The sequence below is a fragment of the Squalius cephalus genome, assembly GCF_949319135.1.
Source record: "Squalius cephalus genome assembly, chromosome: 5".
In the NCBI taxonomy this organism is placed as follows: Eukaryota; Metazoa; Chordata; class Actinopteri; order Cypriniformes; family Leuciscidae; genus Squalius; species Squalius cephalus.
The window spans coordinates 33407226-33551404 of NC_137126.1; the positions used below are offsets into that span (position 1 = coordinate 33407226).

The 144179-nt window shown below is 37.8% G+C and overlaps 6 protein-coding genes and 1 long non-coding RNA gene across 10 annotated transcripts; 5 read left to right on the forward strand and 2 right to left on the reverse strand.

The window, feature by feature from the left end:
* Positions 1–288: 288 nt before the first annotated feature.
* Positions 289–28473, reverse strand: adamts15a (ADAM metallopeptidase with thrombospondin type 1 motif, 15a). Its single transcript, XM_079872600.1, has 8 exons — positions 27231–28473; positions 14481–14613; positions 11257–11424; positions 6265–6551; positions 5962–6139; positions 5620–5795; positions 3692–3867; positions 289–2366 (listed from the first exon to the last, which is right to left on the reverse strand). The coding sequence occupies exons 1-8, from the start codon at positions 28164–28166 to the stop codon at positions 1547–1549; spliced, it is 2874 nt and encodes a 957-aa protein (XP_079728726.1). The 5' UTR covers positions 28167–28473; the 3' UTR covers positions 289–1546.
* Positions 28474–30107: 1634 nt separating this feature from the next.
* Positions 30108–47287, forward strand: adamts8a (ADAM metallopeptidase with thrombospondin type 1 motif, 8a). The gene is made up of 9 exons (XM_079871169.1): positions 30108–31093; positions 36448–36687; positions 37617–37749; positions 38514–38681; positions 41478–41776; positions 43225–43411; positions 43547–43719; positions 44226–44401; positions 45470–47287. Exons 1-9 carry the CDS (start codon positions 30374–30376, stop codon positions 46203–46205), a joined length of 2832 nt encoding a protein of 943 aa, XP_079727295.1. The 5' UTR covers positions 30108–30373; the 3' UTR covers positions 46206–47287.
* Positions 47288–48526: 1239 nt separating this feature from the next.
* On the forward strand, positions 48527–65841 carry zbtb44 (zinc finger and BTB domain containing 44). Of its 4 annotated transcripts, none has more exons than XM_079872824.1 (6): positions 48527–48880; positions 52453–53565; positions 56301–56385; positions 58634–58785; positions 60109–60409; positions 63033–65841. In XM_079872824.1, the coding sequence occupies exons 2-6, from the start codon at positions 52479–52481 to the stop codon at positions 63373–63375; spliced, it is 1968 nt and encodes a 655-aa protein (XP_079728950.1). In that variant the 5' UTR covers positions 48527–48880; positions 52453–52478; the 3' UTR covers positions 63376–65841. The 4 variants fall into 4 exon arrangements, with proteins under 4 accessions (XP_079728950.1, XP_079728951.1, XP_079728952.1 ...); XM_079872825.1 differs by having other exon boundaries at positions 48563–48880; positions 52457–53565; XM_079872826.1 differs by having other exon boundaries at positions 48563–48880; positions 60109–60192; positions 63033–65832.
* A 19303-nt stretch (positions 65842–85144) lies between these two features.
* LOC307159437 lies at positions 85145–85574 on the forward strand. Its single transcript, XR_013821377.1, has 2 exons — positions 85145–85217; positions 85311–85574. It is a non-coding gene; the product is annotated as an uncharacterized lncRNA (long non-coding RNA).
* A 2388-nt stretch (positions 85575–87962) lies between these two features.
* Positions 87963–88504, reverse strand: timm8b (translocase of inner mitochondrial membrane 8 homolog B (yeast)). Its single transcript, XM_079872828.1, has 2 exons — positions 88286–88504; positions 87963–88186 (listed from the first exon to the last, which is right to left on the reverse strand). The coding sequence occupies exons 1-2, from the start codon at positions 88403–88405 to the stop codon at positions 88019–88021; spliced, it is 288 nt and encodes a 95-aa protein (XP_079728954.1). The 5' UTR covers positions 88406–88504; the 3' UTR covers positions 87963–88018.
* A 1448-nt stretch (positions 88505–89952) lies between these two features.
* sdhda (succinate dehydrogenase complex, subunit D, integral membrane protein a) lies at positions 89953–93512 on the forward strand. The gene is made up of 4 exons (XM_079870403.1): positions 89953–90103; positions 90324–90440; positions 91577–91727; positions 91890–93512. The coding sequence occupies exons 1-4, from the start codon at positions 90055–90057 to the stop codon at positions 92053–92055; spliced, it is 483 nt and encodes a 160-aa protein (XP_079726529.1). The 5' UTR covers positions 89953–90054; the 3' UTR covers positions 92056–93512.
* A 939-nt stretch (positions 93513–94451) lies between these two features.
* Positions 94452–103833, forward strand: bco2a (beta-carotene oxygenase 2a). Its single transcript, XM_079870402.1, has 13 exons — positions 94452–94586; positions 96249–96339; positions 97084–97264; positions 97603–97814; positions 100601–100716; positions 100799–100901; positions 100978–101106; positions 101344–101504; positions 101696–101863; positions 102149–102286; positions 102923–103105; positions 103272–103382; positions 103491–103833. Exons 1-13 carry the CDS (start codon positions 94545–94547, stop codon positions 103605–103607), a joined length of 1752 nt encoding a protein of 583 aa, XP_079726528.1. The 5' UTR covers positions 94452–94544; the 3' UTR covers positions 103608–103833.
* Positions 103834–144179: the final 40346 nt, after the last annotated feature.

The following is a 144179-nucleotide window of genomic DNA, read 5'->3' on the forward strand; positions in this document are numbered from 1 at the left end:
TTAGTTACTGCACGTCATCTTGCAGCAGTAAAGGTGGATCATTGGATTGCACGAAAAGCCTTGTGGAAAGTAGTTAGACGTTTTCCAGTTACATTACAACACAGATGACTTCATTTATTTGCATGACGTAAAGCATTGGGATAACCGGCTTTGTCGCTCTATTTGTAAAAAAATGCTAATATTTAAGCCTGTTTGTTGATACGAAGGACGTACTGATAGAAATGTAGCCTGTGCTTCCTCTCAGCCCTTAAGCAATGTGAAAAATTTAAAACTAGTGAACAGTTACTCTTTTGTTTTTGCTGTTGCAAATATTAACCTCCTCTACAAATACTCCAGTCTCATGGATAGATATCTCTTGGATGTTGATCTTCATTTTTGGTTAATAATTAATTGCTCCCCAGGAAAAAAAAGGGTAGATCAAATGGTGGATTGCAGCCAGTTCCATGCAGTGCAAGGGCATTAATGAGTAAGTTTATTATATGCCCTGTGGAATGTTTTCGGTTAACCCAGATGGACTATATCAGTGCTTGTTGGCTTCTATCCACTGTAGGCATTCATCAATGGCCATTTCAAACATCAATTAGCTCACACAAATAGAGATGTTTACACTGATGTCTGCAGAAAATAAAAAAATCCATTCAGTTAAAAGCATTGTATTTGTGCAGATTAGGCTTTAAAACTACACTATTGTATTGGCCTCGCATTGCAGTGCCCAATGTCATCTCATTAGTAATCACAGGTATTCGTATAAAGTGTGGTTCTATCACATTATTTTCATGTTTGCATAGACACGTACATTACTGAGATGTTAACAGCATCTCAAATGTAAGCATTTTACATATTAATGATTTATAGGCATTCAAATGTTTAAAAAATAGTTCAGGTTTATGGAATAACTGATGTAATATGTTAATTGTACTGCATTTAATCAATGACATTAATATGTTCAATGTCATCACATTTTATTGCTTTTACTTAATTTTAAATAATTTACATTTATCTGCCTATTTTTATATATTTTTTATATATATTGTTGAGAAGTGGTTAGCTTCAGGATAGAGGTGGGATTTGGTAACTATACAAATACATTTATAATATAACAAATAAAAGGAATTCATAAATTCATAGTTATATACTTTTATGTTTTAGATGCTGTCAATACGTCTTTATGGGATTTATTCAAACAAACAAAAATATATATGAAGATATTATGTACGAATACCTATGACTTGTAATGACATCAGGCTATAATGCTATTCATGATTATGGATTTGGTCTCATCTGGATGATTTACAGGTGATGGATTATTTAATAATTGTTACAATTGGAGGTAGAGTACTATTTGCATTTTTGTTCAAGCCTGTTTATCTCATGACCTCAGTTGTCTGTCTTTTGTCATTTTTTTGTTGTCATTTTTGTTGTCATATGAGAAAATATAAACTATGATCCAGAACATAGTCTTTTTTCTTTGTTCTTTTCTCTTTTGAATATGCAATTCGGCAAAAATAGAAGGTCCATGTAGAGCAATAATAAAGCGAGATACTGATTATTTACAAGGGGCTAATGAACAGAAGTCCAGCTCCTGTGGCTTCTTCTTGTCTGCACACTTCTCCCTGGAAAGCAATGCTCCCACTTTTGTAACGCAGTGGAGCAGGCGCCGTTTGAAACCCTTCCCACAAGTCTTGGAGCAGGGGGACCAGTCACCCACCTCCCACATGGGGCAAGGTTCTCCACATGCCCGAATAGCACTTGGCTTTTGGTTAGGGTCACAGTCCACCCCAGGCCCACCATCTACCCCAAGACATTGCACCATCCTCCTCTGGAGTCCATTACCGCAAGTAACTGAGCAAACATCCCACCCTGCCACCACCCACTTCCCTGGTTTTAGTGCGATATCTTTGACGTACATAGGTGAGATTTTGTCCTTGAGAAGATCTGCCTCCTTTCCACCTTTCCTGATTCCTCCATCTTCCCTAAGAACACTGTTTTCAGCACGTGCCTTTTCTTCTTTCTTTTGCACCTTGTTATCTTTGCTCTCCCGTGGCAAGTAGAAAGAATAGCGTATGCGTGGAGGTGTCATCTGGCCCACAGACAGCACTTCAATTATCAGGGCTTCACCCAGAGGCTTCACAGCCTGTAGAGTCTCTGAGGACCCAACCGTTCCACTGTAGCGGAGCAGACTCCCTTTCACCAGAATATCCTTCTCCATGGCTGAAACCACATAGTTTCCATTCAGCAGGTACTTTCCCTGGTTGTTCTTGACAGCAAGATAGTTGTCATCACTCATGATACCCTTGTAGCCACGCTGCCTGATGTCGACGTTGGAGGCTCCCATGGGAAGCATGACCACAAAATTGTAACCATGCCTGAGAAAAGAAAAAATATTAGAATGTTTTTTACATAATCTTTTTTTTTCCTAGTACTGTATATCAGTTGACCAGTCTGCATGCATCAAAAATAATGAGAATGTGAGTTTGCAGTCTGTATTGAATGTGACCACATAAAAAAAAAAAAAAAAAAGAAGAATGGCAAGAAACTATCCTGTATAATGTAGGTATAAAAGGATATTATAATTGAAATATACCCTATAACAGAATCTAGTGAAATCTAATCAAATTTAGAATCAGATCGGGAAATCTGTATTGATACCCAGGCCTACTAAAAGCACGAAGGTAATAAACAATGCATGAATTCATTTAAAGGGGTCATGAATTGGGAAATACTATTTTCCTTGATCTTTTGACATATAAGAGGTCATTGAACTAGAAAAATAACCTGTAAGTTTCAGAGCTCAAAACTTCCTTGTTAGTCCAAAAACAGCTTTTATTAAAACCAAGTTCAGAAAATACTAGTTTGGGATTTTGTCACATTATTATTATTATAACACGGTATTTGTCTCATTATAAACTTTAATAAATGTTTCACATTGTTGGCAAATGTTTCAACTATGTTACGAGATATTTTTCAACATTGGAAGTTCCACATGTGTAATGGTGGGAACTTTGAAAATTATTTTAATATGCAAAACTGTGACACAATCATATTGCATTGGCCGTTTACTTCTAAGTCTTGAATGTGGCACGCCCATTAAAACTGAGTGTTTGAAAGAGAGGGTCAAAACAGAATTGAAAATACCTTATTATTACTTCTAAATTAGGATATTTTTTATGTAATTTTTTTTAATCATTATAAGTGGACCTTAGAGAACAAAACAATGCTCTGTCAGGACCACTATCGTCAAATACGATTGACAATTAGCATACAGTTAGGATTGGCGGTATGGTTCTGTTCTGGGCAAGAACTCCCTACGCATCCATGCAGCCTAGCATGATAAGAGCAGGGAGAGCAGCAATAAACCTCTTAGGGTAAACAGAACAGAACCAACATGAATGTATTGCAGATATCATTAATTCAAGATTTTAAAGTACAACATCATTCGAGAATTTATTCTGATTCAAAGGGCACTTAAAAGGCCAAATACTGACTGCACGAGAGGAGGAGCTGGGGATGGAGGAGGGTAATTAGCTCCTGAGAAAGTGATAGCTGCATGCTGATAATACTGATGGAGCTTATGTATACTGTGATACGTAATCATATAGGTAGACGTGGATCAGCTGAGAGTTAGCTGATGCGAGCTTGACTAATTTACGATTATTTAAGATTATTTATCTTCTTATTTAACTTCACTTACATGGGCTTGGTAAAAAGGCCTGAGACCTTCTTGCAGTTCTTGTTATCTCCTCCACAGACACCACACTTGTCAAACTTTTTGTTAGATCCCAGTTTTCCATCACAGCCTGCCTTGATGCATTTGCCTTGGACACAGACTGATGAGGAGTCAGGAGAACATGGTGTACCATCAACAACCTATAAAAAGCAGAGAAAAATGATTTAAATGATTTAAAATTTAAACGTAATTGCAGCATTTTATGGTGACTACAAGGGCAATTCTTTTACAACAATTTTTTTCTTTATAAAACAATGATTCATGTATTGATGATTTAGATGAATAAATTATTGTTTTTTATTTGTAATTGAGTGAAATAATAGATATTAAAATAAAGATATACAGAAGATGTATGCATTAGAGGATTAATGAGCATTAGAGGATGCGTTTTTGCCTTTATTGTGAACTGGGAGAGAAAGGGACATGATCGGGACTCGAATTTGGGTCGCCCGAAGTGCAATCACGCTAAATGTTACATGCTACACGCTGCCTACGAGGCTATCGGCTCCAACAAAAGGCTGCCAGCTGAAAGTGAAAGAAATTAGTCCAGTATGTCTACCTAGTGAAAAAACCTATACCAAAATGGATTTAAAATAGCATGAAATAAATGTAAGTATACTACAAATCCATTAACATATTTACTGATATATCGCTTGAGACTTACTGATATAAATAATATAATTAAACTTTATTTGGAGTACTTCTTTATTGCACAATGCACATTTCTTAATATTAAGCCTAAAATGTGTTTTAATATCACTATTAGTAAGGATAGTACGATCTCTGTATAATATCATTCTTTAAATGCTAAATATTTAAAGTATACCTAAAGAATACTTGCATTAGTTCCACTTTAGCACAATCAAATATACTCAAGTATATCTTTAGTTGGACCTCAGCACTATTTCCGGATAACTAAAGTGCCTTAAGTACAAAATTAGTTGTTCCAATTTAGCAGACTTTAAGTATACCAATTTAGTACACCAAAAGTACAATTGCAGGGTATTTATATTATAAATGGGTATTTATTTACATAAATATATAAATGTATGTATACATTTTTTTTGCCTTTGGCAAAGCATGACTTGAGTAGATTAGACTTTTTTCAGTCTCCTTAAGAGTTCAAGCTCTGAATAGTTTCTACAGTGTCAAAGCCTGGTTAAAACAGCATGTCAGTTTCATAAACATACCTTTAGCCATGCACTAGTCATGACATAACTGTTGCATCTGTACAGTTTCACTCCACACAACACTATCTCACAAAAGATAGGCCCTTTCACCTTGGTTATCTTTCCTCTTCCTGACCTCTCAGCTCTGTCTGCAGTGACTAAGCTCACCACGTACTTTCTTCTCATGCGTATAGTAATATATGTTTTTAATGTAATGATTCTTTACATTTCAATAAATTCTTAGATGAATGTCCACTAACTCATAACTGTTCTGATATTGCATGTGTAGCCTTTCATGTACCAAACTATTGCAAATGTATTTTATGGTGTTAAGGTGTCACTTTATATCATAATCTCTTGTACTCGCTTACAGGATGTAAACTGTAGGAGACCCTATAAATTAATGTGTTTTCCGCATCCCCCATAAAGCACTCAAGCTCCATTATCTCCAGTGAGAGAAGCTCTTTTTCATGAGACACAAACTAGGTTATATATTATATTACCTAAGACTATATATATGACTAAAATATGATATTATTAATGTTATTATATTATGTTAACTCATATATTTCCCCTGAATACATGATATTCATATTAAAATTAAATATTAAAATAATATTTTTGTATTTATATATTTTTTATGCTTTTGAACCCAACTTTGTTATATATTTTTTACAAGTCATTTCTAAATGTGGTAGATGGTTATTAACAATTATTGCTTACCTTTGGTGCAAGAACATAGAAGTATCCTGTTCCATTTGCCCTGCAGATCAGCTTGCACATATCTTTGGCCGACACACCAGAATATTTGGGCACCCACACCACAGAAGGGGTGAGCCGGTTAGTGTTCAGACTAAACCCATTGTAAGCTTCACACTGCTCCTCACGATAGCTCTTGCCTAAAAAAAAGGAGCAGATGAAAGAAGAGCACATTCTTGAAATATTTGATTCCATATGCAAGTCATACAAAAAAACAAAAATTATTCCAAATGATTTTTGTTTACTTAATGTATCCATTGATGCTGATTTTTTTGGATAAAAAACTATTTGAAATGGTTTTTAAACCTGTGTCGGTGCATGGGGATAGGTTGCAGGACCGGTATTTGACCCTCACTCCCTGACAGTATTTGCCTTCGTTCTCTGGCACAGGGTTGTCACACTCTCTTTTAGACAGCTGCACACCACCTCCACAAGTTCTGGAGCAGGTACCAAATGGCCCCCATTTACCCCATCTGCCATCCACCTAACAGAGAGGAACAGGAAGAGGGGGATGTCAGAGCTCACTTGACCTTTAAACATTAAACATCCCATGACAATTTAAATCCAAACAGCAACTTTTCTTTTTGGCTGGGCAGTGTGTGAAGGTACCTTAGTTTTAGTTATCTCCTGTTTCTCCATGCATGTGCCCCGCATGCAAAGCTGTCCGTCCCCGCAGCTGGTACCATCTGCCCACGGAAAGTGTCTTGTCTGGCACACCAGTTGCCCACGGGTCTTCCCTGTGCACCATAAGCGCTGACATGGTGCCTGCATGAATGGGCACGGCTTTGAGCCGGCACCGAAGGCAAGCTCACACTGCCGCTCTAAACCATACGATGCACCAGGAAGCACGTCTGGAAGAGCTAACGGTTTCTGAGGTTGATCCAGCAGACAATCACCTGCAACGATATCAAAGAATAACAGAAAGTTACATATATACAGTTGTATGAAATTGTATTTACAGCACTTTAGATATTTATGCTTGCTCTAATTTGACCTGTTTTTCTTATTAAAATATACAATTATTTTACAAAACAAAAAAACTGGGGTGAAAAAAGTATAATTTTAGGGCTTTGGGTCATTTTGACCCGTGAGGGAAGGATTTGTTACAGAATGCAAGGAGAGGATGAGGGTTAAAATACAAAAAGTATTGTTTTTAACAGTAAGGAACTAAAGTTTAAATAGATGACTAAAATGTGGGCATGACATATTTGTTTTAGATTTTTATGTTTATTACAGATGTAGTACACGTCATACACATCTTAGTCTACAGAGGGCAAATACCAACACTGAGAGGGGTTTGAATCCCACAGGGACCCCACTGTAAACCTTCACAGAAACACTCCAGTCAAACAGTTACATCAGTTGCCACACTGTTTAAACAGAAATTTAGATCACAGAAATTTTGCAAGCTGTAACTTAAGCTGACCTTGAGACATCTATTGCTTTGAAGACAGCTTTTTAGAAACTTAGAAGCTTTTTTAGAAGCTTTTTAGCTTTTTTTTTTATTATTTCAGCTACACACTTGGGATCAGCTCCTGATGACTCTGATGAAGCTGCGTCTTAATTTATTGCAGGGTGATCTTGCTGAAAGGTTTGGTGTTTTTCAGTCCATTATAAGAAAGATGATTTCATGTTGGCTTGACATCATTGAGGAGAAGATTAGGTGTAACATACCATGGCTTCCCAGGGAGACAATCCAGGCAACAATGCCTCAGTGTTTCAGAGAACAATTTCGATGTGCGATCGACTGTTCAGACACCCCTTCAAAAGCCACGCAACCTTGACTCAAGAGGTGAGTCCTACAGCCATTACTACTGCCAGAACACCATCAAATACCTGGTCTCCATTGCACCGTGTGGACTGATCATGTTCATCTCACCAGCGTATGGAAGAAGGTGCAGTGATAAATTCATAACTGCAAATTCAGGGTTCCTGGAATACCTTCATCCAGGCAATGAAGTAATGGCAGACAGAGGCTTCACCATTACCAATCTCCTCTATGAAAGGAAGGTGAAACTTGTCCTTCCAGCATTCACAAAGAGAGGCATGCAACTCTCTGAAGAAGACACCACTAACACTAGGCGAATTGCCAATGTACGTGTCCACATTGAGCGGGTCATATGCCGACTTAAAAACTTCAAAGTCCTGTCTCAAACATTTCCAATTAACTTCACCCCTAAAATTGATAAAATTCTGAGAATTTGTGCAGCCATGTGCAACCTTTGAAGCGAAATAATTTCTGATGTATAAATGTTGATTTGTAGGTGCGTTCCATGTCTGTCTATACTTTCTGCTTTGGTTTTGCTTTAACTAATCAGTGTAATTAGTGTAAGTAGTTATTTTTATAAACCTTTACAATGTTACCAGATGTTACCTGTCAGTAATTTATTATAAAACCATATAATGTGAGCTCTGTAGATTCCCCTTAAAACTTAAGTCTTCTGGTTAGAAGGAATAAGTCATGTCAAGTTTGTAAATGAATTCCATCTTGGTTTATTACTTTTTAAATATACTTTAAATTAAATGGTGAAATATTACCTCTACATGAAGGTCAGTAGAAGGTGTCTCTAGCTTCATGAAAACATCAAACACTTCTTACAACTGTTTTTATACAACTTATTTAATCATTTATATTTTTCTAACACAAAATCACAAATGTATCTCTTGTTTAACACAACCAATTTAAAATGCATCCCACCACAATTACCTAATATCCTTTCCTTAACCCTAATTATTCTCATTCCTGCTTATTTACAAAGCTGCAAGTATCTTGTGGAAAGCAACATAATTATAATTTTTCATTGCTGCTCCATCAACTCTTTCTGACAGGACGAAGTAGTTAAATATGTCCCCATAGGTTACCTCTGGCCACTTCTTCATATCGTCTACTACCCACGTTAACAATGACGATGGATGGGACAATAAGAGACCATCTGATCGTCATACAAAGTTTTCTCCGTGCTCCCAATTTAAAACATTTACGGTATTAACATTATTTGTAATTTCGCTAAAGTTTTGGATAGCTATAAACAATCTTCTAACTACTGAACTATCTACCGGATGTGCCGTGTCAGTTTAGCGGAAGTCGGATGACAAAATGCGGAAGAGTGAAGTATTAAATGTGGGTGGGGCGGAATAAGGTGAAAACAGTTGAGAAAGAAAGCGGCTGTGTATCATTGAATTCGTGCATTATGTCTTAAAGCGCCTGCATTTACCAACTGCTGTCTTTAATGTTAATCCAACAAAAAAAACAGACAAAGAAAAAAAATCACTCCCTGGCATTGACTGAATAACTTTTGTAGTATTTAGTAAAGAGTGTGCAATGTTATTTGAATATTTGATTATTCAATTGGTGTACCTGAACACCTACAAACCTGAAACCTGATTTATTTGTGCTATTGCTTATGCTTTGCTTATAGTGAACTTTAACTTGTATGAATAATTTTGCTGTAATAATAAACTTTTTTTTGTGGTGGGGCCAGTTCCAGAACACCGAACAGACATGTGCTTTGAGTCAGGCTGCCCATTCAGGCTTTCTCAAGCCAACATCAAAATTTGTTTACAAACTTAACCTCTAGTTAATGTCTTTACTGTCACTTTTGATCAATTTAACGCTTCCTTGCTGAATTAAATTATTCGTTTCTTTAAAAAAAATCGTATGGCTCGTTTCCACCGAGCGGTACGGTACAGTACAGTACGGTACGCAATTATTTCCATTTCCACTGTCCAAAAGTTGTGAATGGTACCAAAATGCTGGACCATACCGTACCACTTTTTCGGTACCCTTCCGTTGGGGTACCTAGCACAGTGGTATGGTACCTAAAGGGTGGAGTTAGACTCACTGCAGAATGTTGATTGGTCGACATAGAATCGTCACTTGCACGTGCTACAAGAGGAATGACAACATAAGAAGTGCCATTATTTAATATACAGTTGAAATATAATACTACTGTTATTGTGTTACGAAATGTAGTTTTAAGAGTTTTTCAGTTGAGAATGTAGTTGTTTAAAGCTCAAATCTGTGGTTTATTTATGAAAATTTTATCCAGGTTATGATATCCATTCCAGGCGATCACCGGGCGCTCTGCGCTCATGTACCCCACCTGGAACAGCCTTTCCAGTCGTTCTGACGTTTGGCGCTGACTCTGACGTCTCTGTAGTGGTTAAACATGAGATAATTCGTCTTGTGTAGACCTAACGGGTGATCTTTGGTCTCGTGAATCTATAATTTGTTCCCTGGCCAATCGTTTTGGCTGAGGGCTAAGTGAAGTTTCATATATTTAGGCTATTTAACTTTACCGTTGTAACGTTAGACTAGAGCGCTGAATTTGTATATTTGACTGAATTGTTCGCTTTATTTCTTATTGTACAGCTTCTTGTACCTTTTACTTATACTTTTATAATGGCTATTATTGATAAAACTGAAATTTAACAAAAAGAGATAGGGTTTTGTCATTTTTAATTTTATTACAAGATGATCACTGTAATGTTGTTTATTGCAACATTTGTTGTTTAGTACAAAAGCACATATTGCCTGGAATATGTTTAACTTTTTTTTTTTTTATTTAAACGAAAAGAGGCAGGGTTGTGTTTTATATTTGTTTTGTTATAAATAGGCTAACGATATGCATGGGGTGATTATAATCAATACGCGTTGCCTGAACCACATTTGTGTGCCTATAATGTTTCAAATGTCTTTAAATGAAAACGAAAAGAGGCAGAGTGGTGTTTCATAACATATTTTGTTTTATTGTGACCTAAAATGTACATAGAGATAACCGGAGTAGCAGAACGAGCTGAGTGACGCTTTCAAGAACGGCTATTCCATTTGCAGAATTAACGGACTTGCGTCCTCGGGAGTTCTTCTGAGTCGGACTTGGTAAGTCCGAACTTTGCGTACTTGGTATTGAGAAATGCCTAATGTCGGAGCGTGTCTTCTTGTGACAAACAGCCACATGCCGAGAAGCAAGAACAAGATCTGACGTCGATCGCTTCTTTCCGGCAAACACCACGCCTACAGTACCAAGTAAGGTACTGTAAGCTGGATCAGGGTTTACCATCCGAATTGTACTGGACTGTACTGTACCGTACTGTACCGTACCACTCGGTGGAAACAAGCCATTACTGACCCTTAACAGTTGGGTACATAGCTGCTCCAACCCTCATGTTAAACACGTAACTTCATTAGACACTAATGCAATCAATTAATAAAACATCTTTTGCAAAAAAAAAAAAAAATCTATAGCTTAAATGACAAAATTATATATATTTTTAAACTGAACACACTACATTTTGATATAAACATATATTTGTAAAGGCAAATTTCAACATTTATTTTGTGATCCTTTGTCAATAAATAGTGTTATATTTCAATTGTGTTGTAATTTCTTCACTTTCACATGGCTTTACCTATGTACAGTAACCCTTTAAAGGCCAAATCTACAGGATTAGGCATTATGCAAAAGTGCACACACAGTCGCATTTGTAATTCACGTTACAAGCAAACCATATTCTGGCCACCTCAGTTTGCTTAAAAATTCATGAGCACTTTCTCAGATTCACAAATTCTCATCCTGCTATGTTTCACTTTCTTTGACTTACCATGTCCACCGTCCAGGTAGTCGGTGATAATGGCAGCACTGCATGGGGACCAAGGACTGGTGCGGTTGATTCGGATCAGAGTGGGAGACATCATGTGATTGTCCTGCAGCTTGCCAAAAACCTCCTCACATGCCTTAACATTATCATGTGGCATATTGAATACATGTCCTGCAGCGGAGAAGGAATAAAGGGGAGAAGGAAAGAGTGAGAAATTATGAAAACACAGAAGAGGAGAGGAAAAAATAGACATAAAATGCAATGTGTGCCAGCACTCCATGTTGATGTAAATGAACCATCTCTGGAAATTATACAAATGTAAGCTTAGATTTTTGCCTTTTAAATCACCAATAATTCCAATAACTTTCACACAATTTTCCTGTCAGCAATCAGACCAAAGCTATGCTGAGTCACTTCTACAATACCTCCAACAGCTCCCCACATTTCCTCCCTGGCCTTGAGAGGAAACTTAACAAAACCGCCTATGAGGCTTCCTACAGGGAAACAAGCCACTTCAATAGAGCTTATCTTGTTTTACTGTTCCACTGAGCTAATCTGAACTGAATGAACGTCATAACTCTGGGAAAATGTTGTGTAGATCCTCCAAAAGATTTTGGATACTGAAATAACTGGTTCTAGTCCCACATGTTTTGCAGGGTTGGCATTGGCAAGCATTCAGATAAGTGATTTAGCACCTCAGATTAAAATAAGTGACAATGCAATAGGCTTGTTATTGAAGCATTATGTTTGTGCTGGGAGATATAATCTGAATACTAGTTAAGGAAAAACTGTTTTGAGTGAGTCAGTGATATTGTGCACAATGTATTAAATCAATATTTTAGCTGGGGAACCCTGTCTGGGTGAACCAAATCAAACCAGCAGCTGGTCAAGTGTTACGCCCCTGGGCAGTCAGTGGACGTAAGTCTCAAGGCCCTTAACTGGGCAAAGCAGATTGAGCTTCTCTTGGTCCGCCAACACGAAAGGAGGAGGATGAAAGGCCAGCAAGATCGTATAATATGCTATATTCGTGGGTACTTTGGGTACGTAGCCCGGTCTTGGGTGTAAGATGGCTTTAATCCTACCTGCAGCAAATTTTAGGCAGGGGGAGGCAACTGACAGGGCCTGCAAATCTCCTACCCTCTTAAGGGATGTAATAGCCAACAGAAATGCCCTTTTTAGTGCTAGGAATTTCTCTGAAATTGAGTCCAGGGGCTCGAAGGGTGCCTGGGGCAACCCCTCCAGAGCAACGGCCAAATTCCAGGCCGGAACTCTTAACATGAACTGCAGACCTTGCCATGAAGGAAATGGGTTATTAATTGGTGTCTCGCTAAAGACCCATTGCCTAACGTGTGTGGAAGGCAGCTATCGCTGCCAAGTGGAAAAACAATCCTAAAGGAACTCTGCCACTGAATCCACTGGGATCCACAGTTAACTGTCAAACTGACATTCTCTGCACCATAATGTGAAGACTCTCCACTTTAGGGAGCTCTAGAGTTTAGGATGGTCTCAAAAACCTCAGCTGAGAGACCATAGTTCAAGAGTCGGTCCCCCTCAGGGGCCAAACCCAAAGCTTCTACATCTCCGACTGGGGGTGGTAGATTTTGCCCCCGGTCTACAAGAAGATCCCTCCTGGAGAGCAGCTTGCCCTGGGACCACAGAAGGATCTGGTTTGCTAGTCTGCAAAGAGGGCGCAACCTCAGACCTCCTAATTTATGTATGAGACTACCGATGTATTGTCTGTACGAACATAAACATGATAGCATCTGAGATCTGGGAGGGAGTTATTCAGGGCTAGAAATACAACCATCATCTCCAGGCAGTTTATGTGCCAAGAGAGATGATGACCAGCCTGTGAGGGAGCTTTTGAAATTGTTTTACCATGATGGCCGGGTCTAGCCTGATTTTGTTCACTGCTGAGAGAATTGACTCTATACGAGCAGGAGACAGTCATGCCTGCATGGTAACCGAGTCCCAAACTAGTCCTATAAAAGTTGACCTTTAAGCTCTTCTTGGAGTTTAGTCTTAACCCCAAGTGCCTTATGTGGGTGAGGGTGACATCTCAATGCTGAACCGGCATCTCTTGACACTGAGCTAAGATTAGCCTGTCGTTGATGTGATTGAACACACAGATGCCCTGGAGTCTGAGAGGAGCCAGAGCTGCATCCATGCATTTTGTAAAGGTGCGAGGGGATAATGCTAAGCTGAAAGAAAGTATCCGATACTGGTAAGCTTCTCCCCCAAAAGCAAACCTTAGGAACTTCCTATGTTGAAGAAGAATGGAAATATGGAAGTACGTGTTTTTTTTTATCTATCGTGACAAACCAGTCCTCAGATCTGATTTGATTTGATCTGATTTGTTCTACAGGGTTTGGTGGGCAGGGTCGGGGCCTTGAGGGACGATGCAGCCTCAGCGGAGAGATAGCATGCCAGCGTCTCTTCAATCCTGGGCATCGCTCCATAGCCGTGCTCCCTCATCCCCACAAACAAAGCGTAGTTAGAGATAGTGAGGCTGGATATACGTGAGGAGAAGGGCTTTTCCCTGGACCTCAACACCTCGGTGTGGAGGTCTAGACAGAGAGGCAGGCCCGACATGGAGGATAATTTTTACTGGGCAGGAAATGCTCATCCAGCTTGCTCTTACGATCCGATTCTTGTTTCTCAGCCAGCCAATCGGTTTAACTTGGCCACTGCACTTGTAACAACCTCTACCAGCTCCTCATAAGCAGGGGATAGAGCTGGTGAATCCTCTAAATCCCCTGCCGCGATGGTCACAAGATCCACCTAATTCTTGCTGAAGACACAGAAGCTAATGCTGCATTGTTCTGAGTATTCTTAATAGCTTCCACAGTACGCCGTCACACGTTGCGCCAATCACACATGCTTCAGATGCAGTCACGCTGAGGCGTTCCCCATAGGTCGACATCAGATACAGTGTGCCGTTCCCTAGAAAGGGAAACAAGCTTTTTGCCAGCAAATGTTGTAGTTACAACCTCTGCCAGCAGGGGCAAACTGCTAATGAGTCAAATAGTTATAGGAGAGCAGTGTAGTTTTTTTCATAGACCATTTTTCTATTTAATACTGGTGTGAATAAATTCTAGCCATTTCATTCTTAACCAAAGTACAGTTGGAAAACGGAAAATGAAACTCGAGCGCTCAATGGAGAAAATGAATGGGATTTTAAATGCCACAACCCTACTGTTGCGCTTTATACATCTGTTTACACTTACCAAGCTCATGGGCAGTAGTGAAGGCAGATGGCAACCCATCATCTTCAATCACAGAACAACTTCTCTTGGGATCACACATGGTGCCAACATCTGCCATACCCAGTGTGTCACATGTTGAAGCGCCACACAGGTCCTAGATCAGCAAAACAATAACAAATTGTGGTCATTATCCTTATCTAAATTTTTTAACACATTGTAAATGCTAATTTTATTTGTAATTACAAGTCAAATTGAGTACAAATTACATTTTCACATATTTAACCCATACAAGGGTAAGTGTAATTTTATATTATTTTTTAAATAGGCTACATTTAGCCTTCAGTAAATATACAAATGGGTGATAATGCTAGGCAGTGTCACCCAATGGCATGTGGTTTCAACAACCCAATCTCATTAAAAATGCATCTCTATAACACGCATTGTATTTATCATGCAATTTATACGCAGAAATTATTTTTTATGTGCATATGATACGCACTGTAAACCCCTTGGGTAGGATTAGTGGTGTGGGGTACGTGCGTATTGTACACTTGGGTGGGATTAGTGGTGTGGGGTATGTGCGTATTAGTTTAAACTCATTTGTGCATACAATGTGTTCTATAGAGATGTATTTCATGAGATCAGGCTGGGTTTCAATCGTTGGTGCATAAATCCTGGCATAAAGTTATAATATTAGTGATAATAAAAATAATAAAAAAACTTTCGGGCAGCACTGATATGCAGGTAAATGTAACTGAAGAATCACACTAGCATAATGAAAAGGAAAGTGATTGAAAAATAAGAAATAGTTAGCTAGAGGAATGTGCTTTTGATTGACATGGAAATATTTCAGATACCCCAAATATCTCTTATTTTTATTGTTGTAAAATACAATATCTCAGTCCAAAGGAATTTCCAACTGACCTATATTGTGTTAGATGAATTTTCTCAAAATATCTGTTGAGCCCCACTGACTAAACATCATAATAGCAGGTTTGCTGGTCAACCTTATCCCATGGTGCAACACCCTATACCAACTCCCAAAAAAGGACTAACACTGACTGCGGTCGTAACCTTAGCATTAAAGTAGAGTTTCTTTCTGGCTATAACACGTTTAAAGGGAACAGAAGCTTCACCACATTCAAAAGAGACAGTTTATTCAACTCCTTTAACACTCAACTTTTGATCTGATAGTTTTGACCACAAATTAAATTGCATTGTCTAAGCTGAAGTCACAAATCAGTGTGAGCAACAACTCATATATTTATACATAAACATAAAATTGTTAGTCATTTAGTTAAAGTCCAAGACAGCTTATAAGGACAGGGGGTTTCTTCTGGTCTCTCTCATTTTGTTTTTTTTATTTGACCTAGTTCTCACATCATCTCTACATTTCTTGATATATGAGAATCCAGCTGCTAACTCCCAATGATCATCATGGGGCTAATCATAAACAAAGTCCCCTGAATCTTTTTAGACCTTCTGACGATAGCTGCCTCACTCAAACATTCAACAGGTCAAAGAACTTCCCTGTAGTCAGGCATCTGCCAGAAATAAAGTGGTTGGGAGTGTATTCTTCAGTCATAATTTTGTGTAACAACTAATCTGTGAGACAGAGAGACAGGGATAGCTGCAGGTCATAATGGGCGTGCAAAAAGGTACACAATGCTATTATGCTACAACAGAAACTAAACCCTAACCCTACCCCACACTCTAACAGGCTGCTTTCACAACCAATTGTAAAAACCTTTCGGCATGCCCCCTACCTTTCTGCATGACCTGACTCTACACTCAGGATGAAAATACAGCAAAGTTGGAAAAAAAATGCAGCCTATTATTACATTAAGGCAACATGGCCTCTTCCCACAAATGCATGTAACAGGAAAGGTGTGACCTCTTTTTCTAAATCATTCCATTCTCCACTACCTCAACACCAGCTGTTCTATGCACAAGGGTTTTTAACTTCACATTAGTGATTCAATTAGCCACTCTGCTCTAGTTACAAGTATACACAAACAATCTGAAAGCAGACGGTTTGCTGATTGGATTACTAAAGAACACGAACAATTGTAGTTGTTCACAATTATGGTGTTAAGTGCATTACTTTGGTCATATGTAGTCCACAAAGTAGACTGTTATACACAATCTATTACAAAAAACATTCAGGGAAAAATAAGTTTAAGTTCAGTGGAAATATGAAACGTCTGATTAAAAATTAGAAACACTGTAGGCCAGATCCCTGTTCTGAAAAACTTGTACTTGTGTGACCTGGATCTAAAATCTGTTTGGACTGCTGGTTGAAATATGAAGAAAAGAGTAAATGAGGTGAAAGGTTTAGTTTTTTTTTTTTCATGCAATATTTGTCAGAAACCATTTAAGATATTATCTGATCAGTTTCATGTTACACCATTGAGTTATACCCTCAGTTCAGACTCCAAGTGCCCGATAATATAAATTAAGGTATGGGCCTTTTCACTGGATTCTAGCCATCTGCCTGTGCCAGGTGGAGGAAACAAAATCTTTTTCAGGTCCTGGTTAAGCTACTGGTCCAGTGTTCTCACAATGTTAGATAAGCAGTGAGAGCAGAGACTTCCAAGTCATTTCAAGTAACTTATCTATCCACTGTTTTTTATCCATCCTCTTGGCCAGAAATCTCTTTATCCTCAGCAAAACAGGGAGGAGGAAGGGTGGAGGAGGAGGGGGGGGGGGAGTATTGCCCATACTCTCCACAAGCAGTGCTGACCCAATTGGCATCCAACATTGCAAACATACGACTTTCATTATGCCTTTATAAAATCCAAACTGTTCCATATGTGCATTTCTCTCTCTTTTCCCTCTCTCACTAACTCTTGCCTTCCTTCGCACTTTCTATCTAGTTCATTGTTGTACTTTCTCTGATAAACTATTTAACTCTACCCCTGCAGGGCGATAGTGGTTATATGGTTAGCAACCCAAGCAGATGTACACTTCCAACAGAGTGTCTGTGCAAACAAGCGCATAATTAAATACAGGCCACATAGCAATCAAATTGTAGTGCTTCAAAATTACAAAATTGAGATGATTTTTTAATGATTGCAACAGTGTATTTCCCAATTATTATCTGAGAGATTTAGTTTTCGCCATTTTGTTGTTGTTTCTTTTTGTTCCAAATTCTCTACTGCCCAAAAAGCTCAATAAAAGAGTTTCTCTTCAATCATACCATGTGACGAACTTGAGAACCACACAGACTGCAAAAAACAAGCTCACATGGCAGTCAACAAGCTCCAAGCTAGTGATCATTTTCAAACCAAATATGTTGTTATATAAAAATAGGAGATGGGCCTATGTAGCCCAAGGCTGTTGGTGACTTTTAGTTTGCCAACTAAGGAACATAGCTGCAAAGGCAGATGTAGGATTGTGCAAATGTTTGAAGCTGGGAACATTAGCAATGGAAGCCTTAAGAGGCCATGCATTATTATTTTTTATTTCTTGTTTTCTCATGATCTCAACATAACAAAAGTTATTTTCTCATGATCTTGACCTAATTTTCTTGTGACCTTGACAACAAAAGTTTTCTCATGATCTCAACTTAATTTTCTCATGATCTTTAACACAGAAGTTTTCTTGTGATCTCAATATAAAAAAACTTAATTATAACTTATATTAGACATTTGATAAACATTCAATCTTTTCTTTAGTGTTAAATGACGCAGAAAACAAATTTGAGCAAACAAGCTGAATTTCTAAGCTGTGATATTAATGTTGCCCACTAGAAGGAGCCACAGGATAATAAATCTTTTAAGCCTTAAAAGATATAAAAAGTTTATATCAAATGCATAGATCTTGTACATTTGCATCTTAAAATATGTCAGTGCCATTGTTTTGTTTTAAGATGCACACCAGTATTGTTCCTTTTTAAGACACGTTTATAAAAGCTACTTAAATGTACTAATTGAGCTAAGGCCTAATCCTGGCTTAATATAAACCCTGTCTGTGAAACCAGGCCTACATGTTTAACTTTTATAGACCCCACTAAAGCATTTTGTTTTTCAAGTTGGCAGATATGATTAAAACACTTAAAGGCCCACTGAAGTGCCTTGTCATGCAGCTTTGTATGATGCATTGACATAATTTCTACTGAAACAGGATGCTAAGGCAGGACATATCGAATGGCTCCTCCCCCTTTTCAAATTAGCCAATAGCATTTAGTTTACCTCATAGACTACAAGTTGTACTCGACACAGTCGACAGCACCATGGAAGCGAATCCAAGCGCTGCTGATACATTGGATTCAATAGTAGAGGTGTGAATAAATTCTAGCCATTTCATTCTTAACCAGCCAGTTGGAAAACATAAATAAAACTCAAGCGTTTGAGCAACCGAACACACATCTCCAGCACATATTGCTCCATCACGTGTCAACGGTCACTTTAGCCAGGTGGTATTTATAGCATAGGGAGTGGGATGCTTTAGATTCTAGAGAGCATTTGATTGGACAGAAGATGTGATGAGAAGCTGAAGTCTGCGGTGATGTCATAAAAATCTGTGATCCATTTTAGTGGAAGTGAGAGACTGTAAGTTTTGAATGCTTATATCAGGGTTCACCAATCTCGGTCCTGGAGGGCCGCTGTCCCTGCAGAGTTTAGCTCCAACCAGCTCCAACACACCTGTTTGAAAGTTTCTAGTATGCCTAGTGAGACCTTGATTAGCTGGTTCAGGTGTGTTTAATTGGGGTTGGAGCTAAACTCTGCAGGACAGCGGCCCTCCAGGACCGAGATTGGTGAACCCTGGCTTATATCTTCTAAATGAGAATGTAGTCATTGTTTTGGAATACACCATCTTATTCATAACATTAAGGCTAACATATTCATACTAAAAGCTAAAAAACTTACATTTTGATTTCAGGGGGCCTTTAAGTGTTAAACTGCAAGCCTAAGTAATCATACAGCACATTCTCAAATAGCCTGACATTAGCTCAAAAGCACATGAAGCACAGGAATTATTACATTTACTTTTCCCTAACATGTTATGTGACAGTTTGTTCGGTGTAGTATTTCTGCAATCCAGTACTACTCTTGTAATTTTTGAAAAAATATTTGGAAAAAAATGTTATATGCATATATGTTATATGCTACCCTTTTAGAAAAAAATCCAAAGTTATTTAAAAAGTATAATGCATTGGCTATAAGCACAAATCCTTCACTTTCCATTAGTGCCACACATAGTGGACAAATGCCTTTGACGGGGGCTGCATTTAAATGCAAATAAACTTCAGATGCGCCTTTCTGTCTCCATGATGAACTGTTCAACTGGTCAAACTTTTCAACTGGTTTGCTGTTACCAATTACCCAAATTTTACATAACACAAGGATCTATTATAAAATAACAGTTATGCTCTACATGAAATGTCAAGTAGGCTATATGAGTATGAAGATGTATGTACAAACAAGAATAATTCCTTCAGCAAGGTGTGCAGTTTGCATAGATGTACACAAAAAGCAAGCATTATGATGTAAAGTAGATTGAATTACATCACCTTGTTCAACACTCATGTAAACATATGAAGACTTCAGATGCAAAAGCCTCTAAGCCTGTCTATATTAAAATTTTTCTTTAATATTAACATTTTTATCAGGCTCCTATGTATAGGTTTCTACCTAAGTACCGACATTTCTGAATGGGCTGAGGCTGGGATTTAGTGAGTTTGAAGTGAAAGTATTTGATGAACGTATATTATTTGCGGAGAGCATTCACTCAATATTATTATCTCATTTTTGACATAGGTGGCTTTTAGAGGCTTTTGCATCAGAGGTCTTCATATTTTCTGGGAGGCTAACAATAGTCATATTTCTTTGAAACAAGTTCTCAAACTTGTGACGCTGTACTTAATGCTATTGCACTAGCTGGCAGTATACTAGTTGCCTCAAGGTCCTATAACTGTAACTGCCTTCTTAACAACACGTGTACACTGTAAACTGTAGTTCATGTGCTGAAGTTGCATGTAAAGTTTTGTAAATCCATCTTATGTCACTATTGTAATGGTTACATTTCATGTTGCCATAGCATGACTCTCAGTCTCTCTTGCTAGAGTGGCCTAGTTACCATTCTTGCTCTGGTTTTTATTAAACATGAACTGTTGTAATTTTGCATGGCTGGCCAACAATGACTCATTTTGAGACTTTTCTTGTTTCTTGCAACAAATGTACTTCTTAAAAAAAACATACTCACTGCCATAATATTTAATTGGTGAATAAAAATACCTACAATAATCCACTGCTGGTTTTGATGCCAATACATTATTTGACAGAACGATGTACTGAAAACGGAAACGTTTTTTTCCGTCTGTACAGATGACAACGTTATCGAAATCACTCTTGTTCACACGGATCTGTGAAAAATACAAAAAATGCTGCATTATGCATGCCAGGCAAGTAGTTGGCAATGTATGGAAAGCCGAGAGGGCCAAAAACACATGAATTTTAACACGTCAACAATGCTTATTTAACACATATTTCAAACATGAAATACGCGTTAAATATGTGGTTTTTGCGCAAATCAGCGCGTATTCAAGCCGTATTTAACACGTGAAATACGCGTTAGATACACGTAAAATATGCGTGAAATACACATTAAAAATCAGTTTGAACGGGTCAGTGTCATCAGCTACTGAAGACTTGGGTCTAACCATTTCTGTGAGCTTAGGGGGGTGTACCTTTCATAGACTAGGCTACCACCATTGAACATGCTATAGCTTATTCAGCCTATTTATTTCGTCCTTTTTTTATATAGCCTATAGAAATAATATATTTCAATTGCTCTGTCTGGACATGTTCTTAAGAATATCTCAAAAACGAGCATTTAGACAATGAACTATGGCCTTAGCAGGGTCACTGTATACAGTAGTGTAACGTAGAATAAGCAGGTGACTTTCCCCAAAATGAATCAAAAAAGGCTGTGACATATTACAACTTTGAATTATATTTTCTCTTGATCTGGTGCCAATAACACTGAGTTGTTGCAGGGGTTTGGTTCATAGCTTCAAGATCAAAGTTGACAGAGAAAGTTCATGAGCTGCTTCATGGCATCAACAAAGCCTGATTGCTTTGGTTTGGTTTTGTCAATTCAAAACTAATCCTTTAACTCTGAGTTTGTTCAGCTACCTTCATGGTATAGGTCCTTGAGCAGTGTGCAGTACAATTAGTCTTCTCCTTGCCTTTTAATATTTTAAACTGTCACGTCCTGCTAGCTGGACTATTGGTGCTCTTTTTTTTAATTGCCTTTTTTTCATATCACATATTTTAGTAATCATCATAGATTAGGTATCATTCGAAAGCTTACAAACTCAAAATTCATCCTGTGAAAACTGTTTTAAAATTGGACGATTGAGAGGCGAGCACGATCTTTTAAGCGAGCAGCTACTTCAGACTCCGTTGTTCTCTTATGCTCCGCTCTGCATCTCACGATAACGTTGGATTAAAAAAAGAAAAAAAACCTTGCGTGCCATTGTATTTTACACAGGACTGGCGGGAAATGCGCATTGATATACCTTTATTCTAGATGTTATGTGCTTTATTTTGATAGATGAACTGTCTTTGTAGTGTTAAGAGAAAGAGAGCTATGGGCGATTTTTTTACATTTATTTTTTGCACTTCCGCCGTGCGTGTTCTTAAAGAGAAAGACGCAGTCTTTTCAGCTTGCCACTATAAATCGCTATTTTTCTTTTTGTACAGAATTTTGCCAACATATATTCAGAGATTTTTACAGATAAATTCATTTTTACAGATAAATTGCTTTAATACCAATTATCAGGGTGGCCTAGGACTTTAGTAGAATACTTCTGCTGTCAGGAAAGCCATAAGTTTTTATACCTGTCCTGACCTGAACACAAGCTCTCATTCTAATCCTGAAAGTCTTAAATACTTATATATAAAGTCTGAAATACCATATTTAAATACTTTAAAGGGGGGGTGAAATGCTATTTCATGCATACTGAGTTTTTTACACTGGTAAAGAGTTGGATTCCCATGCTAAACATGGACAAAGTTTCAAAAACTAAGTTGTACGTTTGAAGGAGTATTTTTGTTCCAAAAATACTCCGTCCGGTTTGTCACAAGTTTCGGAAAGTTTTTTTCGAGTATGGCTCTGTCTTACGTAAGATAGGGCGGAATTTCCTTATATGGGTTCTAAGGGCACTTCTCCGGTAAGATCGCGGCCGCGCGCGCACTCGTAGACCAGAGCAAGAGAGTGAAAGCAGTTCGCCATCAAAGCGCCCTGCCCGGCTTTTGGGAAGTCAATGTCACCAAAGAAGTGTGTTTTTGGTTGCCAGGGCAAGACAACCCTGCACAGATTCCCAAAGAACCCAGCGTTAAGGAACCCGTGGATGGAGTTTGTTTTTTCAGAGCATAAACGGAGTTGTGTAAGACTGTTGTTCCCTGCATTTCTACGATGATTGTTTTCAAATCCCAGATCCACGGATTTGCAGATCGTCTAATGCTTAAGGATCGAGCAGTCACAATGATAAAGGTTCGCGGTCGTGCGTTGGAACCGGACGGTGAGTAAAACTGTTTGTTGAACAAATGTCTCTGTGTGTTGTCACTAGCTTGGCGCGTTAGCACAGCTAAGCTTCGCCCACAGGGCCCGCCTCCAGCCGCTCGGTTTTTTCCGGAAAGACTCGGTACAGCCTATCTTTCTGTTAAAAATTTAATAAAACAAAAGACTTTTTGGAGATATGAAGGATGCAATATTACTCTATAGGTACTCAAGATTAACAGGAGATTGAGTGAAAATGAGCATTTCACCCCCCCTTTAAGTCTTTCATATTTAGCATATTTCACGTGTTTAATACGCGTTGTTGACATGTTAAAATTCATGTGTTTTTGGCCCTCTTGGGCCGTCTGCGCACAGTTTACACAGAGATGCTAACATTATACTTTTCAAAACTTGCCCTTTGAAGCCTGTTTCAAAGTTTGTGTTTTCAGGCCACCAAAACACCGTTGTCGTGTAAATGAACAGCCAGAACGCATAAAATGTTTTCGTGTCGAAATGTGTTGTTTAAACGGCCCCTGAATTAATAAATTAATAACTGATTTTTACAGTGGAAATGAATCAATGCTGAACAATGACACTGCTGTACAGCCAAAACAATCTTTGGTGCATGAATTTACTGTTATCACTGTAAAGCTGCTTTGAAACAATCTGTATTGTAAAAAGTGCTATATAAATAAAGGTGACTTAAAGGTGACTTGACAGAAAATTAGGTCACAACAGAACAGGATGGATAAAAAGATAGGCCTATGTTATTTGCTGAGGTGTAAAGTCCAGGGGTCAGAAAGTAAAAGTCCTGCCTTATGTTTATTCCAGCCAGCTGATTTCACTAATTAGTTCTATCTCCTGGCTGAAAAACTGTGCTAATTAGCAAATCCAGGTGATTGGAACAAAATACTGAGGAGGACTTTTACTTTCTGAACCTGGACTTTACACCTCTGTTCATTTGATTTCCAGGCTGCAGCTGGTATTGGAGCCCTGCAGCACCCTAGATGCAGTGTCCACGTAGGTATTCTCTCTTCTCAGATTCTCCTCATTAAATGTTAGTAATAAGGAACAGACTAAAAGAGGGTGGGAGAAGAAAGAGGGGTAAAGATCACTCACAGCTGCGACTGTGGTTAAGGGAAGCTCCCCTCGAAACTGGACACTTCCCATTAGTGTATCTCCCAAAGTCATGTATGAAACTCCCTTTAACTCTTTTGTATACATTGGCCTTGTTGAAATAAACAATTTAAATAAATAGTTCTGTCATCATTTACTCACCCTCATGTTGTTCCAAACCAATTTAACTTTCTTTTGTCTATTGAACACACACACACACACACACACACAGACAGTACAAGTAAATAATGTACTGATAACCTTTATCCATTCAAGCAAATGCACTTTAAAACTTCAAAAAGGATGCAAAAGAACCATAAAGTACATTCCAAGTCTCCTGAAGTTATTATAGTTTTGTGGGAGGAAAAGTCCAGAATGTAGGTTCTTATCTTCATTAATTCAAGATCTGGATCAGGGGTGCGTTTCCCGAAAGCATCGTTAGCCAACTATGGTCGCAAGTTCATCGCAATGTCCATTGAACTCTATTGGTAACGACGGAACTTGCGACCATAGTTGGCCAACGATGCTTTCGGGAAACGCACCCCAGGCTGGTTCTTGATCAAATCAATTGAAAATCTGCTCTGTAAACATGATCCAACTGATTCATTATTGAAAAGATCTGACTCAAAAGTATGATTCATTCACAAATTAGACGGTGCTACTTCTCGCATGAACTATTTCAGAGAAGAAAAGTGAATAAGCCATAAGTGAATAGCTTCAGAAGACTTATAAGAAATATATGAACTACTTTTATGATCCTTTTCTGGTCCGTTTTTTGAAAGCTCCAGTCCTCATTCATTTTAACAGAATGGAAAATAGCAACTAGCACAAAAATGTCTGGGTTTGCTAATCTCCCGATTTTAGCTCTTTAATGCGATGGATTGCCAATGCATTAAGATCTAATCTCCATTTAAATGTCAGGGAAAGCAAATTTTTTATAGATGCAGTATGTCTATATGTTCAACACATACCCGCTATAGTGTTCATCTATCATACATCCCTTCATTCATCTGTCTATCAATCAATATTTGTCATTTCATTCATATTTCTCTCTGCATGGAGACTTGCATAATCACAACCTACTCAGGTTGGAAACTTTTTCCTTTATGTAGGTTAGCAGATGTACAAGTCTAGCCCCTCTCCAAATCATCTTGACTCATCCAAGACCATGGAGAAACCCGACAATCTCTCTGTCCACAGGGAGTAATGAACATAATGAGTGGAAGAATGTAGGGAGTAACTGTGCTCTCTTGCTAAAATGCTTCATAAGTTCCCTTTGGAGAAGAAACAATAAAACATTTACTCCTCTTAGAATGATTCACTACAGCTGTCATCCAGACTAGGCAGACATAACTGGTCTGGATGTCCAGCTCAGGTCATGTGTAACTGCAGCAGATTACCAGAGGATACAATGGTTGCACTCATCTGGCATATTTGGAGCTGTTTTCACACATACACGTGTTCCTAAAAAACAGCTGACAGCCTAAAATGAGTTCATGTGGGTTAGTAAGGGTGAGTCGGTGCAAAGAAGGAGTTTCTGTGTAAGTAAAAGCATAATTTGACAGACTCGAGACTGAATGCAAAGCTTAGCCATTCCTCAGTGTTGCCCTGGTCAGTGTCATTTAAAACAGTTGATAACAGCTGGAATGAATGGAAACAATGCACTATTTGTGAGGAGAAACTTTTATTCTGCAGTGGGGTTAAATAAGGGCAGGGAGATGTGAAGTTGAAAGAAGTTGATGTTACAGACACTAACAAGCAGAATTTCATACAGGTTAGGTAACCAATAAAGATTATTATGTTTTAATTTACACGTCATCACAATTTATGTAACGGAATAAAGGTTGTTGGTGTTTCATTGCCACTAGTGTTCATTTCAGATGGAAACAACAGTGAATTGCATGTACAGGTAGGTACAGTTTTGGAATTTTGCGACAATGTAGGTAGAGTGAGCCTATGTTGAAAATTGACAAAAAACAATCGACTATAAAAGGATAATTAAATTGGTCAGTATGACTAGCGCACTATATTCCAAATCTTCAGCGGCCATGTGGTAGTTTTGGATGCAAAACAAACTGAAATTTAAAGGAAAAAATCATATGGATTTAGAACACTTAAAATATAGTGCATGAGTAAGGTCACCTTTATGAGATTGACAGCACATTTCCACATTCATTTTAACGGTATGAAAAAGAGTGGCCTAGATATTCGTCACCTTTTGGGTTCCATGAAAGAAAAAGAGTCATAGGGGTTTGGAACGACATGCGGGTGAGTAAATGATAACAGAACTTTTATCTTTGTGTGAACTATGCCTTTACCTCCAAATGATCACACTCTTTCTCTTTTCTCCCAAAATAATCTTCTCAGACCTGCCAAGAGTTTAAATGACTTTTAGCTCTGACATAATGTCAATGCTAATTTGACCTGCCATCTGAAGACATTGCACTTTTTATTTATTTAGACATTGTATGTCCAGTCTCAAATCATTGCTAATTCTGCTCTAAATGCTTTCAATGAAAAATAATGCTCCAAAAGTACAATGAGATCAATGAGCAAATTGTTTTATCTCTCTGCTAATTATGCATATGTGAATTGTATCTCTGGTGATTCATAGCACACATTCTTACTCACAGTGCGATACAGGGCAGTAGCTCCAAGGCAGGCCTGACCCATGACCTTAAGAACACTTATAAACATGAGGCAACTGCAGGTTAACTGGAGAGGCCACTCTTGTTGCAGCCTGCCCATTACTCTTTGAGACACAAAATATATTTCAAAGGTAAAAAAGCTTTGTATACCAATATGTGTTCAGATATCAATTTTTTTTTAGGTTAGAATAAACACTCATTCAAGCATGTGTTTTTTTGTTTGTTTGTTTTTTTACAAACAACGCATGATTAAAACACCATATTTATACTTATGCAGTGCACATTTGGACTTAAAAGACGTGATTACAGTGTTATCATAAATCATGTCTAAATTGGGCTGATTATTGGGTAAGTAAATTGCAGCCGCCTGAGTGGTGTTCAGTTTTGTTTCATGTTGCAAGCCATCTTGATATAATTACCAGAAGATACATTAGCTGGATCCTTATATTCACTGATTCTCATACTGCCCCCTATTGACGAAACGCGCATTACCCCTTACCTGTTTTGTGAATAGGATTGCCGTATCCCAATAGTCCTCATGCTTGTCATTGTTTTTGTTCAGCTTCTTCTGCCAGGTGCAGAAATTACGCAGGGTCATCGCCGCGTTCCCGGAAACCTTGGGTCCTTTCTCTTCCTCGTTAATCACCATAAACTTGACAACCACGATGTTGATAGAGTTGAGAATGGTGGGGTGTTTGTAAAGCTTAGCCGCCACAGACATTAAGGTCAGCACGTAATGCTTGAGGTCATCACCGTGGAATTTGGCCATAGATTCATCGGCCACCACTAATGTCTCTACATAACGCGGAATGGAGACGAATCTTTTCGAGCGGTTTTTCAGAACTGACATGGTGATGTTACTCATGTGTTCCTTCATGTGCTTAAACTTCGCCAAATACTGCGCAACGGTGTGGGTCACATCGCTGTCCACGCCGCACCTTGACGTTGAGTTTCCACTCATGTTGGCGTTAGATCTGCGTCTGATGACATGCGCGTCCACATTTTCCAGGCTGGTGTCGTTAAAAGCCGGCTTGACGAAATATTCCCAGCCATCGTAACCGAATGCGCCTTGCAGCCCCTTGCACAAGCTGAGCGCTGCATAGGAATATGGATCAGAATTCACCTCACCGGCATAAAAACACCGGCTCAGATCTTCACTGTGCGCGGAATTTTGAGCAGTTGGGTCGGCGCGCGTCGAGAAACCGGGAGCAATGAAGCTGGAGTCCGACTGTAATTCGAGTACAAAATCTTGTTCAAATGCACTTATTTTAAATACAACTTTTTGCTCCAACGTGTTGTCTTCTGCACCGACTAAACTGTTCTTGACATGATTCAGTCTTACGGGCACGCAAAACTGACTCTGCATTGAATTCACATTTTCCAATTGAGCATAGAACACGTTAACAAGAAGAACTGACCTTAGCAACAAAAACATGTTTGTGCGCGAGAAAATTGATTGATAAAGCGCAAATTGAGATAGAGTGAGATGTGGATGCAACAATATTCCAGGATGCGGTTGCACTAAAATGTTGCTTTTGCGCGTCCATAAAGTGTGAAATCCGCCGGTCTGTGATCCATCCCTTTCTTGTACCTGTAAACTGAAGCGGCTCTACTCATCTGTCGTCTTTATGTGCGCGCGTCATGTGCAAACATCTAGCGCTTGTCATCAGAAGTTTTTGGGGAGGTGCTCGAGTGCGCTCACTGTGTATGCTTCTCGATTTAAGGTTAAGCCTGCAACTACTTGTGGCTGTGTGAGCTTTCGCATCATCAGCCTGCAGCGCTCCAAGAGCCGGGTTTCCCTCCCACTTCATTTACAGCATCCAAACAGTCTCTTATGATATGAAGTTCGCAAGGGGAGGACAGCACATGGACTATGGACATATAGTCATATATGTAGTACTGCAAAGTTCTAAATATATTCTATTATGATCTTAATTTATTTTTTTAGTCTTAACTTGTATCTGTTATGGCTACATTTATTTTTATTTCTCTTCCCTTTTCTAAAACCTTCAAACACCAGGGAGTGATATAATCATAATTCAAGGATAGGTTATGTAGCTAATGGTACCTAACATTTATATTATTTTCCCATCATTTTATATTATTTTTCCAATTTCCAAGCATTTTTGGTATAATACACTGTCAGAAAAAAAAAAATCGGAAAAGTAGGGGTACAACAGCTTGTCAGTGGGGAAGTAGGCCTACCCTTAAAGGTACTCCTATCACTAGGATGGATATTATAGGCCTATCTTACAGCTGCATTGTATTTCTTAATTATGTCAGTTGCAGAACCGCATACTTGTATACTAGCCTATTGTACTACTTTTACCATATCTTTCTATGGCAGAAATATTAAGGGTAGTTATGCTAAAATACGGTTCTGAATTCAGCATCTGTCATGACTGCTGAATCTAAAAATTGTCAATTTGAAGTACTTGTTCAGTGGACCCATTCAGTTATGCACAGGTGTAAGAGCGACATCTTGTGATGAAACAATTTCAGCACAGTTTAGTAAATATTAAAAGCTTTAAACTACGACCAATAATTTCAGAATAACCTCTTTCCATTCCAAGCAACCACAAAATGCATTTTTTTTTTTTTTTTTAGTACTGGACAATGTTTTGTACCGTAGGATGCCATAGGATCTCTTGTTAAATTATTACCTCCAGTTTCCAACTTTATGCTCCAAATGATACAATGTTGCCCCTTAGCGGTGGTTTTGAAATCAACCTGACATCAGCCACTGTACGCTGCGCTATGATAATGAAGACCTCGATGAAAAACTCTCCCAGTGTGTTGTGAATAACCTATTAGATGTCCTTCCTCCAATATTTTTTTTTTTAAGATTTGTCTTTCTGTTTTTTTTTTTTTTTTTTTGAGGTTTTATGAGTTTTATAAAGTATGCAGGATTTAACTAGCCTAAATCAATACCACAGATAGAGAGAGAGAAGCTCGGGGTTTTGCGTTAATTATTTGAAATAACGTAATATATTTCAAACTGATATGCACTCCAAAACGTATTTGGGAACTTTTCAAAATCATTCATTTTAATTTATAGTTCACCTAGCCATGATATTCAGATGTCACCTTGCTCGTGTGTACACACCGCGTTACTTCCAAGATTTTCGCTGGTTTAACACGCTCTCTAGCATCTACATGGTTGACACTCAACACATACTTTGAGAGTCCTGCAGCATTCCAGCCGGCTGTTATAATAATAGCTGAAAGTAAAGTAAGACCCGCTGTAGTGAAAAAGGGGGCGTGTCGGTAGCCCCATTGGATCAAACTGGGTGTTTTTTTTTTCTTGCTTTGGCGCACGAGGGGGAGGAGAGAGAATGAATATCAAAAATAAACCGCGTACGCTGGAGAAGCACAAGACAGTATAAATACCAGCAACGCGAACATTCTTCGCTTACAGTTAGCCGGATGAGAATAATCTTATAAGACTGTTTTTATGAACTCTCGAGACTTAGCCTCATTTTAATTCTTATTAAGTCAATATTTATATTAGGTTTTTCATAGGATTTTCATTATCTTCATCTGCATCTTTGTTTTAAAATATAACTATCTGTGCGTCCAGTGCCGCTTACCTATTTTACAACATAGGCTACAGTTTTGAATATTTACGAATTCACTATTAAAATGGTATCCACAATAGTTTGTTCTATATTTTTCTTAGTAAATCTTATGTCTCAGTTTGCTCTGTGTGAGCTGAACGAGGAAGAGGAAACTGTGCCAATAAACCTTGCATTCAGAAAAGGTGTTTTTTGGAGGAATGAAGAGAGAGCGCGTTTTAAGATCAGTGCCTTTGGCCAACTTTTTGTGCTTGACCTGACGCCGGACAGCAAGTTCGTGTCTCCAGCATTAAGCGTTCAGCGCATTAAAGCGAAGAATCTCCCCGCGGTTCTGGACGCCTCCAAGAGCGGAGGTTCTCTCAGGGGTGTCACCCAGCGCGGAGACAGCGGTGCGGACCTCAGAGACTGTTTCTACACCGGATCGGTCAACTCCGAAAAGGAATCTGTAGTTGCTGTTAGTTTATGTCACGGCATCCAGGGTACTTTCATAACGCAAGGGGACGAGTACTATATTCAGCCTAAAGCAAGTGTCAAGACCACCGGGAAATCTTTTACGCAGGTGCACGTAGTTAAAAGGCGAGTCTTTTCCAACCACCGGGGAGCGTCAAATATGGTCTTTGATCAAATAAAAGTGGATCGTTTTGTGAAAGAGAGCAACCTGAACTCCAGTGAAGACGAAGACGGCAAAATGAGACGCGCAAAAAGATTTGTGTCTGCTGCGAGATACATCGAGACTCTGGTAGTGGCCGACGCTTCAATGACACGTTTCTATGGAGATGAGATAAAGGTTAGTAAACTGTATCTTTTATCGCAAATTGCTCATTTAACATTTTTAATTTACAAATTTAGCAGTGGTTAATAGGTTATTAGATCTGCCCCTCGGGTGCATAAACAACGTTTCAGTCAACTAATTCATTGTACACAATCAATGTAGCTAGCTACAGTTCAGCTTTCACGGAAGAAAGGTATCATTTTCTCTCTCTCTCTCTCTCTCTCTCTCTCTCTCTCTCTTTAATTTTTTTTTTTTTTTGTTTTAATTTTTTTTTACATTTTTGCGTTTTACAAGCTATTATCTTTAAATAATATAGCCTACCCCAATTATTGTTCTTAGCAATGCGGAAAACTGTATGCCTATTTATGGAATATTTGTAGAAATACTTTTAACTGTAGGCTAACTTATTTGCACCCGCCTTTAATAAGTTTTCCCGTTGACATTTAATATCCTTACGAAAATGAACCATGGTTGTATTATAGTAAACGTGTGTAGGTTAACCGGGGTTTTTTTTTTTTTTTTTTTTTTTTTTTGTTTTTTGGCGGATTGATTACCATTTGTATAGGATAGCCTACCACAGTTTTACTACAAATACCATGATCAAATGAGCCTATGGGTAGTGTAGCAAAACCGTGCTTAATTTGTGGTTACCATGGTGGAACTACAATAACCAAGTTTTCTTTTCTTTTTTTCTTCTTTTTTTTGCAATAAAACCATTGTTATTTTTCGTAAGGGTATGGGCTACATCTCTGAGCATGTGCAGGTCGCACGAAAGTGTAGGCTACACTTCTGATGACATTTTCGGTCAATACACTGCAGTGTTGTAGGGAGCAAGGATCATGGAGTGAAGAACAGGCTTTTTGAAAGTCGAGGCATGGTTTCTCTTGTGAAAGGTAGCGGATTAGCATAATTTTGCCTGTACCAAGGGATGTGTTTTGGAAATTGAAAGCGTCAGTGTCTTCTTTCTCTCCATATGTCGCTCGCAGCGATTCATTGAAATAGAAAACCCGGAGTAGATTGGTGTTTCAGAACTCTCTGAGCGAAATCTGTCACTCCGCTCTACCTGCATATAGTGCGAGTTTCAGTCTGCATGTTGCATCGAGGTGGAGCTAGACTAGGTCAAGCTCAGCCCATGACGTCCAGAGAGGTGGTGCTGGACGTCATTTGGCTCTGCAGTGAGCCCCACTTGCGTTTCTTGAAGAAATGCTAACCGGGCAGTGGTTCAAATCCGCGGGTTCCCCGAACCGCAACTCCGTGACCCTCCCTTGGTAGAAATCGCGTTCCCGTCCTCTACGTCACTGATTGGTGGCGTCTTTTGGAGCGAGTTTGTAAAAATAAATGTGCAAACTAACTGTTCATGTTTGTCCAAGATGCAAGTTTTTGGATATTAAATAGGGTGAATAGTGGTAAAGTGGGACAATGGGTAAAGTGGGACAGTTAAGCTTTTTAATTTCTATCTTTACATGTAAATGATTCCATTACTAAAAATCAACACTGAGCTCATCATAAGCAAGTATGTGATAAAAAAATATAGATTCTGTGGCTATGACATCACTTCCGGGGGTGTGGCACACCATATTCAACAACCTTACAGTGAACCGTGATGGTAAAGTAAAATGACATAGCATTCTGAGGTGAATATTGTTAAGCTTATAAAAATTAAAACACTCATGGATAATTTGTAATTGTTATATATTTTGTTATAGGATGTAATGGTGAATCAGAATTTGTAAAAATCACATTCATATGAATCTTTTTTTGTTGTTTTTTATGTGATTTTGACACTGTCCCAGTTTGCCAATAGCGTATTGTTAAACTGGGACAGGGTATTACTGGCAAACTGGGACAGCCATTTAAGTCATTCTAATGGGGGAATTGAGTTCCCTTTTTGTATGCCCCTCATAAATTTAGTTAGCTAGCTACATATTTCAACAAAGATTGTAAACTGATTTTAAAAACAATGCCAATTCCAAAAAAAAAAAAAAGAAAAGAAAAAAAAAAAAGAAAGAAAGATGGAGGATACATGCTTGTATGGCTGGGACATTTGCAATATTTGCAAAAAACTTTTCAACAAAAAGAAATGAAACTTAGCCTGTGTGGAACAAAATTAGCCTATAAGAAGAAATGTTTATGAAGATTTCTATTTTTTAAATTTATATGAAATAAACTAAACACAATACAAAATATTGTGGACAGGCGAGGGAGGGAGGGGTGGAAAGAATCTGCTGTACCTGCACCCCTCCTTAAAAAAAGTGATTTTTATTATTTTTCTTGTTGTTGTTTATATTGTTATTGTGTATTTAATTCATTGGGCCTACATTTGAGTAACAATTTAATGTGTTTGAAGTGTCCCAGTTTGCCAATAAAGGTGTCCCAGTTTGACAGTAGCGCCTGGAAAAATGTGGTTTGGGGTCCATGTGTGTTTGAGGAAGAGTCATCCATCCTGTGTTTAATGTTTCTTTCTTTTTTATTCTGTATAGTAGAGTAGAGCTCTTAAGATATTTAGAATAGTATCACATGAGGGGCTAAGACATTTGGATCATAATAAAACATTATGCAGAAGGTAAATTATCAGAAAGTGTCCCACTTTACCACTATTCACCCTACTTATAGAACTATGAAAAACACATTTTGTAACACACACTGTGACCCTCAAGGTCTGTACTGAAGTAAACACTGAAAGTAGGGAATGTGTTTATCCATTATAGCTGATGTGCCACTAACTAAATATGAGTCCACTCAAAACAGCTGTCATATGTGCTGTTTCACATTATCAAGGATTTCAGGGTAAAACTATCATTCAGGGACACATTTCCTTTGCAGTCTTCATTCTAAAATTCACACATACAAATAATCAGAGTAAAGATATGCGTATTTGCCGTGCTGTCCGAAGGGAGCTCTGAATTTGGCCCAAACCCAGAGTATACTACCCCCATATCCCTGGCTGGAATAGGAACCAGGCAAGAGTGAGGAGTCGGGGTGGCGGAGGGTGGATGCAGAAAAACTGTCGAGAAACATGGTGTGTAGTCTATGTATATAGGCTTCCTCTGATTGGGTAGATCATTTGAACGTGTTCCTCCCGAACTTTGTTATTAAAACATAATTTTCAGCTGCATTCACAAGTCGATTGAAGTACAATTTCTAAAATGATGTAGCTCATAATGCTCTATGGTTTAGAACTGAAAAGTAACATAAATCAGGCAAACCACTCAAACTTGTGGTTTGAGGGTGACTGTGGGGTTGGTTATACTGATTGTAGCAAAATATGAAACTAGTCTGTGAATCAGAAATACAGAGGGGGGGGGGGGGGGGGGGGTGAAAGGACCATCTGGAAAAGAAGGACAGACAGAAGTTGTTTTTGTCCCATATTATTGATATAAAGAAGAACATACAGTGAGGAAAATAAGTATTTGAACACCCTGCTATTTTGCAAGTTCTCCCACTTAGAAATCATGGAGGGGTCTGAAATTGTCATCGTAGGTGCATGTCCACTGTGAGAGACATAATCTAAAAACTGCAAATAAGTATTTGAACACCTGAGAAAATCAATGTTAATATTTGGTACAGTAGCCTTTGTTTGCAATTACAGAGGTCAAACGTTTCCTGTAGTTTTTCACCAGGTTTGCACACACTGCAGGAGGGATTTTGGCCCACTCCTCCACACAGATCTTCTCTAGATCAGTCAGGTTTCTGGGCTGTCGCTGAGAAACACGGAGTTTGAGCTCCCTCCAAAGATTCTCTATTGGGTTTAGGCCTGGAGACTGGCTAGGCCACGCCAGAACCTTGATATGCTTCTTACAGAGCCACTCCTTGGTTATCCTGGCTGTGTGCTTTGGGTCATTGTCATGTTGGAAGACCCAGCCTCGACCCATCTTCAATGCTCTAACTGAGGGAAGGAGGTTGTTCCCCAAAATCTCGCAATACATGGCCCCGGTCATCCTCTCCTTAATACAGTGCAGTCGCCCTGTCCCATGTGCAGAAAAACACCCCCAAAGCATGATGCTACCACCCCATGCTTCACAGTAGGGATGGTGTTCTTGGGATGGTACTCATCATTCTTCTTCCTCCAAACACGTTTAGTGGAATTATGACCAAAAAGTTCTATTTTGGTCTCATCTGACCACATGACTTTCTCCCATGACTCCTCTGGATCATCCAAATGGTCATTGGCAAACTTAAGACGGGCCTTGACATGTGCTGGTTTAAGCAGGGGAACCTTCCGTGCCATGCATGATTTCAAACCATGACGTCTTAGTGTATTACCAACAGTAACCTTGGAAACGGTGGTCCCAGCTCTTTTCAGGTCATTGACCAGCTCCTCCCGTGTAGTTCTGGGCTGATTTTTCACCTTTCTCATTGAGATCATTGAGACCCCACGAGGTGAGATCTTGCATGGAGCCCCAGTCCGAGGGAGATTGACAGTCATGTTTAGCTTCTTCCATTTTCTAATAATTGCTCCAACAGTGGACCTTTTTTCACCAAGCTGCTTGGCAATTTCCCCGTAGCCCTTTCCAGCCTTGTGGAGGTGTACAATTTTGTCTCTAGTGTCTTTGGACAGCTCTTTGGTCTTGGCCATGTTAGTAGTTGTATTCTTACTGATTGTATGGGGTGGACAGGTGTCTTTATGCAGCTAACGACCTCAAACAGGTGCATCTAATTTAATTTAGGATAATAAATGGAGTGGAGGTGGACATTTTAAAGGCAGACTAACAGGTCTTTGAGGGTCAGAATTCTAGCTGATAGACAGGTGTTCAAATACTTATTTGCAGCTGTTATCATACAAATAAATAGTTAAAAAATCATATATTGTGATTTCTGGATTTTTTTTTTTTTTTTGATTATGTCTCTCACAGTGGACATGCACCTACGATGACAATTTCAGACCCCTCCATGATTTCCAAGTGGGAGAACTTGCAAAAAAGCAGGGTGTTCAAATACTTATTTTCCTCACTGTATTTGTTAATATTTTGGTCCCACAAACCTTCAGATTTTTGCTACCCCTTTATGTAAATATATCCCTTTTCTTACCCCTTTATTTATATAAGTTTAATGAAGCAAAAACTTAACATATGTCTTTATTAAGTCTACTGTGATGTTTGTGTATCATCTGCATAGCATTTCTATGTCTAACATGGAAACGTATGCCTGTTTTTAAAACTTTTATCAAGTCATAGTCTCCAAAAGTATGAAACTTAAAACAGTCGATCAGAGAATCATCTAATTTTAATGCCAAGAGATATACTATATATGTACTATATATCCAGGGGTGTATTTTTATTTAAGTCCCTTTGAGATTTGTTTATGCAGTGTATCCACAGACCATTTTTGTTTCATTACTAAATTTATATTCTCTCTCTTTATTTCTACAGCACTACCTCCTGGCGGTGATGTCCATGGCAGCACAGATCTATGCACATCCAAGTCTGAAAAATGCTGTTAGTCTGGTGGTAGTAAAGATGGTCGTTGTTGAGGATGAGGAGGTGGGACCTGAGCTTTCAAACAATGGCGGTGTTGCTCTGCGCAACTTCTGTATGTGGCAACAACATTTCAACCCAGGCAGCCAGAGGCATCCTGAACACTATGATACTGCCATCTTGTTCACTAGAGAGGTGAGAAACACAAAGCATTTTTTTCATAACAAAATAATCCAAATTTGAATCGAACGGCAACAGTAATTGAGATCTCATCATCTTGTGCACTAATGTCAGTATCCTACAACGGTTGCAATCAAAAAAGAAGAAATATGTAGGTTAAGTAATTTTTTCATCAGGAAAGATGGCAACTTTCTCCCCAACATTTTCAGTCCACACACATTTTACAGCTTTTGATTAACTCACTTGGCTAGCACTTTTCCAAAACAAGACATTATTTCATTGAGGCAATGACAGGGTCATGATCACAATGCTCAACAGGGGGCCCCTTGTTCAATCTTCAAGACAGCACACATGAGATTGTAGCACTGCCAAATCCAGAGGGTTAGCACAGCATAAAATAGATGTAGGAGAAACAAAAATTTGGCTGGACATCCAGCTGAGAGCAATACAACAGAACTCATGGAGGTCTCCTTCTGTGGCTAGATGGAGAAACAGGTGGTTTTTATTTAGTGGAGGAGGTCTGTGTGTCTCTGGTCGTCTCACATGGCTTCACTGAGACGTCTTCCACAGTCAAGGTTATCCCTGTCTGACAGGGAAGTGCTGGACAGACCTATTGGTCTGCCTGTGCTGTGTGGTCCAGCTATCTCACAGTTAATTTTCCCCCTTTTTTTCTTTTTTTTTTTTTTTTAGTACGCAGTCTGCCATGTATTTGCTTCATTTTACGATGGAAACACTGACAAATATGTTTTGCTGGCAAGAGCCTGCTTGGGGGAAAAAAGGCTGTCTGGAACTAATGGAGCGATGGCTGGATATCAGTGTCTCAGATGTGTCCCCCTCTACTCTCCTCTCCTATCCTCTCCTCTCCTCTCGCTTTTCTTTTTTTTGTCTCACATCTCTCTTTCTCATTTGCCCACTTGTCTCTCTCTCTCTCTTTTTGACCTCAGGATATTTGTGGATATAAGGATTGTGACACTCTGGGTGTAGCTGATGTTGGCACTATGTGTGACCCCAAAAGAAGCTGCTCAGTTATAGAGGACAATGGCCTTCAGGCAGCATTTACTGTGTCGCATGAACTCGGTATGTTCACACACATGAACAGACTCCATGTCTATAGTTGGACATCTCACCCTAACTGACTGTCTGGACAAGAGCATGTGTTCCAGACTTAGTCATTAATTAATGTAAACCAGCTGTTTTCAGCAGCTAAAGTACACTGAGAGCTTTGTGTGAATATTAGGGCTGTAGAACGATTTCAAATTTTAATTGAATTTAAAGTGATTAAAGTTAGAATTTGGTTCTAAAATGCTGAATCACATGTCAATATTTTTGGAGACAAAATTAAGATAATTCAAAGACATTGTATTATTGTAGTAGACTAGTAAATTATTGAATATACTTACATATTGTAGTGGCTTTAGAAGTCACTGTATTGCAGATTTCTATTTCTATATCGAGTTGTCAGTCCGTCCAAGGACAAGTTCTTATATTCCATCTGTGCTATTTTCTTGAATCATATTTTCAGGAGTGAGCTTAAACAACCCATACAGAGTATGCACACACAAATAGGTGTTCAAAATACAGGTACATTTATGGACTTACATTATGGACATTTACGTTCAATTATTAAGCACCAAGTTGCAGTAGTAGCTGCAGTATTGTTGTCTCTTTAAATGTTTGGTTGTAAGTGACGCCCTCTAGAAAAGTCAAAAACTTCACAGTGAGCAGCAGTGATAAACATCAATGAAAGACATATGAGCACAGTCATATTGAGGAGCACAGCAATGTGTGAAAGTTATTACACTGTACATGTACATCTTTTTGTTTTCCTCTCCTTTTTTCAGGCCATGTACTCAGCATGCCACATGATGATTCAAGAAATTGTGAGAAATGGTTTGGGCATCTCAATGGACATCATATGATGGCTCCTTTCTTCATTCACCTCAACAAAACTCTTCCCTGGTCTCCATGTAGTGCTCTATACATCACAGAGTTCTTCGACAATGGCCACGGTATGATCCTTCTCTGTTTGTCAGGATACTGTTTTAATCATTTATGTCAGTGAAAAAGTACTCACAGAAAAGGAGTACCATTTGTTTTTCTCTTGTCTTTCTGAGTGTATCTTTTATTAACCGCTGGTTTTCTCTCGGTTAACATTAGGTTTTCAGTTTTTGTTTGGTTTTGGCCATAGAACATAATGGTGCATATTTCCCAGAGACCCAGAGGGGAAAAATACAATAACATTCAGTGAAGTTTTTGAGACATTTGGCTTAAATTGTAAATCTGCCATTCTAAAGTTAATGGAAACATGTCACAGAGAATCTACTGTATAATTTTGATCTTAATGTGCGGTGAAAAATCTCTATAATGTAGATGCCTGTGTTTTATGAATTTACTTTCTTCCAGTGTTTTGCACGTTTCTTGTTTAAATGCCTCTTCTGTCTGAACTTACTCCCTAACCACTAATAATGGGCTGGTTGGACCACACTGTGTAATTTTGCTGAGAGTGTCAAAACTAACAGTATTTGCAGAGCAAGCTCACTCTCACTCACTTCATCTACTCATGCTTTGTATGAATATATACAATACCGTTCAAAAGTTTGGGATCTGTAAGACCCCTGATTTTTAATGTTTCTTATGCTCACCCAGGCTGTATTTGTTTGATCAAACATACAGTAAAACAGTAATATAGTGAAGTAGTATTACAATTTTAAATCACTGTTTTCTATTTGAACATATTTTAAAATGTATTTTTTTATTGTGATGGCAAAGCTGAATTTTCAACAGCCATTGATCCATGATGAAATCATTTTTATAATGCTGATTTAAAGGTAGGGTATAGGTGATTTTTTATAAACACTTTTTGTTATACTGGTTTAAACTTTCTTCACATCCTGAGAGCAATCAATAACCGAAGTGGTCTAATTAATTTTTTTTTACATATCTTCTGTCGAAGTCTCAGGACCAAAAAATATTTCCGTGCACCCTGCTCGCACAGACATCACATGTAATCAGTGCGTTCCGCAAGGCTATGCAGAGTTGTGGACAGTCACTGAGTGCCACAAACAAACAGCAGCCACCTTTTACAGTTTCTCCTGAACCAAAACAACGCACTTATGCTACGTTCACACCATGTCGTAGCCGTAATTACAAGATGGCAACCCTTGACGTTCTACCTGCAGCTATTCACATCCTCAGACTCGGATTTTTGCGTTTCTATGTCAACACTATCAACAACGAAATGAATCTGCCGCAGTCAGGTGGTAGAAGTAAGAGCTCTGTAAGTTGTTTACGTTCATTATTATTGTAATGTTATGTGCTTTGAGAGATGAGGTCATTTAACACCGTCTCCTGACTCTTTGCAGGCGCTGTGTGTGTTCATGTGTTTTGAAGGAGATGTGGCTTTGGAGAGCGCTCTAAATGGGGAGGGTGGGATCTTGCTAGCCTCTCCGAATTTGCCTACACTACCTTTAATGCTCAAGAAACATTCCTTATTATCAATGTTGAAAGCCGTTGTGAGGCATAATATTTTGGTGTAAACAATGATATTTTCAGGATTCTTTGATGAATAGAGAGTTGAAAAGAACAGTAGAAAACTTTTGCAACTTTATAAATGTATTTACTGTCACTTTTGATCAATTTAATATGCCCTTGCTGAATAAAAGTATCACTCTCAAATAATCTGACCCCAAACTTTTGAATGTTAGTTTCATATCTATGAAGCTGTGAAGTTGTGATGTAACTTCATGAAGTAAAAGATCTTACATTTAGTCATTTACATTTACATTCAAAAGGGACTTTAGATTTCTGACACACCGAGGGGACATGTCCAGACTGCCTATAGGGATACCTGGGGTTAACTGTTGTTCAAATTAAATAGAACAATTCACAATAAAGATGAGCTCAGATAAGAAAAGTGACAGCTCAGGAAATACGGTAGACATATTTTCTCCAGTTTTTGATTTATCTCCGCCGATATCTCAGTCTACACGCTCTCGTTCCCAGTCTTCCATTGACTCATCTTCAGTGACTCACACATTCCAGGTTTAACAACTGTTTTCCCTCACAGAAACACTATGCGTAGCCAAGCACATGCCGTCTTTACCGGTCGTACTGTTGCCACAGGTAGACTATCAACTGATTCGACTTCAAGGCTGTTATTTTCTATTGTTGTTATGCCTGTATCTGTTTCAACAAAAGCCTTTCATTACTAAGCATTCATAACATTAATTTAGGTGTGCAAAGCTGTATTGAAACTTGTCCAAATTCTTAATGTGTCCTCAATACTTTAAGCCTAATTAGATTTCACAGTATCAGTCTTGGAAAAACACAAAGGGAGTCAAGAAGTCTGCATTATTGTTTCATGGTGTTATACTGTCTCCATATCTTTATCCATATGGATAAAACTGTGTTTAGGAAGGACTCAGGGTAGACATTCCTTACAGTAAAATTATACTTTCTTTTGTTACTGATTCGATTTTTTGTTCTAGAGTGAGCTAACTCCACAATAATAGGTTACATAATGGAAATCTCCAGATGGGAGATTATTAGGTCTTACGCACATTGGGATTAGAGGAGGTACAGTGAGATCTCTCTGCTATGAAAATAGTTCCCTCAAGCTAAGTTGCACACCTGTTTTAGACTCGCTGAATGTAAGAGATTGTTTTATTTGAAGTAAACACTTGGTCAATGGCAACAGGCTTAAAGAAAACAGTCCAAACCACCTCATAAGCATCATTACAGGAGCTAGCAGTTGAATATCTCTAAATACATATAGCTGAATAAGACTCTGCATATGTACTCCTCAGGTGACTGTTTGCTGGATCCACCTGAGATGACCATCCCTTTACCCGCTGAGCTCCCCGGCCATACGTTTGGTCTACAACGTCAGTGCCAGCAGACGTTCGGGGACAAATACATCCAGTGTCCTAATGCTCCTAAAGAGCACACATGTGCACAGCTGTGGTGTCAAGAGGAAGGAAAGAGACAGTGCACTACCCGGAATGGAAGCCTCCCCTGGGCCGACGGTACTCCCTGTGGGGAGGACAGGCGATGTCGTGAGGGTTTATGTGTGTCGAGTGCACTGGAGGAGGCGGGAGAGGGGAAGGTATGCATGGCCAGGATGTGTATGTGCGTCATCCAGTTTTATCACACTTCACCTGTCAGCACGTATGCATCTAAAGTGCGGGGGGGACGACGACTGGAAACACCTCTGTACAGATTTATGGGCACCGCTATTAAAAAATATCTGACATTTTAGGTGACGCCTTGCTTATGGGCCCTTGTGCATCACCCTATACTCCCTTTTAAAAATTGTAAACATTAGCACATACTGTCCCAATTTTCTCTTTTGATTATTCAAAACTTTTACGTATTCCCCTTCCTTTGACATCAAAGACGACACATTCTTTTCACCATACTGTTTACATGTTTGAAAAAGAAAGAGTCGGACTCATAAATAAAATGTATTCCTCCTCTTGGATCCCAACCAGGCCCTGTCTCTGAGCAGCTTAAAATAATCAATCTATTTTAAATCCAGCTTCTAAATGCCAGAAAGAGAGTTTATATAGAGGGAGCCTTTAAAAAAACTCAATTACTTTTGAGCCTTCCATTTTCAGATGCATGTATTCAGCAAAGCCTCTTAAAAAGTGTGATTATATTTGGTGTAGTGTAAAAAAAAAAACAAAAAAAAAACTTGTGATCCCAGACGGCCTGGCTGTGAGAAGGCATCCTTCAGCCAACTCATAAAAAACCCTGACAGAAATGCAGTGTGGTATGCTCACATTCTGTCAGCACTACGCTTACTGGAAGTGATGTTTAGGACTTTGCAAGGCTACATCAGGGGTCAAGATGAGCACTGTGATTGACTCAGATAATACAGTTATAGAGTTATAGAGATATTTGAAGTTTATAAATGTTTACATAGAACAAATATAGTGATTTTACATACAGTGTATAATAAAATGAAATAAAAAACAAAAATAATTATATAATAATAAATGCTTTCTACTATTTATTTATATCATTTTGTTTCAGTATTTTAAGAAATTAATACTTTTATTCAGCAAGGACACAAATTAATACTTTTATTCAGCAAGTACACATTAAATTGATCAAAAATGACAGTAAAGGCATTTATAATGTTACTGTTAGATTTCTATTTCAAATAAATGCTGTTCTTTTGAACATACTATTCATCAAATAATCCTGAAAAAATGCATCACGATTTCCACAAAAATGTTAGGCAGCACAGCTGTTGTCAACATTGATAATAATAAGAAATGTTTCTTGAGCATAAAATCAGCATATTAATATAATATGCATATACAGTAATGATTTCCGTAGGATCATGTGACACTGAAATTGGAGTAAAGGCTGCTGAAAAATTAGCTTTGCCATCAAAGTAATAAATTACATTTTAAAATATATTATAAAAGAAAACAAATTTACTGTTTTTACTGTATTTTTGTATTTTACTGTGTTCTTTTGGATTATTTTCTACTAGGTGCAACATATTACAGTGAAATGAATAAACAGCCTCTATTTGTCCTCCAGGTGCCAGTCAATGGTGGTTGGGGAGAGTGGGGCCCTTGGGGGCCGTGCTCACGAACATGTGGTGGGGGTGTGGAGTTTTCTCACCGTGAGTGCACTGCTCCAGTGCCACAGAATGGGGGATCGTACTGTGTGGGACAGAGGGTCAAATACCAGTCCTGCAATACTCAGACTTGCCCAGAAGACCATGGTAACATTTTATAAATAAACCTCTTTGGGTAGCATAATGTCACATGAATGAAGTCAAGAGGTCAAAAACCCATGCATTTGTAATGATCGCATTATTCTTTGTGGTGCACCAGTGACTTTTATTTTTTATTCACAGGCAAAAGCTTCAGAGAGGAGCAGTGTGAGAAGCATAACAGTGATCGTTACTTGGACATTCAAGGGAACATAAAGCAGTGGATCCCCAAATATTCTGGTGTCTCTCCACGTGACCGCTGCAAACTCGTCTGCCGAGCCAAATGGAGCAATGAATTCAAAGTTTTTGAAGCCAAGGTGCAGATCCGTTGAAAACGCTTTCTTTTTAATTTAATTTGATCAGCAATAATGACAATATGTGAAAGAAATGTTAGTCTCTTCTGTGTAACTGCCTGCTCTAAAGCTTTACTAAGATGTCAGATGATCTCTTTCTTAGACTTCCCTCTTGCCACAGGCCCATTGATATCTTTACACTCCCACTAAACTCTCATGCATGAAATATTTTCCTTGTTGTAAAATGTGAAACCTGAGCACCCGAATCCTACAGTCCAGCTACTTCCTTAAGCTCTTGAGTGCACCTCTGTAACTGATATTTCAGATACAGCTGAAATGTAGTTGGTTTTGCGTCATCAGCCCAGAGTTTTGGCCATTCCGCTTTACATGGAATAGCCATTATGTGAGAAAAGAATACACTGAACTTAGCACTTAGGCTGCCACTGCAATATAAATGCACATTGTTTCTTTAAGCATTTGTTTAGTGTTTCTGTCTATTCTAATGCTGATCTTTTATATGTTCTGGGCAGGTTGTGGATGGCACCACCTGCGGGCCAGACACCACATCTATCTGTGTTCAGGGCCAGTGCATAAAAGCCGGTTGTGACCAGGTCATAGGCTCAAATGAAAAGCTGGATAAGTGTGGTATCTGCGGAGGCAACAGTACGACCTGTAGGAAAATAAGTGGCTCACTAAACAAAGCTACGTAAGTAAAAAACAAAGAAAAAGTATATTTAAGCATTATTAAAATGTTAGAAAACTGTAAAATAAACTCTGGGAAAGGACAGAGTGAGCTGTTGATATAACTGAACATATTTAGTTTTTGATAAGGATGCACTGAAATTAATATTCTATCCAAAAATAATTTCATATTACTGTATGAGCAGTATTAAAATTCTACACTATTTTGTCTAAATAAATGAAAATTATAATGTATAGATGAAAAATAGACATTAATTCTGAGATTTGATAAAGATTTTTTAATTTAACAGTGTTATTAATTTTTTTTTTTTTTTTTATATCGAAGGTAGTCTAAGGTATGTAAAAGTAGGGGAAATGAGCATGTACAATTAAGTATCCAATATGAGTCACTAGTATATACTGATAAATTCAAAAGTCTAAGCTCCAAAAGTGGGTTTTCATAGCAGTACAATAGAAGAACCATTTTGTGTTGCCCAAAGAGCCTTTCAGTCAACAGTTCTTAAAATAACCTTTTTTGTCTTATTATAACGTTGTGTATACTCCAAAATGCAGGCCGCAGAGATAACAAAAAAGTCTTCATTGAACATGGAGAATAACACAGGAGAACACTCGGGAGAATATAGGAAACTACACACGTAAATTTAGCACGAGAACTGACAAGTGAACTGAACATAACAGGGAGTATAAATACCAGGCAAACATAATGACAGACAGGTGGAAATCATATGTAACCATAGGAACAAATTAAGATATAAACAGTAACCAAGGAATCCAAAACTAAACAGAGCGGGGAAACAGGAACTGAAGGAAACAAAACAGAATATCAAAATAATTGACCATAACCGTGACGCTTTGAGTAAAGAACATTTTAATAATCTAAAGAACCTTTTTTCCACTATCAAGAACCTTTTATGCTGTGGGAAGCTTCCATGGATGTTAAAAATTTTCAATAGATGCCAATAAAGAACCTTTATTTTTAAGAGTGTAATGTCAGCCAGTAACCAATGGTACGGATATATCATACATATCATCCTAGTTTATGATATACTGTTTGTTTATAATATCTCCACAGTATTGGCTACATTGATATTGTTACCATCCCGGCTGGGGCTACTAATATTGACATAAAGCAACGCAGCCATCGAGGCATCGCACACGATGGTAACTACTTGGCGGTAAAGTCAGAAGGCGGAACCTACATCCTGAATGGGAATTTCTCAGTGTCTATGGCAGAGCAGGATATCCCAGTGCCTGGTGCCATGCTTCGCTACAGTGGCTCTTCCACCACCTTGGAGCGACTACTCAGCTTTCACACACTTCGGGAGCCCATCACTGTCCAGCTGCTGTCCACTGCTGGGGACACCTCACCACCTAGGATAAAGTATACTTTCTTTTTGCCGAGGGATGTGCCTTTTAGCAAACCTGGCACAGAGAGCAGGATTTCGGCACATGTTATCTTGCCTTTTGGTGGAGCTGACTGGGTCTTAGGTGAGTGGTCTGAGTGCTCCAAGAGCTGTGGTGCTGGATGGTCTCGGAGAAGCGTTGAGTGTAGAGATGGGCAGGGATCCCTGTCTTACTTCTGCGATGCCGACCTGCGACCGGCAGACATCCGGCCCTGCGGGGATCTGCCCTGTCCCATTTGGCAAATGGGGCCGTGGTCAGCATGCTCACGGACTTGCGGACCCGGAGAGCGCCACCGTACCGTAGTCTGCATGGACTACATGGGCAAGGTTCAAGGGCATGAGAAGTGCAACCCAGATAAGAGGCCAGAGGTAGTTGTAGGAGAATGTTTTTACCAGGACTGCTAAAGCTGACAGTGAACAGTGTTAGAGAATGAGGAGGTGGTGGGATCCGTTGTGTCTGTAGTGACTGAGAAAGCCCTACCAAGCTTCACAAACAATCAAAGGAGCTCTTAGACATAACAAGGGCATTTGTTATGAATTATTACCTATATCATGGTTTAATCTAATTCTCTGTGTCTTATTTTGTTTAATTTTAACCACAAAGGTAACCTCCCACGGAGATCTACCTCAGTCAATACAAGCTTCATAATGTTCACAATTGTTTAGAGAGGAATCCTTTTGAAAACAGCAAAACCTTTGAACAAACCTGCTGAAATTTTATTCAAACATCTGTCAGATACCTTCATAATGCAGTATAGTTTACTCCACATATGAAACAAGTCCAAATTTAATGATATACCTGAAGGTGGTCACATAAATTATTCAAGTCAGAGCGTCCACTTTCTTTAAAAAAACGTCAGAATGGACTGCATTTTATGTCTTCATACATGCTAGACAAATTGATTTCACACATTTATTTTAATTGCCAGCTTTGTAGCATTGAGTCTGTTTTGTAATTATATCTACTACTTAATACTGGTATTACCCATGAAGGCTTTCAGATTTTTCATATTACAACACTGGAAGAAACAGTATTTGGAAGTACAGTCCTTTACTGGCCACACAATAGCTGTATTTGAACATACACAGAGATAAGAGCTGTTGGAATAGAAACAAATATGCTAATTTTGCTTTTAAAATGTTACCTGGTTACGACTGTTAATTTGGATGAATGATTTTAGTTTGTAATATAGAATCAAAGTGGAACTGCCTTCTCTCACACACTGTTGTTATTCAGCCATTAGGCAATAAGCTACCCCGGTCTGACAGCAACAGTGTAAAGACTGCAAAGCGTGCCTTAAATTAAAAAAAAAATTTGCATCCACTGATGCACATTACTTACAAGGGGATCATATAATATAATCGATGTGAGTTTACCGGAGAAAATAATTTATTGCTAAATGTTCATTTAGAAGTGGATAATTACTGTATATTATTGGACACACATGTCCCCTCAAGATAATTGCAATTATTACCACAAAAGAAAATACATTTCCTGTGAAAGACACTTTGAGATTGCATGCATTTTTTGCAATCTATTAGGTTTATTTGTCTTTACTCTTCCAAGCTTTAGTTGACACTGTATAAATACATTTAACATACATCACCCTCACACCCATCATAAGAATGAAGGGAAAATAATTAGAATGTTTATACGTATATATATATATACATATATATATATGTGTGTATGTATGTAATGAGACAACGATAGGTCAAGTGTTTGTTTAAACGCAGTAGTACTACTGAGTAGACAAGCCTGAATTTTCTGAAAGTTTCCCTTTAACCAGAAGAACACTGATATTTTTCAATAAGTGCAAGAGTTGTTTCACATGTGGTAAAATGAGATTAAATTTGATATGTAATTGCAAAATTACCTTGCCTATAATTTAACTGAATAGGACCTGTAAAGAAAAAATGAGAGAAAAGATTTGCATTCCGTTTGAGTCAAAAGTATGCAAGTTTTTGAATGGTGCATATTTGAAACTAAAGCATTCTATCCCTTCAATGAAGGTCTGCACAATGCTATTGTTATAGCTTCCTTTTACAAACTATTTATTTTTTCTACCTTCAACACCTAATGATTTTTCCTTGATGCTGCTGTCTGTCTTATACATGATTGATGTATGAATTTAAATCAATTAAATATGTCTACAATAAAATTGTTCCTGATTCATTTGTATTCATTTGTCCACATCAACACATTGAAGAGTCAATTATAGAGACAACGTTACCTAATTATACAAATCATTCATAAAACGTTTCAGCAATGAACAAAAAAGCTGTATACATACATAAAACATGGATGGAAAGTTGTATGTCCATACTAATAAAAGGCTAGGAACTAAGATTAAACTTCAGAGCACCAATGAAAACTCAGAGAAGATGCAAATGTAGTAAACTATAAGAACTCTGTTAGAGGCTGTGTGCAGTCTGGTTATTTCAGTTGGTTTTGTCAGGGAGGAAGGTTGTTCTTCCTTATATTTTAATAAGAACAGACTAGTACCTTGCCACAAGTAACATAAAACAACATTCAGTCAGTGTTGACTTTTTCTTAAAAAAAAAAAAAAAAGAAGAAGAAGGACATAGACAACACTTGACAGGAGAGCTTTCTAGAACCAGTAACATATAATGCTGTAGTCTGAAACGAAAGTCTTAAATACTCTACAAATGGTTTAGAAAAATTAAAATCATGCTTTTATTTTGTGTTACTGCGTCATCACAGCGCTTTTGAGGTCATCACTAAAAATGAAAGGTCAGTCGCACAAGCCCCGTGAAAAGCATTCTGGGATACAGTATGTAAACATCAGCCTCAAACCAGTCAGAGGAGATACCAATGCATTTTATACATAATGCAATTTTGAGCGGGCTTCTTTTTGTATGACTTTGCCATTTAATACAAACGGGGGGCCCTCGACTTCGTGATTTATCGGGATGTGACTCTGCTTTCAACAAGCGACAGTACTTCTGTGCAAGTGTCAGAATGCTAGCAGCTAGTTAGCTCGCTGCTGGCTCACATTCATGCGCTCATCATAGTTGTATAACATTTCACCGGATTCGACCGTTCTTCTTTGTTACCGGTGAGCTTGAAAGACATTCATCCAACTCGAGTAATGTTTTGTACACTGTGTTGACACTGACGACACTGTTGTAGTCATCGTCAGAGATTAGCGAGCTAGCCAATGAATGCTGCAGGTTAGCTGGACGTTGTTTTTTTGGCTGTAGCAGCTAAACGGTAAAGCACAAGTTTTACTATTCTTCTTAAGTATATTTTCTGCACAAGTTTCTGGTAATGTCTCATTGTTAACTCTTGGATTTTTCATATATACATTGTAACCTTACTCTCTAATTTACTTTACACACCGCACAATAGCAGGCCACATTCAACCTGTCAAAATACGCAGCTTTTGGGGATCAGGAATTAAGTGTGCACTAAATGCGTGAATCTAAACCTTTTATATGGGGGTTGTGAATGATTTTGTCACGGCTGCTATAGAATGCATGCTTGTGATTTGTTTCTCAAACAAAAGCAACTCGTGTGTAAAGCCACGCCCCTTTAACAGCCATCAACAAGATTGCAACTTCCTCTCCATTCATTACTTATGGATGAATTATGTCTGAAATTCTGCATTTTATATTGACTAAGATTTCAGTGTATCTACTTTTGCTACATTTTCCCCGAGCTAAAATATTTTACATGGACAATCCACGGATAATTTAACTTTTAATCGTTATACATTTCGAAACTGGCATCTTTATATTTGTTTTGGGAGGCCTTCACCACAAAATTAACATTGTTTCATATTCACCCTCATGTTTTCCCAAATCACTACGACTCATTTTCTTCTGGGGAACACTGAGATATTAACTTTGAATGAAAGAATATTAGTGCAAGCGATGGTTGCTTTGTTTTTGCAAGCAATAACGGTTGCTTTGTTTTTTCATGTATACAATTTTATACTGTGTGACTCGTTCATTATTATTATTTAAATATTTGGGGAATTGTCATAAATGATAATAAAAAAAATATTAGATACTAATTCATAATTCAATGTTTCCCATTCATTAACTAGAGAATCTGTCCTGCCAGTTTCATAATGAACCGATTAAACTTCTCATAATAACATAACAGTTCTTTACCGTTGTGTTTCGCGCCATTGCTTTGGCAAAGAAATGTACTTCCATAACTTTCTTTGTTGAAAATATATATTTTTTAACTCATTTTTATTTATATATATATATATATATATATATATATATATATATATATATATATATTATAATGTTAGATGTAGTCTATAAACCTTTAAAGGGGACATATCATGCTAAATCCACTTTTTTAGCCCTTAAATGCATTTTGTTGTATATTTGGAGTGTTTAGAAGTACAGAAAAGTTGAAATCACTCTCTTCAGGTTCTTCGTTGATATCTTTATATTCTGTTTTGGCCTTATTTTTCAACCTGTTCCGATTTTTCTGTTATCTATGACGTTTTGTGAACTATTATGTCACAGTATTTGCAGCGGAACTGCCAAATAAGGACATTGACTTCCAGCCCAACACTTCGAGCAATCCGCCATTTTTATTTATCGCTGCAATTTTGTAGTCCAAGCTAAAAGATGCAGAAGTTACGAGAGGGTAAGTTAAAATGTTCGGTTGTTGGATGTAGTAACCCACACGCTTCATTACACCGTCTAATGTAGATGAACTGCCGCGTTTGTGACAGTGCGCATGTTTAACTGAAAGAACGAGCAGAGAGAGAGACCCGGTCGCGCGCACGCACTCTCTCTCTCTTCGGAGCCAGGCGAAAATGTAAACAAGACACCATCTCCAAACTAGATGCTGTCTTGCTCTCTCTCCCTCGCACATATTAATCAAAATAAATCGACACGGTGGTAAAAGGTCGGAAGACCAAAGTTTCATGTGTAAATACAGTAACACACCATTGCGATACATCCATATGTAGACGTTGTTCTGCAGGTTCGTCGTCTTCATTTTCATCTCGCTCCGGCTCCGACTCTGGCTCGAACATGTAAGGCTGGCTGGACAAGTCTTCCGTTGTTGACATTTTGTTAATAACGTGTGAATAAAAAGTTTCTGTGCCGCTAGATAATCGTATCTCTGCTATCAAACTACAAAAATGGCCGAACGGGGTGGAGTTGAACCGAGTGTCACCTCTGCAAACTGGAGAGGGGGCGGGGTATGAAGTGTCTCAATTGTATTTAAAGAGACCGCACCAAAACGAGTTGCTCTCAGACGCACATCAGAAAAGGGGTAGAAAAGGGTCCTGTGGAGCTATAATAATGAGGAATTCAGACCCAAGCATTGCAGTTCCGCTTTATATAGACTACAAATGTATGATTTATCTGTAAAAAGGAACGATTTAAAAGCATGATATGTCTCCTTTAAAATCTGATTTCATGGATTCTAATTTTTACTTTTAAGTTATAAGTTACCACATTGAACATTGTTAAAATAATCTTTTTTTTTTTTTTTTTTTTGTTCTTCAAATTTTTCACAGCCCCCCAATAACTCTTGTGGGTACCTAGACCACAGTTTAAAAAAAAAAAAAACCTGGCTTAGAGCATTGACACCTTTAAAAGCGGTGGTAGGGTTTTTATCAGTATTTCAACCGTGGCGTCCAGTTACTGCTGGAGCAATAAATCAGAAATCTGCAGAGGCAAAGGTTTTTTTTTGTATGGCTATTTTATAGCTCTACGCTTTCATTTGTCCCAAAAATCTTGTAAAGTCTCTGTCACTGTGTGGAATGCAGCTTACCGTTCTAAGAACTCAAAGTATAATCTTTCTAAGAATTAAGTGAATTTCTTAGATGTTTCTTAGCTTACTTCATCTCCTTGTTTGATTAGACACTGCAGTTGTAAATGTTTAACATTGTGAGTCAAGGACCAAAGATGAACTCTTTCTCTCTAAACTGAGACAGACTCATTTGGACATCTGTGTAGTTTAGACATATCTGCCATCACTCTGTTAGCTGTCAGTTGGATCCAAGCAATTCTAAACCAATTTTCGGCAGATGTTATTTGAGGGAGTTTATTTGGGCTTGGAAAAGTTACAAAATCAGGATTCTTTAGCTCTGAATCATTCTAAGTATGTGCTTGTGCTTTGTGTCATAAGGACCACTGGAAATGAAAAAGTGCTGAAGGTGTAAAGCCTTGTGTCTTCTGTCTGTATATCTAGCTCTGCTAGATCAGCAGTGAGGAAGAATATTCCTTGCCAATGACAGTGAGATTGATAAACTATTACTTGGGAGAACTTTTAGGGGATTTTTTTTAGAATAATAACATAAATAATTTTAATTTTAACCATATATATTTTCATTAAATCAACTTTAGCACAAATGTATTCTGTAATGATGCAGTATGCATTTAACATTTATTTAAAATATAATATTGTTTAAATTTATAATAAATATTATATTAAATTATAATTTAAAAATAGGCTATGTGTGCATGGTATTTGGAGTTCTTTTCATGTTTTTAATGATACTTTAATGACAGTCAATTATGAATATTCCTGCAAACTTACATCCCTACTTCAAATATTCAATTACAATTTGATTACTTCAAAAACCTGTTGTAGTTTGCATATAAATGTTAGCCACTTTGTGAAACTAATGTGTCTTATTATGTCCAGGCAGCCCGGACGTCCTACTGTGAAGGATGGGTGTGAAAACCTTCACTCACAACTCTCCCAGCCACAGCCAGGAGCTTTTGGATAAGCTTAACACCCTGCGCAGTGAGGGCCACTTCTGTGACGTTACCATTCGTGTACAGGGCCAGCTGTTCTCAGCCCACAAAGTAGTACTAGCCTGCTGTAGTGACTTCCTTCGAGCGAAGCTGTCTGGGAAGCCGGCTGAAGAAGACACTGTGATTGTAGGTGAAGATAACAAACATGTGCTGGATCTTCAACACGTGACTGTCGCTGGTTTCGCCCCTCTTCTGGAATACGCCTACACGTCCACCCTGTCCATTAGTACGGAGAATATAATCGATGTACTCGCGGCGGCTAGCTACATGCAGATGTTTGCTGTAGCCAACACTTGCTCTGAGTTCATGAAGTCCAGTATCCTGTGGAACTCTGCATCCTCGGGAGCAGGAGGCCCTGGTAGCACCCTGCCCCCTGGTTTACACAGGCCCCAAGAGCCACCTGAAGGCCATGCGAGCTGCACCCTCGCCCCTGTAGATGCCCTCTCACCGTCTCCGGTCTCATCCGAGTGCAGTGTACCGGAGCGGCCCATCCCTGTGTGCCGCGAATCTAGGCGCAAGCGCAAAGGCTTTGCGAGCCCACAACCAGCATCCTCTACCTCTCCACAAGTCCCCAACCCCTCTCCCTCCTCTTCCTCCTTCCCAGAGAGTTCAGCGCAGGCTCTGGAACCATCTCTGGCCTTCTCCTGGACATACCCCTTTGGTGTGGACCGGCGGTTTACGCCAGAGAAGTCAAAACTACCTGAAGGTCTCCTGGAAGCATCCGGAGCGTCGGGGCAGGACTCTAGTGGACGGGCACTGGTGGAGTATCTCGCCTGCGAGGGCCCGCGCAGCCTGGGGGGTGGGGGTGTGACAGGGGTAGAGGAGGAGGAAGAAGATGATGTGCAGGTGAAGGTGGAGAGGCTGAGTGATGAAGAAGTGCATGAAGAGGCTTCTCAGCCGGTCAGTGCTCCACACAGTTCTCTGAGTGACCAGCAGACGGTTCCTGGCAATGAACACACCCAAGAAGATCTACTCATCAGCCCCCAGTCCTCATCCATTGGTAAGACTCCTTACATTCATACATACAATTTCTGGATGACACTTATTCTGTGATGAGCATGTATTTAACATCTGTATTACATGGTTATTACAAGGTCTACTGTTCGCAAGGGTCGGGTAAGTATGTTTTTTTTGTTTTTTTTTAAAGAAATTACACCTTTATTGAGCAAGAACACATTAAATTAATCAAAGTGACAGTAAAAACATTTATACAAAGTTCTGTCATGAAACTCTAGATACATGGTTATGGAAAAACCTGGAAAAGTAATGGAATTTTAAAATAGCAATTTCAAGGCCTGGAAAAGTTTTGGAAAAATAAATAAACCCAGAAAGTTTTGGAAAAGTTGTGGAAATCAGTTTCAAAATATTTATATAATGGAATATATGTTTAAGTAATAATATTGGTTAAACAAACTACAATACTTAACACTCATTCGATCCATCTGACTGCGGCATTCCATTAGATTCCGTTGCAGCAGCGTTGAGCATTTTAACCAATCACACACGTTTTTGTTGAGCTTATGAATGTGATGACCAGTCAGAAGCGTTCAGAGTAGTCAACACTGAAACTGAAAAGACTTTTATTCAGTGCACGCGCTGTCTGACTGAATTCTGACTGAAACTCGCGAATTCACCCATCATAAACAACAAAGTGCAAATTCGATGTAAGAGAATCATGTCACAGTGTCGTCAGCTTCCGTGATTTTAACGGGAGTGTTTGTGAGAGTGCTTAAACTCGCTCTAGACCCAAGTTATGGGCAGCTTCACAATCAGTCACATTCTCTGCTCCCTTTCTGTATACAGTTTATTCCAGTTAATATAATGTTTTCATCATGCTTGCTGATAAGATTATGTGAATTATTAATTTTCTAATGCCTAAAAAGCATTAAAATAATTCATAAATGGTTCTTGTTTTATCTGTGCAGCCAGAATATGACATGCAGTTTCTCCAAACACAAAAACAATTTATTGTATTCTATTACAATATCAAGAGCATGAATTGACCCTGTAATGAGTTCCTATTAATTTGATAATTTATGAGTAATATTAAACAGTAAATAAACATTTATGCTATTTCAGATTTAGCTTCTGTTCCACCATTTCTGTGTAAAGATGGCTTTTGTTAATGATACAATTTTATTGGTAACAGTCTTTATAGTATTCTGATTGATTTAAGTAGTTGGTATTCCAAACGTTGGTCTCTGGCACTGCCACCTTACTTGCTCTCAGCAGTGTGTTGTGTATGTCCCGTACTTGCTCTGCAGCAGCAGCATAGCAGATCTATTCTGCCAAGACCAAACATATCAACATTGTAATATCCATTACCATCCCAAACACTCCGAGAGTTGTCATGTCAGAAATAACATTACAAAAGATTTCAATTTTAAAAAATGTAAATTTTTTGTTTTTTTTACTTTCTATTGATCAAAGAATCATGAAAAATGCAACTGCTTTACTGTGTTTTGATCAAATAAATGCAGTTTTGTTGAGCATAAGAGACTTCTTTTAAAAACTTTTTTTTTTTTTAAATGTACCAACCCCAGACTTTTGAATGGTAGTGTATATTTAAGACATTTTGGAAAATTATGTTATGATGTTAATTATGAAACATTTTATACATTTTTTTTGGATAATTGCACATGACAGTTAAAAGGGTTAGTTCACCCAAAAATGAAAATTCTGTCAGTATATACTCACCCTCATGCTGTTCCAACCCCGTAAGACTTTCGTTCATCTTCAGAACACAAATTAAGATATTTTTGATGAAATCTGAGAGCTCGCTCACTCCTTCATAGGCTGCTATGTAATTGCATCTGCCAGCCCAGAAAGTTAGTAAAGACATTGTTAAAATAGTCCAAGTGATTACAGTGGCTCAACCTTAAGTTTATCAAGCGACGAGAATACTTTTTGTGTGCAAAAACCCCCCAAAAATAACGACTTTATTCAATTATTCATTTTTTTCTTTGTGGGCCTGTGATGTGAGTTCACGAGAGCGCCACGACGCATGAGCGAGAACTGAGAAGATGACGCAGATGGGTCTCGATTTAGTGTTTAAAAATGGTTCTAAAGTGTGCATTTCCTGGATGCCCGAATCGTGAGAAACCAAAGAGAAAACGTAAAAGTGCCTTACCAATGCCACAAAATGAATGGCTTACCTTTCACACTTTCCCATCAAATGATCGTGCTTTCATCTTCTCAGTTCTCGCACATGCGTCGTGACGCTCTCGTGAACTCACTTCAGAGGCCCACACGGAATAAAATGAATAGTTGAATAAAGTCGTTATTTTTGGGGGGTTTTTGCGCACAAAAAATATTCTCGTCGCTTGATAAACTTAAGGTTGAGCCACTGTAGTCACTTGGACTATTTTAACAATGTCTTTACTAACTTTCTGGGCTGGCAGATGCAATTACATAGCAGCCTATGAAAGAGTGAGCGAGCTCTCAGATTTCATCAAAAATATCTTAATTTGTGTTCTGAAGATGAACGAAAGTCTTACGGGGTTGGAACAACATGAGGGTGAGTAAATACTGACAGAATTTTCATTTTTGGGTGAACTAACCCTTTAAGCCATTAATTGAAAATGACATATTTACCTCATATTCATCAGAACTTTGATTATTTCATGCACTTTTGAGAACTACAGAGGCAATATCTGTTTAAAATAAACAACACAATATTGAGACATAGTTTTACTGGAGAAGAGGTTCAAAAACAACGTTTTGCTCTCTCTTCAGGCTCCATGGATGAGGGGGTGACGGAGGGTCTCCAGTCCATGCAGGGCACTCCAAACACTACTGGTCACATGGAGGAGGATGAGAGGTAAGACCCCTTTGAGTGTCTGGGTTGTTTTTACAGAGTATCCTTTTACAATGTCTCACTTTTATGATTGAACTAAAGGGCCCCTCTGAGGAGGGACATCATTTTTTAGACTTCTCATCATCGTCTTTCCTCATGTATACTTATTTATATGCAGTAGAGGCTTCTGTGATATTGTAGTGGCTATTAGGATGAAGATTTCTTGCCAAGAGGCCAGAGAAGCTAGTTGGCAGGCTTTCTGGAAACTTCTTGGACACGAATTTGCCTTTTGGAATACTGGAAGAGAAGGGAAATGGTATGATGCAAACCAAATGGGATCGAAAAAAAGACACTGCTGTCCATCTCAGGAGTGGAGTCTGCTTTTATATGACAACTTGATATGCCTGACTAAATGTGTTATATGTTAGCCTTAAATCTTTTTGGGGTGATATCTGTGGACAGAGGAAATTGTAGCAGTACTGCAAATACACTTTCTTTTGTGGCACTTTCTTTAAATTCCTACCCAAATTTACATGTATTCCTTTCAAGGGGTCATGAAATGGAAAATCAAAATGTTCTTGATATTTACACATTTAAGAGGTTACTCTACAATAAAAACATACTACAATTAGCTTGCTGGAACAGACTGTTGCAATCATTTTAGTTTTTAGTTGCCTTGGTTGATTTTCTTCTGACTCGGGCTCAAACCTATACGGCTCTGTTACAGCACTGGCCATCTTGAGCATCAAAAAACACATCACACATGCTGCGAGTGAGGACATAGATACGATTAAGTTCACCAATCAAATTAGTGGGCATTTACTTGGGCATTAGTGGGAAAGAGGTAACCCCCCTTGTAACAGAGAGTGAAAGTGAAAATGAGGATGAATTAATTAATTTGACTAAATAATTTATTTTTGGTAATAAAAATATAAAAACATAATATAAAGATTTGAAAATGCACCCCTTTAACAGATTTTTAAATGTATGTCTTGTGAAGACAAACAGGACACCCATAAATCAATCTGTTGCACTAAGATTAAAGAAGATTGTGATATAGGTACTAGAGGTGGAACGGTACACAGAAGTCACGGTTCGGTTCATACCTCGGTTCAGACATCACGGTTCGGTACGAGTTCGGTACAATGGAGGGAAAAGCAAAACAAAAATCCAGAAGGCTTGTGCATGTCTAAGGCTGTACCACCAAAGGAAAATACATTACTTAAGCCTTGTATTTTTTAAATAAGTTTTATTAATAAAGTAAAGGCATAGAACCAGTTTATTTGTAGTGCACTGACAATAGTTTTATATAATTAGTTTATTAATTAAATTAATAAAAAGACAAAAAGACCTTGAGAATTATGTTTGGTAATTGTACCTGAATGAATTGAAAATTAATTTGCTACATTTCAGAGTAATATATTTGTTTTCCTTAAAATTTTAATTAACAGTAACATAAACACGTTGCAGTTTGAATGATGTCCTGTATAAACAAAATGACGGAGTATGTTTTTATGTTTCCACTGTTCGATCGTCCCCGTGCCACACGCACACAAATATAAGTAAACACTTTGCGAAATTTATGCACCGTACCGTGACGCCCGTAACGTTTCGGTTCAATACAAATACATGTACCATTCCACCCCTAATAGGTACACTACCATTCAAAAGTTTGGGGTCAGTACTATTTGTTTAATGTTTTTTAAAGAAGTCTCTTTCTTTCTACCAAGGCTGTAATCCTGTAACTGTATCATTCTGTACATTGTGAAATATTATTCCAATTTAAAATAAATCTTTTCTGTTTTAGTATATTTTCAAATGTAATTTATTCCTGTGATCCTAAGCTGGATTTTCTGCAGCGTTAGTCCAGTCTTCAGTGTCACTTGAAAGTTGTTGTGCTATTAATGTTTTTGTAGAAAAAAACATGCTGAATTTTTTTATATTTTTCAGGATTGTTTAATGAGTGCAAAGTTCTAAAGAACATTTATTAAGTAGAAAGTTCTTTTTCAACATCCTTACTAATTCAAATTCAAAACAAATTCTTACTGATCCCAAGACTTTGGGAATATGGAGGCACATGTGCCACCGTTTCCTTTTTAGTCATTTAGATTTCTATTAAGAGTTTTTCAACTTAAAATAATTACTTGAGAGAAGACAGATTTTTTTAATAGAAAGGTTCTACAAGTCTCTTCATTAGTGACTACTAAGAGTCAGTGTGTAATTGGATCGTCTAATTAGTCTCTTTTCTTTTTTTCTTGTTGCTTTTCTCCAGGCTGGAGAATGTCCAGTACCCATACCACCTGTACATCAGTCCCTCCACCCGCCCAGGACTCAACGGTCCTGAACGGCCCTTCCAGTGTCCTACATGTGGCGTCCGCTTCACTCGAATACAGAATCTCAAACAGCACATGCTCATCCACTCTGGTGAGAGAGCCTCTGCTATTACAGGACTCCACACTGACCGTGACAGTGCATGATGTGAATGCTAAGAATTTTTTCTTTCTTTCTTCAAACCCTATATTATATTCACTTTATATTCCTGATGCCTCATCCAGTGCTTGATTTAAGCCATGTCCTGCCCGATCCTGGAAAATAAACGATCTGGAATTAACAAGTGCATTGCATAGTGATAGTGCGTGTCTGCATGAGACAGAGCATGTGCGGGTTTGTTTTGCGCACAGTGAAAAGTATGGAGAGTGTATATACCTGACAGATTATTTTATAAAAAATATGAAAAAATGTCAAAAAGACAGTCAAGCAAATTCATTTTTTTCATATCCGCGAGTAAAGCTGATGGTGTTTCTGATTTAAAAAAAAAAAAAATCCTGAGAAAATGAAACTGCACCTCTTGACAATTCTGCTAATACTAATCAGGATAGCAGGAGACATGAGCACCGGGAGTTAGATCAGTCAGAATCGGTGTAATAAAGAGGCAATGATGTCATCGGTACTGATCAACTGAATGATATTTGGTCTCAACGTAGCTATACGATAGAATAATACACTAGGCTGTAGTTAGGGCCATGCAGACACTTGTGAATGATGCTCTTAGTTGTGCTATCACCGTTTATTGACGTCATTGTATGTTCAAGGAAAGCTGAAGTTGTAAGGTTGGTGTCGGCCACAGCGCCTTTTAATTGTTGTTTTGGATCCGGCAAATATTAATTTACAAGCACTTTAAGCACTGGCCTCATCCCATTTTTCTAATGATTAATGTACTGAAGCTTTATTGTTAAAATGTTTTAGGACAGCTGAAGACAGGTGGTAAGCTTTTAGACAGGATCCAGGAAAGACTTAATGTCGGGCTCTGTATTACATAAACTTCTTGTTTGCAGAAGAGTACAACATGATTCACCCTAATGGACTTGTTAGTTTATACAGAGGTAGCGTTTTGTTTGCTGTTGATTGTCCAAATAGAACTCATCACAGCGATTAGTTATGTACTGGTGAAAGCGATTGTATGCAATTGGTTTAGTTGTGGGTTATGTGACCAGCATGCCTATTGTGACACATTGCTGGAGTGAACCTTCACAATAAACATCCTGACTTATTTGTATGAGTAGGACGATGTTTTTGGTTATTTTGTCTTTTATTTAGCAGTTAGCACACAATAAACTCAAACAAAGACATTCTTGTTATGTTCATTTCAGTCTCATTCAACTTCATTATCATCTTTATTTGCAAATTATCTCCTGTTTTCTGATATGGATATGGTAGACAGTAATCTTTCATGGGTTTCCTCTACAGGCATTAAGCCATTCCAGTGTGACCGCTGCGGGAAAAAGTTTACGCGGGCTTACTCCTTGAAGATGCACCGGCTGAAGCACGAAGGTAAACGCTGTTTCCGGTGCCAGATCTGTAGCGCCACTTTCACTTCCTTCGGTGAATATAAGCACCACATGAGGGTGTCTCGCCACATCATCCGCAAGCCTCGGATTTACGAGTGCAAAACGTGCGGCGCCATGTTTACCAACTCCGGCAATTTAATCGTACACCTGAGGAGTCTCAACCATGAGGCGTCAGAACTAGCAAACTACTTCCAGACCAGGTGAGGAGGAGCTGAACATTCTAAGAAAATATGTAGAAGTACAAATTTAGTTTTGTACGGTCGGCCGTTCATCTCATGTTGAGGAGGTAGCAGATGCGTTTTTGAATTGGGGGGGGGGGGGGGGGGGGGATTATTTAACTGTATTGAAGAATATGTGTATAAGGTGAAACACTTTACAATAAGGTTCAGTTCGTTGACATTAGTTAATGTATTGGGTGTCATGAATTAACAAAGATCCTTACCTTTATATAATTTATTAATGTATTTTTATTAATTTAAAAGAAGCCTGTTGTGCTCAACAAGGATGCATTTATTTGATTAAATATAGTAAAAAAATATATATATTGTGAAAAATTATTACAATTTAAAATAACTTTTCTATTTGAAAATATTTTAAAATGTCATTTATTCTTGTAATCTATTCTTCAGTGTCACATGATCCTTCAGAAATCATTCTAATATGCGGATTTGGTGCTCAAGAATGAATACTTTCTTATTATTATCAATGTTGAAAACAGTTATGCTGGTTAATATTTTTTGTGGAAACCATAATAAGTCAGTCAAAAAAATCAATTTTATCATACATTTTTTGGTAACAATGTAAAAGTTTTTACTGTAACTTTTGATAAATTTAATGCATCCTTGCTGCATAATTTTTTTTTTCTATCTTGATAAAAAAAATCTTACTGTACCCCAAACTTTGAGTATTAATGTTTGTTCTTAATACATAAATGTATGTAATGTTAATTTATATAACTTCGATACACTATGAACATACATTCATTAATTACAAATAGTATATTTATAAATGAACAATAACCTATTAATGAATTCTGTAATAATTATTGCTTATTGTTAGTTGATTCCTGATACCCAGTGCATGAACTAATGTTAACTATTATAACCTTATTATAAAGTGTTACAGATGTATTTTTAAAGACTGAAGATGACAGGTTTTTCTCGTTGAGGTGTAACTGACAAAATTCTTCTATCAGATGAAATGTCTTTCCTGCTGAGTTTTAACTGGTTTACCCCAGTCCAGGCTAACGCCCAGTTCCATTGTGTTTTATTTGGAAGACCGTTAATTACTGAATAGAGCTTTCAGGAAATCACTGAAATCTCCTCTATTGACTGTCCTGATCCGTATTATGCTTATGTTTATTTGTTCCTGAATAGATTTAACACACGTGCACACCCTTCAGTTTTTCTTGCATTCTGTTCTTAAAATTGCACGTGTATTTCGTAGATGTGTTCTTCAGAAAAAAGAAAAAAAAACTAAGTGGCTTTCCTGTTTGAAAACAAGTACCGGTATTTTCTAAATGAAATAATCATGGCTTTGATTCCATTTTGGAAGTAGTGAGAGTTGGACTGAGTATTAGAAAAAGAAGCTTTGCGATGTAAACAGTTGGAGCGGGCAGGGAAATCAATCCTATCCTGAATAGGTTTTTAAGTGAAGTTCTCAAAAAAGCTTAGTGGAATCACTGTCTATATTTTTGAGGAGACTGTAAGAGACATTCGTCTGAGGTAATCTTCATTAAAGCAGAGGGAAGGGAGTCAGGTACATTTATGCATTGAGCTCCTGCTACACGTAGACTCCCTTATTTCATCCAACTGTTTATTTGATTTAAGCCCTCTCGCTCTTGGGATCTTTGTGTTCTATTCATCTTTGTCAGGCACAAATAAACAGTGTCAATGAAAGCTACAGTGCTGAGGCAATAGTTTGGCTCTGCCGTGTGCTTCTTAAGAGAGGGAGCGGTCATGTAGTGTATCCCGATGAAGTTTTATTATTGTGATTACAAGAAACGGTCGGCATTGCAGCCAGACTTTTCAGAGATCTTTGATGGACTTAATGTTTAATTGTAATTTTAAGATGAACAAACAAGTACAAACTGAAAAGTGCTAACTGGGTTAATTAGGCATCTCGCATGACATTTTTAAAAATAAATTCCTGTCAATATTTTGCTTTAAAGTTTGTGCTAAGGACTTTAAATTCGGAAATCAATGTCGAGACTGCAACGACTTACTGTAAAGAAATAGGAAATTATGTCATTAGAATTTAAATCCTATTCATGGATTAAGCTATCAGTGTTTGAATTGTAATTTCTTGCTATATCACTTTTTCTGCCAAGCCACAATCCTCAATCTAATTTTGAAGCTTCAATTTTGACTTTTAGTTTAGATAGCTGAAGTGTTTTGCCAGAGGACATTTTGCCAAAGTTTATTGCTAGACATGAACATGCAAGGACTGGCTGTTCGTGGGAAAAAAAATCCAAAGAATCTTAGACTCGTATACCAAACTTGGAACACAATCTTGGGTTAATCATAAGAAATTACTATTTTGTTTTTTGACAAACTTGCGCCTGAGTGGTTTGACATCCTCTGATTGTGGCTTCACAGAGGAAATTGAAAGCAAAAACTTTTAAATTTGAATAACCTATTTTTGTGTTTTAGCCCCATAATTTTTCATAAAGAAGTTTGAGCTTTTATGCTAAAAAGCCAATGAAGATACTAAGATTGTGAAATATCATCGTAAAGATCATCAGTTTTATCTCATGTTAAGTTAGTGTTGATGGCAGTGATGATTTTCTGAACATTGGCGCTTCTCTCCCTTTTGTTGCCCTAGTGAGTTCCTCCTCCCAGACTACCTGAGTCACATGCAAGAGGAAGAGGGTCTGGGACACTTTGAGATGAGTGAGCACACCTTTGAAGCTTCTTCCTCCTCTTCCTCAGTCCAAACACCAGTTATCTCTCAAGTTTCCTCTACCATGAACTATGACACCCACACTTCTGCACCTCCTTCCCAAACCCCAAACCCCAGATCAGGGCAGGAAGGGGAGGGCACACCAGGGGACCATCCCAAGTCCACCACTGCTGTTACCTCTCTACAAGACCCAGAGGAAGATGAGGGAGAGAAGGAGAGAGGGGGGAGAAAGAAGAAAAGACTTGTGTCAATTACAATTGAGTGAAAACGTTCCATACATGTAAACATGTATAATAACAGTCCTGTTGCACACTCAGCACTTCTGTTGTTGACGTCTCGTTACAGATTACAAATCTGATGTGTTCCATTATCAAAAAGTGTAATGCCTTTTGATATTTGTTCATTCTGATTTGTTGGGGTTACTTTAAAATTCAAGTCAAGTCACCTTTATTTATATAGCGCTTCTTACAATAGATTGTTTCAAATCAGCTTTACAGTGATAACAGGAAAATAGTGATTCAGTGAGACAAACAGAATTCTATTCTGCTGTGAAGCAGCTCTAAAAAGACAATAGTAAACAGTCATTTGTTTGTTTCAATTGTTGTAATATCACATTTGATTTGGATTTACATGCAAATCTTTCTGAAAGAACATCACAATTCTAAATTTAAAAACATAAACAAACTCGAAATAAAAAAGTGACTTTTTTATTTATTAGTAACCCATTATTATCTGTGACTATAATGAATTTGTTCCATTGAACATATTACTATTTTTTATTATATAATTTTTTAACCACTTTGGCAGCGTCGAAAAGAATCTAATTGTACAAATGTGATGTTTTTCGCATAACATTGAAATATAACTGATCTCTTTTTATTATTTTTCTTCTTTTTCTCCTATTTAATGTCTGCGCCTGAACTATAGCAAACTGCCCCTTCTGACTGTAAACAAACCTGTTATAAACTGGGAAGCTTCGACCCCCTGAGGACCGTTCCTAAAAAAAATGTGAAAGTCTGTGTTACTACTTCCATGTGTGTTCAGAGCAGAAACAAAACACTGAACCTGACTGGCACAAAACAACCATGAAACCTTATTAATGGGCTGTTGTGCGTGGATGGTGACTAATCTAATGAGTGTATATGTGAAGAGTAGCCCTGTTTTCCTAGCCCTCTTTTCTGCTGTGTGTGTAATGCTGCTAAATTTTGTAAACTGTGCCTCTTGCCCAGCTCTCCGAACCACTCGTCAATTCGATCTAAAGAGCTGTATGTGAATTATTTTAGTTTAACATTGTTCTTTTGATTGTGACATATGGATGAAAAGGGTCACGTTTTAATAGTGGAAGGTGATATTTCCATAGCCTTTCCCATTTTATTGCTGTTGGAATTATTCTATGGAATTTTTCTCCATAACTTGATGCCATAGTTGTATGTGCCTAACAGTCTCCAAAACAAAGTTTATGAACATCTTGTGACTATGGCATGAGCCTTGATTGAAGATATGTAGCATTTATTTTGTTTGGTGATTGTAATGATCGTGTATCTTGCGTACAAATCCGCTTCCTCCATGTCATATTGCACCTGGCAATCAGTCTCGAAGCTGCTCCATTCCAACATTTTGTAGGGAACAAACATTTTAATAGGCTTTGTGCAATATTGTTTCGGATGATTCACGTGTTCCAAAATGAAATGATGTGAATTAAAACATTTTATACTGCAGTGGACAATGAGCTGAATGAGTGAAGATAATGAACTACGGGAGGGGGTTAGTCGAGGGAATAAGCTAAAGCATGTACCCTTCGATAAACAGTTCATAAGAAATACAAGGAGCGAAAGAAATCATATTGTGTTACAAAAACTAGGTTGCAATATCATTCTCTGATGTCATTTCCCTCGAGATGGTCTCCCGCTTATCTCACTCTCTCCATTTTTGCAACCACGGGCTGTTGCTCAAACTCAATTACTTCATAGTCTGAGAGTTTGTAGTGACGCATTTATCCATAAGACAATATTGGCTGTCTGTCCCAGATTGCTCTTTGTGCTACTTGCATGTTTTCCGTGCAAATAGAAATATGGGGGGGAATCAATATAGCATGGGTTGATTCGTTTGTTGGATGTCGTTTCAGATATGTGCAACTACCATTTTGTATACAATATTCAATATTTGGTGTTCAATTGTTTGAGCAGAAAGAAAACGTGATATTTCAGTAGTCATAATGCTTTTTTCCAAAATCTGCATCAATGACGGTTACCTTGTAAAGTGTCAATTTGTACATTTGTAATATCAATGTAAGTGTGAGTAGTTATTTGACTTGAGCCTTGTAGTGTTCGCTTTTGTGACCATGTCTTAATGGTATATACTCTATATTCTTTTTTTAAAGCCTATTGTTTTAGTCGTATCTTGTGCCTTTGGATATTGGATCTGTATTGTATTTTAATTAGCATAAACATGCATTGATATGAATTCATAATGTTTTGTAGACAGAATGCTGGTAGACTTCAAATGTAGCTTGAAACTAAAAATATTTTTGAAGTGCTATTCGACACGGTTTAAACTGTATGTTTTTTGTTTATTTTCATAAAGAAAAATGTATTAGTCATTTTGTATCCTTTCAGTGGTTCTTATCATCTGTTTCTGTGCCAATTCAGATTTATTGAATGATGTTTTGTAAAAACATTATGTACATTAAGATTTACAGTAAATGGTTACAGCCTGAGACTCCAAGTGTGCCTAAATTCATTGCTTCCATTTTTATTGCTAAATAGTCATTCGGGTTTATGTTCTTAAGATTATCCTACACACATGTACACTACCATTCAAAGATTTTTTTGAAAACAAATAATAGTATTATTCAGCTAGGATACATTAAATTGATTAAAACTGGGGGGTGGGGGAAAAATTCACATAAATGCTTTTTTTTACTTTCAAGGAATACTGAATAAAATGTTTCTCAAGCACAAAATCAGCATATTATGATTTCTAAACAAAGTAGATTAAATCAGATTCTTACTGTATATGTACATGACATCATGTTCGTCAACTGCTGAGAAAGTTATTTGCAAGGCTATTAAATGACATTTTGATATGACATTTTATAGAATGGTTTGATGGTATGATGGTTTTCTAGCTCAGAACAAGCTCTGGTGTGTGAAGGGACACTAATAAGGAAATTCTTGGCAACCAGGTGCACAAACATATGCTAAAAGAAACAACTAGAGGCTTTTAATTTTGCCTTGGCCTCCTAGATGAAGTTTTGTGACACAGCACAGTATTTGCAGACTCCAAGCACCTGCTTGTGATTTGGTGTCCTCTGGCTGTCTGACCCACATCAGCTCTGGAGGGGTGGTTAAAGAAAGCCTTCAAAATGGGTCAAGTCAGATAATGTTCACAAAATAAATGGTTTTGATTCATTGCAAATTAACTACTATCTAACTACTTAATGTCAAAAATTGGTCCAGAATCTATTTTATAATCATGTCTGTAACATTGACCACTTTTAGTTCCCTTTCGTTCAGTCACCACGAGTTACGTCTGTGAATGATGAAATGGGGGTTTTGCTTAGAAGCCTATCACCTTTGAGTTCTAGAAAACAAGCCAATGGCAAAACAATGCCATGGGTCTGCGGAATTTGCATAGCGCAACTCCGCCCCACCGCATGGGTATAAAAGGAGCAACATGTTGCTAACAATCTTGCATCATGTTTTTGCTTCGGAGCCAAGAATTTTCTTCACTCCTCTGCAAGCCTTTTCTGAGTTCTACGAGACGAGCAACTCCTCAGTGCTGTTGGTGTTACGGCGTGTTCCAGCGAGATCACATTACCTGCTGCTGGTCTGTGCAGTGATCTGCCAACAGTGAATGTATTTATCCCTGGGTGCTTCAACACACTGTCAAGCTTTTTTTCTCTCCTCTCTAAATGAGCTGCACGTGGCACGTCTTTTTAAAGATGTCTCGCCCGTGTATTTCTGGGTGCAGTAGACAGGTGTTGTCTTTTGATGGGCACGATCGCTGCCTGGTGTGTTTGGGCATAATCACGCTCAGGCAGCGTTCGCGGATGAGTCATGTTCTCATTGCGGGAACATGACCATCGCAATGTTGCGATTAAGACTCAATGACCTCCGTAGAGGTAGAGTCCCCTCCGCCACACCCCAATCTGTTTCCTCCACGAGAGGGGATACTTTGGCTGGTGGCCAGGGTGATCTGAGGGTCACAGTGTGGAACAAAGCCCAGACAATTCTTCCTCTGACCACACCCCCCCTCTTGCACATTGCAACCCGTGAGGTTGCCGGATGAGGTTGCGGGCCCGTCTTCGGACGCGCCCCGTGTTTCATTCGGCGCTCCAGAAGATGACACCATGTCTATCGGCACATCACAAGGTGGGCTAGAGTCTTCTGGAGATGAAGACTCAGCTGTGCTGCCTCCTTTGGGTGTGCCAGCACTGCCCGAGTCTGATTGACTTCCATGCTTTCCCGGGCAGCTGCGAGCATCGAGCTTGAGTGGAACCCTCCGCCCTGTCCCGAGCGCTCAAGGCTGGACGATTGGTTTTTGGGAGCGGCGAGTGCTGACACCCATCAGCACCCGCCCCAATACCTTTCTTCCCGGAGGTGCATGAAGAGGTTGTGTGGTCCTGGAAGTCTCCTTTGACTTCCCGTCATCGACCTCTTCCGCCTTCTCTACCCTCGACGGGGCCGCGGCTAAAGGGTACACTGGGGTCCTCCCAGTGGACCGCTCTGTGGCGAGGTTTGCGAACACAGGGACCTGGTGCTCCGGCACCTCGACCGTCTAGGCCTTCGGGTCAACTGGGAAAAGAGCAAACTCTCCCCCATACAGAGGATCTCTTTTCTCAGTATGGAAATCGACTCGGTCACCATGTGCGCGCAGCTTGCGAGCGCATGCAGTCACTGCTGAATTGCCAATTCGTCAATTCGAGGGCAAGAGTGCGGTTCCACTGAAGTTTTTTCAGAGGCTCCTGAGTAGGGTTGGGTACCGAAACCCGGTTCCAATAGGGAACCGGTTCCGACGTAAACGGTAGTAACCAGACCGAATAAGAACGAAACTTTCGGTGCCTGATTTCGGTGCCTGACGTTTTTTACCGCCCCCTATAAAACATCTCGCGGCACGAATGATTCAATAATAAAACATCTCCAGTTAACCAGCAGAGCGTTCATTTAGTTCGTTTGTTAAATAAGAGATCTAGCGCTGAAATGTGTTTTTTTTAAATCAAGTGATCAAAGTGCTCGTTGCCATTGCAATCAGTGGCGCGGATACAGTGTTTTCTCTTGTGGCTCGCGCACACCGCACTGCACTCGGACGCGCGCTTCAATCATAGACTGTAAAAAATAGGCTTCAATACGTTGCGGAGATCGATCTATTTATGAGGCGCCGACCGTCTATGATTATGTGCGCGGAGAGTTTGTGTGTGTGTGCTCGCGTCTCAGATGAGTTTGTGCGCGGAGAGTTTGTGTGTGTGTGCTCGCGTCTCAGATGAGTATGTGCGCGGAGAGTTCTGCGCGTCTCGTGTGTGTAGAGTTTGCGTGTGTGTGCGTGAGCGACTTTAGATGTGACGTTGTGCATTTCATATGTATTAGTTTGAGCATTCAGCAGTATGTGTGACTACTTAGTAGGCTATATGTATGCAAGGGTTTCATATGTGCGTGAATGAAGTTTGAAAAATATAAATAAAATATAATGGAAACAAAGTGTCCCTGCTTGATATTCAACCACTGATGAGCATAATGGTAAAAAAATAAAAAATAAATAAAAAAAAAACTATACGAATGCGGATTAGAACCCAAAACCTCTGACACGCTTGAGTAAAGTTCAAGTTCAGCTGCCAGTGTTCCTCTTCGGGTTAGTCTAGTATTTTAATGCCAACTGCAAATCTTGCATATCATGTATGAAGTAGGCTATATCAATATCAAGTATATTTATATGAGGCTATACTGTGTGTGTTAAATATTTCTGCTCAGTGTCAGATATTTCTCTGTTTTGTAAAAGTCATAATATGAGAAGACAAAATTTTGATCTTAACTCAAGTGTTTTCGGGCTAAATCAGTAGCCTTTTAAACGGCACAATTTTTCATTTAATCAGAAATCAGAAAATCTTTTTCAGAAAATCACACACACACACACACACACACATACATAGGTATTATTTTTTTGATAAAGTATGTGTGGTTTAGTTTTCTTAAGTACCGTTTCAAGAACCGTTTAAGCACCGGAACCGTTTGAAAAATACCGAGTAGGTACTGGTATCGGATAAAACCCAACCAATACCCAACCCTACTCCTGAGGCATATGGCATCTACGCCGCTCGGGCTGCTTCATATGAGACCGCCTCAGCACTGGCTTCACGATCGAGTCCCGAGATGGGCATGGCAACAGGGCACGCTCCGAGTACCAGTTACTCGGGCCTGCCATCAGACCTTCACCCCGTGGTCGAACCTCTCCTTTCTACAGGCCAGAGTGCCCTTAGAACGAGTGTCCAGGCATGCTGTTGTCTCAACAGATGCCTCTGCCACGGTGCCATGTGCAATGGACATGCTGCCACGGCTCCTGGACAGAACCCCAGCGCCTTTGGAATGTCAATTGCCTCGAGTTGCTGGCAGTACGCTTGGCTCTGCGCCGTTTTCGAACGTTGCTCAAGGACCAACACGTACTAGTCCATTCAGACAGCATGGCAACAGTAGCGTTCATCAACCGACAAGGTGGTCTGCGCTCCCGCCGTATGTCGCAACTCGCCCGCCATCTCCTCTTATGGAGTCAGAAGCATCTGAGGTCGCTTAAAGCCATTTTCATTCCGGGAGAGCTGAATCGTGCAGCTGACGAGCTCTCACGATTTTGGTCACATCCCAGGGAATGGAGACTCCATCCCCAGACGGTTCAGCTGATTTGGGAACAGTTCAGCGATGCACAGGTAGATCTGTTTGCCTCCCCAGACATTTCCCATTGCCACTGGTTATATTCCCTGACCGAGGGGACCCTCGGCTCGGATGCACTAGCGCACAGCTGGCCGCAGGGCCTCCGCAAGTATGCGTTTCCCCCAGTGAGCCTTCTTGCACAGGTCCTGTGCAAGATCAGAGAGGACGAGGAGCAGGTCCTTCTGGTTGCACCTCATTGGCCCACCCGGACTTGGTTCTCCGAACTGGTGCTCCTCGCGACAGCCCTTCCCTGGTCAATCCCTCTGAGGAAGGACCTCCTTTCTCAGAGACGGGTCACACTCTGGCACCCACGTCGTGATCTGTAGAACCTGCATGTGTGGGTTCTGGATGGTACACGGCAGGTTTGAGGACCCTACCACCTCAGGTGGTGGCTACCATAACCTCAGCTAGGGCCTTGTCCACGAGACACGCCTATGCTCTGAAGTGGAACCTCTTCGTCACCTGTTGTTCTTCTCGCCAATAAGATCCCAGGAAATGCCCGATCGGGTCTGTGCTCTCCTTCCTCCAAGAAGGGTTGGAACAAAGGCTGTCTCCTTCCACCCTGAAGGTTTACGTGGTTGCGATCTCTGCGCACCACGACCACCACAACCTCTTATACCCTCTTGGGACCTCGCAGTGGTCTTATCTGCCCTGCAGAGAGTTCCCTTTGAGCCATTGCGATCAGTCGAGCTTAAGTTCCTTTCTATGAAGACAGCGCTCCTGGTCGCTTTGGCCTCCATCAAGAGGGTAGGGGACCTGCAGGCATTTTCGGTTGACGAAGTGTGATCTTGAGACCCCGGCCTGGATACGTGCCCAAGGTTTCCACTACTCCTTTCAGGGATCAGATGGTGAACCTGCAAGCGCTGCCCTCAGAGGAGGCAGACCCAGCCTTGGCACTGCTCTGTCCAGTACGTGCCCTCCGTGCTTATGTAGACAGAATGCAGTGTTTCAGGACCTCAGACCAGGCTCTTTGTCTGTTTTGGTGGGAAGCTGAAGGGAAAGGCTCTCTCCAAGCAAAGGTTGTCTCACTGGATAGTGGACGCCATTGTCTTGGCTTAACAGACGCAGGGTTGACCATGCCCCCTAGGGGTGAGGGCTCACTCCACCCGGAGTGTGGCTTCCTCCTGGGCTTTAGCGCATGGTGCCTCGCTAACAGACATCTGTAGTGCTACAGGCTGGGCGACACCCAACACTTTCACGAGATTCTATAATCTCCGGGTAGAGCCAGTGTCCTCTCATGTACTCGCTTCCACTAGCCAGTAAATAGGACCTGCTCGGTGTCATCGCTTGCTGTGCCATTCCACTCCACGGACTGGATACATGCGCTATTTCACTCAGATGAGTTCTCCTTAGACCCTGAGTTCCTCCTGCACTGTCGATGCCGTCACCAGAGTACACGCCCAGTTGGTCAGCCCTCATGATTGGCTAGGTGCTTCCATGTGCATGGTTCCCCGCTTGGGCAGCCCCCACATGTGTATTTCCACGGTAAGTCTCCACCGAGCACGTTTATCCCTCTGCAAGAGCTCATCAATCTAAGGGCACATCTTGTGCCAAACCTTTTGACTCCTACACCTGCAAACATTAGTCAAATAGAGTTATATTACAACCACCTTTTGTCTGCCTTTTATCTGCAAAGCCTAGATGCTATTTTGTGGTGATGGATTGGATTTTTTTCCAATATGGCCCCACAATCCTTTTCATTTTATACCAAAACACATCAATATCAAATATAGACTATTGTATTTCTGTGCAAACTTTGTCCAGGTTCTGAACACAAACATGTAATGTATCATTTCGCTCACTACAATTCGACATTTCAGTGTAGATATTCTATCTAATGTCTTTCCATATTTTTTTTTTTTTTTTTTTTTTTGGGAGGGGGGGACATAACATCAGATTACAGTATATCCGTATATCAAGTTATAAAGTATATTATGAGTAGATTTATTGAAAATGATTATCTTAAAAATGATTTCAGACATTACTTATTTCTGCTACTTTGCAAATTTCAACAACATTTCTTTCCAAAATCCTGCACTTTCAAAGATACATCAAATGAGCAGGCTGCTCCTTTTTTGCTGCTGATCTTGAGATTGTCCTCTAATTTCTCAGGATGATCATCTGTCAAGTAGGGACATTTTATGTGTGGTATTCCAAAAAATAGTTACAGCACCTTTGTTTTCATTGCTAATTATATTTCAAACGATTTTTGTGTAGAGGCTTGAAAAGAAAAAATTGTTCCATGCTGGTCAGTGGAGAGCTCCACCGTCACCACTGTTATGTAATGGCCAATCCTAAGAGAATAACTGGAAAGTGTTTCAACATGATTCTTGTTCCAGTGACTGCTATTTCAAATAATGCCTCCTTTTTTTTATAAACACCTTAATCAATTTTCTTCTCTTGTTTGCCAAATCCTCTTAGTCAAGTAGAAACATTTAAGAATAGTTCCAGCACCAGTAAAATCATATTTATCAAACAGGATCCCCAAATAAAACAAAGTAGATATAGCCTATGCAAAATGTTCTCCAGATGCAGCTGAGGTTGTCTAAATATGATATAAAAGCATTTGAGATGCGGAGCGTTTGCATAATGTATAAACATGAGTCCGTTGAAACATCTGGCACTGATGTGGTTAGCACAGCAGAAGACCACTGACCAGGACCATTAGCAAGTACCATTAGTCTTTCAGATGTGGACAGCACTTCATAATCAGAACTGTGATGCCTCGGCGAGTTTGATTTACCTCCAGATAGACTGGATTTCTTTTCAGATTGTGGAGGCTGTATTCATTTAATAAATAAAAACACAGCCTTGAAAATGTATACTGACTGAGCTTAACCCAAATGAATATTGTAACACTGTACCCTCCCATTTTTTCTCTCTAATGTCTGCCACAGTCTAGTCTATGATCGTATGTCTACCTGGAGGTGATTTTGTCAGTGTCTACCTGTGTTGAATGAGGCTGTTCTCAAAACAACAAGGAAGCCTCAAATTGTGCAGTAACATTGATGGAAACAGATTCTAAAACAGATGGGTCATAAAAGAGATTTGCCCCTGAAACTTTCCCTTACAAAAAAGACTTCAAGTTAATTTTATTCATGTTCCTTTTATTTACTTCAAGTAAAGTTCACTGTTCAAGTATATTTTAAGTGTACTTTGTGTACAGTAGTAAGTATACTAATATCAATGTACTTACTTGTAAGTGTACTATTTCAATACTACTTGGTACTAAATTATCCCACTTTTTAGTATATAAAAGTATACTTTTAAGTATACTTTATGTATTTCTATGTTTTTCGTTTGTACTGCAAATATATTAATGAACATAAGTACTGATAGTTTACTAGTACAAACTTGTAGCACATTTTTTAGTTTATGAAAGTACACTTTAATAAATATTCTCTAGAAAACTGGTAGTTTAGTAGTTTTATACTAGTTTTCTTTAAGTAAACTTAACATTATAATTATACAGTAGTTTACTATTGCTATAGCCTATTATTTTAAAACTTTAATTATACTACTATTTTCCTATTTAAGAATTATTATTTATACTTGAAATACCTTTAACTGTACTTTAAGTAGATTTGAAGTAAATTCTTATACGTGTAGCTCTCATGTGTAAAAATTCTCATACTCAGAATTAAACTATGTTTTCTTTATAAATCAATATTTTCAGACAATGTTAGTTTATAAGACAGTACAGTATGTGAAACTATGTGAGACAAATATTTAATAGGCTACTCAGTCAAAAGAGTAAACACAACTACAAGCCAAGAATACCTAATTATACAAGAATTAGTCTTTTGATCCAGATATACTTAAAAGTATAATTAAGTATTCTTGGCTTGTAGTTGTGTTTAATCTTTTGACTGAGTAGCCTATTCAATATTTTTCTAAAATATCTTTCTAAAGAAAAATATAATTCTCTAAAGAGATATAATTCTGTATGAGTATGAGAATTTTTACACACGAGAGCTACACGTGTATAGGAATTTAATTCAAATCTAATTAAAGTACAAGTATTTCAAGTAAAAAAAAAAAAAAAAAGTAAAAAAAAATCCTAAATAGGAAAACAGTAGTACATTTAAAGTGCTAAAATAATAGAGCTGGTAAGTCCCGCCCCTTCCGCTAACCCCACTGGACCTCTAGGTTGAAAAATCGTCAATGCAAGTGAATGGGAGAAAATAATTATTTTCTGGTCCCGTTTGAATTGTGCCATGAATGTGAACATATGTTGTCTGTGAATTTTTTATATAATTTTTCGTGTAAAGAATGCTACAATTTAGCGTGTAGAAGTTTGATACGGTTAGACTTTGTGTGAGAGCACTTTGTGGACTACAACTCTTCGCTGCTTTCGACGCGTTTGAAACGTCACCACCACTCGCACACGGACACTAGCTCACGGATCCCGCTAAACATGGCTGTGTCTTTGGTGCACTTCACCGCCTTTTTTCAGGGAGAGGACAAAATCGTTGTGGTTGGCGAAAACCACGGGTTCAACTTTATGGGGTGACGTCACATAGGCGACATGTAGTCTTTCTCGTTATGTCTTTTCCACAACTGCTAGCCGAAGAATCATACCATATACTGTCAAACTCGTAACATGAAAAATTATATAAAAAATTCACAAACAACATATGTTCACATTCATGGCACAATTCAAACGGGACCAGAAAATAATTATTTTCTCCCAATCACTTGCATTGACGATTTTTCAACCTACAGTATAGAGGTCCACTTGGGTTTTTACGGATGGGCGGGACTTACCAGCTCTGTAGGCTATATAAATAGTAAATACAGTATAAGTATGATGTTAAGTTCACTTAAAGAAAACTTTAGTATAAAACTACTAAAATAGTTTTCTGAGAGTATTTATCAAAGTGTACTTTTATAAACTTTATGTGCTGCTTAGAAATATAGCCTACTTTACACTTAAGTATGCTTGACTTATACTCACAGAAAAGTCTAAGTTTATTTGGCCTATACTTGGTCGAGATATACTTAAAAGTATAATTGAGCACAAGTATAGGCTAAATAAACTTAGACTTTTCTGTCAGTATAAGTAAGTAAAGTATATTTCTAAAAAGCACCTAAAAAGTACACTGAAAGTATACTTTTTTTATTTTTTAGTTTAAAAGAAGTATATCAATAGCACACTAGAATAAACTTCTTTTTTGTAAGGGTTATCAAATATCCAGAATTATAATTTTGTGTGTAACTGTAGTTAGACACTGAAATTTACCAGTAACTTCTTGCATAACTAAAATTGGAAAGAAACTGAGGTCACAATATGTTTATCCAAAATGTTTGACAAATGTTTCAGCTTCATTTTCAAAACAAACACTCTTTTGTAACTCATCAAATGCAGTGCAATGGAAACCTTTATGTTTTTTCAACAACTAGTGGTAGAGAGAGGAAAAGAAATAAATACTTTGCAAATGAAAGATAATGCTCAAAAAGCAAAACGCAACTCAAACAACAGATGTTGAATTTACACTTTTGTAGCTGACTACTAGTACTTATGGAAGGTATAGTAGATTTTATCAAGTTAAAACAGTAACAAGCAATTCATGAGCTGACATTTACACTATTCAAATAAAATACATAGTTAAGTTTAATTTGATTTTCCCTTTTAGTTATTTCAGTTAATCCTTAGGTGTTTGAATGCTTGGTGTTGTTCAATTGTATCAAACGTTTCTGGTGGCAGTTACTCTTGACATCAACACTGACTCAGGGATAAAACGTCTGCAATTCTTACTGAACAAATTTAGTTGTTCGCTCAATGAACAAAGTAAGTACAAGTTGTACAAGTTCAAGCATGTTTTATTAGTTTTACGTTTTAAGTCAAATACAATACTTACCACTGAAATGTACTAGAGCGGAAATAAAACTAACATGTAAACATTCAAGTGAAGTACGGTACTTTACGATGTAATGTTTGAGTGCACTTTTAAGTAATAGAATCTGCGTGGCTAGAAAGGTAAATCCGAACTGTCAGGGAGTATAATGCTATGCTATTGAGATCACTGCCATGTACAACAAATCAAACGTCAAGACCAGGCAGGCTGCAGCTTTTTATGAATCCAAAAAATTGATATAACTCTTTAGGAGCAATTAGGGATGACCTGAAAATGAATGAGGTGTTATACCAACAGATTGTGTAATGAAAGGTACGTCATGATCACACAGAGACCTGTTGAGCTATTTCTCCACACTTTGTCTGTTGAAACGGAGTCTGGATTTCTAAGAAAAACCCTGATGACCTATACTAACAAAGTAATTAAACACATTAAGTGACAGAGAAATGTTCGATTTTCTTTTCTCCTCCTTTTTATGAAATTAAATTAACATTCCAATGAACTGGCATACAGAGATAACGTTTCCCCTGACTCATTTTTCATTCTGAGCCCAAGAATGTTTTTGCTTTAACAGAGCAGTTTCTTGGCACGTCACTAAACTGTAATATACACTCAGACATACTGTCATCTGATGTTTGGTGCTGTTGCCTAGGAAACGGTCCACGTAGCTCTGCTTTGGAGTGAGTGGAAAGAGTCTGGAAGCAAGAGTTCATCTCCTTCATGTCAATGAAGCAGCAGCAGCCCACAGATGAAATGATGAAGAGCGCTACCTGTCACAAATGATGAGCTCATTCTGTCGTCATTCAGATATACTGAGCTAATCCTGCATAGATGTGCCAAACTCAAACTGACAAAACAAGTTCAAAACTGCAATACTGTAGCTCAGGTTTTACAGATGTCATTGGGGAAACCAAGCCTAAAGCTTAGCTGACACATAACATTTGGTTTCTGTGATTGATACTTATTTGTTTTGGTTTTCTTTTTACTTTGTACCAATATACAGTAGTGCACATTTCCTCACTTGGGGAGCTTACAGTAGTTTTGGTTCAGCAAGTTATAAAATGAATGGTCAAGTGTTTCACTTTTTTATACATGTGCCGCCCCCCCGCGCGCCACGTCTTGGATAAAGAAGTAACCCCGGCCCAAACTCATACCATTGGTGGATCTAATATTATGATGTTGCTCAGATTGCAATTCCATGGTGCCACAAATTACACGTCAAAAGCACACTTCTGACACACTAAACTGCGTGCTGTATGATCATTTCTTATGAGGTCACAGTTTTACAAGAAGAGTTTTATGAAACAATAGCCGTGTTTCCACTGTCGGGCCAAAAGTGAGCGTGCTAGTGCGTTCCAGGACCAGTCGCGTTTCCACTGTCACTTCCCAAACCCCAATTTTCCAAAGAAATTCAAAAACCAGTTTCTCTACACAATGTCCAGAAAAAGTTTTAAAGCTCCCGTAGTTGTAATAAAGTAAATTTGCAGAATAGACTACACATTAACAATTCCAGCACATATGCTGAGTCACTTTAATAAGAGCAGATATTTTTCTGTTCAATGTGATCCAGCAGGTTTGACGCAAACCGGGAATCTCTCCTCCCTTCCAAAGATATGTTTGTTATCACGGCAGCCAAATGCTGCTCTGAGACAGTTGGATGAGCATTCTTCATTTCACGATGAGGAGACAACAACAACTCTGGCATTTCTCTCCCATCTGAAATGGGTCCCAGCAGACAGAAATATGCCATTCAGTAAGCTAAGTCATATGGGTGATATTTTGAAGATAGTGTCATAATTCTGATTGTTTTGTGGTAAAACTTAGAACTCTGACTTTATTGCTAACAAATTATTCTCTCAGTAACAAAATCCATCAGACCTCTTCTGTCTTTGCAAACGGGCTCAGCTTTCCACTATTGCCCTGTGATAACCATCACTGGCCCATGTGTCTGGAGCAAAACCCAATGACGTCACGCTAGGAAGTGAATCAGCCTGCCCCTCAAAAAAAAGGTGAAAAAAAGACACAGAAACAGTGTCCAGCCAAGTGTGGTCCTTCCCATCATAAATAAGAAAAACATTTGAGGAGAAGGACAGGCCCAACTAAAGCCATCAGGAGGAGCGACTGATGACACTAGCATGTGTTCACTTCCTTCCCAGTTGCCTAAAGCCATTGTGATTGCTTTCACAGACAGCAGAACCCAGGCTTAGTCCACCCACCGACTGTCTGACCTTTATATAAGCTTAGCCGTGGGAGGAAACCTCACTTTTACTCTCTTAAGCACAAGGCGAAACGTGTCAGGATACAGAACAATGGAGTAGAATAGAAGTTAAATACAAATATATGTGCAAGATGACAGAAAAGGAGACAATTTACCATGAGTTACAAACTTCAGCATCCCCCATTTTCACTTAAAATGCGTTCCCACATCTTGCTTGTTATGTGACAACACAAATGGCTCTTTGGTTGAACATGATTCAATCATGGACAGTGGTTCCACGTGATTGAATTAATTTATTTGGACACGATTGTCAATTCCCACAATTCTCAATGTTTAGTGATAAACATATAAAATACTAAATTGATCATTTAGATTTAGATACAACTCTGTATCAGACCTCTAAATATGCAGTTTTAGGTATTTTACAGGCAAGTCATTGAGGTCCAGGAATATTCCAGGAAAGACTTTTCTAAACTTTATCCCAAAACTAAACATGCATAAAAACCATGATTTTCATAACCGTAAAAAAATATTATAATAATACATCTTCAATATCAATGCTTTGGTCTTTAAGGATTAAACGGGAGGGAAAGATAGGCTATTCACAAGCTGTTCTTTCAAAATACTTGAATACAGACACATAAACATACACATAAACAGATGGAAAAAGAGATTCTTATGGGTAAGATTTTTTTGAGGTTGCATAAAAATCGAAGAGATGAGGAATGTGCTACTGGATCTAACACACACAGACACGTTTATGCATGCTGGACAATGTTCTACTTAAATAGTTCACATCTGGACACCAATCCTCAATCACCCACACTCTGCAAAACACAGCAGAGTGCAGTGAACTGTATCAAGAGAACAGTGAGTTCAGACATCCTCAAAAATCATCCCTCTCTCTCACACAAACACGCACTTAAACTGCCATGAATCTTTGTTTCTCATCACAGTACCATGTGTGTGACACTGCTTATGACAATAAAATATGATGGTTAAAAGAAACCGTGTGGACTTAAACAAAGGCTTAAGAGACTTTGTAGCACAAGGCAGCAAGTTCTCATTCCTCCATGTCTTCTGAACATTGGCGTGTGTCCCTGAGCAAAGCACTTCACTCTGTTTTGCTATATACTGCAGTATGGTACACCTCTTTGCCCACACTTCCTTTTTTCCCAGGGGTGTGCTGATGTTCTTTCATATTATGGTAAATAAAGACTTGAAATAACCATAGACATCTGTTTTCAGGCATCCTCTACTCTCAGATTGACCATTTAGAGGTTCCAACATGTTTGCAAGTAAAGATGGTGAAACCATCAAGTGTTCTACGCATGTCATACACGTTTATATCTGCTCTGAGGAATGAAAGGAATGTTGTTAAACTCTAAACTGTAAGTACTTGGTTGACCATGATAACTGCATCATAAAGCACCATGTCATTAATTTTTAATGCTTGTTTCTTAACGAGAAAAACACATTATATAAGCCACCAGGGCTGAGCCATCAATCCTTTCCATACTGTTATGCTAAACTATTTGAACGAAAATAAACTAATGAAATAAAACAGAGCCATATGCAGAGAAAAGAAGTGAGGAAAAAAACACTTTTTGCACTGTTGGGATTAATGATGAAGTTATTCATGCTGCTCCTTATATAGTCCACATGGCTGTCCCATCTGAACAGTGTCTGTAGTCTAAATATCCATAACTTAAGTGGATTATATTGTCAACACAACTGTCAGAGGTTTTCTACAACCTAGCAGGACACAGATTGTTGCAGGAACAGTGTCTCCTAGTGGTAACATAGAAAATTACACATACTGCACATATTCAGAGGTATTACATAAACAATTCCCTGGAGAACAGAAGTCCTGAGTCAGTACCTTCAAGACATTCATACTGTTGAGAGGCATTACAACACATAGATACACAAAACAAAGTCAAACAAAACCTGCTCACCTGCTGGGTGGAGAGGCCCTGCAGCAACTAACTAATTTAATAATGACTTCATCCCCTTAATGTACTCAGGTGAGGTCATTCACAATAGACACCTGCGGCAAAAACATATCAATGAAAGAAGTCGAGGATATGAGCTTCTGCCTTAGGTAAACACAAGCCGTATAGTCTGACCTCTAGACTAGTAACATTAGCGTCATTGCTTGGGTTTGTCTACTGTAGGATCTTGCCAGCATGTTTGAAGCATGCCCTCAGGGTCCACGCCGTCTGTTTTTGTGAGGAAAATGTTGCCATATATCATGGGAATCCGTCTGTCATTTGCTGTCAGAAAGTAGGCCTACATGAGGAGATTAATGTTGAAATGACGGCAGTATAAATCCTGTAGCCTGTCTTCTTTAGGAGAATGACTGTGTAGAAAAGAAATTTTGCAGTTGCCGTTTTTTTTCTTCTTTTTTTTTTTTTTTTTACCAGGACTCCAAGCTGCGACTAAAACACTCGCAAATGCGACAATAACTTGAAATTTAGTCATTAACTTTTTTGTGTGCATCCATAAATGGATCTTCTCATGTCTTTCCAGCACGAAACAGGGAACACAGCGCGAGCCACAATGTCCAATTAGCGCACAACCCGGTTATGAACCGGTTCTTCTTAAAGCAACACTAAGGAACATTTTTTACCTTAAAATAATGTCTCCAAAATCGTATCAGTGGTTCATCAAGTCATAACAGGGTGAAAGGCACTTCTGGATTCACTTTGCAGCCCTATATCTGATATAACCACACTATGCAAGTTTGCCAAACCGGGTCGCATTTCTGTAGAAAACTACAAATTTGACTTGCTTTACGTCTAGCGTTACAATAGTCATTATTTAGTTTTTCTTCGTTTCTGATGTCGCAATACATCATACTTTCATGAAATCATGCAACATACTCTACCTCAAGGATGGGCAACTTCGGTCCTGGAGGGCCACTGTCCTACAATGTTTAGCTCCAACCCTGAAAAAATCACCTGCCTGTAACTTTCTAGTAATCCTGAGGACCTTGATTAGCTTGTTCAGGTGTGTTTGATTAGAGTTGGAGCTAAACTCTGTAGGACATTGGCCCTCCAGGACCGAAGTTGCCCATCCCTGCGCTACCTTGTCTGTGGACATCGTTCATTCCAGTGCCGGTGCTGGATAAACAGCGAGCGTGCGTGCGACAGTAGGCTGCGGGCGGCGAAAGGATTTACGACAGCGGGAATGGACAATTCTGCTTCCAACCTGTAGGGCGACCGAAGAGGAAAAGTTCCTTAGTGTTGCTTTAACGAGTCAGAAAATAAACGTGAAATGGCCCGCTGTTGGGTTGAATCAGACACACTCAGTGAATCGATAGGAGTCGTTACTGAGTTCACAGAAGTGCTTGTCATCATCAGGCTCCTTGAGATCGTGATTCACGCTCATGTGCTTTGTTGCTAATAAACTGGTTGTAATATAAATTCTGTTGCTTTTTATGAAATAAGTTTACAAAATATATAATGAACTAGACATTCAAAGTTATGGTAATTTAATTTAATTAACCCCCAAAAACATGTTCTCTATCCATTTTTAGTATTGGTGAAATTTCAACAATTACCCCAGTCTGGTTATCAACAAACCAAGCTCAATCTTTTAAAGGGGTGGTTGATTATGATTTCACTTTTTAAACTTTAGTTAGTGTGTAATGTTGCTGTTTGAGCATAAACAACTTCTGCAAAGTTACAATGCTCAAAGTTCAAAGCAAAGGGAGATACTTGCTTTTAAAGAAATTGCTTTTTAAGGACTGCAACAAATGGCTGGTAGGGACTACACCACATTCTTCCAGGGTTAGTGACATCACCAACCCTAGAATTTACATAAACCCCACCCCCTGAAAACGATTTATAGATTATCAAGACAGAACGCTAATCAATGACTAGAAGATAACTACACATAAGCTACATAAATTCATCAACTAACCATTCAGAAATGTCCTGTTGCATTCTACATGTTGTCACTTCTTGAGTCTCTCCATCATTGTCTGAATCCGGTTTGAACATTTTTGAAATGTTCAGTGCATGTGTGTGTGAGTGCAAGCTCTTGGAGCTCCGCCCTCTGTGTCGGGAGCAGCAGCTCATTTGCATTTAAAGGAACAGACAAAAAACGGTGCGTTTTTGCTCACCCTCAAAAAGTGACAATTTTAACATGCTATATAAAAATATCTGTGGTGTATTTTGAGCTAAAACTTCACATACACACTCTGGGGACATCAAAGACTTATTTTACATCTTGTGAAAAGGGCATTATACCCCCCCTTTAAGATTGAACATTGGTCTGGGGAATCTGCTATGTATTTTATACTGCACAAGAGGCGTGATCAACGGGCATAGTTCAAATGACTCTGTACGCAATTGGATAGTCCTTCAACCAATCAGACCAACGATCCGGGTGACGTACTTTGCAGAGCAACGGAAAACTCCAGGCAGGAAATGTGTAACCAAACGTGTTGATCAGCGGTTTGCAGAAACAGCAATGGAATCGAACGATTTTTGCAGGTTGTGCAAAAAAAAAAAAAAAAACATGAAAGTTAGAGGTATTAACACCCATTTGAGTGATTTGTTTGCTAAAAAGAAGCCATTGAGCATCGTCAAGAGGTTAAAAGGAATTGGACAGAGCCGTAACGGCCCTGGAATTGGGTTGAATTAAACCCGCCAATAGCGCGGCAGGTGGATAAGCCAGTTTGTGATTGGTTCCCGCAAATTTGTAAAGGAAGCAGCAGAGATTCCGGTTTCCAGCCTGAGCTGCGGGGCGAAATCAAATCACCGGCAGATCAGGCTGGGTTTACCCAGTCTACAATTACCCATCAGTGTTTGTGAATATTCATACACATAGCCTACAATCAAGATATCAGAAATAAATCTGCTTTGTTTATCCTTTTGATCTTTCATTCAAAAAAAATCACAAAATTCTAACCTTTCATTGAAGTAAAACAATCGAAAAGTGGGGGAAACTCACATTATGACTTTTTTTTTTTCCTTGTTCACTTTGGCCACAATTATTGGCACCAAATTATTGAAACATCCTTTTCCCAATGTAACAGCTCTGAGTTTTTTCCTATTATGCCTAATGAGTATGGAGAACACCTGAGAAGAGATCAGAGACCATTCCTCCATACAGAATCTCTCCAGATCCTTCAGATTCCCAGATCCATGTTGGTGCTGCTTCTCTTCAGTTTAGCCCACTTATTTTATATAGGGTTCAGGTCAGGGGACTGGGATGGTCATGGCAGAAGCTTCATTTTGTGCTCAGTGACACATTTTTGTGAATTTATTTTATGTTTATTTTGGATCATGTCCTGATGGAAAATCAAGCCATGCCCATTATAAGATTTATAGCAGAAGTGGCAAGGTTTTGATTTTTTATCTGTTGGTATTTGCTAGAATCCATGACACCACATCTGAACAAGATGTCCAGGACCTCCAGCAAAAAGAAATTGGCTGTGGGCATGGGGTACTTTTTATCCTTCTTTGCACTAAACCCATCTGGTGGCTTTGTTGCCAAAAATCTGTTTTTTTGCTTGTTTGTTTGTTTGATCTAGAACCAGGTCCCTTTTGAAGTTCCAGTCGTGTCTGACAACTGAATATGCTGGAGATTGTTTTTGGATGAGCGAGGAGGATTTTTCTTGAAACCCTCCCAAACAACTTGTGGTGATGTAGGGGTTGTTTAATTTTTCTTTTAGGCTTTCTGACCCCAAGACTCAACTAATCTCTGCAATTCTCCATCTGTGATCCTTGAAGAGTCTTTGGCCACTCGAACCATCCTCCTCACCGAGCATTAAGACAATATAGACGCACGTCCTCTTCCTGGCAGATTCGTAAAATCTTTAGTTGATTGGAACTTCTTAATTATTGCCCTGGCGGTGAAAAAGGTTTAGCTATTTTCTTACAGCCACTTTCTATTTTGTGAAGCTCAACAATCTTTTGCTGCACATCAGACCTATTTTCTTTGGTTTTACACATTGTGGTGGATAAAGGGAATTTGGCCTTTGTGTTTCCTCATATTTATACTCCTGTAGAACAGGAACTCATGGCTGGACAATTTCATTCTCCTATTCACCCTGGTGTGCTAAAAGAAAAATCTAAATATGAATGGGAATATACTTCAGAGATATTTTACTCATAAGAATTTCTAGGGGTGCCAATAATTGTGGCCAACATGCATTGGAGAAAAACATTAATTTCATAATGTAAATTTTCCACACACTTTCATTTGTTTTTGCTTCAATGAAAGGTTAGAATTTTATGAGTTTTTTAATGAAAGATCAAAAGGACAAACCAGATTGATTTTCACAGCCGCCTTTGCTCATATTTACCAAGGGTGCCAATATTAGTGGAGGGCACAATAAGCTACATATTCAGTTTTTTGTTGTGAATTGTGGTATTTAAAAAAAAAAAAAAATCATTCAAATATTTTGCACAAATATTATTGGTTGTTTATATGAGGTTGAGGTGTAAGGTTGAATCAACTGGGAAACTTTGTGTGACAATCACAACATTTACTTGATATTTTTAACTTTTGAAATTTTGTTAGCTGTGTGAAGCACTGATGGCTATGTGACCTCATTGACACAGAGTTCCTAATCCCTTTAAGTACCGCAGATTTCAGAGGAAATAATGAATGTATCACTGACAGCAGCACTCTGACAGAGAATGGAGCGCGGCCAAACCAGGATGGATATCCCAGACGGCCCCTTTGCTGTCCAAAGCAAACACAGGTCCCACTGTCCCTGAGGTGTCAGGCTCAACGTGTACAGTGAAGCTTCAGACACTAGGGCTCTTTCAGACTCTGTCAGACTGACACAGGAAGAGCGATGGCAGATCATGCCAGATTTAGATCCTATTATACACAAGTTTTAATTAAGAAGTTGTTGATCTTGAAGCTTCAGCCTGGCATAATTTTACAGTGGGTCTTTGTGAAGGTTAGGGACAGGGATTTATTTTCTCCATATAATTAAAAAAGATATGAGGATTGTTGCAGTATCAGATACTGTTTCCTGCATTAACCTATTATATCCGGATGTTTTTTTTTTTTTTTTTTTTTAAGTAGATTCATTATCACAAAAGGACACTAAGTGGCCATATGCAGAGGCAGAAAAATGGAAAAGGGGGTAAGGATTTTACATGTCAACCATTCTGAAAATACTCTTTGATCACTCTTCTGCATATCTTGCCACAATGTCTTTGGTATTTTTCTTTCAAAGGGTTCTCTTTTGAAGAAAGTGTTTGAAGAGAGAACTGAGGCATAGTGGGCATCCTTGATAAGACTGAGACTGAATCCTACATCACAAGACTGTGTTCCCGCTGCACAGTCAAATCTTTCATCAGAACATAACTAGAGCATCTGAAGATTGAGCCATCAAAGCTAACAAACTCATCTTGCTTCTGTCTCACACTGACTCACACAGAAGTGCTGGCTTTTATTTGTATGTTCAAATGAATGATTAAACACGAATATTGATCTTTTACATGGTTAATATTTGTTCGTATACACTTTAAATAATGAAAGACACCTTTAATAATAACAAAAACTACTACTAACTAAAATGATAATGATATCAGAAACACGAGTTTGAATCCCGCTCTTTTTACACTCATCACAATGCATTTAGAAAAAGGGCCAAAAAAAAACTTAATGATCAGGACATTAAAAAATACATTGTTTTTGTATTTGACATTTCTGTTCTTATTTGATTTGCATTATTATCTTATGTTTGAATGCTAACAATAACAATAATAAAAATAAAATAGACATAATAATGAAGTAGTTCAATAAATAATAAACTAAATAATACAAAAATGCCTGAATTCAGCGATTTTGAGTGTTTTTTTTTTTTAAAGGAAGTCTTATTATCTCAGCAAAATATTTTCTGTTGCCCTATATATTTTTCCTGGTTGAGTAAAGATAATTTAAACAATGGTCCACCTAATATTAAAAACTACACTGTAAAAAAACATGATCAATAAGTTATGACAACACGTTTTTACAATGCTTTAACTCATTAAAATAAGTTAAGCAATTTAAAAAAAAAAGTTATACAAGATTCAACTCCTTTTTAAAAGTCAGTTTAATGTAATTTAAGTTGAAATAACTTAAACATCCAAGTTGATTGTACTTCAAAATTTAAGCCAACTTTTATTTTATTTTTACAGTGTATGGTGTTGTAACACTATGTTACCAACTAAATAATCAAAATTATAAAACCAAATTATAAATCTGATCCCATATAATTTATCGATTTTAGAGTATATATATTTTTTGCTGTTATAATATTAAGATTTTTTGTTCCAAGAGTGTGTGGTACAGTGTCCAGTCCATTTCCTTCAAAGCATCAAAGGCTCTGTTTGAGGACCCTGAAGGCTTCCTGTATGCTCTGATAATCAATTTAGAGCACTAAGCTAACCTATCTGCTTCCTGACTTTAATTAGAACGGCTGAAAGCAGCCCTGCCTGCAAGATTTACACACACAGCTCTATCAAAGGCCACTTTGTACTGAGCACACTAAACAACAAAGAAGGGTATCGCCTCAAAGCCAAGAAGCAGACCTCTGCTGCTCTAAGATTAATCCTGCTGTATGGAGTCCTCTTACAAAATGGTATTGTTTTGGATTAGAAGGCAAAACCAGATTTGCGGTTTTAGAGTAGACCAGAATCTGATTAAACTGATTTAAGATTTGGAAGAGTTAGTGTGTAATTATGAGCTTTTTTATTATCTCATGCCATTGTCTGTCTAATTGACTGCTGTTGAAAATCCAAGAGACAATTTCTGTAGGAATGTATTGACAAACAAAGTCATGCTGCAATGAGGATCTTGAACTTATCTATCACACTTTAGTATTATGAAACTATAACATCAATCATCAATTCTAGATTCCATGGGAAGCAACCTTGTGCCAGATGAAAAAATAAAAATAACACTTGAACAGGTTGTCATTATCATCAGTTTTGCTTAAAAAATCATTCATTGCATACACTAACTTTACAACTCTGGCCAATACCAATAAGCTGATAACTAAGTATGCTTCATGTTATGGTCGATAACCAATAAATGTATTATTAATTTGTAAGAAAGAAAGAAAGATTAACCACTATAACTTTTATGCTACAATTAAATTTAGGTATCCGAAGTCACCATGAAGTTACAAGTCTTTTCTTCCATATTGTGACTTATATCTAAGAAAACAGCTGCTTGAACAAGAAAAGATGTAGGGAATGACTTGATTTTGTCCATGGGGAATTGATTGGATTGTTGTCTTTGTTATCACTGTGATTGACAGGTTGTCCCACCCTAACACCAGTAAACACTTTATCAAAGAATATAGCTGCAAGTAGTAGGGGATGTTATTTTGATTATAAATAAGTGCAAATTACATTCACGGTTAAATCATTTATAATAAATGCTGCAATAATATTCTATAACAAAATATGAATGGTCAGTTTTGATTCCATCTATCACCATCCCTTTAAGTTACTGCATGATCTAAATCACTAAACAGGAAGTATTAGCAGATAAATGCCCAATGTTGGATACTGATGAGGTGCCAATAGTGATTCCCAATTTCAAAGCCCTTCTCACAAATATTTTTGTCCATTTGCAAAACAGCAGATCATTCACCTCATTAATTTGAAAAGTATCTTTTTTTTTTTATTCACAATCAAACCAGTCAGATTTACAGAAGTGGGTAGTAGGCTATTTATCATTTCCAGCTAAAGTAATCGTTCACTGCAGGCTGCATTAATAGATCCGCTATACACATATCATAAACATTATGAGGAAGGGCTCTGGAACATTTTTTTCCGACAGAGAAAAAGGGTTCATCAGACCCTTAAAACGCAGTAAAACAGTCTCCAGGACGCACACCAGAAACATAAAGAATATGTGCCAATTGTCCTTGAGGACGGTGTGCTTCACTCAGTGCGCGCCCTTCTGCACCATCTGCGTGAAGCGGTTGGTGATTGCGAGCGTCGTGTCGATGAAACGCTCCACGCAGCTAACGAGACAAGTCTCAGTTCGTGAATCCAACTTAGAGCTCGGTTTTTCCATGCACTTATCCCAGCAAACATCTGTAAAGTTGTGAACCTATGAAAAGAGCGTTAAACACTGTTAAAGCCACCAGACTTGCTAATACTGGTGTTGAATGACAGAAAAGCGATACTGAAAAGGTAACGTTAACGTTACCTGGGCTTGAAACTGAGCCTTCTGCTGCTCCACCGCAATCAGACGCTGGAGCTCCGCAGATTCCGCGTTTTCAGATAAACTAGCCGACGGCATGTCAAAGCTAGAATTAAAATCAGCCATGGCAAGACTTTACTTACAGATTAATATACACAGGGACATGTGTGAAGGACAAAGATACTACGCTCGCTGACAAGCATGGACGTGAAGGGAACTACTTCCGCCGCAGAAATATGACGTCATGACAAGGTTGAAATTGAAAGATTTCTGGCTTCTTCTTCTCCAAATTAGGTGGTCTGTTTCTCTTTATTTGCAATTAGAGCATTTTCAAAATCCCTCTGAACTTACATTGCTTTCAAAAACGAATGTTCCTTGGTCTTTGTTATCTAAGCATAACTTTTCACCCCGGCCCATAGATCATTTGGAACAATTTGCCTATTATTTTTAAATAAATCTTTTTTTTTGAAAGATGGTTTTTAGCAGGCATAATAAGAGTTGAACAATTATGAAATCAAGAAATCCATAATGTCCATAAATTTCCAGTGACACCAAGTGAGTTTTCTAGGCTATTGTTATGATGCGATTACAGGGTCTAATGTCAGAGCTAATACCTGAAACAGTATTTTGCGCCTCCTTCTGCTTTTGACTGATTTGATAAGCCTACTACTGCAATTGGGAAACTTTGTTTTGCCCCCATAGTTTTATGTTAATAAAATGTTAATATTAATGTTAATAAAATCTGCTCCTTACTTGAAAACAAATAAATAATAATAATAATAATAATTTTGTCCATTGTCACCATGCCAATATTGTTTATTGGAATAGACTTTATGGAAGGCCAAACTAATACCAAACTAATATTTATTAGTAAATAAAGTTCAGCAAAGAACTTTCAAAACCTTACGCAGATATAGGCTAAATCATTTTCTTGTTAAATTTAAAAAGGATATTGATTTGACCTGTTCATTTTGCAATACGTTGACTGAAACCTTGTTTCGGTTATTTTGTCATTGTGCTCATGTAAGGACATTTTGGAAAGATTTGACGATTTATAATTGATAACATTGACCCCACTTTTTCTTTGTGTTTAGGAAACATTATATTTGTTTTTTATAATATCCCCTCAAATAAAATGAAAGAATACTATAAATGTAATTTAGATTTTTGCTAAATTTCATTTAAATGTGTATGGTGACTCTTTGAAAAGAGACACTTTTCATAGTAAGTTATCTTACTATTCCTTAATTTTACACTATGTAGGCCTACATTTTCAAAGAAAATACCTTTTTTATTTTAAAGAAAATTTTGCCATCTATTTCTAATTAGCTCTATTTTCATTTTTATATTATGTGTGTGTACAGGTTTATATTACATTGTGGGGACCAAATGTCCCCACTAGAATAGTAAAACCATCACCTATGGGGACCAGCAGCCAGCGGTCACCACGAGGGAAATGGATTAATAAACATAGCACTAAATGATGGTATTTTTTTTGTTTGTTTGTTTTTTAAATGTAAAAATGTAGAAAGCTTTCTGTGATAGTGATAGGGTTAGGGAATAAAACATTTTTACAAAAATAATCACGCCTATGGAGAGTCCCCGCAAAGATAGCGAAAGTGTGTGTGCGTGTTGTTTGACTACTGTCCCCCAGAGCGATAGACGGCGTGAGCGAGTAGTTTTAGTGAAACAACGGACTCATGAGAAAATTACCCGCTGTTAAAGAAACCGCTCGTCCCTAAAATCACTGATCATCTGACCTTAGTTAAACAATCATGGCGAGCTTGATTTGTTTGAGCACTGTCTGCCAAAGAGGAATAAGACGTAAGTCACCATTTTAACATTTTATCCGGACTGATTAATATGAGAGTTATATAATGTTATACGATACATAAATGCTGTTTGTTGCCATGTTGACAGATTTAGCATCACATAAATTAGTCACGGAGCATTATTATTATTTTTTTTGTCTTTCAAGTTGTTTATATTTGTTCTAGTCTATAGTCTACTGTAATATATACATTTTCAAACGTAAAATATGCAGCTGCTCTTCTCTGCAACACACACCTGTCTCGTGGGCTGGTTGCCTATCAGAAGAATCGAGATGTAGAGCCTTTCCCATTGCCTGCTGGGAGGATCCACGCAGCTTCATCACACTCAAGTGAGCAATGATAACTGATTATTAAATGCATTTCAGTCATTTTCTTACCCATTGGCGAAGCTAGGAGTGGGTCCAGGTGGGCCACCCACTTTGAAATGTGTCCCACCCAGTCGAAAGTTGGACATTTTCCAAAGCCTACGACATAATTTATTAAACAATAATAATTCAAATAAACGTCTTATCACACTATATAACTTTATTTATTTAGTTAAGAATGATTAAATGCACGTTTCCATGGTCAATTACAGGCGATTCCGTGTTTCCCGTCTCCCCATACAGGACAGGTGTTGTATAACGCTTGACAAAATTAAACATTAACAATGATTCCTCAGTTTCTGTTAGTCGCGTCCACAATGTTATCTTTACGACGCAAGGTTGTAAAACGTGTAATAGTGATTTGCTCGTTTGAGGAGTTGAATTTGAAAAGGGCAAAGCAAATATCGATCAGTTAAAACTAAGCCTAAATTCAATATCTCGATCCATACTGACTGCTGCAAGAAACCAAGTCTAGCGATTCCTTTAACGCGAACTGACAGAGACACTCGATTATGATGAGTTCATCCATACTGCTGGAAGACGTGTAAAGGTAAGTACAAACATTTTCTCACTGTTTATAGTTTAAAAAGAAAATCTAAACATTAATTAATTTAATGTTTGTAATGACATACTTGATAGAAGAGCCATTTATTGTATTTTTTATGCACTGTAAAAATAATATGTATCAATAATTCATGACAACATATGTTACATTACTTTAACTATGCAGTTATAGTAGCCTACTATATACGAGACTCAGCTGGATTTTTAAGTCAGTTTTAAAGTTGAAATGACTTGTACAGCCAATTTGATTGTACTTAATTTAAAGCAGCAACATAACTTACATTTTTTATTTAAAATAAGTGTGTTTTTTTTTACAGTGTAGATTTTTATAGGCTGTTTTGAAACTTTGAATTTGAAACTGTTGCTGTTATATTTTTGAAATAAGGACATTAACATTTAAAACTTAGTTGTATTATAAAAATTACAAGTGAATTTCCTTTTGTGCAAAAATGAAGACACTGTTTCTTGAACTCTCTTACTTTGCATACACAATTGGATGTTAACAGATGAAATGAAATTTTCTTATTGTTTTTTAGCTGTCTTAAGTTCAAAGGCAGCCTCCAAGCACTGGACGGGTGAACGGGTATTGAGTATAGTTCTGCTAGGCATGGTTCCAGCCGCATACCTGTGTCCTGGTCCGGTAGTGGATTACTCTGTTGCTGCAGCTCTCACACTGCACGGACACTGGTAAGTGTGTGTCACACTCGTGTGTCTGAAGAGTCCTGCTCTATTATGCTTGTTGTATCAGGTGTTTTATTGAAAGTGAACTATAATGAGGCACCTCATTCATCAGTGAGGTCATGTATTTAAATGATGTAAACACTCTCCAATACGTTTCTCCTTCTGCAGGGGGATTGGTCAAGTTCTTACCGACTATGTCCATGGTGATGCTAAGATCAAGCTGGCTAAAGCTGGTGTTTTTATGCTCTCTACAGCCACATTCTTTGGTCTCTGCTATTTCAATTACCATGATGTTGGCCTCTGCAAGGCAGTGGCCCTGCTCTGGCAAATATAAATATAACTTACTGACTCTGAATGATTTATTGCTGTTTAGGTACTTGAACAGGTACATGCCTTCAGCTTTACAGAAGACAACTTAAGGTCTCTTTACATATGTTACATGTTTGATTTACAATATTTGCAACGATATTTCACAAAGACAATTTAGTTGTTAGCTAAATGAAGAGAAATGTGAAATTAAAAATATATATATTGATTTGTAGATGACCTGTAATTACTGTGCATTTCCGAGGACCACCCGGGGTTCCCGCAGATCCTTAAAAAGTCTTTAATTAGATTTTTTTAAATTTAAGGCCATAAGAAGTCTTAAGTCTTATTTTTACTTTTGAGATGTCTTACATTTTAGATGACACTTTGACTTACAGTAGATGTATCTAAATATACTTTACCAAATTAAAAATGACCGTTATGTGATTTTTATTATTCTGGATTTTTACTTGTTCACTTGACAATTATAGCCTTATAATTTATAATATAGCCTACTGTCTCCTGCACGCGTGAAAGGAAGAAAGAAGGAGAAGAAAATTGGTAAATGTTAGTCCAAATGTAAGATTATTCTTTATGGGTGTGCGATATGTAACGCATATTATCGTAATTATTGTTTTAACAATATGCGAGGTTACATCAAGTATGTCACTCGTACTTTCACTGTGTGATGTATGCAGTTATATGCCTCCAAAATTCAAAATACACGGGCAGTTTTGCCCAGATGAGTTTTTGTCTTATATGTATATCATATGATGTAGTTATATATTACAATATCACACAAACAAGAGTGCCATTTCCCCCAAATATCAGCATGATTGCAAATGTGATATTTATGTTATACAACAGTTAAATGAACAATAAGTTAACATTGTGATTTACATTTTTGCAAGCATTGAATATGAATAATATGAATGTCTTTGTAAGTCAGCTGTCTAAACCAGCCATGGTACCAGCACAAAAACACATTCAGCAAAATATCATCTTATTATTGTTATCAACAAAATCTTTGAAAATATTGAGATACATGTTTTTGTCAGTATTGCACACCTCTAATGTATAGTATTCATTTTTATTTCTTCAGGTCTTAAAAAAAGCCTTAACTTTGACTTTAAAAAATGTGCAGAAACCATGCCACCATGGTTGTTGATAATTTGTTTTTCTTTTTGGTATATGAGAACAAGCAGTGTGTGTGTGTTTAGGACAAATCTCTATGGTTTGTTAATTAGTATTTATTATTTCAGCAGTTATTGTTGGTCTCCAGCAGAGGTCAATGTTTTTCAGTTTTATTGGGAATGCGTAGGTCACATCTGTTTACAATATGCATTAAAACCAAGAACTTTACTTGTGTATACATTTGTGTATTTGTTACTTGAAGCATGATAATATAGTCCTCTTAAAATGTTAAATGTATTAAAATGCTGTAACTTATCAGATTATTGTACAGTGAATAAACTGCTCAGATTCATTACTGCTTTTATTTATTTATTTTTCTGAATAGCTTTTTAAGTTGATTCATGGTTGGAGTTCGATAACCCCAACTGATAAAATAAAAATAAATCATCTTGTTAAACTTATAATGCTAAATTATTGGACTCTCACTGTTCCTTTAGCAGTGCAGTACAAATATATGATATAATAAAAATTCAAATAGATATATTTTTTGAGTCTGATATTTGAACAAAATCGTATTTACTTGGCACCAAATGTTTTGTAAGATTGATTTGAAAGTATTTGAACACCTCTCTGAAAAGCCAGCAGGACCTTTATATTTTCACAGAATACAAATAAAAGGTAGCCTAAATAATGATTCCAGACTGCTGTGGACTTGGAAAAATAAATATTTACTTATTTTGGCGATTGCATTTAGTAGTCAAAGTTCTTTGGTTAGTTTGGATGCATTTAACCAGAAAGCTATTCAAATAACCTTTGTATAATGTTCTTCTAGAGCTATTATAAGACATGTAACAAATTAAATGATAATGTCACCGTCACCTGCCAACAGTCGCAGAGTTAAAAGTAATAAACAAAAAACACAAAATATAAGCACTAAGACTTGAGTGAATGAACATCTGTTCATTTCAAAGTCATATTCCTCATAAGATCAATCTTACCTCCTATTTTTGTATTCTGATTATAATGAAATACTTGTAATACTTTCTAAAGAAGGCTAAGAGAACATGACCTCTGCATCATATGGTCAAAAATATAAAAATATCACAGTCTCCTATAATCTTTGATTTGACAGACATTCACTGCAAATATCTTGTCATTATAAACATTATAAATATGGACTTTCATAAGAATGCTGTGCATAGTAATACTTCACAGTCTCAAAACAATGAATCAGTTATAAGAAAACAGTGAGCCAAAGAATGATATAACCAGGAAGTGAATGAGTTTATTAGGATTAAAGTGTATGTAAAGTGGGTCATACTGCTCCGTCGAGTGTAAATAAGAATTTTAAGCTAACGGCATTCTCTTGTATTTGCATTAATCATGCCAACAAGTGTGCTTAAAATGCATTTAGGACTAGCAAAGGTAAGCTTTTCTTATTGATTATCTCTGCATTTTATCATAACTTTGTTTGTTGTTGTAACCAAGAGCTGTGACAATTTAGCTTTTGTTGCCAACTAAACTGAGATCCAGACAAAAGTTCAACACAAGACAGTATATGTAACACAAAGATAAGGATTGCTTAAATGTAAATAGTGATTGAAAGTAAAAGTAAAAAATCTGTTGAATGTAAAACAGGGACCTGTACCATGATGGTAGTTGAACAAACTCAGGGTTACAGGATTAGTTTTGAGTTGACAAAAACCAAACCAATCCAACCAGGCTTTGTTAGTACCATGATGCTGATCATCAACTTTATCTGTCAACCCAGGCTTTGTTCCTGAGTTTAGGAGTTTAGGTGTGACATCAGTAGCGAACAGCCAATCACATGCTGAGAAAGAATGAAACTGCGATTCATTTCTCGTGAGAGAAGCAGCGCGATTCACTTCTCTCTCCTGCAGAATATTACGAGATTGAAAAATATTAAGAATTTAAACTAATTTACACAACAAGAAGAAATAGCTGTTTATGAAACACAACATCTAAAAGAAAAAGTCTTGCTATATCGGTGCAAGTAAAAGTTGTGAAGTTAGTATATACAGTTGATAAAGGTATAGAGAGAATTGAACATTTAAGCTCACATGTAGTCATTTTATAGCTTTATCTATTGATTCTAAAGCGTATTTATATTATCTTCATATATTTATTCATTTAAACTGTGCGTAATAATAATTGATAAACTAAAATTGTACGTGTGATCGATTAATAATTACATAAATAATATCTAAATCATACAAAATTATTATTCTAAATAAGTGTTCCTAAAAGCCAGATGATTTTGTCTTTAAAAATCATTTGCTATGTAGTGACCTTTAATTTGGAGTAGAAACAGGTGGAGTGACCTTATCGCATCAGACATGTGTCTCTTTGGTCACAGCTGATTGGTCCAAGTTCGGTTTGCAACCTCTTACCTGGAACATAACCTGCCCCGGACCAGGTTAGCCGTGGAGTGTAAGTTACTATGGCGATGAACACTGCTAGAAGCCAAACCACTTTCATGGTGCCTAAAACCCAGGGTTGGCGCAAACTAAACTGAAACATACCTGGCTAGCCACCTAAACCGGCTTCATATAGGCCCCATGAACCACTAGACCAGTTGAGGGATTTGTTTTTTGTTGATCTCAGTCTGAACCAAACTTTCACAGTATTTAGCTTATTGTAACAAGTGGCTTATGTCATTATTTAATGTCATATTAAAACAATCAATACAAATATTTACATAATTATCAGTAACCACAACAACTATGATGTGATGCACATGGTTACATAATGCTTAATGACATATTTTCATCTCTTTAATGTGAACAATGCATATGAATCCTGTACCATATGCACTTTTGCATGGAATAATGCAAAGCAAATTTCTCCTAATGATAAATTTAACTGTGTAAGTGCATTTTGTAGTGTTATCCAAGTCCTCTCATAAACACTGTTCAGCCTTGTCGTTTCTCTCACACACGGCCCTCCCCTCCCCGCTGTCACGTAATCGTGTGATGTAACAGCTGGCAAAAGATCAGACTTGCATAAAGAAAGCTTGTCTCCTCCCTTCTCCTTCTGCGTGCACATAGTTTTTATTGCTCTTTACAGTTTGTCGTACACTCTTCTTCATCCTCTGATCTGATCAAGGGTGCAGCCTCACATCTCTACAGGATGTCCTACAGGAAGCCTAAACAAATTGGTAAGAATGAGAGCTCTTCTGCATGGATGCACATCTGCAATTTGAACTTTCTGTTGTACGCTAATGCACAGGCTTTGTGATTGTTCGCATTTGTGCGTGGGTGAAGCAATGCAGCGTATGAGGGCAGTGCACATGCCTGTGTATTCATATGAGAGAGGGTGATATACTTTGAGTCTGAGTATGTCATACGTTTAAATTTAGCTGCAGCAGTCACAGCTTACTTATGAATAACTTAATTTAACTTTGACTTCTCTGAAAGAAACGTCTGTGCATGTCCATGTAGTTGCTTCATTATTTATGCATTAGTGTATTAGTATCCCCGTACATGTGAGTGTTTAGAGAGGGACTGTTTTTCTAAAGGTAATACTTCTCTTTGTAATATCGCTGACTCTCTGCCATTTCAGCTCTGTCATTTGTTGACTTCAATCCTTTGTTCTTTTAGCTGACCCAAATAGTGATGGTTAGAGCAAGGTTGTATGTCTGCAAATCTGTTACTTACTACGGCTAATTTAACATAACTCGGGCTTGCAGTTTAGATTGCTGAGGAACTCCATATAAAAGTGACAGTACTCTTTATAAAATGACATTGTATTACCATTATCATGATTTTAGATCCTTTGTAATCATAAGTGCATCTTTATTACATTATCTATTGTTCATTTTTTTCATGAACAGTTTCTGTTCTGTTAACTTGCCAAATCATCAGATTTTGTATATCATGTAAATCATTTGTGATTTTTACAGCTGCTGCTCAGAGAACATACTTCACAAAAGTACATGGGCTGCCAAGCATCAGTCCCTTGGTAACTTCTGTAGAGGAGACACCTGAGCCCATCCCAACCACAGTTAAGGGCACCATCCCAACCTGGATCCGTGGGAGTCTGCTGCGGAATGGTCCAGGAAAGTTTGAGTTTGGGAATCAGCAGTGAGTATGGCTATTCTACTGTTAATATATGGTGATTTATTTTTATCTTACAAGAACATCACTGGAATGTAAGGAATAGTAAAAGAAATGAACTAATCTGTTTGGTTAGCAGTTAATAATTGGCTATACAGCTAATGACATTTTGAAAGGTGTAATTCAGTAATTTGGGATATGCCGTGGTGGAGGTAGTGACCAAACTAGGGACAACTAATGAAATCTTTCACACAAGGCTGTTATTCTAAATTTCGATTTGTGATTTGTTTGATCACAATAATGTGTCTTTCAGACTCTAACCTGCATATTCAGGCTCACTCTTGCTCATGTCAATTTTTCCTCAGCTATAACCACTGGTTTGATGGCATGGCCTTGATGCATCGCTTTCGGATCGAGGACGGTCAGGTGACATACAGAAGCCGTTTTTTGAGCAGCGACTCGTATACGCAGAACAGCGAGAGGAACCGCATTATGGTGTCAGAGTTTGGCACTTTGGCTTTACCTGATCCCTGCAAGAACATTTTTCAGCGCTTCCTGTCCAGATTTGAGATGATAAGTATGTATAGATGTTGGATATGTGTATGAATGATAGTAAGGAGGTTAGCTGTGCTGGCTGGTGAAACGGATCTCAATCAGTTTAGAAAATGTAAACATCACAAATAGCTGTCTGCTTTAAACAGGTTACAAAAAGCTCTTTCTGTTTCTGAAAGAGTAAAGAGGCATGAGAGCCTTGCTCAAGAGGACACGAGTGGTCAGTGGAAGCGTCCAAGTGTGTCTAAAGTGTGTCCTAGACAAACAACTCTATGTCTGTAATCATGAGAACACATTTAAATCAGACACCATAAGCACTCAATTAGGATGAACTAAAGTGACACGACTACTAAAGTGTTGAGATGGAGCTGGCAGAATGTTCTGGACACTATAACTGACATAAATATTCTTTTAAAATAAAATATTGCACAACCATCTTTAAGATCAATGCCTTAAGAAATGAATAAACAAAACCCACCACTGGATGGAGAAAAAAAATCCATTAAGCTCTCAGTATGGTGGAAGTGTGACTTAATGCCATCATGAGGTTTGCATTTGGATATGTGGGTTACACAACTAAAATCAATATGAAAAGAAATATACTGTAAATAAAAATGTCTGTAAAAACAATTTCATCATTTTAAACCAGTAGTTCTTATCCAGGGGGCTGGGGCCCATAGGGGCTGACTTAAAAGTGTTTGAATAATAAATTATTATTGTTATCTCTAATCTAATTTAAACTCAAATCTAAATTAAAATGCAAAAAATCAAGGTGAAACTGAAATCATTTTGAAATCATTTCCCCCGCAAAAAATATTGTTTTTATTGAATAATATACAGTTCTTGAAACTTCTGTAAATGCTAAATTAATTGTAGTTAATTTAAAGGTACACTATGTAACTTTTAGTCTTCTAACAGTAAAAAAAACAAAACCCGCATGCATTTTGCGGAAGAATATTGTTTTGGTTGTGCTTCGGCTCGCGTGACTGTGCGGATGTATTTGGGTCTTTTTCATAACTAAAAAACGAGAGAGAGATTATCCTACTGCTCATAATAAAACATTCACTACTAGGCTTAAGAGACATAACCTGTTTAGATGGAAAGGATCTCAAGCTGACTAGCTGAATACATTATTAAAACGTAAAAATAACCGGACACGGTAAAATAAATTCCAGCACAGCACTACAACAACCCATAATAGATAATGCTTTAACTCTATCAGAAAGCTAGTTCATATGGCATAAAATACCATAGGCCTACTCGCCTGAGTAATAAAATGCCATCTCCATGTCACTTTTACAACATTTCAAATCCCTCGGTTCTCGTCAAGCCAAGCCAATGCTGATTCTCACTGTATTACTAGCTCTGTCGCGCTCTTTTCACCAGCAGACTCTCCTCTGTTCAGTGTTTTTTTTAAACGGTTGATTCCATGGAGGTACGAGATTTAGCGTGCTCTATGTCAACCTTTCTCGCTCGTTGTTACAAACAACTAACCACTACCACAGCATATACGAGACATGCACGCGTCAAAGTTGCCGAATTTGCCTGAGCAACTTTTCTCTATTTACATGTAAAATGAGACACGCACGGGCAAATTATGTATTTCCCGCAAAAAACATCCTGTCAGGTCTAAAATATGAAGAGCTCTTTTCCAAAACGCGATAAACGCCATTTTAAAGAAAAATGAGTTTGTCGTGTCATTTTGCTGTGTACTGAACCTATTCACTGCTCCATCAACGTTTCATGCCAAATCGCTATATTTCCTTGTTTAAAATGTACTGCAAGATGCAGTTTCTTTCCAAACCGCGATAAGCGCCGAACCTATTTTTAGCCTAAACGCGATATATCCTCTGGACTAATCAGGATTCTCTCTCTCTCTCTCGCTCGCTCTCTCACGCTCAAATCACTCGTGCGTATCGCGCCAGACACTCAATTCGCTAAACGCCTCGCGCTGCAGGACCTCCAGATGCGCGTAAACGCGTCTTTACATTGACTTAACATGAAAATCACTTGCGCCAGACGCTCTATTCGCGTTTGGTGTGAACGCCACTCACTCACACAAGGTCATGTCGTGATTTGTTCTATGTAAAGTGGACAATGGTTCTACTTTTTATGGGTTCGACACTTTACTGAATGCCAATGTATTTATTATGCCTTTTTTTTTTTTTTTTTAAGACAAACCATCAATTTTTGGAAAAAGTTGATGGATTTATAGCGTTTTGGAAAAAAAATGGATGGATTTATAGCGTTTTGAAAAGAAAAAAATAATTTTGAATTTATCATCAACAATTTTGTTGTTTGATTTAATAATCATTGTTCAACATGTTCAAACTGAGCCAAAAAAAACCATTTTAACAGGATAAATTGCATATTCACAAAATGTGTGGGTCTAGGTAAAAAAAAATTTTTTCCTGAAAACTATTTAAATGGATTTTTGCGTTTTGGAAAAGAGCTCCTCATATAAACACTTAGAATAGGCTTACCATAGTGAATCAGGGTAAGACAAAAAGAAGCATTGATGATGTATTGACTTATTCAAAAAGAAAATTGATGATGATATGAGGCATTTTGATGATGTATACACCTTTTGATTATATAGTGCACCTTTAATAGCCTATAATTAATAATCCCAGGTTTTGTTAATAAAAAAAAAGTCTGAAAACAAGCAGCTTTGTCAAAATTACATAAGAAATACCTTCGAATATTAGGGTTCTTTGAGTCAAAAAGGTTCTAAGGTTTTAAATCCATTGCCACCTCAAAGTCCAAAAATAAATAAATAAATAAAAGGTATTTTTCTCTCTCTAATTCCAGAGCCAACAGATAATGCCAGCGTCAACTTTGTTAAATACAAGGGTGACTATTACGTCAGCACAGAGACAAACTACATGCACAGAGTGGATCCAGATACTCTAAAGTCCGAACAGAAGGTATGAAGAATAACCAGCTTTTAGTCACCAACCTAGACCAACAACCAGTCATGTCTAATTTAGGAAGGATGATTATTTGTAGGTGGACTGGAGCAAGTTCATAGCTGTGAACGGTGCTACTGCTCATCCACACATTGATCCAGATGGCACGGCTTACAACATGGGCAACTCATACGGAAACAAAGGTTAGGTTCCGGTCTTCTCCTTTTATATTGACCGATGTTTAGGAGGCATGATGTTGTGCTGTGATGTGTTTTATAGGGGCTCTCTATAACATCATCAGGGTGCCCCCTGAAAGAGACAGTTCAACAGATACTCTAGAGGGAGCCAAGATAGTATGCTCTATCGCCCCTCATGACAAATCCAAACCCTCTTATTATCACAGCTTTGGTGAGTGAAGAAGAAAATCTGTCATGTTTATTATGTTCAGATCTCCTAGACAGACAGGTAGTCATTCAACAATGACTATCATGTGTCATTTTATTGCACATCCACTGTATGTTCTTAAAGTCATGTGCCATTTTATTGCTAGGCACTCTGAATGGTGTAATCATATAGTATGAATGGAGTGATCATATGAATGTGCAGCACTGAAAAAAAAACATTTTATTTTCCTGAATCTTTCAGGCATGTCAGAGAACTATGTAGTGTTCATCGAGCAGCCCATTAAGATGGATCTGTTTAAGATAGTGACTGGTAAACTAAGGGGGAAATCCCTAAATGAGGGTATTTACTGGGACCCCAACCAGGAAACCATGTTCCACCTTATTGACAAACAAACTGGAAAGGTGAGGCAACTATCATGACAAGTCTCACAGAGGCACAATGAGGTTATTCTATATTTGTTCACTGATTGTGCTTCATATGGTTCAACGAATCTGATGGAGAACATAAATACATTATCAGATTATATTTAAGGGAAAAAATAATTAAAGATTTCTTAACAATTTAGCCAACTACTCAGTATCTCTCTTTGCAGGAAATGCCAGTGAAGTATTACACCAAGGCCTTGTCCACCTTCCATCAGATCAATGCTTTTGAGCAGGATGGATTCCTCATGCTAGACATGTGCTGCTCTGACGACGGCGAGTCCATAAACAACTTCCTCGTCCAGAACCTGCGTCAATCAGGAGAGGCACTGGATGAGGTTATGTTCTTCCTTAAACTCTCTTTCTCTGTCTATCTCAATACCAATACTACTAATAATTATTGTTATTATAGCATAAATTACATTCTGTCAGTCCTGTCGCTCTCTCTCTCTCTCAGATGTATAACACCATCTGCCAGCAGGTGTATTATTATTATTACAAAAACATTAACAATACTACTGCTATTATTATTAAGCCTATTAGTAGTAGTATTATGCAATTTATTCTTATTATTACATAAATGACAGTCTCATTTGTCCTGCCACTCTCTATTTTTCTGTCAGATGTATAACACCATGTGCCGGCCACTTCCCCGTCGTTTTGTGCTTCCTCTCAACATCACCAGTGAAACACCACTGGAACAGAATCTCAACACAAGGCCTGACAGCACCGCCACCGCTGTCTGCCGAACTAAAAACCAGGTGTTGTCTTTGTGCTGGTTACAACAGCATTATGTGTGTGTTATGTGCTTGTTTTTTCTTCACTGTCTTTAATGGAATTTGGTCTGTAGTATTATTTGCTTATATTTGCCAGCACACACAGCACAATTCAAAAGTTTGGGGTCAGTATTTTTTATTTAGCAAGGGCATTTCAAATTGATTAAAAGTGACAGTGAATACATTTATAATATTTAGAATTTTCTGTTCCTCAAAGAATGTATCATGGCTTCCACAAAAAATATTAAGCAGCACAGCAATTTTAACACTGTTAATAATAAGAAATGTTTCATATATAAGAATATCATGTGACTATGAGGACTGGAGTAATGGCTGCTAAAAATTCAGCATTTTTACATTTTAAAATATATTAAAAAATAAATTTAAAATTGTAATAATTCACAATATTGCTGTTTTACTGTATTTTTGATCAAATAAATGCAGCCTCTGTGAGCATTAGAGACTTATTTTGAACGGTAGTGTAAGTACAATATTTAGACCTTCACATTTTTATGTGCTCAAGATAACAGTGATTGATACATGTCACAAAATGTGCATTTGCGTGTTTTAAACTAAAAAAGTCTTCAGCTTTTTTAGGACTACATAATGTCTCTCTCACAGGTGTTTTGCACATTTGAGGATCTACATGGTGAAGACCTGAAAGACTATGGTGGCTTGGAGTTTCCTCATATTAACTACGCCAAATATAACACCAAACCTTATAGATACTACTATGGTTGTGGCTTTCGCCACCTAGTGGGTGACTCCTTAATTAAGATGGATCTGGAGAGCAAAAAGTTCAAGGTGAGATCAAATTATGACCATAGCTGCTAAACTGGGACTATTACTGATACCTACAATGACCAAAAAATCCCAAAATATGTAATATATGACAGCAGTAAAACTTTTCTTGTCCATTTGGCTCACAATGTTAAGAGTGTTTATGTTTGTTGAATGAATTGATTTACAGGTATGGCGCCAACCTGATCTCTACCCATCAGAGCCTGTCTTCATTCCTTCACCCAGTGCTGAGGAAGAGGACGATGGAGTCATCCTGTCTGTGATCATCACACCAGTTAAGGTACCCTGAATGTGTAAAAAAAAAAAAAAGAAAAGAAAAAGACATTTAAAAAACAAACATGCGTATTTTGTCTAAACTCTAAACCCTTTCATTCTCTTCTCTCTGCAGGATAAGAGTACATTTCTCTTAGTCCTAGATGCCAAAACTTTTGAAGAACAGGGAAGAGCTGAAGTGCCTGTCAACATTCCTTATGGATTCCATGGAGTCTTCAATTCTAGTGCATGAAGCTCTTGGCATCCCTCCAACCAAATAACATGCAATGACAAGTACTGTAGCTCTTCAAAATGGCTAATACACCACTCAGCTGCTACTACTGAAAGCAAGAGACTAACAGAATAATATTTCTATGAAATTAGTCCATTTTTTTAAAGAACAACACATACTGTATAGTAACAGTTAGTTGGTAATGTAAGAATTGAGAAATTAGAAAATGCCGGACAGTCTGGTTGAAGAGCGACCAGACCCTGAGAGGACAAAAGACCTCCCTGGAAATTAACATTTGAACTCCCCCTTGTGCACTATCGAGACGAAAGTCTCACCTCCGAGTCATCCTAATCTACATTTCATTCCCTCATCCCTCACCCCCTCTCTCTCATGCTCAGATCACCTGAATTCACCCAAGAAAATATATAGTTTAATGTGAATGATTATCATCGAGTATTGTACATTTTGGTATCATTTGAAATGTCTCAGGGCGACTGGTACAAATGTCTAATTTCCAAATAAGTAAAACAAAAGGTAATAAGGTTTTTAAGAGTTTAGGGATAACTGGCACACAAAGGATGGTGGTCTCCTGGCAAATGGTCTCCCACCCCCAAAAGGTGTCAACTCTGAATGCAAATTTCCATTGTTAGAAGATGGTTCCATGTGAAAGAGGTTCTGTCTATATAATGGAATGCAACGAGAAGATCGGGGCCTTTTTGTAACTCAAGTTGGCCCATGATGCTAAGAATGACCAAAATTCTTAGCATCATGTATTTTAATGTCGGGTTTGCATCTTTTCTCTTTAATCCAGAGCTTTGGCTGTTTTGTATTGATTATCTTTGAATTGATTATGTAATTGGCATGATACATTTACCTGACATAATAAATTGTTACATTTGATTATTCTAACTGACTTTGAAATTATTCTCATTAAAGAGTTAAAAAGAATAGTCAAACATTCGCTCACATTTAATGATGCACAGATATCATTAAAACCTTTTCATTTATGGAGTCAGATGAAATCACGAGAAAATACATATTCAAATGTATTGCATTTAATCAAAAAATACAGCTTATTGAATTAAGACAGAAAGGACTGTAATGGTAATGTTACTAAATTATGGTATGTTTTTTGGCTATAGTGAGAGGTGGCTATCCTGAGCAGGGTTGGGTAATGCAACCGGGTACCGATATGGAACCGTTAAGTAATCGGTATGTAACCGGACTGAATCAAAACGCAGATTTCGGTGCCTCATTTCGGTGCCACTTAAATGCCTGTCGGTTGAAATATGCCCTCTGGTTCTCCGAAACGGACGTAAGAAGCATAATCACCGCATGTGATCGCTAATTCTTTGACGTGTATGATCGTTCACACTGGTGTGCTTAATGTTCAGATTGCGTGATCATCAACTATGATGAATTTATCGTCATAAATTCATTTTTATAAATTCAATTTTATCATCATAGTTGATCATCTTCTAAATTCAAATTTGCGTTCGCGCGTTGGCTGGCGCTGAGCTAGCAAGTACTAGCAAAACAAAATTTATAGTTTGTAAAATACAGGGAAGCGGCAATAACAATCCTCTCAATTATAAATTATGATAACGTGTAGATACACATTGTGTAGGTAACTATAAAATTGACTATTCTTCTCACACTTCACCAGCCACTTTACTTAATGTATTTTGGGAGAAGTGGATGAATTGACGGGTTGTAGCCTGACAGATACAACTCTCTGTCTCTGTATGGCGTTCCGATCGGCTCTTTACTTTGCAACATGCACTCGTCTCAATGAACGTCTCACTCAACGTCGTCTTTTTTTTTTTATTCTGCTATTTATTCAATTCAATTTACCATTTAAGCCCACCGGAGTGTATGTCATTTTCCTTTTGTAAGTATTTTTCTAGATGTTATCCATGTTTTTTGTCTCAATGACATGCAAGCAAACAACCAAATAAAGGATTTCAAGAAAAAGAAAAAGGTATTCACTTCCTCTGTCACATGAGGCTGTCAACTTCCTACCCCTACTTCCAAGAAGCATATGGTGAAGGCAAACCCTCCCAAAGAAAGGTCATTTTCATGTTACTAATAAGTATTTTTTATAATAATGAAGGTGTCTAGAATCATCCAAACAAAACAAATACAAGAGATCTATAGTTTTTTGTATACTTAGTCAAAAGTCCAGACGGCAACTATAGTTGCCGGTGGGCAAATGCCAAGTACATATCATGGGAAAATGGGGTATACTTTGTTAATAGGTTAATAAATCAAAGTTATTGGTCTTGTTTAGTGCATAAACATAACTTAAAGGGATAGTTCACTTTGAAATTAAATTTTTGTATGTTTTAGCTTACCTCAAGGGCATCCAAGATGTAGGTGTCTTTTTTTCCGCAGTAGTTTCAATTTTGATATTTTTAGGTCAAACCGTTCTTGTCTGTCAGTCATTTAATGCAGGTCTGTGGTCACTGTCTCAAAGAGCATGCACAGAGTCCAAATTAAAACAATTCTCCATAGTCCAAATTAAACATAGATATAACATTTAAACATATGCATAGATATATACACTAGATGTCGCCTTAAAGACATTCGTTCCAATGAACTGCCGTAGACAAGGTGTATAGTGTATCTATGCACCAGTCTGCGTACACGTCACACACCAGGATGCGCGCGCGCCCTCAGATCACTTGGACGTGGCTGTGTATAAGAGGTAAAAACGATATAAATACTGTTCGTTTTCTCACACAAACCGCTCGTTTTGTGTCTTAGGCCATCAATGTGTACTTACGATGGGGAATTGTTTAATTTGGACGATGGGGAATTGTTTTAATTTGGACTCTGTGCATGCTCTTTGAGACAGTGACCACAGACCTGCATTAAGTCATTAATAATTGACTAATTCAAAGAACAACAAAAAAAGAATTATATAGGCCTAAAGGCGCACACACATTCGTTTCGACTGTCTGATCAGCCTCACATTCTGTCCCTGTCAATCATACACACGATGTCAACCAATTATACTGCATGAGGGAGGGCCGAGCCAAATCACACACACACACACACACACACACACACACACTAGGGATGTGGATAAACTGTGGATCGGGCTGATGATGTGACGAAAAATGATATTTTAATTAAATTAAGGCGGGTGGTGGTTGAACCAATCAAATGAAAAAAGTTTGCCACTAAGCAAACCTGCAAGCTATGAGCCCAGCTGTCAGTATTGGAGGACGCCTAAACGTCTCGTAGATGAGACTACCTGGGTTATTTTGTTATTTTGTTTCGATATTAGTTCGGGAATAGGCATTTAATAGAGAGACAGATTATGGAGTGATATGCTTAAAACATCCACAGCAAAAAAAGAAGGTAAGAAAAATAGTCGGAAAAGCATACAGAGACAGCTATATATTGATATTTATGTATAATATTGTAGTCCCTTTGAGTCATTTTGGGTATGTGTATGTTCTTATTTACTGTGAAAGGGAAATTGTTCACATTATTTAAACCATATGTATCGATTCCCATGAGCTCATGTGTCAGAGAGCGTGATGCCATTTTTCTTGAGTGCTAATCTAGGCCCTACATGTCTGAATCGATTGCTATGTGTATAATTATGTACATAATGTACATATAATTGACAGATTGAGTTAATTATTGTTATTACTGTTCATTACTAATTTAGTATTATTTTCTGTTTGTTTAGAACCACTCATACTACGTTACACTCCAGATTACTCTACCATACCCTCTACTACTTGTACTACAATTGTTCACTCAACCCAATTCTACGATTGTAAATGCCTCTACAAGCCTCAATCCATTAAAGTGTACAACTTAGGCCTTTGTCTGCTCAATATCCACCAGCACCCCACTAGTCTACCCCACAAATGGTCCTTCGATCCGGATTGAGGAGCTGTCATAAGAATGATGCATCAGAGTGATCCAGATCCTAGACCTGACCTTCCTTAGCTCACCGTCAGACCCAGACGAGCGGTGCAGCTCCCTAGTTACCTGTCAGACTTTGAGCTCACTGATCATCAACAGAGGCTACAGTCAAGACAGAGAGTAGATTCTTCCCCTGAGATGAGTGATGATTTAGAATCGCGAGGAGCGGCTGCACTCAAACTCGCCGCCACCTCCCCTGAGTATAGAGCAAGTATGCAGCCATGGCAGCCTCTGATAGAGTGGAGTCCCAGTAGAGAGTACGAACAACAGCGAGCACATACTTCCCCCCCGTCCCTGAGCTGTCATCAGAAGTTTTAGTAGAGTTCCAGCAGTTGCGGAAGGAGACTGAGGAGTTGCGATGTCATTCCTATGAGTATACAGAAACTGGAGGAGAGGAATGAGGCCCTGGAAGCACAGTTGAGCCTACTTGCAGTGAGTGATCGTTCCAGTCGTCATCCACAGAGTATATCTTCCCCGTGTCCATACTCCGCAGATCACAACTATTGCCAGGCCCATCCCTCTGCCTAGATCCAAGCTACCTCAAAGACCAATTGACACCACAGCAGAGTCATTCAGATAAGATCGCCTGCATGACTTAGAACAGAGGCTTCAGCAGCTGGAGAGGACGTCACAGCCTAATCACGCCCGACCCACAGAGCGTCAGTCTTTCCCACAGACATCTTACGACAGAGTTGATGATAGCAGAAGTGGCTATAGCTCAAACAGATTACATATTCCTCCCAGTCAAGAGAGTACCTATAGGGGACCAGCTCCCACCATCCTGAACTTCGTTAAGCCAGATCCTAGAGAGTTCTCGCGGCTGCGCATCGCTCTGGAGAACATCCTGCCAGCGGACGTTACAGAGAGGCTTAAGTACCAGATTCTCGTCGATCACTTTTTGGTTTGAGGAATCACTGCTGATTGCAGACTCATATTGCAACTTATTATTCCCCTTCTCAGAGACTGTGGAGGCGCTTAACCAACAGTATGGACAGCCCCACCAGTTGGCACTTCAGCGAATAGCCGAACTTATGGACAGTCCGGATGTCAGTCACGGAGATGTGAGAGCCTTCCGGATGTTCGCATTGAAAGTTCGCTCGCTAGTGAGTATGCTTCAGCAACTGGGGAATAAAGGCTACGTGGAGTTAGAGTGCGGTTCCCATGTATCAAGACTGTTGTGTAAGCTTCCACATGATCTGCAGACAAGTTTTCGACGATCTGTCCATCCCCAGCAAGTTCCTATCCCCACTTTGCTGGATTTATCAGCATGTTTAGAGTTCAAGCTGCAAGTTCAAGAAGACAGCACCAGGTTCTATCCTCTAGCAAGTAAATCTGTAATCATTCACAAGAGGGCACACCAGAGAGACACGAGACAGCCATTTAAGGCCACGAGTAGCTTCCTTGGCACGGAGAAAGACAGCAGTGACATGCCAGTTAAAGTTCCTGACCCTATGCCCAGAGACCGGAAGACATTCTGCCCATATTGCGACGCTCAAGACCACTACCAGAATGGGTGTGCAAGTTTCTAGAAACTAAACAGATATCAGAAAGTACAGTGGATACAATCACACAAGAGATGTTGGCGTTGTGGACGAGCCCATCAAGCCACACAATGTAACCTCAAGACACTCAGCAAGATTTGTAATCGCTGACACTTATACATCCTTCACGAGGTTAATGATCGATCCTTTGCTGAGAAGCCTAAGATCGGACCTTCAGAGAGCTGCTTGGTGAACATGACTGCAGAGACACTGTACCTAGATCGGCCCACTGACAGCCGGCGTGTCTTGTTGAAGATCTGTAAAGTACTCTTGAGAAATGGCAACCACTGCTTAGAGACTTACTTACTTGGATGACGGGTCCGAGTGCACAATCCTCCTTCAGTCAGCAGCACAGCAGCTCGGGATTGCCTGGTCGACCAAAAGAGCTTGTACTGCGTACAGTCAGACAAGACCTCCACATGCTGCGAGGTGCTTCAGTGACATTCACAGTGTCGCCAGTATCCCAAACCAAGACCACATTCAGGATTCGTCAAGCCTTTACAGCAGAGATGCTGGGATTAGCCGCGCATACTTATCCAGTAGATGAATTACAACGTAAATACTAGGGCTGTAATCAACCAAAGAAAATCTTGGTCGACTGAAGTCCTGAAATTTTCGACTAAAAAAAATTACGCTAGGAAAAAAAACGTTAAAGGAGCCGTATGTAAGATTGTGGCCAAAACTGGTACTGCAATCACTTTCAAATTACTGTAGAGCGGTGTATCCCCTCCCCCTCCCCCTCCCCCCTGACTCGAGGTTGCCAGATAGGCTGCAGGATCCAGCAGGAAAGTAGGCTGCTACGTAGCTGTGGTAACTAGAGCAGAGCTGGCAACCCAGATGCCGAAACACTACTGACTTCGTGATTGGTAGATAGGTGGAGGGTGGCGCTTCAGGCCAAAACACAAGATGACAACATCAACATCAGTTGAGGGCTGCAACTTCACTTTTTAAATGACAATATCCTGGCCGGACTACTGTTGTCAGTGATATAAGTATTTGAAATGAACATGATTATGTCCCGCCCACGGACGCTCAGCGTCTCTGGGGGTGAATGAGGAGTGGTCTGGTATGGACTCCGGGCTTCTGCGTGATGATTGGAGGGTCTGTCGAAAGGCTGCATCTCCTTTTGATTGACAGCGATTTCATACAATAAAAAGTCGCTGATTCTGAAGCTATTTGAGCTCAGTCCCATCGCGGACTTTGCAAGTATAGTCGAAAGAAAAACTGCTGCAACCTATTTCTTGGTATTTGCTTGTCGAAATTGCTAGCCAATTTTCATAATACATTTTACACTGTTATACATTTATACCTTTATTATATTATTACTTATTATAATTTTTATATTATTAGTAGTAATAATTAAAAAATAATTATTAAAATAATAAAAAATATATATTATTATTAGTAGTATTACTTTATTATATTATTATACCTTTATTATATTATTACATTTATACAATTATACCTAACTCTGCTGGCCATTGAGAGGACACTGGTCAAGTCACTGGAAAAGACGCCTAGCTGGTACGACAGGGTCACAGAGCATTTTCTTGAAAAGGAATGTAGGGCAGAATTTTCGTATAAATAAATGGACAATTTTTATGATGTAGGCCGAAAATGAGCTTCCCCTCTTTGAAATACCAGCAGCCACCACTGTTTAAGGATATGTAGAGAGAGCTTTTTTGACTGCTCGTTCCAGAGTTTCCCCAAAGAAACAACAGTCCATACCTTGTCTCGAGTTGTCCATACCTTTTTTCTGACTGGAGCACAACTAGCCAGATTCCCTATCCCTATCCCTTACTTGTTATACCTTTTCTGAGTTACACATTTACACCGCAAATGTGGGGGCAGCTGTTGAAAAGGCTAGCTATGCATATATTGAGACATTAGCACCCCCATTGTGACTTTAAGATGCATTAGTCTGATGACTCAGTATTTTTCCCTTTAACGGTTCAATATGAACCGGAAGCAGTTCGGAGAGCTCGTATAGAGACTTTGCTAGTGTGCCACTGTAATTGTTGTTGCAGAGTGCGTTCATATACAAGTGAGTGAATTTGTTTGTTATTCATTATCTTTAAAGAGCTGTAATTTGAATCGAATAAGATTGATTGTATCTGCTTTAGTTAGTTATAATTGCGTATGTATGCAACACGCATTGTCTATTGCATCATCCATGTACGGCGCTAGTGAAAGCATACAGAGACAGCTATATATTGATATTTATGTATAATATTGTAATGATGAGTCCCTTTGAGTCATTTTGGGTATGTGTATGTTCTTATTTACTGTGAAAGGGAGATTGTTCACATTATTTAAACCATATGTATCGATTCCCATGAGCTCATGTGTCAGAGAGCGTGATGCCATTTTTCTTGAGTGCTAATCTAGGCCCTACATGTCTGAATCGATTGCTATGTGTATAATTGTGTACATAATATACGTATAATTGACAGATTGAGTTAATTCTTGTTATTACTGTTCATTACTAATTTAGTATTATTTTCTGTTTGTTTAGAACCACTCATGTTACACTCCAGATTACTCTACCATACCCTTTACTACTTGTACAACAATTGTTCACTCAACCCAATTCTACAATTGTAAATGCCTCTACAAGCCTCAATCCATTAAAGTGTACTTCATCTCTGACCGGACGACTTATGTCTGCTCAATATCCTCCAGCACCCCACTAGTCTACCCCACAGTCATTCACCATCGTTTTGAGGTTCTCTTTTTTTTTTTAAAGTATTGGTTCAGGCACCGTTTAGGCACCGGTACCGTTTTAAAAGTATCGATTTGGCACCTGTATCAAAAAAACCCAAACGATACCCAACCCTAATCCTGAGTTCTTTAAATAATCAATCAAATAAGTGGGGTTTCACTAATAAACTTATCAGTGTTTAACGTGTGTGTGTGTGTGTGTGCAATTACGAACTTATTGTATGAAATACTCTTTCCCTTTAAATCACTATTTAAGCATTAAAGCCCCTATTATGCTATTTTAAAGTTTCCTAATGTTGTTTTGGAGACTCCTACGACAGGTTTACATACATCAAAGGTCAAAAAATTGTTTAATTTTCTCATAAAATACATTTGCACATCACCACATTTTCAATGATTCTCAAACGACAAGTCAGATGAATCAATCTCTCTAAATCCCTCCTTTCCGCAAGCTACTCTGATCTGCTCTGATTGGCCAGACAGCTCAGTCTGTGGTTATTGGTTTACCACGTACAGTGCACGCGTCGAAAACCAAAACGTCCATTGCCATTACAACGTCAGCTCTGCTTGTCCTGAGGCTTCCTACACCGTAAACTAAACACAGTACCGAACAATGACGTTGATTTTACCACAGCAATCCGAGCGCGAGTCCGATGATGAAACATTGGAAGAACTAGTTATTCAACCCGAACCTCCATCGCAAGGACGACTCGAGCAGGACGTTTCTCAGTGATACACTACTCAGTTTGAGGTGCATTATGAGATGTTGCAACTGTAATTCCTCACCATCAGCATTAACAAGTGCATGTCCATCAACAAACCGATTATTTTACTTATAGGCCTACTTATTTATTTACAGAGTATTTTTCTAATTTATTGCGGTGAACATGTGGAAACTGTATCAAGTGCATACATTAGCCGAGCTCTAGCGTGAATTACTGATGTAACATAAACGTTGGTAAAACAAATCTTGCTCCATGCTTTGGCCAAATGTTTCCTCGAAGTAGTGAGAACTATAGACGATCTGTATTAATAGACACAGTTTTAGGTAATAGTGAACCACAATTGATTAGCAGAAATATTTCAGTAAGACAGTACAGTAATAATGAGAGTTAACCAGTTAGCAGGAGACCTAGACAATATAAAACTCAAAACTAAGTATTTTGAACACCATCTTTCAAGAACAAGCGGTTTGCAAATCCTACACTGAACTCTGATAGTTCGTCTCGCAGTCGTCAGTAAAATAAAGGGAACACAGCAAACGTTTAGGATTATACTGCTGTGGTATCGTGGTAAAGATTAATTTTAACCACTGATTATTCACATGCTTGTCCTTGGGCAGCGAGAAAAACTGGCTTTACCTTCAAGATGTAGAGCACAGCTTCTCCTCAACATGATGCTATCCAGTATCCACAGGAATCAGCTGCAAGTTGGTTCAAGTTTTCCCTGGTGTCTGCGCGCGCAATATGCTAATGTTTCATCTTGATGTCACAACGAAACGGCTCATGACTCGTTTGAAAAACGCTTAATTTTTTTGACTCAGAGTCGACTCTTACTTTTGAAAGACAATAACTTTATATACGGTGAACTTTCAAATTTAAAACTTTGCTGGATGTTTTCATTCACTTAGAGCTATGTTACACACAACATGAAAGGTCATTTTCAAAAATACATAATAAGGGCCCTTTAATATTTACACTTTAACATGAAATGAAATGAAATGTCTTGGAATTACTTTTATCCTATAAACACTTCCACTTTTAAACAAAAAAATACTCTTTTTCTTAATTAACTTAAAATATCAAACTGTGGTTAAAAGATTTACTTAGAACAAGTAGGTCAGTAATTAAATGTGTCTTGTCAAAATCACTTTTTTTTTTCACAAATGCATTCAAATTCAGATTCACAAATTCACAGGCCTGAATGTAGCTCGGGTACGTTGTAGCCTTAAACAAAAAACTGTGGGGTTAAAGAAAATGCTGAACATGTTATATTGCACTGTATATTATATGAGGTGGAAAGACATGTGTTTCAAGATGGGGTTTCAGGAAGCAGGGCGGGAGTGGAATCTGATGGGGATACTGGAAACAGAAGGAGAGGGAGAAGGGATAATAATCACCACAACGGCACTTTTTAAATTTCTTAAAGACAGGGTTGATGGGTAGAACATGAGAACACTTAAAATAGTATGATGTTACACACTCCTGTACAGTAGGTGGCAGTATGCACCTAAAAGTTGTTTGCAATCTGCCATTAATCAATAGAGGAAGAAGAAGATATGACGAGAAGATTCACGATGAAGAGAAGAGTCACATGGTTGATGAGAAGACTCGAGAAAAAAAATTTTGAGGGGGAAAAAAGATGTTAATTAAATATCATTTGAAAAACCTGTATAAACTGAACACCAAAGAACAATATTAACTATGCAAATTGTTAACAATATACCTAAGTAAAATAAATAAATAGCCAAAGCTATAACACTTCTGTTTTCTTTGGAACAAAATACTGTTGAAAAACAAACAGAATTAAACTCCTTTGTGGAGATGATTTCAATCACAGATTTCGATATTTGGTTGGGATGAGTCGCTGAGTAGGCCTATTTAATTATAGAATATCGAATAGGTTGTGCGATTATTGTCTAAAAAATACTCCATGTTTTCAGTGCTGATGCGGTGGTGACGCGTTCATGTAACATGTAAGGGTGGTGGCGCTGCCAATAACGCACCTGTCACAAAGAACCGGCAAAAGTAATGATTATAGGCTTATATGTCAAATATAAGAAGGAGACATTTCAATTGTTTGTTACTAAACAAGTGTTTTTTGTGTCAGTGTCGGCTGCAAAGATCAAGTTGACGATTTTGACTCGCAATCTTCGCAGTAGTGAACACGCCAGAGAAATGCACATTTTATACGGATTACATAAGCAGAGAGTAGTCTGTTTTCTTGTTTTGAATTGTTTTGTTTAAAAGTACATATTTCAAGCTTTCTATATATTTCTCAGGTCTGTGAGGCAAGTAGCTTACGCCGAGTTTCGGTTCATTTATGAGGGCGCTTTCACTAGCACTTTTGGTGCGCACCCAGGTTCGAATGACGTCAGAGTTGGGTTCGAATGACGTCAGAGTTGGGCTCGAGTCCACTAAAAAGGGTAGTCTGGGGTACGGTTCATGTGAACTCCAGTATTCGCTGTTGCTATGAACGTAATCGTACCAAATCGCGGAAGTGAACCGCTATTGATGACGTATAATGTGGTGCGTGTGTGTGTGTGTGTGTGTGTGTGTGTGTGTGTGTGTGTGTGTGTGTGTATACACTTACCTTGACAAAAAGCGGGATTGATACACTGCAAGCAGAGAGATGATTTCTGCTTGCCTCCGCAAAAATTGTCTTCGGCGGACAGCCCGCTGTCTTTGGAACGATTGTAGTGCTTTTGCGACAGACAGACGCAAGTGTGTTTCTGTATCTTTTCTTTGAAAACAAAGGTTCAAAAAAAGAACAAAATGAAGCGAGCAATTCTATCCATTTTGACGCCTTTTCATTCATAGCAATTACCAAGCAACACGATTAAGCGCCAGCTGCAGCTTGATGACGCAAGCGTACCACGGTTCGGATACAAATAATATAATGTGAACACAGTCCATCGGTGGCATGGGGAGGGGGGAGCAATCGAACTCGGGTTCGGAACAGGCAATCGAACCAAGCGTGAAAGCTCCCTGAAACGAGTTCCAGTTCACGCACCAGCACCTCCGTGTCCTGATTATATTGCCTGCTATATATATCTTATTTATTAAATCCAGGCAATTGGTTGATGAAACATTGATTCAAATTAAGATACAATTAATACAAAACGAAATTCACTTTAAAGAAAGGATTTCTACAAAAACAACTTAATGAAGTGGTAAAAATCATGTTGCCCACTCCATTTGTCTCCCGATATATTGCGCATCTTACGATCTTACTCATGCTTTTCACTTTTCATACACATTTACACATCACATATATTATTACACAACAAATATTTAACATTTTAAATGCTGTATTCAGTACAACATGAACATTAGGGGAGAGCGGCACACAACGTAACGTGGGGCTAGTTGTAACACACTTGTTTTAAATACTTCCACATATGCTAGCATGACGAAACTTGGTGTATTCACTAGTTGCCATATCAACACTATATAGAGAAAAAAATGCGCCAACATTTTTTTTTTTTTTTGGAAGATATCAATAGACATTTATTAAACCATAGCAAAAGTACATTTCTTAAGTTAATTTTTCATCTCTATTTTATGTGTTTATTTAAAATTAGACAAATCTGATATTATTTGAATCTCCAGTATGTTATGCTTCGCTAACTAGCAGAAGACACTAGCAGGGTTTAAATTCCAGTTGTGCAGGTGGGGCATGTTGTCACACTGCGTTACAATGAGCCCCTATTAGAAATATTCTATTCTATTCTATTCTATTCTATTCTATTCTATTCTATACTTTTATGAATTCTATTGAGAAAACATGACAAAAAGGTGAATAAAGACTGAGAGTCAATGTTCAGAAATGACTAATTATTTTGAACTATGTTGTATAGCTGTGTTTTCCTGCGTTCGTAGTCAAACTCAAAAATTATTTTATTTTTAATTATTAAAAAATGCCATTATTTTATATGAAAAAGTTAATAATTGTATTTTATTGAGAAAATATTTTAGTTTGTCTTGTATATTTGTTTGATTAGATCAGATAGCATTTTAATCTATCATATGGTCATGTTACAATGTGCCCCTCACATGTTACAATGTACCCCACCTATGGGACATGTTGTCACATTTCACTTCCATTCTAAAAGTATATACTGTATTAATAAAACAAAACCACATAATTGTACTAGACATGTGGGAAATTAATGTGGGAAAAAATAAATACTCTGAACCCTAAGTAGATTTACACAAACTGAGAAAGTCAAAAAGCGTGACTTTGTGCCCCGCTCTCCCCTACCCAATATGCATTTCTCTCACTGAGCAAAATCATAACATCCTTCCTGGTCAATGAATCTTTCCTTTTTAACCTTAAATTTTATTTATTAAACTGAAATTATTTATTCAAATTTGTATATCTTATATTAATGAATACATTTCAACAGGGTTACACCTCCATCATGAAAACATCAAATAAAAAAAGCCCAGAAGTGGCAATATAAGCATAATTATTATTTGGTTAAATAAAAACAGATTATCACCATACAGCATATATCATTGTATCAACTTTCTACCTCTTTGCAAAATAACATTTTAAAGACTTTAAAGCTTTTCTTGTGTATTATGCATTTTACTTTTTACGTTTTAAATTTGTTTCATTCTATATATATATATATATATATATATATATATATATATATATTATATATATATGTGTGTGTGTGTGTGTGTGTGTGTGTGTGTGTGTGTGTGTGTGTGTGTGTTTAACACATTTCTAATTTGTAACTTGATCACAATTACTGTGATAAATATTTTCACACACAATATGCCATCTGCTGCATGGCTTAATTCCTAGTCCACTTTTATAAAAACATTCACAAAGCAAGCAAAACAGGAAAGTGTCCAGTTGTTTCCACATCATTTCACATTCTAATACACGTTTGTTAATGTAATCTTGACGACATGTGCATCCAACAGAGAGACGGATGGCTATACTTTTCTTGTCCACTAGGGAGCAGCAAACACTCATAGCAGGTATGCCTGAGTTAAGTCATAAACCTGGTGTAAAAACAACCTTATACATTCATTCTATGCAACAAACTATATATCTGAAATGCTTTCATTAACCAATAGTGCATTCATTCAGTTCATATAGCGACATGTGTGCAACGTGTGAGTGTATGTGCTCTTGCATGTGAATATTTCCGTGGCTCGGCTAAATTGGGAGCTCTCAGATTTCCCCTAATCCCTGCACATCAAACAGCAGGCAGAGCGGAGCAGATGCAGACAGACAGAGGCACTGCTCTCCTGTGGTATCTCGACCTGCCGGATCTTCTTTCCCCGTACACAGTGCTGTTATTGTCCCTGTATCTGTATGTGTGTTTGTGTGAGAGACACAGCATGGGTTGTTTGTCCCTGTGTCTCTCCATCCCTCTCTTTTTGGGTTTAAACACTGTTCTGATTGGTAGCAAGCAGAGACACTGATGCTACACATCCACACTTCAGCTTTTGTTCTAGACAAATGCCTTCAATGTTGGTGTGGTGGTTCTTTATTGGCATCGATAGATCCATAAAGACCCTTTAACATTCCTGGAACATTTCCACTGCACAAAAGGTACTTTAAATTGGAAAAAGGTTCTTCAGATTACTAAAATACTCTTCACACTAAGAAAAAAAAAATGGTTCTTTAAAGAACTGTTCACTTAAAGGCTCTTTAGGGAACCTTCCTTTTATTTTTAAGAGTGTAAGAAAAATTAAGATACAATAAATTAAAATTAGAGAAGTGAGGGAATGAATGAATGAATGAATGAATGATAGAAAGCAGCGGTGGGACCTAAACCAATACACTAACCAGGTGGTGGTCACAACAAAGACAGCTGTGTATATATGTGTGTGCGCTCGCCTTTTTGCCCTGCAAATCCCACTCAGACACCTGCACTCAAAGCTTCCACTGCTGAACATAGACTTCAAACAACTACCGACACATTGAGCGGAAACAAATATCTACGAAGAAGGGAACAAAGGACTGAGAAAGAAAGCAAAGAATAGGATTCCTGCTCAACTTTCCTGATGCAAACAACTCTGATCATACAATGCTGTGTTTGATTTTCAAAAAGAAATCATTGCAGGCACAAGTACTGAAATGTCTTTATTTATAGCTTTGATGGCTCACAGAATGTTGCTGAAATAAAAGGAATGAATTTACACATGTGTATCATTACAGAGCATGTGAATTCATGCTAAATGTTAAAATGACCTCCATCTGACTAGATGTCACAGACCAAAACACCAGATGTGAAGTTCCAGATCACTCTACAGGTCCAGTGTTGCTTTAGTCACCCAGAATGAAGCTGCAGCCTATTTCTGTATTGGTAAAGCTGAATTTTCAACATCATTACTCCAGTCTTCAGTGTCACATGATCCTTCCGAAATCATTCTAATATGCTGATTTGCTGCTCAAGAAACATTTATTATTATGATGATGATTCACAATCTATGTGAATTCATAAATATTGTACTATATGTGTTTTCATAAGCCAGTGTTATAAAACATCTAGCAGGGGGTCAGCTTTATCTCTCATATCCACCAAGGGCTCATTGGCCCAAAAAAAAAAAAGGTTGAAGACGACCCCTGATGTTGAAAACTGAAGATTACAGAAGAATGTCTCTGTCCAGTTCTGTGTCTTACATTTTGAGCCGAAGCACAATAAACAAGCGTGTTTGTGGCTTATTATCTTGATATAGTGTATCTGTGTTTTTTCCAATTTGTTGGCAACAAATGTCTTTGAATGCACAATAACATGGTCTAATGCCATACCGAACCTGATGTATTAGCCACCAGTAGTGAAAATATGGATTTAACAAATAGTTTTTCCACAAAAACATCTAAACAATACACAACATACGTCTTTGCTGGACATGTTAACAACACAATGCTGCTTATACATATGGTTACCATAACAACTATAGAGGACAAGACGTTCCAGAAAATAACCATTTAAACCTCTATTTGTGACTTATTGTAGGACTTTTAAGGTATATTGTACTTTAGTAGAAGTTCTGTAAAGAAACATGCTTGTAACACACCAAAGTCAAGCAAGCGTGTTAAAAAATATATATAAAACCAGAAACTGAATATTGCATGCCTGATAGCACCTACACTTAGAAATGACAGTGCAATCCCAGGAAAATACAAAAAGACTTATTTGAAAAAAGTCTCATGCAATAAGACAGCAACATAGACTCCAGTGTTACCATTGTTTTATCAATACATTTTACTCCCAGACTTATTTTAACCCATAAAACATGGCTAACATATTAATCAGGTCTTGTAGTGTGGCCCGTTCTCTCTCTCTCTCTCGCTGATACCAGAGCTCTCTGATTGGATAATGGAGCTACTCGTAGCCAATAAGAGAGAACGGCACCTTTTTTCTCCTAGCAACAACAGTGACTGTTTCCTTTCAGCACGACAAACTACTACAATACGAATAATGGCAACTGCACAGCTTTATGAAGGAGAATTTCTCTCTTTTCTGCCATTCGGCTCTGTATTTTAACCTCTGTTGGTTCCTCTCTGATTCCCGCTCATTCTCTGTCATCCTCTTATTTCTTGCCCCTCATCTTTGGCTTCTTCCTATCGCTCATCTCTCACACACTCTTTCTCCTAATTTTTTTTTTATATATTACCTTCGTTTCACTCTGTCTGTATCTCTCTATCCTCCCCACCCCTCTCCTCAACTCTTACCCCACCCCACCCCCCACCTCTCCCTCTCTCTTGGCTGACTGTGTGTCTCTGGTAGGGGCACACAGCCGGCTCCTGTTTCATGCTCTTAAAGGAGCAGCATGTTTTTCGTTTCACTGAAGGACTATGCTGAGGGATTCTGGGTAACAGCATGCACTCGCTGACCCTGGGAGAGGTTCTGCAGGCAGTCGCTGTGGAGCAAACATCCCGCCAAACTCTCTCTCTCTCTCTCTCTCTCTCTCTCTCTCTCTCTCACACACACACACACACACACACACCTAAAACTGCACACTGACTGGAATACAAAATTTATAGTCAAGAACATAAATCAGACATACAGCAGTCCAAATTTTCTGAAGAGACTCGATCGCTTTATATGATGAACAGATTTCATTTAGTCTTTTAATCACATATAAACATTTATCAGCGAACATAAACAGAAGCTCATCCTAACTTGCTTGACGCGCGAGAACAAACCTCATTGGTTCTATTGGAAGCTCAAACGTGCTGCATAATACATGAGAATGAATCTCATTGGTTCCTGCGGAAGCTCAAACGTGCTGCATAACACGAGAATGAACCGCATTGGTTCTTAAGGAAGTTCAAACGTGCTGCATAACATGAGAATGAACTTCATTGGTTCTTGCTGAAGCTCAAACGTGCTGCGTAACATGAGAATGAACTTCATTGGTTCTTGCTGAAGCTCAAACGTGCTGCATAACACGAGAATGAACCGCATTGGTTCTTGCAGAAGCTCAAACGTGCTGCATAACACGAGAATGAACCGCATTGGTTCTTGAGGAAGTTCAAACGTGCTGCGTAACATGAGAATGAACTTCATTGGTTCTTGCTGAAGTTCAAACGTGCTGCGTAACATGAGAATGAACTTCATTGGTTCTTGCTGAAGCTCAAACGTGCTGCGTAACATGAGAATGAACCTCATTGGTTCCTGCAGAAGCTCAAACGTGCTGCGTAACATGAGAATGAACCGCATTGGTTCCTGCAGAAGCTCAAACGTGCTGCGTAACATGAGAATGAACCTCATTGGTTCCTGCAGAAGCTCAAACGTGCTGCGTAACACGAGAATGAACCTCATTGGTTCCTGCAGAAGCTCAAACGTGCTGCGTAACACGAGAATGAACCTCATTGGTTCTTGCAGAAGCTCAAACGTGCTGCATAACACGAGAATGAACCGCATTGGTTCTTGCTGAAGCTCAAACGTGCTGCGTAACATGAGAATGAACCGCATTGGTTCCTGCAGAAGCTCAAACGTGCTGCGTAACACGAGAATGAACCTCATTGGTTCTTGCAGAAGCTCAAACGTGCTGCATAACACGAGAATGAACCGCATTGGTTCTTGCTGAAGCTCAAACGTGCTGCGTAACATGAGAATGAACCGCATTGGTTCTTGCAGAAGCTCAAACGTGCTGCGTAACATGAGAATGAACCGCATTGGTTCTTGCAGAAGCTCAAACGTGCTGCGTAACACGAGAATGAACCTCATTGGTTCCTGCAGAAGTTCAAACGTGCTGCGTAACATGAGAATGAACCTCATTGGTTCCTGCTGAAGTTCAAACGTGCTGCGTAACATGAGAATGAACCTCATTGGTTCCTGCAGAAGCTCAAACGTGCTGCGTAACATGAGAATGAACCTCATTGGTTCTTGCTGAAGCTCAAACGTGCTGCGTAACATGAGAATGAACCGCATTGGTTCTTGCAGAAGCTCAAACGTGCTGCGTAACACGAGAATGAACCTCATTGGTTCCTGCAGAAGCTCAAACGTGCTGCGTAACACGAGAATGAACCTCATTGGTTCCTGCAGAAGCTCAAACGTGCTGCGTAACATGAGAATGAACCTCATTGGTTCCTGCAGAAGCTCAAACATGCTGCGTAACACATGAGAATGAACCTCATTGGGTTTTTTGGAACTGCTGATCAATGTTTATATGTGATTAAAAGACTAAATTAAATCTGTTCATCATATAAAGCGATCGAGTCTCTTCAGAAAATTTGGACTAAACCGCTCGATTTATATGGATTAGTTTTAAGATCTCTTTATTAACTTTTTGAAGCGTGAAAGTGCACTGTAAAAAAAAATTACATCCCCAAGTCAAAAATTTCTAGTGACTGATAACATCTAAATTTTTCAATTAGTCTGACGTATTATTTCTCATTGAGCCAATGTTAACAGACTATTGCAACAAGAATTGCACTTGGGCCAATTTAAAAATTTAGATGTGACCAGTCACTAGAAAATTTTGACTTGGAGAGGTTAGACATTTTTTACAGTGTGGTAATTGCGTAGCTGTCAATGGAGGCACAAAAATCTCTCAGATTTCATTAAAAATAACTTAATTTGTGTTCTGAAGATGAATGAAAATCTTACAGGTTTGGAACGACAAGAGGGTGAGTAATTAATGAAAGAATTTTCATTTTTGGGTGAACTAACTCTTTAACATGTCACTTTACTTTTAAGAAAACAACCAAAAATAATATATATATATATATTCTTACATGTTCATAATTTGAGTAGAAAACCACAAATATCTTAACAGTGTTAAATGTGAAAATGGTTTAGTTAATCAATTACTGAAAATAACATGAAATAATTTTTTTAAATACTGTTAATATCTAAATAGGGACAATTTTTTCGAATGATTAATAATAGGTTTACATTACCTAAAAATCACTGTTAATATTTGTTAATATTATATAAAAAAGATGTTAATATTTAATATATTTATGTGGTATCAGTTCCATGTTGATTCATTCAGTCCTGCAGCGTGACACCTCACTCATACAAGAAAGGGAAATTTTCAGATTGAATATGGATCTAAAAAGCCAAAGCTTTACTTTTTTGTGTGAATACTAGTACACTGTAGTCTAACTGTTATCAACCGTGTGAAAATAATAACGTGAAGTGTCCTGCAGTTTGACACACTCTCAAATTATTTTTCTAATATAATAATGCATGCAGATTTATGTTATTTAATCAATTGGGAGGCAAAAAACAAGGCAAAAGGTATATAAACATGGTCTAAAAATATACTTTTTCTAAAATATACTGGTTTAAGTGCAAGAAAAGGTGCCTGTAGTAAACTTTAAAAGTTCATATGCACCTATACAGTCATCTTCCTGCCAGTAATCCATTCCTCGTTTTCATCTTGCGATTGAAACTTCACGCTTTGCTGTTGGCCGTACCACCCAACCTTAACTGACCTCGCTCTCTCCCTCCTTCCAGCTCTTTCTCCCTCCTCATCTCTGCTCCAGAGGAATTCTGCCGCTGGGCTTTTTAATATTCCCTGTGCTTCAGTGCGGCCCGGCCAAAGCGGGCTGACACTACAGATTAACCACAGACAGAAGGAATGCCGCGGCGCTTTTGTGCCACGTGGAGAGCCGCCAACTAAATGCCTTTGGCCAGGTCGGACTGTAGGAGATCTCAGAAAACAAGGAGAGTGGGAAGAGAAGAGAGTGAAACAGAGTAAGAGAGAGAGAGAGAGAGAGAGAGAGCATGACAGTCGTGAAGTAAAGATGCTGCAGACAGCCCACAGTCGCCCTGGTCGGGAGGTGTCAGCCTAATTTGTCAGCTGCTTAATGATGACCTCAAGCTAGCCACATGAAGATGGCATGGGGAATTTGCTAATAAGCTGCTGGTAAGAGTGAGAACTAATGCCAAAAATTGAATACTCAAGCACAGCAACCTTTGACATGTCATATTGATTTATCAAAAGCATTTTTTCTTCTTGCAATATGCTCAGAATAATTCCCTTTTCATGAAAAGTAAAGTTCAGCGAGTTAAAATTCCCTCAGTCCTCTGCTTATCTGGCCTCTCAGAGACAAGGAGGCATCATGGGAAGACTGTAGAGTGAGACGGCCCATGCAGGGAGGGGCTGGAGACCCAGTGGCGCCAGCAGTATGTCTTCAGACACCTGGCATTTTGTTGGTGGTCAGGGTTACTATGGCAACCCACCAAGACTTTGCCAGGGCCCCAAAGGCAGTGTTGGACTGCACAGGTGTATGTGTCTATTAGTTTTGTATTTTCGGTTTTGTTTAACTGAAAGCTCAAATATTTCACTGTTCAATTATCAAAGAAAAAAGAGGAGTTGTGGTGTCAAAATTAATTTGGACAAAGTTATAAATATAGTTATAAAAAGGTGCATGTGTGAGCATAATTACAGCACAGAATGAAACTAGATAAATAAAAAATGAGAATATAATTAATAGAGGAAACAATGGAGGAAGAAAGAACTTTGAAGAGAAGAGAGGGAATGAACACACAAAGCTGTCTTCTGCAGATTAGCACAGTAGTACGACATTGCCAAAAAACAAAAAAAAAACAAGTTGTGGCATTAGAGTAAAGGTAGACGAGGAAAGGAAAAGAAGTTAGAGAAAAAAATAGGGATTATGAGAGGATGATGAAGAGATAGAAGGAATCTAATGGAGGTATTTGGGGAAATTAGAAAGCTGTTCAATCAACTGTGGCACAAAAAAGGGGAAATGTAAAATGAGAGGAATATCAAGGGAATGAAAAGCTTGCACAAAGGGGCCAGAGAGAGGGAGATACGGACAACAATGAAACGGTGTCTACGATTGCTGTGCCCGTATGAGAGTCATTCTTTTTGAAAGTTTGTGTTACCATCGTCATTTGAGTGATTTCTCAACATGAGAAACTGAAGCTAATCAAGTTGTCATAACAGATTCCAAAACATGCATATAAATATTGCAATGTTTATGCTTCATAAAAACTACATACCCCATATTCTGCTGTAATACATGAATAATACAATACAATGATAACAGTTGTAATGTATGTTCTTATAAACTTTAGTGCACATTTTTTGTTGTTGTCATAATTATAATATGTATATACACTACCATTAAAAAGTTTGGGGTCGGTAAGATTCTTTTTTTTTTAATAATCTCTATGCTAACCAAGGCTGAACTATTTTGATGATAAGTAAAACAGTAATATCATGAAAAATTATTATAATTTTAAAAAAGTGTTTTCTATTTATATTTTAAAATGTTATTTATTCATGCGAAGGCAATGCTGAATTTTTCAGTGTCACACACTATTTCAAAAATCATTCTAATATGCTGATTTGCTGCTCAAGAAACTATTATTAATATCAATGTTGAAAACGGTTGCGCTGCTTAATATGTTTAGTTGAGTAGTCAGTTCAAATTAACGTAATTTATTTGAAGTAAGATTATACATGCATGTCTTTATATAATGTTTTTGAAATATAATAATCAACTCTAATTTTAACCTGGCTATAATTATAATTTTAAGTTGTTGTTCTTAATAATATTTGTTTATTATAATTTTATAATGTTTTATTATATTTTTAATGTAATTAAATATTTCACTGCTACTAAAAGAAAACGAGTCTGTAATAGACACCTTGCAAATAAACATAATAGACTAAATTATTCTTTTGTAGTAAATCATGTTTGTCTTTCACTCTGGAGACAATGAAAACAAACAGATTTACATGTTTAAATGGGTTGTAACATGTTTATATAGTTCCATCTCATGTGCAATAAATGGGCTTTGCCGTGAAGGAAGGTTTTCATAACCTGACACACACACACACACACACACACACACACACACAGCCTTAAGCACATTGTCATTATCACCAGAGTCATTTCACCTCAAACAAACGCAAACACTTGCCACAGCACTAACAAAAGTAATTCTGTTTCATCTCCCTGTGTGTTGATCTGTCTCACCCCTTCACCCCTCCTACAGTATCGTCACTCCTCTCTTTTAACCATGCTAATCGTTTTAGTATTTCAAATCACCACGTTTTGTAAAGCTAAATGGCAGGACAAAACCTAACATTTTGATGACACCATTCCATTTGCTGGATTTCAGTCTCTTATGGTGGTCTCATTAACCGTTGGTTAGCATATTTAAATGTAATTTGTTGATTTTAAATGGTTGCTATTGCATAGTTACAAAGTATCTCAAATAGTTTGCATTACCATGCCATGGAGAAACATTGCAGCAATTCGGTTTAAAAATGAATAAATGCATACTTGATAATGGAAAGTTTAATAATGCAGAACATAGAACTGTGAGTGTTAGGAATTTTGAACCATTGTATGATTTAAGACAACACATTTTTTAAAATGTCCTTTTTTATAATATTATGAGGACAGTGTTCAAATTCCATTCCAAAAGGTATTTCATTCCACAGTGTATACAAGCTGAAGAAATGAATGCTTTGAATTCAAAAAAAGTCTTTTCACTTTTTTAGCACAATGGAAAATAAAAAAATATGTAAATATTATTTAAAAAAAACAACAACGTAATTTCAGTTTTATAACTAATGCAGCCAACATCACAAAACAAGGCATACACGTATATTTCAGAAAGCAAGAAATTTACAGTCCTTGAGTATATGTGTCCTGCAGTCCTATCCAGTGCATTAAACATATGGCCAGAAATGACTAAGTGTCAAGAGAGCACAGTGACCTCTGACTTCTCCTGAGGCAAAAGCACATAATGTGCACCCCTGCCCACCCACTTCACTCCCATGATGCATCTGAACCAATGACCCCATGTGAAGTACTGTGTGAATGTTGAAGATGAATGGATGCCTGAACATACAGTCAGAATACCACATTTACCAGAATACCACTGACAAAGAACAGACAAGCATATCAACAAACTTTCTGAACATTCTCTCATGTTATGCCCATGACCATCCATTCAGGCTTTCAGCCTTAGTTGAATATCTGTGGTGAAACAGAAAGCCCAAGTGTAAGCAAAGGAATAAGAAATAAAGGTAGAGGTATAAAAGAGACTTTGGTTTTGAACTTGTGCCAACCAATCCCAACAACCTTTAAGTATTTGCTATCACTATGGTTTTTTATTTATTCTTATAAATATTTTCTGACCATTTGCGTACATTTTCAGGGTTTTGTAAGAAAAAAAAGCTTTGTTGCGAGATGAGAATAAAGTTGTAAAATACGCAACACTATACAGAATATTTTATTGATCATGTTTCGTGACAGCCTGCAGCATCATAAGCTGTAAAATTTGACTAATGTGCTTAGTGTATGTCAGTGGGTGATAATACATTTACATGAAATCAAACAATATATTTATTTACACTTTACCTACAGCATGTTAAATGGTTCCATGCAACTGTTAAACAGCTTTTATTAAAATCAACGAATTCAGTTAAAGCAAAAGTTCATATTTATATTTCATATTCATATTTAACACATTATGGTTTTGTTCAAGTAATACTAAGGCACAATTAAAATCATTACTATTATATGTATTTATGAAACTAAATTAGGTTAGTATAGAAATGCCTGATTCATTATACTGACTCGATAAACAAATATTACTGCAGTACTTTGAAATGTTTAGTTCTTCATATTCATATCAAGTGACTATTGGATGTGTGGATAAAAGGGTTTGACGTATATATGTATAGTGAACGACAAAATGATTTAATTTTACAGAAATATTTACTGTATGTCTAAAATGATTTAATTTTACAGAAATATTTACTAAAATTACTCAAGTAAATCTCATAAGGCAATATTTTTAATTACAACAAAGTGACTCAGTTTGCCAATAAAACATGCATGTAATTTCAGTGAAAGATTAATTATTACAGCCAACAATATTTCCTGTGACCTCTGCAATTATTTATGATTTAAAAATGGGTTGGTTATGAATGTTTGATTTATCATAAGTTGAACACATTAAAAATAGGAAATAGAAGTGCCACTAGAGCCCGCTTAATGAAAAGCATGTTTTCTAACTGTGCTCATGTACAATATGTTTCGTGTGTGTGTGTTAAAGAGAAAAGTAGTACATAGAAAATGTACAGCTAATTTTTTTTTAGCTAATAAAAAGCTTTTTTTCATTCCCATTCTCTCCTCCCATTGTTAGTGTCACTAATTTCCTTCTTCTTTTCCCTTTTCCTCCACACACACACACACACACACACACACACACACACACACACACACACACACACACACACACACACACACACACACACACACACACACACACACACACACACTCTATCCCCTAACCCTATCTCTAAACCTACCCATTACAGAAAATTTTCTGCATTTTTACATTTTCAAAAAGCATCACTTATGATTTATAAGCTGTCCTTCTCATGGGGACCAAAAAAGTCCCCATAACGTAGGGTATATCGTAACCACACACGCTGCAACGTGAACTCATGAGTATTTGTGCATATTTTTACGTAAAGTGTGGTTCTTCCACATGTACATTTAGGGGAGACCGGGGATGGTTGTTACATGGGGAGAGTTCTAACACCATCAATTCCACCAATTAAGATTTATTTATTTATTCGGGACAGTGCACATTAATGAACAATCTTCTGTACAGACTGTAAATGAGCCAGATTATAGCATAAATGCTAATTTTCATTTGTAGTCCCGAGGCAGGAAGACAACAACACAAAAGGATAATATATACAGTATCAGTCAAGAAACACATTAACACGCATTCAGACAAATTACAGTACATTACATCAATAAAATTAGTCAAAATTAGGACATAACTGGGAACTTTTAAGAAACTGTTTAAGGTGCTTTTTAAATGTGCGACATTCTCTAATGTTTGTTGGGAGGCTGTTCCAAAAGTGACTTCCTCTAGACAGAACAGTTTGTTCAATGGTTGTTTTTTGTGTTTGGGATCTCTACGTCTCCTCTTAATGAGGCTCTGGTGCAAAAACCTCTGTCAGTCCTTGGTTTAATGTATGTAAAAAGTTGAGGTGGGGCTAGTCCATGAAAAACTTTACAGCTATTTTTAAAATTAATTTTTTTTATTTATTTTTTTATTTAACATATTGCATTTTTCCAAAATATTACACTGATCAAATATTTTCAAAGATTTTTTGAATAACATTTCTAAGGGTTTTCTAATTGTGTCTCCAGTGAGTGACAAGGTTGTGATGCAGTAATCTATGTGTGAAAATATCATTGAATGTAGAAGTAATTGTCATTGATGGTCTGATTTGTTTAAAGTTATGTAGATTTAATTAAGAAGATATGAGTCATGTGATCACTTCAGTATTTTCCTACTTCCTCCCCGATCCATCATGGTGATTGTCAAGGCTGGAAACAGGCACATGCAGAATATATAGAGAAAAAACTGATTTTGACCAAGACTATATTTTGTTTAGTATCTGTACTATTGCAGATAAAACTGTATGACTTATATTAGATTAAACAGAAGTTTCTTAGGCGATATGTGATGCATTTCCCCCCTGCTAATTTCAAACTACTATGCTAATACAGCTAGTTAAACATTGGCTGACAGGGGTGGGGTGGGTTGTAACACTAATGCCTGGTTCAGATTACACGATTTTTTTGTCTGTTACGATAGTCACTGTGTCAGATTACACGATTTTGACTCCTAAAAATCTTGTCATGTCGTGGAAGATCACTCACTCGCACATGGGTCATTCCAGAATTGCGGGTACATTTCAAGTATAGAAAGAAAACAAAAAAATATGATTTTCTTTTTCTGTTAAACCTTTTTATTTTCATAGAAGGCACTTTAAATTCAACATTTTAAATATTTGCTGATCTTAAACTTGTAATATTTAAAATATTAATGCTGAACATCAATTTACTAACTGAACATCAATGTAAAAATCTGTCAACTCTGTTACAGACAAAATGGGTTAATGGGTTGATAACAGAGTTGACGACAACAGAGTTGACATTTTCCACCATTTTGTGCTTTATCTCAAAATGCTAACATCAAACCAGATACCACATGGCATGTCTAAAATCATAATTTTATGGGTTTTCACCATATTATCGTTTTTTAAAAAGTGAATGAGAGATTCACTGCAATATCACAATAATATAGATTTGACAAATAATTAATCTACTATTGGTGTATACTAAACATTTTGTACAAATTAATGAGAGAAGAATAATGAAATACTTCACGCTTTCCAGAGTTTCCCACCAGAGGAAGTGACATCCCTTGGTGCAAGTCACATGCTTTTTCTACAAATGCTTTGGAGGTTTTTTTTTTTGTTTGTTTTATAACAGAGGTAACAGAGTTGACCAGAATGTAGGGACAGACACAAAATCTATTTATTTATTAATTAAATTACAAATAATACAGAAAATATATATTTTATGCAATTGTTTATGGGTCATTCCACGAAATTGGTGCCTTTTGTGTCCCTGAGAAATAATCAGACGTAGAATTACTATAACAACAAATAAATTTGTGATTTAAAAACATAATAGTACTATGTATTATTTCCTCAATATTACATTAAATTAAAGTCATTTATATATTATTTTAAATAATTAAAATTGCATTTATGCTGATAAGGGTAAGGTTTTTGGCCTGTCCCTCCCTGTGATTGTTCTTTTTCAGCAGGACTTTTAATTTGCAAATTGAAGGCAAAATTATACAAAAATCACATTTTCATATTGTTCTAAGTATAGTGTCACTGTTAAGCAATGTTTTGGCATAAATATACATTATTTTAAATAAAATATAAACCATTTTATCGGTGTCCCCTGATTTCATGTCATGCCTGTTACCCTCATCAAAAACCCCTTATAAAATAATGGTACATTCCTGTGACATCACTTCCAGGAAGTTATATCATCTCTCAATCATTATTCCAACAGTTAAACACAAGTTTGTTTCTCTCTCTCTTTTTATAATACTCTATTTTGATGATTTATTAGGTATAACTGAGGTGGGGACACCATGCAATGTCAAAACTGTTATTGATTTTTAAAGTATAAATTTAAACAATTATTTATTTAACTTAATGTTATCAATATCTACAAGTAATATCCTTTCAAAGTGTACAACATGTGCTTTTGTGGCCTTGCCCTAATAGCTAGCAATTAGCAAATTAGCTTGAATTTGTCAAACCTGTTACTGTCAGGCCTGTTACTTTTGTATAGTAACGGGTATAGTAACAGGTTTTGGCATGTGGGGTAACAGGGATGACATAGATTAGGTGTCACCTTAGCCACACTGTTTTTAAAGTTTATCTGTGTAAATTGCTAACATTTTTAAAGGTCATCCTGGGTGTTTTATTGAGCCAATGCCTATATCATTCAGAGTTGGTATTGCTGGTGCATCTGCATCTGGTTACCTTATTGCCTTTTGGTAAAATGTTGGCTCCCTTTATGTGTTGGTTGTTGTTGTTGTTTGGTTTTAATACTTCCAGTTGGTTTTAACCAGGAAAAGATGATTAGTCTCAATAAAACAATTTTTTTCCATAACTCATTGTCAATTCATCCATGTAAGTGTGATTACAAACAATAGCAGTAAGGTGACTGCAGACCCTCGCCCCAATCTTGTAATGTTCAAGAAAGTGAAACCAAATGTTAGCATCTGTTTTCAGATGATCATAGAAAGACCAAGATCTGATTATCTTCCTTGCCTAATAATTGAACCAGATCAGTATATTTTAAGTTCTGTGAGGGGACATACTCACACAGACAAACAGATGGACGCATGGGTCTAATTACTCTAATTACAATACCCTTAAATCTTTAGATCTCTTAGAAATGTAATGTGCTTCACTAATACAACTATGTCAAGTAATACAAATTAAAATGGTAAAACTTTACAAAATTATGTAAACAAATATGTGCAGTGTATGCTGAAGAATGTGTGTCCTGTCATCCCTGTTACTCTGGTCAGTCCTGTTACTATGTCAATCCTGTTACTGTCATTAATTTCATAAAAAATATAAAAATTATATTTGAAATGGCCTTCCAAGTTTTTCCATTGTAACCCTATCTATATTGTATTTTTGACAAAGCCCTTCTTTTAATATCTCTCTTGTAAAAATATATATTTTTCTTAATTGACATGTGGTCACCCTCCAAAATTTGTATGTTCTTGGTCATCTGAATGACAAATATAAGATTGAAAAAAAAAATCTAAATTTTGAAACAATTCCAGTGAAAAGAGGGACTAAAATACTGCTCATATATGTGAAAACTATAACATATTTTTAATTAAAACTATAGTATATCGTAACGCATGTGTCTGTAACAGGCATGACAAAAATATCAAAACATGAGGTAGATAAATAGTCATAAAATAAAAAATTACATAGCCTGAGATGGCACAATACGGTTTCTTGTTATTTTATGCTGTCTTCATTTAATGGATATTTAAAAAAAATTGTTTAAACTTATTTTATATTTTAATTTTTCAAAGTTGAAAAGGCACTGATTTCGTGGAATGACCCTTATATAACTTAAAAGAGTAAACAAAAAAAATATTTGAAAATTAGACTTAATTATTTCATGATAATTCAAGTTGAATGTATGAATCAGGAGGCGGAAACAGTCAATAATAGGTGCAGTGGGAGTCATTTAGTTAATTTTTCCCCATTAAATTGTATTCCTAAATATACATAAAGCATTATTTTTAGTCATAGTGTAATATAATTTGTGTTATTATTATTCAAAATTTATTCAAAAAAGTTTTTTTTATTATTTAAATAAAAGAAGGTTTATCTGGGAGACTCGAAATGTATCTCCAATTCTAGAACGACTCACTCGCACGCACACACACACACACACACACACTCACTCACATACACGCACTCTCTCTCTCTCTCTCTCTCTCTCTCTCTCTCACACACACACACACACACTCACGCACGCGCGCACACACACACATAGCCTACACACTCACTCACATACATACACGCACTCTCTCTCTCTCTCTCTCTCTTACACACACACACACACTCTCGCGCACACACACAGTCACACACACTCACTCGCTCACTCTCGCGAACACAGACTCTCACTCACTCACCCTCACTCACTCGCGCGCGCGCCGTCGTCGTGGAGGACCGTTAAAAAATTAAACATGCTAGTCTTTCTGTCGTGATGTCGTGAAGCATCGCAGACGCGACGTAGGTTGTCGCCCACTATGACACACTATACGAGATGAAACGATCGAATCTTGCGTCCCGACGCCCGTTGTCGTTTGCGAATCCCCACGACACCCTACGTCAAACGGATCGTGCCAAAATCGGGCTAAAATCGTGTAATCTGAACCAGGCATTAGGCCTATTTAAAAAGTGTTATGCCTGGTTCAGATTACACGATTTTTTTGTCTGTTACGATAGTCACTGTGTCAGATTACACGATTTTGACTCCAAAAAATCTTGTCATGTCGTGGACAAGAAACATGTCAGACTACACGTTGATTTCCGACCAGTCATCGCGAGCCGTCTCACACACACATTCACTTGCACATATACCGATACACATGCACTCGCACTCACACACACACGCGCGCGCGCTCACTCACTCACTCCCCGCGCACACACACACACACACACACACACACACACACACACATTCACTCGCACATATACACACGCACTCATATGAGGTAAATCACACCTCATACACTCTCTCACATTCACGCACTCACGCTCACTCACTCACTCACACACGTACTCTCGCTCGCGCACACACTTTCTCTCGCTCACTCACTCACGCGCACACGCAGACACTCCACCGTCGTGGAGGACCGTTAAAAAATTAAACATGCTAGTCTTTTTGTCGTGATGTCGTGAAGCATCGCAGACGCGACGTAGGTTGTCGCCCGCTATGACACACTATACGAGATGAAACGATCGAATCTTGCGTCCCGACGCCCGTTGTCGTATACGAATCCCCACGACACTCTAAGTCAAACGGATCGTGGCAAAATCGGGCTAAAATCGTGTAATCTGAACCAGGCATTACAACCATCCCCTTACTAAGAATATAACTAAGGATTTTCTTAGTTATATGTTTTTAAAATGTAAATGTTTTTAAAGAATAACTAGGGCATGGAAAAAAGAAAGACTGACAGAGGTGTCTCTGCCAGTGTTTTATATAAAGTGGTTTGCATGGAGCAATTTAACAACTCAAAGCCAAAGAAGGTTTGGGTGAAATGCACCCTGTGCAGTTTCTGGGCCCATCAAGCCTGCACTCCAAGGTTACCAGCATCATTCATCTGTCAGAACTGTGACTCTGATTAAGAATATACATACATAGACACACACGCACATTGACATGTTATTTTTTGTTAGACCTAAAGATGTACAAAGATGTTATTTAAATAGGTACATTGTATAGCCTAGTGTTATTATTAAGTGTAAACTGTTTTTGAACAATATCACATGGTATGGCATCCATTTTTACTTCTTTTGTCTATTGTTACAACTTACCCCAGCATGTGTTACAACCTACCCCGGTAGGTTGTAACAAAGGAACACCATGTATTTGACATCAACTCACGAGGTCTGTGATATTCTTGTAGAGGGCTGAATTGGTTCCATTTGTAGTAAACAAATGTGGGTACTTTGTATAAAAGTTTGAGAACTCAAGCTAAAAAATTCAGCGAGTTATAGGTGCTGAAGCAAAAAGTCTCCCCTACTTACGCTTTCATACACACTCAAACATACAATATTGACAGCACTAAAAAGTAAATAATTTACATATTGGCAGCTTTACAGACGTACATGTACGAATTCTTATTTATGAATATTAAAATGGTATTGTTTTGATTATATTGTATTCAATTGTCATATAAATTACATGTTTTCAGTATTTATTATGCAGTTTACTCATCTAGCCTAGCATACTTCATATGAAATTATAACATTTCACTCTGTTCGACTTCTGCTGTAAACTTGTTTCGAAGAGTTACATGTTAAACAAGACTACACTTTAAAACCTTCAAATGAATTACATTTCTGTAATCGTTTAATCATTATTTATCATGTAGCCTATCATGTTTACCGGCGGTCTTCATTTCCATTCTCCAATCTCCACAGCGACCTGGAACTTCAAATCCCGCACTCGTTATGAATGAAAAAATTGCCGCCAACAAAAGCTCATTGGCTCTCGCCTGCTTCGTCACAGATCGCGACACGTGTTTTAGTTTGTGCGCTTGAATGGGAACTGTGCGCCTCCACAGAGTGAATCGGAATAATATTTAACTAAAACTAAAAACTTCAACTGTCATACAAAACTATTAGGCTATATATACCGCCAGAGAGGACTGCGACTGCAACACGTTGTCATTTGAACTAGGCTACTTTTGGTACCGCATGCTTTTGACATTTTTTTTGTGATTCCACTTGTCTATCTGTTATGTTTTTCTTTATAACTGTACATTTTTTAAAAGAAATGGCTATGGGTAGGTTAAGAGGAGTGGGATTAGCGGCTCAACATATCTTTTTAATGCTATATTGTTACTAAAATTGTCAGTTCCTCACATATTTCTGTCCATTAAGTTGTATTCTTTTAATAAATGGTTATATTTAGGTTTGGGGTAGAGTTTAGGGATCTAAAAAAAAATGTCTATAAAATTGTAAAAGGGCAATTATACAAATATCTTTATGCTAAAATAATTTGCAAACATTTTGTTTTTTAGCAGTAAAAGCATTATATAACATATTTTTTACATTTAAATTTTGCCAAAAAGCCCATAATGTATGCTTCAGCATCTATCCAAAAAGTATGTTTTATACAAGTAAATGTTACATATTAAAGTGGGCTATTATGGATTTTTGAAAATGACCTTTCATGTGTGTAACATAGCTCTAAGTGAATGAAAACATACTGCACAGTTTGTAAATAAATTATTGTCTTTTAAAAGTAAGAGTCGACTCTGAGTCAATAAAATAACTCAAGACGAAACATTAGCATATTCCCGCCCACTTATTGAGCATGCAGACACCAGGGGAAACTTGAACGCCCTCAAACCGGCAGCTGATTCCTGTGGATACTGGATAGCATCATGTCGAGAAGATGTTGTGCTCTACAATGTGAAGGTAAAGCCAGTGTTTTTTTTTTTTCACTGCCCAAGGACAAGCATGTGAAGAATCAGTGGTTAAAATTCATCTTTACCACGATACCACAGCAGTATCATCCTAAACTTTTGCTGTGTTCCCTTTATTTTCCCTTTGTTCAATGCAGGACCGTAAACCGCTTGCTCTTGAAAGATAGTGTTCAAAATACTTAGTTTTGAGTTTTATATTGTGTTACTTTAATACTTTAGCTCTGTTTGGGGTCTGAGAGACTTTACATTTAAGTAAAATTACATCTTTTCTCTTCTCTCACTCACATGAGATCACAGCAATAGCAAACCACAACCATCCACAATCAAATCAATTTTATGTCCCGCCCTACTTTTTTTTTCTTGTTCGAGAATCACTCAGTTTCACTGAGACATACTTCACAATATAGGGAAGAAAAGACAATCGCAACTTCAGTTCCATGCTGATCTGAATCTCTGAAAGACTGCGGTCTTAAACTTTGATATAATATTTTCATATTTATCTGCTATATAAAATCGAAAAAACAACCTTAGACTGTGAATTAATGCCAAGTACAATAACAGTAGGTGGGCTGGGTGTAGAACAAAATACATGAGTTTATATTTTGTACATGAAAATAAATTTTCCCTGAAATTTTGTACCATCCCAGTCAAAACCTACCTTTAATACAAATTTATTGTTTATGTGCATGTATGTGTCATTTATTTATATTTTTACACAGAGACCAACATATTCATTTATCATCTGTTAATTACAACTCTCTCCCCTAAACATCAGCACTCTCGGTTATCATAAATAATAGTAATAATTTCTTTGCACACTTTTTTTTCCTGCATTGTTATTTATTGACTTATGAAATACATCCTATGTAATATTGTTGCTTTGAAGTGAAATGAAATTGTACAAACTGAAGTAGACATAAGTGCTCGCTTTTAAGTTATTGACCCAAGATAACAGCTTTTCATCTGGCAGAACCGAACAAAGCAGTAACATTCAAATATAAACAAAGAGGGTTTTTTTGAGCATTTAAGCATCAAGAAAAATTAAGCATTGCGGGAAAACAGCCCCATTAAGTCACAGTTAAAACATCAAGATTGAAAGCTGAGTCAAGCTAAAGTAGAACATTGCATCTATACAGTAAACATCACCCTTGTGACATGTGCAGGATAACGGTTGCATTAAGACCTGTTGCTATGGATACAAAAGCAGGTCTACATTACATTTGAGAAATATCCTGATGCATTAACAGCCACAGGTTGCAGGCCACATTTAACCATTATACAGGTCAAAAGTTTAATTGCTCCTGTGTTTCACGTAAGAACGATCTGTGATGCTATGATTGTATCTATGCAATATGGCCTCTATCATTTAAATTTCACATATATCCTACATATATTGCAATAAATACACATCTAGGCAGAACACTTAATTCTGATTGGTCAATCGCTGCACAATTGACTGTTAGTCCAGGCAACATACCTCCTTCTTATAACTCAGCAGTCTCTTTCTTCTCTCATTACAGAATTATTGAAACTCAATACTTCACATGCATTTATTTATTTGGTAAAGAGGTCTTTGGTGTCACACGATCCTTCAAAAATCATTCTAATATGCTGATTTGGTGCTCAAGACTTTTTTGTTGAAAACTTTTGTGCTTTTTTTGTAGAAACTGATACATTTTTTTCAGGATTCTTTGATGAATAGACAGTTCAAAATTATGACTACAGCCTATATTATATATTATTTATTATAAATGTTTTACTGTCACTTTTAATTGTATTCATTTGTTTAAAACAGTTCTGAACAGTAGTTTAACAGTTGGAAAAATGTACAATAATTGTAAGGAATTAAAAATAAATGTCTTACTAGCTGCATTTACAAAGAATTATGGAGCTGGGAAGAATCTGCAGCAGAGAGTGAAAGAGAGAATCCTGACAGTCAGAGAGACTGCAGACTGTCTGAAGGTAAAACATACAGTAAGAACAAGAACTTGATAAGATTTAACAACTCATAAATAAAAGTTGACATTATATGTTTGTTCGGAGCATTTGACTGCAGATTGTTGTTGTTTTTTAAGCCAGTTTAATGGCGAGTTCGTAAAGAAACTTTCGTTGAAAGATGGAGCAGCCAACTGTATTGGATCTCAAGCCATAAGTAAACTATTTTATAATGCCTTGTCTGTAAATGATTTATTTCACGTGCAATTGCGTGGAGGCATTATCCAATCATAACTGTGGCTTTTTACTGACAAGCCTTAAGAGCATGAGTCTTAAAAACTGATCATTTCAGACAGAGTGACGGAATGAGGGTGGAAATTAATCATTTCGTCAAATATATATATATTTTTTTTTATTTTTTTTTTTGTACAAGTGAACCTCAAGGAACATTAAAAAAATAAAAAACAAAAACCAATCCATGTCATTGCCCCTTTTTATTTTATTTTTTTTAAGTGGCAATGTGATATCACTATAGAGACTCTTGTCTATTGCACTCGTAATCTCTCTCTTTCATTGTGATTCACTCACTCTGTCATGCCATTCAAATTAAACAGGATATGATTCAGTAAACAGTGATATTATTGTTCCAAGCAATGGCAAGTGACTCTATCAGCTGAAGTCTTTACCTCATATATGAACAGCCTCCACACTGCATATTCAAGCCCTTTCATACTGCCATCTTGCCTCCCATTTGAAAGCTTCCAACAGCTCATGATCCATCTATCATCCATTTAACATATTCAAGTTATCATTAACATAAACAGAGCTTATGGCTTTGATTATCATTGTTTTACTACCAAACACTGTTCTCCACAAGTAAAAAAAACAAAACAACCTGAACTATTGTAGTATTGCTATGGAAATTTCCTGGAAAAGAAACGCACATTGAAGGGACACAGACTTACGTGTGGAGAGGATTAGAAACAGCGCCAACTGCGAACAAGTCCAGGATAAAAAGCCACTCAGCCATGATAAGCTTAACATTGAATTATGAGGTATGGCAAAACTCAGGACCACCCATTCCCCTATACACTCATTCTCAGCAGAGATACTGAAAGAAAGTGACTATAATAAGGGTGTGTAGAGAGTTTTGTATAGGGGAATGGAGTCACTGGAGTTCATTAATATTTACATGGATTTTACTGGCAGTAAATGCATGTCCATCCACATACTTACGTTCATGAGGTAACAAATCTAAGTGAGGCACAAAGACAAAAACATGAAATAACATTAAGAACACATACTTTGAGAAGAAAGGTGGCAATGTCTTAGAAAGCTTACATTTTACATTTATGCATTTGGCAGACACTTTTACAGTTCATGCATTCTCTGGGAATCAAATCCATGACCGTAGAATTGTAGTGTCATGCTCTACTGTTTTAGCTACAGTAATTTGCTCCGAGATCTAAAAATGTTAAGTAGCGATATTCATTCAACTTTTGCTTGAGCAAGTTTTTTGTGCTATTAATACCCTGTCCAAGGGAACCTTCTAAAATAAAACCTTATAAAATAAAAAGCTGGAAGCTGAATGACATGACAAACCACAAGTTAACCACATGAGTCTGATGGGAAACATATATAATGGGTTTGACAAAAAATACTTCCTTTAGAGGAAGGGAAGAAAAGATTCATCCATGTTTTGCACAGACATGTCTAATTCTCTGAAAAAATGCATATCCTCAGAGTACAAAGCATAAACAGAGGAGTTTGTGAGAGTCCTATGGTGTGACATCTGGTTTGGGTTTGATAAGCAAAAATGTGATAAGGAATGATAGAGGTTTAGGGATTGTGAACCAAGAACCACTTAAATAAAATAACAGAACCAAGTGATTTTCATGATATTTGATTCTGTTGACATTTTTCTCACCCTGAAAGTGTTCCCTGCGTCACTATTCTGAACGAAACTGTGCGACCAATGACGTCTGATTTTCAAGTAAATTATTCATATGATCCGGTTCTTTTCAGTGAATAAAAAACATAGTCTGATCAGTGGTCCGATTCTCAATTAAATGACTCATATGATCTGATTCTTCTTAGAGAATCAGAAACATACAGCCTGACCATTGAAGTCTGATTCTCAAAGGAAACACTCTCATGAGACTCTTTTCTTCTCTTATGAGAGTTCTTTTTTTACATCACAAACAGTCAAAGCTGTTTCTAAATATGACAATGTGTACTTAAAGAAACACACTGAGTTTTGTCAGTGGTATTTAAAAAAAGGGAAAAGTCATGTGACTACACCTTTTATTATTTGTTGTTTGACACTTATTATTGAAATGATCACAACATTTGGCCGCAGAATTGCATTTCTGTTTTCCAAATATTCAAAAGAATCATTAATAGAATAAGAATCAGAACCAGAATCATTACATTTCATACAGTTCCCATCCTTATAGAGGCATGACCGTCTTCAGCACTGTTGGGAAATAATGTGTGAAGACCAAAACCAAGATGTCCCACCATCATTCATCAGGTGAACCTCATCAGAGCAAGAGCACAGATACGCTCTGTGTCCGAATATGCCAACTTCCATATATATAGCAGGCGAAAAACAGTATGTGAGCCGAGTAGTTTGTCCAAATTCATAGCATTCATAAAACAGTAGGCGAAAAGCACCTGGATGACTTACTACTAGTGGCGAGATTCTGAAGTGCGCTTTTGATGGACACTTCAATATCCCATGAGGCCACAGAAGAGGATTTTTGACTGGAGGTGAAGCGACGCCACTGACGCTTTAGGTCACATGACTGTGACAACATGGCGGGTGTAATGAGCCCGAATTTCTTTCAACTACACACATTCATACCATATAGACCTTATGTGGCCCCGTCTTTTGTCTTCCGGTCTGTATTTTCACAGCGATCTTGCGTATTTATGAATGAATGACTCGTTTTAAAATCTTCCCGGTCTACTGACATTTGTTAAGACATCCGCTTTAAACATTACAATCCTCATGATAACTTTCGTTAACTTACATTAAGTAAATCCACTTCAAAAGCGAATTACTGCTCGACAGCAATGCCATAGAGATATACAGAGTGACCACAAAAGCGGAAGTTCAAAGACAATATTCTAAAGATGGCTGCACCCTCATTTCTCTTGCGCATAAGGTCTATAGAACGTACATTTTTAACAGTCGCAAAGTAAGTTTCAAACCAAATGTAGTTCCTACTAAACAGTATGTGATTTCGCACACAGCAACACTTTCTCAATGTAAAGATATCAGCATTGCTAGCACCTAACATCAAGCCATATGCTGAAAGATCAGCAATCCCCAGAGTTCACCCTCCATCCCTCAGTGCTTCCTGGGCAGGTTTTCCCCCTTTTTTCTGTAGTTAATAAGCTTAAATTTGTCAGGTGCTCAAGTCTGTCTCCTGGGCTGGCCCACACTAATCCTTTCTTTGATGATACATTGAATCGCTGAGGGGGAGGGAAGCGAGAGGTCCTCTAAAGGGCCGCAGGAAGTCTTAGAGTGCACCAGTCCTCTGGGACGTCCAAAGAGAGGAAAGGGGACGGACAATAAGACAAGTATCGGGGACCTATTTGACATGCTTTAGAGGGAATACGATGAGCTGTCCGATCCATCTGTTGCACATGCTCGGATACACACAGAATGCATCCTCCATACTTCAGATTCATGATGCTATAATATAAACACTTCAAAGACTCACAATTATTGTACAAAAATACGTTTGCAACCCAAATCTTTGTATACGGTGTCATACGCAGATGCTGGCCGCTAACAGACATACACATTTTGAAGTGGGAGTTGAGCAGACTCAATCAATACAGTTTCTACCGAGAGCAGCTGTTGGCTGGGATCTTTAGTAGCACACTGCTGTCGCTATGGTGACACCACCAGCTTCAACAGCTGCACGGAGAGGGTGTGTGCGCGCATGTTTGCTTGTGTGTTGATGATTAATCTGTGTCCACCACTTATCGCCCCACTATAGGTGCTAAGGCCATGGGCACAATACACTGCTGCCTCTGAACATGTGATCTGTACAGACAAATGGAAAAAATAGGCACCACATTCACATCAAAAATCACCAGCACCTTGAAATTGTACACTTTTGCATTTTATTTTACTGTAACTCAAAATGCAAATGAAAAATAAATGCCTCCATTGTGTATCCTGTGTCATGAGTAGAAAACAGTTTAGCAGAACTCAATTAGGTTTGATATATCAGGCAAAGCATCACAGAAACGATTCATATAATCAAGTTTTAAATGATTTTTACAAGGAAGCTAAAAACAGTATTTTATAAAATTGTACAAAATAAACACACATACACATATATCAGGGGTGGTTCCTCCAAGGAGGCAAGGGAGGCAGTGCCTCCTCAAAAAATTGGATGAGAAAATAATCCACAGTACAAAGATAAAGATAAAGCAACGCAAATTTCACTCATTTCAAATTGACAGTGTCCAACACCACGAGCAATTAAATTTACAGCGGGAAGCATCTAGCCTCACCTGAGCCCATTGAGTTTTAACAGAAGCGTGCCGTGGGTTTGGTGGGGGGTAATTGAGAATGAATGGGGAAAAGTCACGTTAAAGGAGGCAATGATTCCATCACGCTTTGATTGGCTGTTCTGACAATAAATCCCTTCTCTTATTTTTGTGTGAGTTCCGTGTCGGCGAATCAGTCTGAATGAACAATTAATAGTGTTGTTGTGAAGACTAATTAAAAAGAAAGTAAACAACTCACCCACTTAAATATCACCACTTAATGTATTAAAATCACCTGAAATTACGTGAAAAACACAATCTGTCAGGTTTTTTTAGTGAGCAATCTGCTTGGTGAAATTAAAGGTACATGTCTATGTCTGTGACCATCATGACACCTGCAGTATTTAGTAAGCTTTGATGATGCAAAAATATGTGACTGTTAAACAATAATTAAGACTACTAAAAAGAACAGCTGAACAAATTAAATAGATGCAATCTAACATTTGTTAATGTATTTTTATAGTTACTATTTTGAAATAAATGTAAACATGCTTAAAATGCATAATGAGAAAAATACTTGGTTTTAATAAATAGAACATTAATTGCATTGTTAATGTAAAAATACAAAATAGCATGTTTATTATTATACATGCTATTTTGGCTCTTGCATGTGCAAAATTATATAAAAGTATAATTTTATATTACGTTTCTAATAGAATATGGAACTCTATTCTTGGATGAACCTGTTTGTCATATTAAGGATGCAGAAGAGGACAGGCAAATACGAAATAACAGAGGGAATCTGCTGTGACTGTATGAGAAAGAGAAAAAGGGAAAGTGAGAGGGAGGGTTTCGCCTCACATTCCACTGTCATTTGCCCCCTTGGAAAAAAAATAAAGGACAAAAAATACAGCACGAACTGAGCTCCTGTCTGGTTACTATAGCAACCGAAAGGCTATTATCGTACCTTGCCATTCATTATGAAAGGGCTTTAGTTGACAGAGTGAGGGTTGGGAAGAGGGGAGAGAGAGGGAGAAAGAGAGAAAGAGGCAGACAGAGAGAGAGAGAGAGAGAGAGAGAGAGAGAGAAAGAGAGAGAGAGAGAGAGAGAGGGAGGAAGGAATATTCTCAGTGCTTGTGGCTGTGAAATGGAGTGAGACAGGAAGAATGATTTAGACGCAAATATATATTAAGTAGGAAAAAGAAATACATAGCAAAGAAGAACGATCAAACACATTAATATCAAACATCTTTCAGAAGGAAAAAAAAATGTTTTATACATTATAAATAGCTCCGTAGACACTCTATTACACAGAATGCTTATTTCCAGACCCACTTGTGATCTGCACCCGCAGATCTCCACAGATTTACATAGAAATGGTCTTGCACATATTAACTGTCCTTTGCATATTTACTTACTTTGGCTAAATTGAATAACCTTTTTGCTATGTTTAGTATGTTTAAATTTATTACACAGATTTGTGCGCACTTTCCGCAAAAAAAATCTGTGCTGAAAATATGAAAAACGTCTGCAGATTCCATCTGGGCCCAGTTATTGCTTTACTCGGTGCATTGTGGAAAAGACAGAAAGATAAACAAAGAAACACAAAGCATACTCAAGGTGCATTTGACACACACTCATATG

Coding starts and splice junctions, on each gene's coding strand:
- sdhda (XM_079870403.1), top strand. CDS start 90,055: ATGGCGAGCTTGATTTGTTTGAGCACTGTCTGCCAAAGAGGAATAAGA. Junction 90,441..91,576: donor CGCAGCTTCATCACACTCAA/GTGAGCAATGAT, acceptor ATTGTTTTTTAG/CTGTCTTAAGTTCAAAGGCA. Junction 91,728..91,889: donor CTCACACTGCACGGACACTG/GTAAGTGTGTGT, acceptor CTCCTTCTGCAG/GGGGATTGGTCAAGTTCTTA.
- zbtb44 (XM_079872824.1), top strand. CDS start 52,479: ATGGGTGTGAAAACCTTCACTCACAACTCTCCCAGCCACAGCCAGGAG. Junction 56,386..58,633: donor CACATGGAGGAGGATGAGAG/GTAAGACCCCTT, acceptor GCTTTTCTCCAG/GCTGGAGAATGTCCAGTACC. Junction 58,786..60,108: donor GCACATGCTCATCCACTCTG/GTGAGAGAGCCT, acceptor TTTCCTCTACAG/GCATTAAGCCATTCCAGTGT.
- adamts15a (XM_079872600.1), bottom strand. CDS start 28,166: ATGTTTTTGTTGCTAAGGTCAGTTCTTCTTGTTAACGTGTTCTATGCT. Junction 5,796..5,961: donor ATCCCCATGCACCGACACAG/GTTTAAAAACCA, acceptor CCTTTTTTTTAG/GCAAGAGCTATCGTGAGGAG. Junction 2,367..3,691: donor GGCCTTTTTACCAAGCCCAT/GTAAGTGAAGTT, acceptor TTCTTTTCTCAG/GCATGGTTACAATTTTGTGG.
- timm8b (XM_079872828.1), bottom strand. CDS start 88,405: ATGGCTGATTTTAATTCTAGCTTTGACATGCCGTCGGCTAGTTTATCT. Junction 88,187..88,285: donor AGGCTCAGTTTCAAGCCCAG/GTAACGTTAACG, acceptor CTCTTTTCATAG/GTTCACAACTTTACAGATGT.
- bco2a (XM_079870402.1), top strand. CDS start 94,545: ATGCCAACAAGTGTGCTTAAAATGCATTTAGGACTAGCAAAG. Junction 97,815..100,600: donor GTCCAGATTTGAGATGATAA/GTATGTATAGAT, acceptor CTCTAATTCCAG/AGCCAACAGATAATGCCAGC. Junction 102,287..102,922: donor TCTGCCGAACTAAAAACCAG/GTGTTGTCTTTG, acceptor TCTCTCTCACAG/GTGTTTTGCACATTTGAGGA.
- adamts8a (XM_079871169.1), top strand. CDS start 30,374: ATGGTATCCACAATAGTTTGTTCTATATTTTTCTTAGTAAATCTTATG. Junction 38,682..41,477: donor GTTCTTCGACAATGGCCACG/GTATGATCCTTC, acceptor TGTACTCCTCAG/GTGACTGTTTGCTGGATCCA. Junction 44,402..45,469: donor GGCTCACTAAACAAAGCTAC/GTAAGTAAAAAA, acceptor ATATCTCCACAG/TATTGGCTACATTGATATTG.